The sequence below is a fragment of the Fringilla coelebs genome, assembly GCF_963513975.1.
Source record: "Fringilla coelebs genome assembly, chromosome: 29".
Classification (NCBI taxonomy): Eukaryota; Metazoa; Chordata; class Aves; order Passeriformes; family Fringillidae; genus Fringilla; species Fringilla coelebs.
Window position 1 is genome coordinate 2,601,765 of NC_140055.1, and position 107,387 is coordinate 2,709,151.

At 62.3% G+C, this 107,387-nt stretch overlaps 10 protein-coding genes across 18 annotated transcripts; 6 read left to right on the top strand and 4 right to left on the bottom strand.

Annotated features, from left to right (window-relative positions):
- Positions 1-1,851: 1,851 nt before the first annotated feature.
- PEAR1 (platelet endothelial aggregation receptor 1) lies at positions 1,852-13,577 on the top strand. 2 transcript variants are annotated; one of them, XM_084223136.1, is made up of 22 exons: positions 1,852-2,079; positions 3,627-3,719; positions 3,816-3,920; positions 4,969-5,069; positions 5,167-5,259; positions 6,283-6,529; positions 6,614-6,728; positions 6,804-6,940; positions 7,401-7,613; positions 8,361-8,535; positions 8,936-9,056; positions 9,309-9,472; positions 9,558-9,660; positions 10,291-10,437; positions 10,515-10,643; positions 11,196-11,324; positions 11,401-11,616; positions 11,706-11,815; positions 11,899-12,010; positions 12,141-12,200; positions 12,632-12,820; positions 13,320-13,577. In XM_084223136.1, the coding sequence occupies exons 2-22, from the start codon at positions 3,628-3,630 to the stop codon at positions 13,460-13,462; spliced, it is 2,901 nt and encodes a 966-aa protein (XP_084079262.1). In that variant the 5' UTR covers positions 1,852-2,079; position 3,627; the 3' UTR covers positions 13,463-13,577. The 2 variants fall into 2 exon arrangements, with proteins under 2 accessions (XP_084079262.1, XP_084079263.1); XM_084223137.1 differs by lacking the exons at positions 10,291-10,437; positions 10,515-10,643.
- Positions 13,578-18,322: 4,745 nt separating this feature from the next.
- Positions 18,323-22,639, bottom strand: DCST1 (DC-STAMP domain containing 1; the record flags this gene model as incomplete). Its single annotated transcript, XM_084222970.1, has 14 exons — positions 18,323-18,574; positions 18,680-18,769; positions 19,600-19,742; positions 19,834-19,950; positions 20,066-20,192; positions 20,267-20,362; positions 20,455-20,644; positions 20,737-20,891; positions 20,970-21,091; positions 21,574-21,717; positions 21,844-22,021; positions 22,108-22,247; positions 22,328-22,456; positions 22,585-22,639. The coding sequence occupies 14 exons, from the start codon at positions 22,637-22,639 to the stop codon at positions 18,323-18,325; spliced, it is 1,938 nt and encodes a 645-aa protein (XP_084079096.1).
- A 194-nt stretch (positions 22,640-22,833) lies between these two features.
- Positions 22,834-32,859, bottom strand: DCST2 (DC-STAMP domain containing 2; the record flags this gene model as incomplete). Its single annotated transcript, XM_084222973.1, has 17 exons — positions 22,834-22,853; positions 23,329-23,454; positions 23,526-23,683; positions 25,637-25,825; positions 25,925-26,018; positions 26,097-26,212; positions 26,307-26,437; positions 26,520-26,620; positions 26,716-26,883; positions 26,964-27,128; positions 27,833-27,990; positions 28,073-28,280; positions 28,781-28,846; positions 28,947-29,144; positions 29,240-29,341; positions 29,460-29,630; positions 32,541-32,859. The coding sequence occupies 17 exons, from the start codon at positions 32,857-32,859 to the stop codon at positions 22,834-22,836; spliced, it is 2,490 nt and encodes an 829-aa protein (XP_084079099.1).
- A 3,455-nt stretch (positions 32,860-36,314) lies between these two features.
- Positions 36,315-50,586, top strand: ADAM15 (ADAM metallopeptidase domain 15). Of its 6 annotated transcripts, XM_084223276.1 has the most exons (28): positions 36,315-36,498; positions 37,587-37,699; positions 38,236-38,312; positions 38,596-38,674; positions 38,769-38,845; positions 38,938-39,100; positions 39,171-39,233; positions 39,314-39,382; positions 39,481-39,650; positions 39,725-39,809; positions 39,877-40,025; positions 40,114-40,291; positions 40,441-40,533; positions 40,910-41,105; positions 41,175-41,283; positions 41,356-41,506; positions 41,575-41,652; positions 41,735-41,846; positions 41,939-42,077; positions 42,667-42,720; positions 42,976-43,084; positions 43,326-43,394; positions 43,585-43,656; positions 43,762-43,883; positions 48,881-49,173; positions 50,136-50,204; positions 50,329-50,388; positions 50,457-50,586. In XM_084223276.1, exons 1-28 carry the CDS (start codon positions 36,408-36,410, stop codon positions 50,543-50,545), a joined length of 3,129 nt encoding a protein of 1,042 aa, XP_084079402.1. In that variant the 5' UTR covers positions 36,315-36,407; the 3' UTR covers positions 50,546-50,586. The 6 variants fall into 6 exon arrangements, with proteins under 6 accessions (XP_084079402.1, XP_084079397.1, XP_084079399.1 ...); XM_084223271.1 differs by lacking the exons at positions 48,881-49,173; positions 50,136-50,204; positions 50,329-50,388; positions 50,457-50,586 and adding an exon at positions 44,115-44,252; XM_084223273.1 differs by lacking the exons at positions 43,326-43,394; positions 48,881-49,173; positions 50,136-50,204; positions 50,329-50,388; positions 50,457-50,586 and adding an exon at positions 44,115-44,252.
- A 10,483-nt stretch (positions 50,587-61,069) lies between these two features.
- On the top strand, positions 61,070-71,557 carry LOC311164037 (ephrin-A3-like). Of its 2 annotated transcripts, XM_084223293.1 has the most exons (5): positions 61,070-61,204; positions 68,145-68,434; positions 70,220-70,285; positions 70,425-70,502; positions 70,639-71,557. In XM_084223293.1, exons 1-5 carry the CDS (start codon positions 61,092-61,094, stop codon positions 70,758-70,760), a joined length of 669 nt encoding a protein of 222 aa, XP_084079419.1. In that variant the 5' UTR covers positions 61,070-61,091; the 3' UTR covers positions 70,761-71,557. The 2 variants fall into 2 exon arrangements, with proteins under 2 accessions (XP_084079419.1, XP_084079420.1); XM_084223294.1 differs by lacking the exon at positions 70,425-70,502.
- A 4,466-nt stretch (positions 71,558-76,023) lies between these two features.
- On the top strand, positions 76,024-79,096 carry EFNA1 (ephrin A1). Its single transcript, XM_084223178.1, has 5 exons — positions 76,024-76,155; positions 77,247-77,542; positions 77,642-77,707; positions 77,960-78,010; positions 78,337-79,096. Exons 1-5 carry the CDS (start codon positions 76,055-76,057, stop codon positions 78,453-78,455), a joined length of 633 nt encoding a protein of 210 aa, XP_084079304.1. The 5' UTR covers positions 76,024-76,054; the 3' UTR covers positions 78,456-79,096.
- Positions 79,097-80,194: 1,098 nt separating this feature from the next.
- Positions 80,195-82,823, top strand: SLC50A1 (solute carrier family 50 member 1). The gene is made up of 6 exons (XM_084223016.1): positions 80,195-80,324; positions 81,342-81,419; positions 81,520-81,643; positions 81,717-81,875; positions 81,941-82,060; positions 82,481-82,823. The coding sequence occupies exons 1-6, from the start codon at positions 80,260-80,262 to the stop codon at positions 82,580-82,582; spliced, it is 648 nt and encodes a 215-aa protein (XP_084079142.1). The 5' UTR covers positions 80,195-80,259; the 3' UTR covers positions 82,583-82,823.
- A 3,825-nt stretch (positions 82,824-86,648) lies between these two features.
- DPM3 (dolichyl-phosphate mannosyltransferase subunit 3, regulatory) lies at positions 86,649-87,313 on the bottom strand. 2 transcript variants are annotated; one of them, XM_084223281.1, is made up of 2 exons: positions 87,250-87,313; positions 86,649-86,976 (listed from the first exon to the last, which is right to left on the bottom strand). In XM_084223281.1, exon 2 carries the CDS (start codon positions 86,968-86,970, stop codon positions 86,683-86,685), a length of 288 nt encoding a protein of 95 aa, XP_084079407.1. In that variant the 5' UTR covers positions 86,971-86,976; positions 87,250-87,313; the 3' UTR covers positions 86,649-86,682. The 2 variants fall into 2 exon arrangements, with proteins under 2 accessions (XP_084079407.1, XP_084079408.1); XM_084223282.1 differs by having other exon boundaries at positions 86,649-86,990; positions 87,250-87,304.
- A 629-nt stretch (positions 87,314-87,942) lies between these two features.
- On the bottom strand, positions 87,943-91,219 carry KRTCAP2 (keratinocyte associated protein 2). Its single transcript, XM_084223001.1, has 5 exons — positions 91,123-91,219; positions 90,491-90,645; positions 89,191-89,254; positions 88,940-89,006; positions 87,943-88,130 (listed from the first exon to the last, which is right to left on the bottom strand). Exons 1-5 carry the CDS (start codon positions 91,124-91,126, stop codon positions 88,010-88,012), a joined length of 411 nt encoding a protein of 136 aa, XP_084079127.1. The 5' UTR covers positions 91,127-91,219; the 3' UTR covers positions 87,943-88,009.
- A 514-nt stretch (positions 91,220-91,733) lies between these two features.
- TRIM46 (tripartite motif containing 46) lies at positions 91,734-100,920 on the top strand (the record flags this gene model as incomplete). Its single annotated transcript, XM_084223320.1, has 10 exons — positions 91,734-91,796; positions 93,799-94,054; positions 95,044-95,387; positions 95,875-96,018; positions 96,140-96,235; positions 96,359-96,612; positions 96,705-96,826; positions 98,877-99,176; positions 99,929-100,226; positions 100,545-100,920. The coding sequence occupies 10 exons, from the start codon at positions 91,734-91,736 to the stop codon at positions 100,918-100,920; spliced, it is 2,253 nt and encodes a 750-aa protein (XP_084079446.1).
- Positions 100,921-107,387: the final 6,467 nt, after the last annotated feature.

The following is a 107,387-nucleotide window of genomic DNA, read 5'->3' on the forward strand; positions in this document are numbered from 1 at the left end:
CGCCGCTCACATCCTGCCCCGCGGGTCCCATCCCGCCTGCGCCACCGGCTCTGACCATGGCAGGGTCGGGTCTGCCCTTCAGAGGGTCCCGCTCCCTCCCAAAAGCTCCTAAGGGGACCCCGGGTCCGCTCTAAGAGGATCAGCGATGTGTTTGGGGAGCCGAGCTGGATCCCGGCACTGACGGAGATGGGCTCTGCACAGCCCCAGCCACGCCAAAGTGCACTCGGGGGTCTCCGTCCTCTCCGCCTCTGGGGGTCCCGGGGGGGCTGCAAAGGCATCTCAGCACTGAAGTGCCGCTGGAATGTCCCCGAGCAATATTTCCCCCCCCTGCCCTGGGGACGCCTTAAAAAGCACTGGAGGGAGGGGTCACTTCCCCGGCAGATCCCCAGCTCCGGATGTCCCCAGCTCGTCCCATCTCCAATATCCTCTCCCATTCCAGGGCACCGCAGCCCCCGCGTTCCCCTCGCCCACCCCTGCTCCGGGAAACGCCGTTTTGGGGGAGCCCCAGCTGCGGGTGGGCTTGATCCTAATGGAGACCCGGGGAGAGGAACGGCGAGGGGGGCGGGCAGCCGAGTCTCCCTGGGATGTGAAAATCGTTGGGAGTGATTAGAGCTGTTCCTGTAACGAGCAGAGCAATTAACGGCGCCTCGGGAGCCGCTAATGTGTGCTGGGGGTGGGGGGCAGCTGGGCAAGGGGGCCCGTGGTGCTGAGCTGCCTGGCCGGGGGTCCCGGGGTCGGGGGAACACGTGGGGACGCGGGGATCTCGGGGTGAGGGGAGATGGTCAGGAATCCGGGATTTAATTGTGGTATTTGGGATGCAGAGGTGGTGGATGGCTGAGAATCCGGGGGTGTCGGGGTGGTGAAAGGCCAGGGATCCCAGGATATGGGGGTGATGTGCGGTCAGAGATCCTGGGATGCAGGGGATCACACGGCCAGGGACCCTGGGGTGAGGGGGGTGACTCGTGCCTGCAGCCCTGGGGTGTGCCAGGATGCCAAGATGTGGAAATGCCGTGTGCCTGGAATGGGGGGACACTGCCCCCGGGATGGGGGGGACGTGCACCTGAGATTTGGGGATGCGGGGATGAGGTGTCCCTGAGAGGCAGAGAGGATGCACCCCTGGGATGCAGGGATGCTGTGCCTGGGATGTTGGGATGCAGGAATGATGTGTCCCTGGGATATAGGGATGATATCCTGGGGTGCAGGGATGATGTGTCCCTGGGATGCAGGGATGGTGTGCCAGGGATGTTGGGATGCAAGGATGATGTCCTGGGATGCAGGGATGATATCCTGGGTTGTTGGGATGCAGGGATGCTGTGCCCAGTGTGTTGAGGTGCAGGGATGCTGTGCCCAGGGTTTTGGGATGCAGGGATGCCGTGCCCAGGGTTTTGGGGTGCAGGGATGCCGTGCCCAGGGTTTTGGGGTGCAGGGATGCTGTGCCCAGGGTTTTGGGGTGCAGGGATGCTGTGCCCAGGGTTTTGGGGTGCAGGGATGCCGTGCCCAGGGTTTTGGGGTGCAGGGATGCCGTGCCCAGGGTGTTGGGCACCAAGCCCAGGCTCTGCTCTGCTGCCAGCAGCTGCTGCCCTGAAGCCAAAGGACACCCTGGTCCCCACATGCTCTCACCACAGAAGAGCTGCCCCTTGCTCAGGGGGTCCCTTTGCTTGCCCCAGCCCTGGGGGACAACCCCGGTCAGGCTCTGCACCCATGGGTGCCACAGAGCCCTGGGGAAGGGGACACCCTGCAGCACCAGGAGCCCCCTGAGGGGCTGCTCCAGGATGTCCCCACAGACCCCTCCCCATCCAGTGCTCTGTGAGAGCAGTCCCGGCGCTGCTGCTCTGCCGAAACCCTCTGGTTTCTGGACAGAAGAGGAGGAAAAAAAAAAAAAAGAAAAAAATAATTAAGGGGATTTTTTTTTTATTTTTTTCCCTTTTCCGTAGTTGACTCCACGTCCAAACTTCCTGAGAGCAGCTCCAGCCCTCCCTCCGCTTCCGACGGCCGCGCTGCGCCATCCCGGCCGGCCAGGCCAGCCCCGCGGCGGGGCCGCTGCGCCCTGACCCTGCCTGCCACCGCGGCCCCGGCCAGGTGAGTGCCACTGTCCCCACCCAGGGCACACCGGGGCACGGCGGGTGGCACCGTCCCCTGCTGGGCTCTGTGCGAGGGGACGGTCCCCATCGCCCCGGCGGACGCGGGAGGGAGCAGTTCCAAGGTGAGGGGACGCTGGTGGCTGGGGGACGGCGGGTGGGGCGTGGGACAGTGCTGCGACACCCCGCGGTGACCCCAAAGCTGACCCTGTCCCTGACTTACACCCGTGCCCCCCTCGCCCTCAGGCAGCCCCATCCCTGCGGGTCCGCGGAGGAAACGCGTCAGCCCCCGGGCAGTGGCAGAGGAAGCGCCGGGGCACAGATAGTGGCTGTGGGGGGGTCAGCACCGTGTCCCCCGCAGGGACAGGGCAGGGCAGCTCCCCTGCCCTCACCCCACACGCTCCTTTCAGCCCCGTCACCCGCGGGACGCTGCTCATCCCACCCGGGGGGCGCTTAGGGACACAGTGGGGAGAGGAGCGCCGGCTCTGGGGGTACCTCTTGCCGTTTTGGGGGGGCTCTTTCCCGCGGCTGAGCCCCGCGGTGAGGAGCAGATGGGACGTGCCGGCACGGTTTGGTGACTCCTTGCTTTTCCTGCCAGCATCTCCCCGTGGTTCCTGTTTTTCCCAGCAATGCTGGGACCCCCCCCGGTCCCCCCACGTTGCTGGACGAGGGGGATGAGGCTGGGGACGAGCTCGGGGTTCCCCTGGCTGTCCCCCCTCGGCAGGGTTCATGGGAGGGAATTCTGGCAGCGGATGAGCAATTAATTCCTCACTGCCGGGAGTTGAAGGGAAACGGGGGGAAACTTTCCCACTAAGAGTTTTCCCACCCAAAACCGGATGCTCTGGCCCCAAAACGCTGCGCGGGCTCTGGTGGGGGTGGAGGATGAACCCAGGGAGCACCTTTGGGGTGTCCTATGGCCGCAGCAGCAAGGAAGCCCCGGTAAATCCAGCTGTGCTGACCAGGAAACCTCTGTTTCCTCCTTGGCACACGGCAGCCCTGCCCCGACCGCTGATCCCAGTAAACAGCACGGGGGTCGCCGGCCCTCCCAGCCCGGCCCCCGGCTGGAAACGCTCCTAGAGCCGCCCCGGCAGAGCCAGACCCTCTCTGGGTTGAGCAAGAAGCTGCTGGATCCAGGAAACTCAGCTGGGAATAAACACAGAGCGAGTTGAAGTGGGGCCACGCGGCGCCGTGCCAGGGCTGGAGGCGCCGTGCCCGGCCCCACCCTGGCACCCCGGGCTCCCAGCCCCGGCAGCATCCCCCTCCTTAGCATGGGGTGTCCAGGACAAGTCGGGGTGATGCTCCCGGGGTGTCTCAGGATGCTGGGATGAGGCTGCGCGGGGCCACCCAGGCTGCTGAGCGGCCGTGCCTCAGTTTCCCCTTGGCACAGGCCGGCGCTCGGGGAGCAGCGGGGCCGGGGCTGTTTTTTGGGATGGAGGAATGCAAAGCCAGCCCTGCAGGGAGGTCGGATGTGGAGCTGGGGCCGGGGGCGGTGGGTGGGGAGCGGGAATGTGCGGAGGCACGGGGTGAAGCCCTGCTCTCTCCGTGCAGGATGCTGCTGCGGGCCGCGGTGCTGGCGGTGCACGCCGGGCTCCTGGCCGCCCTCCGGCCCGGAGACCCCAACGTCTGCAGCTACTGGGAGAGGTAGGACCGGGGAGGGGGGGGGACAGGGGATGGGGACAGCGACAGCGGTGGCGTCTCCCAGGACCTGCAGTGACCCCGCATTCACCCCACCCGCAGCTTCACGGCGCCAGCGAAGGAGTCCTACACCAAACCGCACGTGGTGTCCTCCAGCGAGCCCTGCCCCGGGGGGCTCGGCCTCCCCCTGCCCTGCCCGCAGCAGAGGTGGGAGCGCCCCCAGCTCCCCAGAGCCCCTCGGGGACCGCAGGGTGTCCCCAGGGCCATGGGGGGCTGGAGGGGGACTGTCCCTCTGCAGGGTGTCCCCAGGGCCATGGGGGGTTGAAGGGGGACTGTCCCTCTGCAGGGTGTCCCCAGGGGCATGGGGGGCTGGAGGGGGACTGTCCCTCTGCAGGGTGTCCCCAAGGCCATGGGGGGTTGGAGGGGGACTGTCCCTCTGCAGGGTGTCCCCAGGGGCATGGGGGGCTGGAGGGGGACTGTCCCTCTGCAGGGTGTCCCCAAGGCCATGGGGGGCTGGAGGGGGACTGTCCCTCTGCAGGGTGTCCCCAGGGCCATGGGGGGCTGGAGAGGGACTGTCCCTCTGCAGGGTGTCCCCAGGGCCATGGGGGGCTGGAGGGGGACTGTCCCTCTGCAGGGTGTCCCCAGGACCATGGGGAGGGGGACTGTCCCTCTGCAGGGTGTCCCCAGGACCATGGGAGGCTGGAGGGGGACTGTCCCTCTGCAGGGTGTCCCCAGGACTGTCCCTCTGCAGGGTGTCTCGAGGCTCGTGGAGGGGCAGCCCCACCCCAGGGCATCCCCAAGGCTGTGAGGGGCTGGAGGGGGACTGTCCCTCTGCAGGGTGGGAGGGGGGCTGGAGGGGGGTTACCCCAAGCTCAGGGGGGTTGTCCCAATGTCAGTGTCCCCAAGCTGACGGAGGGGCTGCAGAGGGTCTGTCCCCAAGGCCGGGGGCTGGAGGAGAGCGGTGCCAAGGGGCCATGGGGAGTTGAAGGGGGATTATCCCAGCAGAGAGTGCCACCAAGGCCCTGGGAGGACTGGAGAGGGGCTGGGAGGGCTGTCCCAGTGCAGGGTGTCCCCAAGGCTGGAGGGGACAGGGGGTTGGGAGGGCTGTCCCAGTGCAGGGTGTCCCCAAGGCCAGGGGGGCTGGGAGGGCTGTCCCAGTGCAGGCTGTCCCCAAGGCCAGGGGGGACAGAGGGCTGGGAGGGCTGTCCCCAAGGCCAGGGGCACAGGACGCTCACGGTGTCCCCTGGCGGCGCAGGGTGGTGTACCGCACCGAGTACCGCCTGGCCGTCCGCACCGACTACCGGCGGCGCTACCAGTGCTGCCAGGGCTACTACGAGAGCCGGGACTCCTGTGTCCGTGAGTGGGGCCGGGGCTCGGGGGGGCCCTGGGGCTGTGTCCCGCTGCAGGGTGTCCCCAGAGCTCCCTGGGGACGCTCCGTGCCGTGTCCCCCCAGCTCACTGCAGCCAGGAGTGCGTCCACGGGCGCTGCGTGGCTCCCGAGCTGTGCCAGTGCGAGCCGGGCTGGCGCGGCCCCAACTGCTCCAGCGGTGAGGGCACAGCTGGGGGGGTGGGCACAGCTGGGTGGGCACAGCTGGAGGGGGTGGGCAGAGCTGGGGGGGGCACAGCTGGGGTGGGCACGCCCAGCCGGGGGGAGGCGCAGATGGGGCTTCCCTGGAGGGCTGGGCAGCCATGGTGGGGCACCCAAAGGGTTAATGGGGATGGGATTGGGGTGGGGAGTGCATGGAATGGGAATGGAGATGGGATGGAGAATGGGGTGGGCTGGGAATGGTGTTGGGTGGGAAGAGAATGGGATGGGGATGGAGATTGGGATGGCGATTGGGATGGGTTGGGATGGGGATGGAGAACGGGATGGGTTGGGTTAGGATGGGGATGGGGATTGGGATTGGGATGGGATGGGATGGGATGGGATGGGGATGGACATTGGGATGGGATGGGATGGGATGGGATGGGTTGGGATGGGATAGGGATGGAGATTGGGATGGGATGGGATGGGATGGGATGGGGATGGAGATTGGGATGGATGGGAATGGAGATTGGGATGGGGAGGAATGGGTTGGAATGGGATGGGTTGGGGTGATTGGGATGGGGATGGAGAATGGAATGGGATGGGTTTGAATGGGGATGGAGATTGGGATGGGTTGGGATGGGATGGGTTGGGATGGGGATGGAGATTGGGATGGGTTGGGATGGGCATGGAGAATGGGATGGGGAGGAAGAGGGCATGGGAGCAGGGATAGGATGGATGGGAATGGGATAGGAATAGAGATGGGATGAGGATGGGATTGGAATGTGGATGAAGATAGGAAAGGGACATGATGGGAATGGACATAGCATGAGGATGGGCTGGGGAAGATGGCATGGCATGGCATGGCATGGCATGGCATGGCATGGCATGGCATGGCATGGCATGGCATGGCATGGCATGGCATGGCATGGCATGGCATGGCATGGGGACAAGGTGGGGGCTGAATGGGCATGGATGGAGGGCTGGCAATGACCTGGGATGGGATGGGATGGAACAGGAGGTACCACTGCTCTCCCCGATGCAGAGTGTGATGAGCATTTCTGGGGGCTGGACTGTGGGCAGCGCTGCCCCTGCCACCACGGGGCACCTTGTGACCCCCTGACCGGGGTCTGCTCCTGTCCCCCCGGCTTCACCGACCCCCTGTGCAGCCAGCCATGCCCACCTGGCACCTACGGGCAGAGCTGTCACCTGTCCTGCCCCTGCCACCACCAGGCCCCCTGCAACGCCTCCACCGGCGCCTGCCTCTGCCCACCAGGGCTCAGCGGCCCCGTGTGAGTTGGGACCCCTCCCTCTGTGCCCTCCCCTCCTCTGCCAGCCCCAGGCAGGGTCCTGCTCACCCCTCACCCCCCCCACAGCTGCGAGGTGCCCTGCCCTGAGGGGATGTCCTGTGCCACCCCCTGTCCCTGCCAGAACGGGGGCATCTGCCACCCCTCCAGCAGCAGCACCTGCGTCTGCCCTCACGGATGGATGGTAGGTGGGCTGTGCCCCTCTCTGAACGTGCTCTCTGCCTCAGTTTCCCCTGCTGACCCTGGTGCTCCTTTGCAGGGGGAGATCTGCTCCGTGCCGTGCCCCCCCGGGCGCTTTGGGCCCGGCTGCCAGGGCGAGTGTGGCTGCCACAACGGGGGGCTCTGTGACCCCCACGGGGGGCAGTGCCAGTGCAGCCCCGGCTTCACCGGAGAGCAGTGAGGGGGGAACTGGGGGAGAAGGGGGGATGGGGGTCTGAGGTGATGGGGGGATGGAGGGGCCCCTGGATTGTGGGGATACAAAGGGATGGTGGGGAGGGGCATGAGGGGCTGGGGGATTGGGGATACAGGGGGTTGGAAGGCCAAGGGGATGGGGGCGGGGGGAGGGGACACTTGGGGACAGGGCATTTTTGGAGTGGGGGTCGATGGTCTGGGAGCAGGTGGAGATGGAGGTGCACAGGGAGGGGCATCAAAGGGCAGGGCACACGGATGGTGGGGATGTGGCACGTGGGGACAAGGCCACCACACCCCACTGCTGCCGGGACCAGGTCTCCATGCAGGCCAGGCTCCCCCAGTGTGGCAGGCAATGAGCTGGATGGCCTCAGCTCGGGGCTGGGGGGATCCCAGGGGGCACCCCAGCTCTTGTGGGGCTGTGTCCCCATCTCTGCCCCCCACGCAGGTGCCAGGAGAGGTGCCCAGTGGGGCGGTACGGGCAGGACTGCCGGGAGAGCTGCGACTGTGCCAACGGGGGCCAGTGCTTCCATGTGGATGGGGGCTGCCTGTGCGAGGCCGGCTTCCAGGGCAGCCGCTGCGAGGAGCGGCAGTGCCTGCCCGGCCTCTACGGGCTGCACTGCGAGAGCCGCTGCCTCTGCCACCCGCAGCACAGCCAGAGGTACTGCACCCAGCCCACCCCGGCGTTCACAGCCCACCCCGGCATCCCCAGCCCACCCCAAAACCCTCATCCCACCCCGGCATTCCCATCTTATCCTGGCACCCCAATCCCACCCCAGCACCCCCATCCCATCCCAGCACCCCCATCCCATCCCATCCCATCCCATCCCATCCCATCCCATCCCATCCCATCCCATCCCATCCCATCCCATCCCATCCCATCCCATTCCATCCCGTTATTCCAGCCCACCCCAACATCCCCATCCCATCCTGGCACCCCAATCCCACCCCAACATCCCCCACATCCTGGCACCCCAATCCCATCCTGGCACCCCAATCCCCTGCACTCCAACTCTGCCATCCTAAGCCAGCACCCCCATCCCCCTGCGACACCCCCATCCCATCCCGGTACCCCAATTCCACCCATACATCCCCATTCCACCCAGTCATTCCAGCCCACCCCAACACCCCCATCCCATCCTGGCACCCCAATCCCACCCAACACCTTCATCCCACTCAGCTCCTCCCACCACCCTCACCTTCCTCTGCACCCCCCTCATCCTCCCCTCCCTCCTTCCCCCCACGTCGCCCCCCCACCCTCACCCAGCCAGGCCTTGGCTGCATCACCAGGAACTCTTTAATCCCCACCTGGGGCAGGAGTTTTGTGCTCCCCCACTTGCAAAGCCCCTCCCCAGCACCACCAGTGCCCCGTACTGGGAGCACTGGGGTTCTGAGCATGCACCCCCAGCTGCCACCCGATGCTCGGGGAGTGCCTTTGCCTCCCGGGCTGGGCTGGGCTCTACTGCAATGAGAGCTGCCCCCCTGGCTACTTTGGGCCTGGCTGCCTGCAGAGCTGCCTCTGCCTCCATGGGGGGGTCTGTGATGGGACCACCGGGCACTGCCACTGCCCCCCTGGCTACACGGTGAGGGGCGTGGGGGACAGGGGGGTCTGGGTGCTGCTGGAGGGGCCACGGGGGCTCTGAGGAGTTCTGGGGGCAATGGGGGGGTCTGGGTGGTTTGGAGGGTGGGCAAGCATGGGGTCTGGGCATCCCTGGGGGAAACAGGGGAGTCTGGGCATCCTCAGGGATGGGTTGGGGATCTGGTTATCTCTGAGGGTAGTTTCAGGGTCTGGGCATCCTTTGGGGGCATCTTTGGGGGGCAGTTTGGGGATCTGGGTGACTCTGGGGAGATCTTGGGGTCCCCATGGGAGAATGGGAATGTCCACTTTCCCTACTGCACCAGCTTACCCCCAGACACATGGGTGCTTTTCCCAGCTGTGGGCAGGGGTCCAGTGTGTCCTGAATTCTTGGTCCCCACCCCCAGGACGAGCACTGCTCCTCCCTGTGTCCCCCCAACACCTTTGGCATGAACTGCTCGGGGCGCTGCTCCTGCCAGCACGCCCTGGCCTGCTCCCCGCTCGACGGCTCCTGCTTCTGCAAGGAAGGTGGGACCCCTCCCTCTGTGCCCTCCCCTCCTCTGCCAGCCCCAGGCAGGGTCCTGCCCACCCCTCACCCCCCCCACAGCTGCGAGGTGCCCTGCCCTGAGGGGATGTCCTGTGCCACCCCCTGTCCCTGCCAGAACGGGGGCATCTGCCACCCTCCAGCAGCAGCACCTGGTGCACACCGGGTCCTGGGGAGTCCCTGTCCCTGTCCCCATGCCCACACCCACCCCAGTGTCCCCTCATCCCATCCCACAGGCTGGCACGGACCTGACTGCTCGCTGCCGTGTCCTGCTGGCACTTGGGGTCCCAGCTGCAAGCGGAGCTGTGACTGTGCCCACGGGGCATCCTGCGACCCCCAGAGCGGGACCTGCCACTGCCCCCCGGGCTGGCTGGGCCTTCAGTGCCTGCAGCCCTGCCCGGTGAGTCCGGCTGGCTGTGCTGCTGCTGCTGGCACCCGGGTGGTGCCACCAGCCTGTGCTGACTGCCACTGTCCCCGTGCTCCAGAACGGGACGTTTGGGGCGGGCTGCAAGGAGCGCTGCGTCTGCGCCCACGCCGACGGCTGTGACCCGGTGACAGGAGAGTGCCACTGCCTGCCCGGCTGGACAGGTAAAGGGGGCACCAGGGCTGTTGGACCACCCTGTGGCTGACTGGTCCCAGTATGGAGCTGTTGGACCACCTTGTGGTCCCAGTATGGAGCTATTGGATGACCTTATGACTGGCTGGTCCCAGTATCAGACTGTTGGATCACCTTATGACTGGCTGGTCCCTGTATGGGGTTATTGGACCACCTTGTGATCCCAGTATGGAGCTATTGGACCACCATGTGGCTGACTGGTCCCAGTATGGGGTTATTGGACCACCTCGTGACTGACTGGTCCCAGTATGGGGCTGTTGGACCACCTTGTGGCTGACTGGTCCCAGTAAGGGGTATTGGACCACCTTGTGGCTGGCTGGTACCAGTGTGGGGCCATTGGGCCACCTTGTGGTCCCAGTATGAGGCTATTGGACCACCTTGTGACTGACTGGTCCCAGTATGGGGCTATTTGGATGACCTTATGGCTGGCTGGTCCCAGTATGGGGCTATTGGGCCACCTTGTGGCTGGCTGGTCCCAGTATGGGGTTATTGGACCACCCTGTGGCTGACTGGTCCCAGTATGGGGCTGTTTGACCACCTCCTCCTTGGGAGGAGCCCAGTGTGCCCTCAGCCATGATCTTCACCTCTCCCCCTCCCTGCAGGGTGGCAGTGCAAGCAGGGCTGTCCCCAGGGCTCCTGGGGCCGGGGCTGCCACATGTCCTGCTCGTGCCGCAACGGAGCCTCCTGCTCCCCCCAGGACGGGTCCTGCACCTGCGCCCCGGGCTGGCGTGGCCCCAGCTGCCAGCGCCGTGAGTGAGCACCCCCCAAAGCCCAGGCTGCTCCTGATCCTTGGGGATCAAGGCCAAGCTGGTTCCTCTGTCCCCAGCCTGTCCCGCCGGCCGCTACGGCAAACGCTGCTCCCTGAGCTGCTCCTGTGCCAACGGCGCCTCGTGCCACCCCACCAACGGCTCCTGCCTCTGCAGCCCGGGCTGGCGAGGCCCCCGCTGCTCCCAGCGTGAGTGGGGGGCAGGGGGAGCGCTGAGGGGGAGTGGGGAGCAAGGTGCCCTCGCTTCAGGTGGGGGGAGCAAGAGAGAGCTGCTCATGGCCACCTGGGTGACTCCTGAGCCGTTCTGGCCTGGGCAGTACGGAGCCATACAGGCCCCTGTGGACCTCCATGGTCCTGGCCACCTTGGGGCTGACTGGTCCCAGTATGGGCTATTGGGCCACCTTGTGGTCCCAGTATGGGGCTGTTGGACCACCTTGTGGTCCCAGTATGGGGCTATTGGACCACCTTGTGGCTGGCTGGTCCCAGTATGGGACCATTGGACCACCATGTGGCTGACTGGTCCCAGTACGGAGCTGTTGGACCACCTTGTGGCTGACTGCTCCCAGTACGGGGTATTGGGCCACCTTGTGGCTGGCTGATCCCAGTGTGGGGCCATTGGTCCACCTTGTGGTCCCAGTATGGGACTATTGGACCACCTTGTGGCTGACTGGTTCCAGTATGGGGTTATTGGGCCACCTTGTGGTCCCAGTACAGAGTTGTACGGTACCTCTGTGTCCCCAGCCTGCCCCCCGGGGACCTTTGGGCTCCAGTGTGACCAGCTCTGCCACTGTCCCCACAACGCCACCTGTGACCCCACCAACGGGACGTGTCCCTGTGGCCCAGGCACGACTGGGCCCCGCTGTCAGGCTGGTGAGTGGGGACAGGGCGGGGGGTCCCCAGGGTCCCTCCCCCACCCTAAGGATGACACTCCTCCCCTCCCCACCAGGGAATCCTGACCTGCCCTACACCATTGAGCCAGCCCCCCCTACAGCCTCCAGCCCCCTGGGCATGGTGCTGAGCCTGGTGGCCCTGGTGGCGTTGCTGGTGGCCGTGGTGGTCACAGCCCTGTGCTACCGCCGCTGGCAGAAGGACAAGGAGCGGCAGCACCTGGCCGTGGCCTACCGAGCAGGACAGACGGACACCTCTGACTACATGGTGCCAGGTCAGCACGGCGTGCTGGGGGCGTGGCCCCAGCCCTGGTGGCTCTCTGGCAGGAGGCTGTCACCTCAGGCACCACTCGTGTCCCTCCAGATGTGCCCCCGAGCCACCATGCCCACTACTACTCCAACCCCAGCTACCACACGCTGTCCCAGTGCCCGCTGCCAGCCCCCGGCGCCCAGGACAGAGCCAGCTCCCTCAAGGTATGGCAGGCTGTGGCACAGCACAGCCTGGGGCACCACTGCCACCTCCTTCCAGGCCAACCTGTCCCATTTTTGGGCTCCAGGTGCCTGGCACCCAGCTCTTCCCTGGCATGGAGAGACCCTACAGCCCCGAAGGCAACGCCACGCTGCCTCCTGACTGGAAACACCTCGGGGCATCAGCCCCGGGCACCAGGGGTAAGGAGGAGGTGGAGGGGCAGATCCAGAGTGGGGTGGGCACCTGGGTCCTCCCCCTGCTCAGGATCCTCTGGGAAGGGGCTGGAGAACCTTCCTGCTGGGGGGACCCCAAATCTGCCCTGTTTAACAGGGAGGCAGCTGGACAGGAGCTACACCTACAGCCATGGCCTGAGGAAGGGTGACAGCAAAGGTAGGAGTGGGATGGAGAAAGGGAAGAGATGGGGATGGGGTGGGAAAGGGATAAATTGGGGCAGGAATTGGGAAAAGGGTTGGGGTTGGGTTGGGGGTGGGATTGGGATGGGATCAATGGGATGGGATGGGATCGATGGGATGGGATGGGATGGGATCGATGGGATGGGAGGGGATGGGATGGGAGGGGATGGGAGGGGATGGGGAAGTGACAGAATTTGCTGGGATTTGGAAGGGACAGGGATGGGCGGGATGGTGAAGAGGCAGGGATGGTTTGGGGATGGGCTGGAACAGGACTGGATTAGGGTGGGGATGGGGAAGGGACAGGGATGGGGTAGGAAAAGGATGGGGCTGGGACTTGCCTGAGACACATCTGCTCCTTCTCTCCTGTGCTCCCTGCCATGGGGGGACCCCCAACTCCTTCTCCCCCAGAGCACCCCTGGGAGGGGCTGAGGGCCAGCGCCAGCTCCCTGGCCAGCGAGAACCCCTACGCCACCATCAAGGAGCTGCCCCCTGCCCCTGCAAAGGCCCGTGAGGGCAGCTACATGGAGATGAAATCCCCTGTGCAGAGGGAGATGTCCTACGCCGAGATCGGGCTCCTTGAGGAGCCACCACAGCAGGGTATGGCTGGGCATCCCCTGGCCCTGGTGGCCCTGGTGGCCCTGGTGGCCCTGGGTCAGTGGGGACACAACCCCAGTGATGGGGAGTGCATAGCCCCAGGAAGGAAACAGCCTTGGTGACAGCCCTGAGGGGCACATGACCCTGGAGACAGCAGCTCGGGGTCATCCTCAGGGATGGGTTGGGGGTCTGATTATCTCTGAGGGCAGTTCAGGGTCTGGGCATCCTTTGGGGGCATCTTTGGGGGGCAACCTGGGGATCTGGGCAAGAGTTTGGGGTTCTTCCTGGGGAGAGTTTGGGGTTGCCGTGGGAGAATGGGGGTTTGGGGGTTGTCCACTTTCCCTACAGCACCAGCTTACCCCCAGACATGGGTGGTTTTCCCAGCCCTGTGTCCTAAATTCTTGGTCCCCACACCCAGGGTGAGCACTGCTCCTGTCCCCAGGGGGACATCAGTGACCCTGGGAGGAACGTGTCCCCTTTCAGCCTTCTCTTGTCCCCACAGAGAGCTGTCCTGAAGGTCCCCCCAGCAGAGACCCCCCCAGCCACTACGACTCCCCCAAGAACAGCCACATCCCCAGCCACTATGACGTGCCACCTGTCCGCCACTACCCCCCGTCCCCGCCACTGCGCAGGAAGGATCGCTGAGGGAGCCTGAGGGAGCCCAGAGGGACCAGCCACGAGGGGACAGAGGGTCCTGTGGGACTGGAGTACCCTGGGACTGTTGCTGTCCCTGAGCATGGGCCAGCAGGTGGTGAATAAAGGGTGTTTGGAGTGGATTTGTTGTTTGGTGTTTGATGTTCGGTGTGGTGGGCACTGTCTGTGCCAGGGAAGCTCTGGCACCGTGGTGGGAGGAAGGGGGAGAGTGGTGGGGTCCCCAGGCTTGCTCTGGGTTCTCCCAGCTCCCTGCTCCCTCCAGGGTGTGCAGGAGGTGGGAACACAAAAGCTTTTGGGTCCTACTCAAAGTATGGCAGTGCCCATGGAACAGGGAAAGGCTGATGGAGCCCACGGTGTGCCAGGAGTCAGAGTGGGCTCACCTGTGGGTCTGCATGAAGCCCAGGCAAGGGAGAAGCCCTGAAGTGCCCCAGGAGGATGAAGGAGCCATCTGGCCTGCAGAAAGGCTGGCAGAGCCCCCAGAATTCTGCTGATGGAGCCCACTGGATGATGGCTGAAGGCTGATGGAGCCTTTTGGGGGGAGCAGGTGCTCCTGTGGGGTGGGCAGGGCATGGGGAGATCTGCAGCTGACTCAGAATAGAGCAGGAGCTTGTGTGGATGTGGTCAAAGCCCAGCAGAAGCCACGGTGCTCCTGGGAGGGAGCAGGGTCCACACTGCTCTGTGGAAACTCCATCAGATCCCACTGTGGCCACTGGGAAGGAGCAGGGTCTGTGTGATGCCGTGGAAAGTTCTGGGCACCTTGGTGTCAGAGTTCAGGCCATCCCTCTGGCTGTCCTGGATTGCCAGGGGGCTCAGAGACCCTGGCACAGAGCCCAGGACACCTGTGACTTTGATTATGACTCATAGAAAAAGTTACCAGCCTTACATGAAGATCTGCAAGCCACGAACATCTAAGTAGAATAATAGTTTGTCACGTGGTGAAAAATAGATTTTTGGGGTTTTTAGAATGGGGATTCAGGAGGCAAGATGGAGGAATCTGGGTGTGTCCAGCCTTTCTCCTTCTTCTTCTTGGCCTCCATCTTCTGCTGTGATGTTGGCACATTTAGATTGGTTAAGAGTAGAAGCTCACTGTCCAACATAGGTGATAGGTATTGGGAAGTTATGGTAAATATTGTACACGTAGTTTTTAGTATAAAAAGAAAACACCACCCCAGGGCAGGCAGAGTGTGTCTGTCTGTCCTGCTGAACAGACCTTGACAGGCCAGGAGAAAGAATTTTATAGATAAGATACAATAAACAACCTTGAGACTGAGAAATGAAGAGCTCTGACTCCTTTTTCAACAGCCAGGCTGGGAAAAGAGACTTTCTAACACATCTCGGGGTGACTCTGACCAGCTAGAGACCTTGGGGGGGAGCAGGGGTCCCAGAAAGCCCAGCAAAGCCTGTCCCACACCCTGGGAAGGAGAACAATCCCACACCCTGGGAAGGAGAACAATCCCAGCACAGCCCAGCTGGGCCTGCCATGGAGCAGCAGTGGGAGCAGGGACCTGCATTGTCCCACTCCCAACAGGGTGACCGGGGTTCATTAGGAGCTGGAGTGACAGGACAAGGAGGAAAGGCTTCAAGCTGAGAGAGAGCAGGGTGAGGTTAGAAATTGTTCCCTGTGAGGGTGGTGAAGCACTGGCACAGGTGCCCAGAGCAGCTGTGGCTGCCCCTGGATCCCTGAAGTGTCCAAGGTCAGGTTGGACAGGGCTTGGAGCAATCTGGGATAGCAGATGATGTCCCTGCCACAGCAGGAGCAGGAATGACACGAGCTTTAAGGTTCCTTCCAACCCAAACCACCCCATGATTCCATGATTCTGTGACTCTGCCTTGGGAATGACTTTGGCCCTGGGGCTTGAAGCAGGTTTCTCTGCCAGAAGTGTAATAATGAGGCACCAAAGGCTCGGGGAAATTCAGCTTGGCAATTACAAGCTGTGAGCAACAGGACTCGATGTGCTCCTGGAGAATTAAACCCATGGTCAGCAGGCTGTGAGGATGACACTGCAGAATGCATCAGAATCAGAAACACTGTGATTAAAGGAACAAGGAACATGTGAATATTAATCTTCACCAGTGGAGAATGCTGTGTCCACAATGCTGCTGCTTCCATGGAAGGAGCCCAAGCCAAGGTGAAAAAAAGTGCTGAACAAATATTGGGATTGTTCTGGTAATGGGTTGGTTTGGTGGATGGAGTCCTGAACCATCAGTGAAAGTTGCAAACAACAAAAAGGAAAGGAAAAAGGAAAGGAAAAAGGAAAGGAAAAGAGAAAGGAAAAGGGGAAAGGAAAAGGGGAAAGGAAGAGGGGAAAGGAAGAGGGGAAAGGAAGAGGGGAAAGGAAAAGGGGAAAGGAAAAGGGGAAAGGAAAAGGGGAAAGGAAAGGAAAGGAAAGGAAAGGAAAGGAAAGGAAAGGAAAGGAAAGGAAAGGAAAGGAAAGGAAAGGAAAGGAAAGGAAAGGAAAGGAAAGGAAAGGAAAGGAAAGGAAAGGAAAGGAAAGGAAAGGAAAGGAAAGGAAAGGAAAGGAAAGGAAAGGAGAAAGGGGAAAGGGGAAAGGAAAAGGGGAAAGGGAAAGGAAGGAAAAGGGGAAAGGGAAAGGGAAAGGGAAAGGGAAAGGGAAAGGGAAAGGGAAAGGGAAAGGGAAAGGGAAAAGGAAAAGGGAAAGGAAAAAGGAAAAGGGAAAGGAAAAAGGAAAAGGGAAAGGGAAAGGAAAAAGGAAAAGGAAAAGGAAAAAGGAAAAGGGAAAGGATTGTCCTGCTGTCGCAGCCCCTGGGGCTCCCAGGGTGGGAAAATGGCTGATGCAAACAGGAGTGATGTTGTCAGTGGAATTTATATTAGTAAGGATCGGCATTGCCGTTGTTTATTGCAGATATCCTCATTTGCTCTCTTCTATCTCATCCTTTCCTTCTGTTCACGACGTGGAAATCACCGAGCTGGAAGAATTCCCGGGAAGGAGATTGAAAGGCTCCGAGCCACGGGGGGGTGGTGTTGTCCCAGGACAGGTTCTTTCTTTCAGCCAGCGTGCAGGAGGCCGAGCCGCACACAGGGCGAGGCATTTGATTTATTTACTGCTCTGTGCAGAGAGCAGGGCTGGGCAGCCTGGCTGGAGACAACAGAGTGGGACTGGGAGATGAAATGTGGGCGCCTCAAATATTCGGCACTGGAAAGGGCAGGAGGGGATGCGCTGGGGCCGGGTCTGCATCTCTGCCCGAGGGAAAGGGAGAGCCTACGGGTGTGGTGGTGAAAGCTCAGATCTGCCCGGCCACAGCTCCGCAGCTCAGGGACTTTAAAGGACGCAGTTCGGGGGAAAGGGTGATCCGAGCAGCGGAGCGCAGCCAGGAGGGAGTGAGCACACCACGGGATCCAAGGGTGGGCAGAGTGTTCTTTCTTTTCTTTTCTTTTCTTTTCTTTTCTTTTCTTTTCTTTTCTTTTCTTTTCTTTTCTTTTCTTTTCTTTTCTTTTCTTTTCTTTTCTTTTCTTTTCTTTTCTTTTCTCTTCTCTTCTCTTCTCTTCTCTTCTCTTCTCTTCTCTTCTCTTCTCTTCTCTTCTCTTCTCTTCTCTTCTCTTCTCTTCTCTTCTCTTCTCTTCTCTTCTCTTCTCTCTTCCATTCTCCCTTTCTTCCTTTCTTTCCCTCTCCCTTTCCCTTCCTTTCCCTCTCCCCTTTCCTTTCCTTTCCTTTCCTTTCCTTTCCTTTCCTTTCCTTTCCTTTCCTTTCCTTTCCTTTCCTTTCCTTTCCTTTCCTTTCCTTTCCTTTCCTTTCCTTTCCTTTCCTTTCCTTTCCTTTCCTTTCCTTTCCTTTCCTTTCCTTTCCTTTCCTTTCCTTTCCTTTCCTTTCCTTTCCTTTCCTTTCCTTTCCTTTCCTTTCCTTTCCTTTCCTTTCCTTTCCTTTCCTTTCCTTTCCTTTCCTTTCCTTTCCTTTCCTTTCCTTTCCTTTCCTTTCCTTTCCTTTCCTTTCCTTTCCTTTCCTTTCCTTTCCTTTCCTTTCCTTTCCTTTTTTGTTTGTGAGTTTCACTCAGTGCCAAATCCAAGTCATTTCACTTGTTGCCAATAACTACTGTTCTATTTGCAAAGACCTCTGGATAACCATGATTATCCCTCTCATTACTGCACAGAGATTGAAAACAACCTCCTCCCTTTTCCCCAGGATGGGAGTGGGGTGGGCAGGGAGTGCCAGCACATGGGAAGGGGCTGCCCCAGCCCCAGTGCCAGCCCCACAGGGCACCCTGGGCAGGATCTGGGCCAGTGGGGCTGGGGCTGCACAGGCAGCTGAGGGCTTCTGCCCCCCAGCTACGACTGAGAGATCATTTCCAGCACCTGGATTTGCCACCTGCATGAAAAAAGTGCCCATGCCCCTCATCAGCCACCTGGTCTGCCTGCTCATGCAGTTCAGATTCCTCTGCCAGGTGGTCAAGGGAGATGTGGGACCCATCCCCTGACCCTTGGGGGGCACAGTCATGCCTGGGGATTCCAGCTCTGCTGCCACCATCCCACTCCATCCCTGCAGCCATGAACTGCTGGAGCAAGGAGAAGGTCCCAGGGGACTTCAGCTCCAGGTGAACAGCTCCATACACATCCCCAGCCAGGAATTCAGGGCCAGCATCCTCTACTAGGTGTGTGCCTGGGCACCCTGTGGGTGCCTGTCCCCATGCCCAGGAGCAGGGTGGGGATCAGCTGTGAGAGACTGGAATGTTAAAGGCTCTTAACTCAAAATTGACCTTTCCAAAAGCAGCAGGTGCTCCACCTCCATCATCCAGTGTAATAGAGACCCCACCTTCAACATCCCCCTGGCAGACACACCCCACTTCACACCGTGCACAGGGTGGGGGGGGGATTGAAATATTTATTCCCAAATACCTTCATCCTGCATATCCCTGCTCCTCCTCATCCTCGCTGCTGTCCTGGACGAGGTTGGGGTCTGCAGGCCCACAGGCGAGGCAGGTGGCCCCCATCAGGCTCCAGCAGGACTCGCAGTACAAGGCAAAGCAGTCGGGATTGGGGCAGGGCTGGTGCTGGGGGGTCTCGGGGGTCCCACACAAGGTGCATTTCTCGCGCAAGCAGCGGCGCAGCCAGGGCCAGCGCCGGCGGCACCACCGCAGCAGCACCGTCCCCTGCAGCGAGGACAGACCCGTGTGGGGTCAAGGGACAGTGACAACCCCACCTGGCAGCCCGTGTCCCTGTCCCCACTCACCATCTCGGGCGGCTGCCGGGCTTGCCGGGCTACGCGCCCCGCGCTGCAGGTGCAGGAAATTCTTCCTCTGCCGCAGCAGTTTGTTGTACAGGAACAGCACTCGAGCCTTCTCCCTCTGTGCCAGCAGAGAGCGTGAGGGTCAGCAAAACCCACCCCAGAGCCACCCCCAGGTGTGCCCAGCCCTCGGGCTGCTCACCTTGGGGGAGTAGTGTTGCGGTGTGATTTCAGGGTTTACCTCAGAACCCCAGGTCCCTCCCCTGATAATTCCCCCCCAGGTGTGTCAGTCACCTCTCCTTTCCCCTCCCAGCACTGTCTGTCAGTCCTGGAATTCCAGGAGGGCAGATTCAAAGGATGCCCTCTACTCCCGGGGGGCACTGGGCCATCCAGGTGTCCTTTGTCCCTTGAGACCTCCCCTCCTGTATCTGGCTGGTGGCTCCCTCCCCCTTCCCCTGCCCCTTCCCCTGCCCCTTCCCTGCCCCTCTCCCCGGGGTTAAAAGAACAGCACCCACGGGGTCAGGAGTTCTGCTGGAGCTGTTGTGGGTTCAGAATAAAGCTCTGGATCCAAACCCTCCATCAGAACCGACTCCTTTCCTTCACCATCACCTCAAAGCTTCTCCACAGAGGGAAACCCAAGGAGCAGACCCCCCTTGGGAGGAGGCTCCATCCCACCACCACTGCAGCCCCGCCATGGCTGGACTTGTCTCCACGTGCCCAACAGCAACATCCAGCCAGCCAAAAGTGTCTCTGGGGTGAAACACCACAATTGCCACTATTTGGTAGAGATGCAGGGGCCAGACAAGCTAAGACACGTCCCATCCACAGCATTGGTAATATCAATATTTTGGCACCCAAACATGTGGCTACTCAGCCAGCAAAAACCCTGAGGGTCAGCAAAACCCACCCCAGAGCCCCCCCCAGGCTGTGCCCAGCCCTCAGGCTGCTCACCTTGGGGAAGTAGAAGGCGGCGATGGCGCGGCGCAGGCGGAACGGGTACACCTGGGCCAGGCAGAGCAGGGCCAGCAGGCCCAGGGGCAGGCAGGTGCTCAGGTACTGCTGCCTCGTCATCCCCGTGGGCCGTGGCAGGCAGACTGGGGACAGGGCACTGCTGTGAGCCCCCCGTGGCAGCCCCTGGCCAGGCGTGGGGCTGGCTGGGGGGGTCCATCCCTGGCAGGGGCTTACCGAGGTTGGAGGTCTCCACTTCGGTGTCGTAGGAGGTGTTGAGGGCCCCGATGGTGCCCCGCAGCAGCTGCGCCATCAGGGATGTGCCCATCACGTTCACAGACAAGTGGTGGCTGGCTGTGGGATGGGAGGATAGGGAGGCTGAGGAGGGTCTGGGAGGGATGAGGGGGTCCCTGCATTGCTGAGGGGCATGGTGGGACCACGGGCTGGCCCTCCAGGGCCGTGAGCTCACTTTGGTAGGAATACTGGATAAAGGAATGGTTCTGGATGATGCTGAGAACGGTGAAGATGAAGTGGTCCAGGCCACAGACAAAGAGGAGGAAGAGCAGGAGTGGGATGCACCTGAGCAGCTCCATCACCTGCAGGGAGTAGAGAAGCTGTCACAGCCTGCTGTCCCCAGCTCCGACCTCCCTGATTACCCCCAGCCCCTCACCATGTGCTGCCGCTCAGGCCGCTGCACGGTCGGCTTGCACGGGAAGATGAAAGATGAGATCTCCTCCTTGAGCAGGGGCAGCAATGACTGCTTGTTCTGGGCAAGGAGCAGAGAGTGTCTCAGTGCAGCCTCTGGGACACCCCACGGAGGGTGACGGGGCTGCCCTGCACCCCTTTCCCCTGCCCAACCTGCTCTCTACGCCGAGCATCGATTTGGCGGAAATAGGTGGTGATGTAGCAGTTGTCAAAGCCGATTTTGTGACAGTACTGATAGGTGTAGTAGAAAGCCCTGGTGGGAGAGGATAGGTCTGGGGTGAAGGAGACACTGGGTGCAGCCCCCAGGACCCCTCCCTTGTCTTTATGTCCCCTCTTAGACCTGCTGCCAAAGAAGGCAAGAAGGCCCCCACCCCTCTGCACCCCGCAGCTGGCACAGGGGTGCCACCCCCAGCCCCTGACCATCCCAAGGCTCACGAGAAGAAGACGAAGAGGAAGGTGAAGGACAGCAGCAGGCGGAAGAAGGAGACGGCCAGGCCCAGGCGGGCGCCTTCCTGCCGCAGCTGCGAGGTCACGTCCTCCCGCAGCTGCGCCGCTATCTCGGTGCCCACCAGCATGTCCTGGTGCTCCTCCTGTGGCAGAGGGGCCATGGGGCAGGGCAGGGCCATGGGCACAGGGGACGGGCACTCACAGGGTGCCCAGGCACTCACCTTGTAGGTAATGCTGGCGCTGAACTCCTGGCTGAGGCTGTTGACGGAGCCATTCACCTGGTCATACGTGTGCCCGAAGTTCCCATCCACGGGGATCCTCGCCTCACACCAACGCTTCATGACTGCAGAGGTGGCACAGGGATAGCAGTGGCTGTGGCCGCATGCCAGGGGCTGCGGGGGCAGAACTGGATCTGCCCCTCCAAGAGAGCATGTGCAGTAATCCGTGGTTTTCTGGGCTTTATATGAGTCCAAATCCGGCTAGCTCAGACTCTAGCCCACCCGGACTTGCATAGACAAAAGTAAAAGACGAGAAGCACTATTGGCTTGGGACAGGACACTTCTGGTGACAGCGAAAGAGGGCGTGGCACCCTTGCAGTGGAGTTTTATACCCAAGGGGATGGGGACTGGGACAGGTACCCATGGGACTGACCACCAGGTGTGTATAACAGGGGGGTGAGTGAGGGAGACACCATGTGATGGGGGAGGGGAAAAACCACCCACATGACCTAATATACTCAGTAAAATTTCCCATCACCCAGTGCAAAACAACAACTAAATAAACTATTTCGTGCAATACAACAAGCATGGGGTCAGGGTCACCTACATTTGACCATGTGGCAGAGGAACCCAAACTGCATGGGCAGGCAGATGAGGTGGTTGAAGAGGGGCAACTTCACTCGTTTCATGCATTTCTTGTACATTTTCCGGAAGTGGCTTGTGCAGCGCAGCAGGCCCAGCTTGATCACAGCTGGAGGACAGGAGGAGCCCTCAGCTGCCAGTGCAGCCCACCGGCCCAGCCCCCAGCCGGGGTGCCCAGTGGGATCCGGGGCAGCCCCCTCCCCACGCGCTGCCAGTCCCTGTGCACCCCGCTCACTGTCACAGCGAAGTCTGGTCTTTGTCTCGTAGAGCTGCTGGGTGCTGGGGGATGACCCCTTGCCCGTCTCTGGACGCTCTTTCAGGTCGTAGCCCTCGTCGCTGGCCACCTGCTCGTTCAGCTCCACGAAGGCTTCGGACACGTTGTGCATCTCGCTGTTGAGCGTCTCCGCACTCTTCTACCAGGGCACACACACAGACACAGGCAGAGGCTTGATGCTGCTCCCCCAGCCCCCCAGCAGCCCTGCCCCAGAGCCCTCCTCACCACCAGCTCCTCCATGACCTGGCGCAGGGGGGCTGTAGATGCGTGCCAGAGGTGTCCCGTGTGGTTGACCTGTAGCTCCACCACGCACTCCATCGAGCGCTTCGTCTCCATCAGGTTGTACCAGAGGTTGGTCCCGGGCCCTGGTGGCAGCAGGGGTGGCTCAGAGCCCAGCAGCTCCCAGGAGCCCACTGGGGGACACAGGGATATGGGGGGACCCTACCGTTGTAGATGGCAGCGAAGACAAAGGAGAGGACGTAGAGCCGACCCTCCTTGCCCAGGAACTTGGGCACCATGAGCAGGTTGGCACAGCGGAAGTGGGGGGACGTGGCCCAGCCCAGGGCAGTCACCCCTGTGCAGAGCAGACAGCTGAGCCCATGGTCCCCACAGAGAACCCCCTTCTCTGGGGGTCCTGATGGTTCTCAGACAGGGCTTCTGATGGTGCCCATCCCCTCAGCCCCCTCCCTGCCCCATCCTCACCTATCAGCCACCAGGTAAGCTTCACCTTCAGCGTCTCTGACACGTCCAGAGGCATGATGAGGAAGTGGCAGAGCCCTGGAACACCCAACAATGTTCCTTATTCTTCCTAATATTCATAATGTTCCAGTTCTTCCATTCTTCCAATGTACCTAATTCTTCCTCAAAGACTTAAAAACTCACCAACAATTTGCCAAGAGTTGGTAATACAAACCTCATCTCCAGCTCAAAAGGGACATCCACAAACAATAATCACACATTACATAGATCATCTGCTCATTACAGCACAGACAAACAACATTACAACACAGACAAAAGTACAAAAGACTCGTGACAGCATAATTAGATATAGATACAATATAATAGACATAGATATAGATATAGATATAGATATAGATATAGATATAGATATAGATATAGATATAGATATAGATATATAGATATAGATATAGATATAGATATAGATATAGATATAGATATAGATATAGATATAAATATAGATATAGATACAGATATAGATAGATGTAGACATAGACATAGACATAGACATAGACATAGACATAGACATAGACATAGATATAGGATAGATAGATAGATAGATAGATAGATAGATAGATAGATAGATAGATAGATAGATAGATGTATCATCTATATAATACAGAAAATGTATAGCAGTTCAGCTGTCTCTGAGGCCTGCCTTTTGCAGCTTTCCCCGACCCCTGTGACTTTGGGCATTCCCCCGCTCACCGAGGCCGAGGAACATCCCGAAGCCGGCTCCCAGGAAGGCTTTCCTGCAGCGGTACTCGTCGGGCCGGCTCCAGAGGAAGCGGCTGCACGGGCCGGGCAGGACCGAGAGCGCCACTCGCTTCAGGGCTGGGAGGGGACACGGGTGTCAGCCCTGCCCTGCCACAGCCCTGCCGGGGACAGGAGAGGCGGGAACTCACTGGTGTTGGGAGCTTTCTGAGCGCGGGGTTCTGCTCCAGGATGGGCGCCCGGGGGATGCTCCGATGGAGAGGGAGCGCGCTCGGGGGTCTGTAACACCACCACCTCCTGCAGCTCCCTGTCACTTCCCTCAGATTCATCCTCGTAGTCAAAGTCGGGTCTGCAGGGGGGAGAGGAGTGTTGGGGAGCAGCAGTCCGGGGGAGGGGGGAAATGGATTGATAGAAAATTTTATAGAAAATTTATAATATAGAAAAATTTTTTATATAGAATATCTCTGTCTATATCTCTATCTCTATCTCTATCTCATCTCTATCTCTATCTCTATCTCTATCTCTATCTCTATCTCTATCTCTATCTATATCTGTATCTGTATCTGTATCTATATCATCATCTATATCATCATCTATATCATCTATATCATCTATATCTATACCTATACCTATACCTATACCTATACCTATACCTATACCTATATCTATATAATTTTTAATATATCTATGTCGACATCTATAAACATAGATATTCATAAACATCATACATCTATAAACATATATATTATTATATACATATACTATGCATATAAAAATATATATTATAGAAAATTTATCATCTAGAATTATAGAAAATTGTATAGAAAATTTATAATATAGGGAAAATGTAATATATTTATTTATAGATATAAAATAAATAAATATATATATAATATAGAAAAACATATAGGAAAATTTAATACAGAATATATATATAAATATACATGTATGATATATATAATGTAGACCATTTATCATATAGAAAGGTAGAAAATAGTATCGAAAATTAGGTACAGAAAAATTTTACTTTTTTAATTCTAGAAAATTTTATAGAAATTTAAAGAAAAATTATAGAAAATTTTAATAGATGATCTTAAAAGAAAGTTTATAGAAAATGCAGAAAATTTTATAGAAATGTATAGAAAATTTATAAAAGTGTTTTAATAGAAAATTATGTATAGAAATTTTTGGGTTTTTTAAATTATAGAAAATTTTAATAGAAAGTTATAGAAAATTTATAGAAAATTTTTAATAGAAAATTTTATAGGAATTTATAGAAAATTTATAAAACTTTATAAAATAGATTTTAAAAAATATTTATTTGAAATATAGAAAATTTGCAAAGTTTGACAGAACTTTAGAATTTATAGAAAATGTTTAAAGTTTAAATTTATGGAAAAAAATTTAAATTTTGACAGAAGGTTCACATAGTGTGTATTTGTATGTAAACTTTGAGATAAGAAATGTTGATTTAGAAATATTATAGGACAGACATTGTTGAGAGAGAAATGGAACTAGAAACAAATTTTAAAGGATGGCTTTACAAATAAGACTAGATATTTTAGAGAAATAAAACTATGAAACATACATTGTAGTAGGACCCACAAGGAGTAGTTTTAGATTATTACTTTTGAGGTATTTACAGTATGGTGTGGTTAAAGCTAATAGACTAAGAAACACTTTTAGCATATTGTAATTCTGATTGTGATGGCGTGAATTATAACATCTGTATTGTCTCACCCTTCTCATGAGACTGAAAAAATATAAAAGTTTTTAAAACACCTGCCAGTTGCCCCATCTCTATGTCTGAAAAAAGTATAATCCAACACCAGTGCTGGAAGGGAAGGAGGACACTGCCATCCCCACAGGCAGCCTGTCACCATCATATTTTCTGGAAAAATCCCTTCAACGGGATTTCTCTCCTGGGAAGCTGAGAAGCCTCAGAGAAAAAGGAAAACAATATTATCTCATTTGCTTCTCCTGTGTTTTGCTGCTTTGGAATGTGTTTGGAGATTGTTTATCCAACAGGTGGTTGTTTCATTGGTTTCATGTGACTTGTTTTGACTCAATGACCAATTACAGTCAAGCTGTGTTGGGACTCTGGAAGGAGTCACGAGTTTTCTTTAGTATCTTTTAGCCTTCTGTAAGTATCCTTTCTGCATTCTTTAGTATAGTTTAGTATAGTATTCTTTAATATAATATAGTATCATAAAATAATAAATTAGCCTTCTAAGAACAGAGAGTCAGATTCATCACTCCTCCCTTTGTTGGGGGTCTCATAAAATACCACAGCAGCCCTCACCTGGACAGCAGCCCCTCGCTCTCCTCCTCCTCCAGCTGCTCCTGCAGCCTCCTGGATGTTTTGGAGGGGAGCCTCCAGCCCCTGATGATGTCCTTGATGCGCTGCAGCAGCCGCTGCCCTTGCTCCTGGCCCCGCAGCGCCTGCGCAGGGCCCGGCCACAGCTCCGCTGTCTCCTCGTCACTGGAGTCCCTGCAGGGCACAGAGGGCAGGGCTGAGCTGCAGCACCCCCCTCCCACACCTGCTGCAGCCCCCCAGGCTCAGGTGGGCTCCCAGCCCCCCTCTGCTCACAGCTCCTCATCCCCAGAGTCGGGGTAGCTCAGGGGGGCCATGCAGACGGAGCAGATGTTGTTCAGGGTTCTGCAGCAGTCACTGCAATACAGCCCTGTGGAAAACGGGGCAGTCAGGGGATGATGGTGAATTTTCTGGGGAGGGGGTCCTCAAACTGTGGGGGCTCCTATACCTTTGCAGTTGGGTGTGATGCAGGCAGTGAAATCTGGCCGCTCTGCCATCCCACAGGTCAGGCAATGTTTGCGCTGGATGCCCGCACGGCGAGCGAGGCGAGCTAGGAGAGGGAACCTGCAAGAACGTGAGGAGGCAATGCCATCCCAGAGGTCCTTGCCACAGACCCCCAGGGATGATGCTGCCCTTTTGCCCTCCTGGAAGAGCTTACCTGGAGATGAGGATAAGGAAGAGCTTGCTCTTCCCGCTGCTGGCCAAGCGCTGCGTGCCCCCTCGGCTCAGGGCGAACAACGCCCATTCCCGCCGTGCCCGGATGATGTTGTGGAGGAAGGCCAGGCGCTCCTGGCATGGAGGGGATGGGGTGAGGGCAGCTGGTGGCTCAGGGAGTGTAGAGGGGCACACACATGCACAGGGGGCTTCTCACCAGCTCACGGGATGGGAAGTAGTAGGCACACACTGCCCGGCGCAGGCGTGCCATGTAGGAACCGAAGACGGCGATGAAGAGCCAGATACCGTACAGGATTCCTGGTGGGAAGAAAACAAATTTAGTGGGGGGGCACCCCCCTACACCCCCCCACCTACCTGGGTCGTTGAGGGTGCAGCTGCCCTGGTCTGCACACCTATGGTGATGTAGGTGCTGTGGTCAGGCTCCACGGGCTGGATGAGGCAGACCTGGGACAGCACCGAGACCTCGCCCTCCTGCAGCGCGTTGAAGGCAGAGACCAGGTCCTGGTAGATCTCACTGGTGTAGCCCGTCCCGTTGACGCTGACGGTCATTGTCGACGGCGCTGTGGGCGAGCAGCTCAGACCTGGGGCCATCCCACAGCCCTGACCCTCAGCCAGCAGGGCACCCAAGGGTGCTGCTCACCCCTGGCAACGATCTCCGCGCTCAGCTGGTGCCGGAACAGGTCAAGTAGCCAGAAGATGCTGTAGTCAGCCAGGATGATGCTGAACCCCAGCAGCGTGTGGCGCAGGAACCCAAAGAGCTGCAGCCCGTACTGGCGTCGCTCACTCTTCGTCAGCCACAGCGCACCTGCACGGCCACGGGAGCACTGTGAGGCCGTGTCGGAGGGCTGAGGTTGGGCTGGAGGATGTTGGAACTCAGGATATCCCTTCGGGCATCCAGAGCTGCCAAGACCCCTGCCAGGGGGCTCAGAGACTCTGGCACGGAGCCCAGAACACCTGTGGGTTCCATTATGAACTGTGGAGCAAATTGCCAGCTTTATATGAAGATCTGCAAGTCTCTGCAGTTTAATTAGTGTAATAATAATATTTTCACTGGGTGAAAAAGTAGATTTTGGGATTTTTAGTATGGGGGTTTTGGGGGCAAGATGGAGAGATTTGGGTGTGTCTAGCCTTTCTGCTTCTTCTTCTCTGCCTCCATCTTCAGCTGTGATGTTGGCACTTTTAGATTGGTTTAGAGTAGAAGTTCACTGTCTAGTATAGGTGATACGTATTGGAAAATAATTGTAAACATGTAATACGTAGTTTTTGGTATAAAGAGATAATACTGCCCCAAGGGCAGTCAGACCGCCTGGAACTGTCCTGCTGGATTGATCCCAGCTGTGCAGGAGGAAAACTTTTTCTAGATAAGAAATAATAAATACTTCTGAGACTGAAAACAAAGATCTCCGACTCATCCTTCAATATCGCAGGCCGAGGCAGAGACTTTGTACACATCTCAGGGTTCCCCCTTGCAACCTTCGAGAGGGGGATACCCTCGGGGGTGGGGCTGACCTGGGGGGATGTAGCGGCCCCTCTCCAGCGCCGACAGGGGCAGCACGGTGGGTTTGCCCTGCTCTGCGCACCGCAGGTCCATCTCCACGAAGCGCCGCGTGATGTAAACGTTGTCAAAGGTGTCGTCCCGCAGGTAGCGGCGCCGGTAGCGAACAGCGCTGGGGGCACGGCGGGGGGAGCTGAGCATCTCCACACCACGTCCCCGTCCCTGTGGGTCACCAGGGCACTACTCACCGGTACCACAAGAAGAGGATGGCCAAGAAGGAGATGTAGGAGAAGAGCTCCAGGACATGGTGGTAGGGCTCCATGTGGTGCTGCACGGCCTCCATGATATCGGCAGACACCTCGCCCAGGCTCTTGCTGGCGTTGAGGTTGACGCTGAAGTGGTGCACGACTGAGATGTTGAACTCAAACTCGGCACGGACACGGTTCAGGGCGTCTGTGAGGGCTGCAGAGGTGATGAGAGGTGATGTGCACTGCAGCCAGAACCAGAAGAGGGGCGCAGAGAAGGACCCGTGTAGTGGTTTTGGTTTGTTAATTTGAGATTTTGTTGATTTTGACATTTTTTGGTTAATGTACTAAAGAGTGTGGTGGGTTTGGCGCTGGGTAATTACTAATGTACTTATTTCTTGTGAGGTAGGATCAGGAGAAAGGAAAAGTAAGTTTAAAACTTTAAAAGGGTATAAAGAAAAAAATTTATTAATAGTAACTTAAAGAAAGAGTACTAAGAATAAGAACAAAACTTTTAGAACACTTTTCTACTTGTTATAACTTTTTTTTCTTACTGATAATGTAAAGAAATAAAAGTTTAGTTAGTTTGCTACTTTTAGAATAGTCTTTTCTCATTTCTTTAGGGAGAGTGGTTTAAAGCTTTGTATCACTTCCACAGATGTCTCTTGTGCAAAACAATAACAACCCCCGACACCCACACAGCACGGGGATACTCACGGGCTGCGACGTTGGCCCGGATGAAGGTCTGGATGTACTTTGGGATGGTGCAGAACAGGATAGCAACTGCAGAGAGGGGAATCTCTGTAGGGCTGGGCCCCCATGATGGGGACACATCTGCCCCATCCCCCCATTAGCCCCCCGTGGCAGAGGGACAGGGACTCACAAGTGCTGATCATGCCGCAGAAGGACTTGAAGGTGAGGACAACATAGCAGATGTGGAAGAGGAGGGGCAGGGCACGCTCACACCTGTCCTTGGCCTTGTCCATGTAGCGAAGGCAGCTGGTGTGGGGATCCCCCAGCTCACGGTTACACATGTTACCAGCCCTCGACAGCCACATCCAAACGTTGCGCAGGGCCCGGGCTGTGGGCAGGGAGCGGGCATTGGAGACAGGGATGCTCTGAGAGGAGGGCAGGGGGTGCTGGGGCTGGGGACACCCCCGAGGACCCAACACTCACCAATGTGTCTGGTGGAGTCCATGATGGAGTGGACGAACTTACGGACACGGTCACCCATCACCTTGGCATTCTGGCCAATCTCCTTGATTTTCCTCTGCAAGTCTGCAGAGAGAGGGGACACCTGAGCGTACCCCAAAGAGTGAGAGCAGCCTGAGGCTGTCTGCTCCCCTCCAGGAAGGCCCCCTCCAGTCCCTCCACCTTCCCCCAGCCCCCTGCTCACTCAGCAGCGGTTCCTTGGCACGTTGCAGCCGCTCAGCCGTCTGGTTTTGGGCCAGCTCAGCCCCACAGGACAGCGCCTTGGCGACCTGGGAGACGTTGTGCATGAGATTGGTGCCAGGGCCTTGCACGGTCAGGCACAGCGCCAGCACCATGATCATCATCTTCCCCTCCTCTGCAAAGACAGGGCAAAAATCAGTCTCATAATCTGACAGGCAAGAACCAATCTCATAATCTGAGGGGGCAAGAATCAATCTCATAATCTGACAGGGAAAAATCAGTCTCATAATCTGACAAGGCAAGAATCAGTCTCATAATCTGAGTGGGCAAGAATTAGTCTCATAATTTGTCAGGGAAAAATCAGTCTCATAATCTGACAGGGAAAAATCAGTCTCATAATCTGACAGGGAAAAATCAGTCTCATAATCTGACAGCAAAGAATCAGTCTCATAATTTGTCAGGGAAAAATCAGTCTCATAATCTGACAAGGGAAAAATCAATCAATCTCATAATCTGACAGGCAAGAATCAATCTCATAATCTGACAGGGAAAAATCAATCAATCTTCTAATGTGACAGGCAAAAATCAGTCTCATAATTTGACAGGAAAAAATCAATCAATCTCATAATCTGACAGCAAAGAATCAGTCTCATAATTTGTCAGGGAAAAATCAGTCTCATAATCTGACAGGCAATAATCAGTCTCATAATCTGACAGGCAATAATCAGTCTCATAATCTGACAGGGAAAATCAGTCTCATAATTTGTCAGGAAAAAATCAGTCTCATAATCTGACAGGGAAAAATCAATCAATCTCATAATCTGACAGCAAAGAATCAGTCTCATAATTTGTCAGGGAAAAATCAGTCTCATAATCTGACAAGGAAAAATCAAATACTCTCATAATCTGACAGGCAAAAATCAGTCTCATAATCTGACAGGCAAAAATCAGTTTCATAATCTGACAGGCAATAATCAGTCTCATAATTTGTCAGGGAAAAATCAGTCTCATAATCTGACAGGGAAAAATCAATCAATCTCATAATCTGACAGGCAAAATCAGTCTCGTAATCTGACAGGGAAAAATCAGTCTCATAATCTGACACAAAATAATCAGTCTCATAATCTGAAGGTTGTGAATTCCATCCTCACACAGGGCACCACTAATGTTGGTTATTTAATTTCTTTTTTGTTTCTGTTAGGGTTGGGATTGAAAGCACTCAAGATGGTATTTCGTGTCTGGATTTAGATGTTTATTATTTTTTATCTATATTACAGTCTTATAAACTGTGAGTTCCACAGTATTTTACTAATAAATTACAAAATGGTTTTGTATTTATTTTTACAAGGTCTTTAAAGGAAAAAATATCTAATTAAGAGATGACACTTAAATTATTTTTATTTTTAACTCAATAACTAATAATTTGTGTTTTGCAATGTGGACTTTTTAAAGTTTAATTATAAAATACTAGTTAGATTTATGAAGAAGAAGGAGAAGAAGAAGGATTAGCTACTGTCTTAAATTTCTATCTAAGTTTTATATATATTACTATATTTTAAAACTTTAAGTTTTCTGTTAGGTCATATTACATACTTCTATTTCAACTACACACTTATAATCTTATTATTAATCTGTTACATATAGCTAATCTGCTATACATAATTTATAATATTATTATTAATATGTTGTATATAACTAATCTGTTATATATAATTGATAATCTTACTAATAATCTGTTACATATAACTAATCTACTATATATAATTTATATAGTAGATTAGTATTAATATTATCATTAATCTGTTATATAGAACTAAACTGCTATATATAATTTATAATTTTATTATTAATCTGCTATTCATAACTAATCTGCTATATATAATCTTATTATTATTCTGTAATATAGAACTAATCTGCTATATATAATATATAATCTTATAATTAATCTGTTATATAGAACAAATCTGCTATCTATAACTTCTTATCTTATTATTAATCTGTTATATATAACTAATCTGTTATATATAATTATATTATGAATCTGTTATATATAACGAATCTGCTAAGTATAATTTATATTCTTATTATTAATCTGTTATATATAAATAATGTGCTATATATAATTTATAATCTTATCATTAATCTTTTATATATAAATAATCTGTTATATAAAACTTCTTATAAATTTATTATTAATCTGTAATATATAAATAATATGTTATATTATATTATGAATCTGTTATATACAACTAATCTGCTAAATATAATTAATAATCTTATTATTAATCTGTTATATGTAATTTATAATCTTATTATTAATCTGATACATATAACTTATCTGCTAAATATAATTTATAATCTCATTATTAATCTGTTATAAACTAATTTTAGAAACTTTTTTTGTGGGTTTAGGTCAAATGTAATGTTCTCCTGAGGGTCTGCGTTTTTTAACACAGAAAGTTTAAATTTTTTAGTATCTAGGGTTCCAACTCAGCCCGGTTGCTCAGCCAGGAGCTGGCACCCCCTGGCACCCCATGGCTGCTCACTGGTGAAGAAATGTGGCAGTGCCAGCAGCACAACCATCCACGCCAACTCAGGAGGTTTTAGACCTCCTGAGGGTCTGTGTTTTTAACACAGAAAGTTTAAATTTTTTAGTATCTAGGGTTTGAACTCAGCTCTGCTGCTCAGCCAGGAGCTGGCACCCCCTGGCACCCCCGGTGCTCACTAGTGAAGAAGTGTGGCAGCACCAGCAGCGCAACCATCCATGCCAACTCAGGAGGCTTCTGACCTCCTAAGGGTCTGTGTTTTTTAACACAGAAAGTTTAAATTTTTTAGTATCTAGGGTTTGAACTCAGCTCTGCTGCTCAGCCAGAAGCTGGCACCCCCCCGGCACCCCCGGTGCTCACTGGTGAAGAAGTGTGGCAGCGCCAGCAGCACGACCATCCATGCCAACTCAGGAGGCTTCAGACCTCCTAAGGGTCTGTGTTTTTAACACAGAAAGTTTAAATTTTTTAGTATCTAAGGTCCCAACTTAGCCCTGGTGCTCAGCCACGAGCTGGCACCCCCCAGCACCCCCGGTGCTCACTGGTGAAGAAGTGTGGCAGCGCCAGCAGCACGACCATCCGCGTCTTCATGGAGAAGGCCATGCCCAGGCCCATCCCCGCGCCCATGAGCACGGTGACGCTCAGGCAGTACCAGACATTGTGGCCCTGCACCAGCAGCACCAGGGCCCCGTAAATGCTGGCCAGCAGCAGGCCCAGGGCGAGGCCGCCGAGGCTGCGGGCGAACTCCTGGGCCTTGCTGGGCTCCTCGGGCCTGCGCTTGGGCCCGGCCCGCGGGGCCCCGGGCTTGGGCAGGCCCCGCCGGGCCCGCAGGGCTCTGCCCAGACCCGAGACCAGCCTCATGGCGAGGCTGCTGCTGCTCCCTCCAGCTTTGTCTGATGGGAGAACTGCAGAGTGAGCGAGCAGCTTCCAAGGTGCTGCTGCACCGCCGGCAGGTCCTGCCCGCCGGTTTCCGTTGGGTTCAGAACCCCTGGGCAGTTTCAGTTGAGCTCTGCTGCACTGGGTGCCTGTCCGGGCTCGGGCTGTTATTTGTCTCTGCCCAGACAAGGGTGAGATGGGCTCGCTTCTCGGGCTCCAAAAGACAAGGCTGGACTCTCAGGTTCGGTCTTCAAGGTTGTTTATTATTTCTTATCTACAAAAATTTTCTTTCTGCCCAGCCGGGGTCTGACCAGCAAGGCAGCCAAAGGCACTCTGACTACCCACAGGGCGGTCGTATCTTTTTATAACAAAGTCTACGTAAACTATATTTATCTTTCGTCTCCAATACTTATAATTTTTATTACTAAGTGTACTTTTACTATAAACCTATCAAAAATACCTACGTCACACGGAAAATGGAAGACAAGAAGAAGGAGGAAGAACCATGTGGCAGGCCCTAACTCCCTCCATCTTGTTTTTCCAACCCCCCTGTACCGAAATCTTAAAAACTGTACTTTAACCTATAAATGTTCTATTTCTATATCCTTTACACACCAGTGATTCTTATATCCCCACATATAGGTGGTACATCTCTTGTAGGGTCAAAGTTGAGCCACCAGGTACTTTTTGCAACATTCCAAGGCTCCCGAGCTCCCCAAGGGTTCTCTCGGTAGCTCTGGCCCTCAGGAGAGGTGCGCTGAGTTCCCACAGGTGCCTTGCCCTGGGGTCTCTCCAATTTTTGGGGTTGCAGCCTCCTTTTTATCCCAATTTCCCTCTTTCTTTCCCCATTTCTGAGGTACTTGAGAGGTACAGACTTCTCAGAACACCTGATAACAAAGATTCCCCTCTAATGTACAACCCTCCCTTTCAATTTTTAATTTCTTATGGAATTTAGCCTCATGCTGAGGCTGCTGCTGCTCGCTCCAGCTTTGTCTGATGGGAGAACAGCAGAGTGAGTGAGCAGCTTCCAGCATGCTGCTGCACTGCTGGTTTTTGTTGGGTTCAGAACCCCTCAGAGGTTTCAGTTGAGCTCTGCTGCACTGGGTGGGTTGAAATGCAAGACTCTTTGAGCTTCTCAGGAAGGGAAATAAATGCAGGGGTTTGTCAGGAAAATTAATCCACCAACACCAGAGTTTTATGTCCAAAAAGAGAAAGAGGAGTCCTGTAACTTTATTCAAATAAAGGCAGAGGCCATGGGGCATTCCCCTGGGGTCTCTCCAATTTTTGGAGGATGCAGCCTCCTTTGTATCCCAATTTCCCTCTCTCTTTTCCCATTTCTGAGGTACTCGAGAGGTACAGACTTCCCAGAACACCTGATACCAAAGATTCCCCTGTAATGTATAACCCAAGCTCTACCTTGGGACTCTATACTAGAAAACTTTTAACATGGATTTTCACACCCTGAACTCTTGCCTTCCAGACTGATGTATTCATGCAATGAACAACCTTACAGCAACCCACAACTGCTCGTGTCTCTTTGAAGACACCAAACCCAGTAAAAGCTCAACACCATGATGTTCATCTTCCCGACAGAGAAATTCTGTGTAATTACGTGTCAGTAATTGCAGGTTTAATAAGCCTCAGCAGTTGTAGAGAGAAGAAACTTCAGCCAATAATAAATCAGTGGGGACCAGAGCTCGTGGGACACTGAAGACACAGGCCAGGGAGATTTGGCCACACAACCATGAGATGGAGAGGAATAAACAAGGCCAGCCATCAGCCAAAAGGGCAGAGTGGCTAATTGCAGCAGGGGAAGATCACAACCACAGAGTCAAGAAACCCACTGACCCAAAAGGAGAACACTGGTTCTCCTCCACCCTAATTAGCATGAGAAGCGAGACACTCATTTAACCAATAGAAGAGAAAATACTCATTAATACTAATTAATGAGGAACTGTGCAACTTGCAGACCATGAATGTTTAATACTTGTTTGCCGAAGTGTAGAAATGGCGACGTTGAGACAAAGACAACACAAAGCAACGCTCTCCATTTTCAGGAGGCTTCAAACCTGTTTTTATTCTAATATTCTATTTATTCATAAGTTTACACTTTACTCATTGGTCAGGAAAGACAAAGTGCTCCTTGGAATAGGCTTCTCTTATTTCTCCTTCTTTCTTTCTTGGTTTCTATGTTGTCGACCTCGGTAAGAAATTCCTTCAGGATCCTCTCATCAAACTTCTCTCTGGCTCACAGCAATCACTGTACAACCTCTTCCACATACAAATAGTGAACACTTTGCCCATTTGGGGTTTCACTGGGGATTGACCCCTGCACAGAACTGAAGATCAATAAAATCCCTTGGCTCTGGCTGGGATTGGTCTCTCACACAACAGGGGAAGGAACCCATTTCAGGAGCACATTTTGGTGACCCAGATGGGCCATTAAGCCTTGCTTGGATCATCTTCCTGCTCCCAGAAATGGAGAATAGGGTGGAGCAGGGCTCCTGTGGGGTCTCAGAGGGGGTGGCAGCTCGTGTCTTGCTGGTGGTCCCGCAGACCCCAGGCTCCTGCAGGACAGCAGCAATGCAGGCTGCAGCCCCCAATGCATGGCATGAAATGAGGTCTGTGGGGTGCATCTGCCAGGGGGTTGAAAGAGGATATAGGGAAGATGGAAGTGGGAGGATCTTCTGTGTGTAAAATCTGATAAATAGAGGAAGGTAACTACCATATGTTTCTTTGCTTTAAATAGTCCTTTATGTGGACGGTAGTGTTTCATAACAAAGTCAAAATTTTCTGTGCGGAAAAAGAGGGGAAAGAAAGCCTCCAAGGAAGCAACCTCCCTTGACAAAGACCAGTCACAAAGAAGGAAAAAAAAAAAAGACCTGACACAATCTTTTTTCTTAGTCTCCTTACTTATATCTGGTTTTAAAAAGGTGAGGGTGGGGCTGTGTGGTGTCTGGGTTGTGAGGGTGGGGGTCTCTGCTGTCTGCAATGATGAAGGTGGGGGTCTTCGTGGCACGAGGAGATAAAGGCAGGGCTGGTGACAGTGGGGTGTCTCTGCTGTGATCTGGGGGTCTCTCCTGACCTGGGGGATGGAGGCAGGGGGCCCTGCCACGCGGGGGGGTGAAGGTGGGGGTTTTCAGTGCACAGGATGATGAAGGAGGGGTCTCCAGAGCATGAGATGGTGAAGGTGGGTGCCTCTGCCCTCCTGGGAGGTGAAGGTGGGGGTCTCCACTCTACAGGACGATGAGGGCAGGGGTCCCGGGATGGGGAGGGGTCCAACCCGCAGCAGCACCACCGGCTCCCCAGCGGTACCCCCGCCACCACCAGCCCCTCCCGGCGCACAGGGAACCACCCCCGCTCCGCCCCGGCCTGGGCGGTGCCGGAGGAGCGGAACGGGGCCACGGCGCTGGCAGGGAAGTTCCGCCCCCGGGCCGGGCCGGGCGGGGTCGGTGCCGGTGCCGGTGCCGGGGCCATGCGCGACGGGAACCGGCGGGGGCGGCCGCGGCGGGGCAGCGCGACCCGGAGGGGCCATGGGGGCGATGGGGCCGCGGCTGCTGCTCGCCGCGGGGCTGCTGCTCGCCGCCGGGCTGCTGCTCGCCGCTGGCACCGGGAGCGCTGCAGGTGAGCAGGGAACCGGGGTCCCGAGTGGGATGGGGCGTTCGGTGGGGAGCGCGGCTCGCCCCCGGTCGGGGCATCGCGGGGATACCCACGGGAGGACCGGGATGGGATCGGGAGTCGTAGCCCCTCTGGAAGCTTGTTGCCACCTCCTCAGGATGTCCGGTGTGTCCTCCCGGTACGCTCGGTGCGCCCCCCGGGATACGCGGGGATCCCTCCCCGGGGTGCTCGGGGATCCCTCCCCGGGATGCTCGGTGCTCCCCCGGTACCGCGGTTCTGTCCCCGGCGCTGCCCGGGCAGGTGTGGCCGTGCGGAGCGGGGTTTGGTGCTCTCTCCAAACCCCCTCCCGCATCCCGGGGCCCTGGGCGGGCAGGGGTTCCCCAAATCTGGCGGGAGGGGGGGTCTGAGTCAGCCGAGCCGGGCTCCCAGCCCTGCCCAGTCTCTGTGCTGGTTGTACTGGGCAGCCGGCCGAGGTGATGCAAGGCTTGGCCCAGGAGACCATCCCGTCCTCCTGAAGCCCCCAAACAGGGGGGTTCCCCCCAAGCTCTGCTGGGAGCCGTGCCGTGAATGGGGGGGGTCCCTGTCACTGCTTCCCACCTGTCCTGGGGGGCTGCAGCGGGTGACAGCTGGGGGCTGTAATGCCTTGTGTGACCAGATTTGATGGGTGACCAGGAGGGTCCAGGGGGCAGGCTGGGGGTCCAGGGGTGACCTTGGGGGTCTGGGCTGTGTTGGGTGACTTTGGGGGTCTGGGCTGTGCTGGGTACCGTGGAGGTCTGGGCTGTGCTGGGTGACTTTGGGGTTCTGGGCTGTGCTGGGTGACTTTGGGGGTCTGGGCTGTGCTGGGTGACCGTGGGGGTCTGGGCTGTGCTGGGGGACTTTGGGGTTCTGGGTTGTGCTGGGTACCGTGGAGGTCTGGGCTGTGCTGGGTGACTTTGGGGGTCTGGGCTGTGCTGGGTGACCGGGGGGGTCTGGGCTGTATTGGATGACTGGGGGGGTCTGGGCTGTGCTGGGTGACCGGGGGGGTCTGGGCTGTGCTGGGTGACCGTGGGGGTCTGGGTTGTGCTGGGTGACACAGTGGTGAGGGCCCTGTGCAGGTGACAACTCGCAGCAGCAGCAGCAGCACAGTGAGGAATTGGGACGCTCCTGGTCAGTGACCCCGTGGGTGCTGTGGGATAACCGGACACTCAGCTTGACAGAAGCCACCCAGGTGATCCCCCGCCCACATCCCTGGGGTCCCCCACACTTGTGACAGTGCCTGCACCCTGCCACCTCCCCCTGCCCTCTTCTCAGTGCAGGACATGCAGTGTCCTGGCGCCACATCCCCGCGGTCCCCAGCGCCCAGAAGCAGTGGGGAAGGGGGCCCTCAGCAAATCTCCCTTCCCCTCCTGATGCTGGGAGGGACCTTTCTGGGTCGGGGTACCCACCCCGCGCCCCTCCCGGGTGGGGCGGAAGGGCCCAGCCCACCCCGCGGCCGTAGGGAGTCTCTCCAGTGTTTCCGCAGCGCTGCACCGGGCAGGAAGAGCGGGGGGAACGGGGTGGGGGCCCCGCTCGGTCCAACCCCTCTTTCCCCGACACAATGTGCCCGGGAGGGAGGGACGCTTCCTGCGGGGTGGGCAGGGCATCCCTTCCGACCGCTCCCTCCGGGCACGCGCCAGGGCCAGGCGGGTCGCCGTGCCTCTGGGGGTGCGTGGGGAGAGGGCAGCGTGGGTCAGGGGGTACCCCCTTAACCGCGGCCTGTGCCAGGGGGGCTTCCCCGCCCGTCTGACAGTCCTGCTGGAGCTGGAGGGGGTGCGGCTGCTGCTGGAGCTGGAGCAAAACTGGTGAGTCTGTGGTTCTGGGGCAACAGCAGGGTGTGGGATGGAGCGCCTGGATCCATGCAAGGGTGGGGGTCCTGCTGGGACCATGGGGCTCTTCCTCTGTCCATGGTGCACTTAGAGTGGGGGTCGCTTATTCCCTGTCTCCATCCATGGCACAGGTGGGGTGGGGGCCCCAGGGGGCACCCACAGCAGGGTGGGAGGTGCTGTGTCCTCCCTTCCTGCCGGGGTGTGCTCAGGGCAGGGTGAGCAGGGGGTTCCTGCTGTGCGTGACACGAGTCTCTGGCAGGGAGCTGGTGCAGGGCACTGGGGCACTGCTCTATTACCTGCCCGACGGCACACGGGCGATCCAGGAGCCCAGAGAGCAGGTATGGCTGTCACCTGTGCTGTCCCCAGGCTGTCCCTGCTCCCCAGGGGGACCCCAGCCTGGGGCTGGATCCTGAGCCCTCTTCTCTGCTGCAGGAGCATTGCTGCTACCAGGGGACAGTGCGGGGCTTCCCTGGCTCCTGGGCCAATGTCTGTGCCTGTGCTGGACTCAGGTGAGCCCCCAAGTCCAGTGGTCCATGAGCCCACTCCCACTGCTCTGATGATGGGATGAGCTCTATATTCCAGCTCCTCTGTCCTTCCCCAGCGGCCACCTCTGGCTGTCAGACACCAGGAGCTACACACTGGAGCCAGACACCAGCAGCCCCCCAGGGCAGCACACGGCATCCCAGCTTCGGCTGGAGCCACAGAGCTGCAGGCAGGGCTCCCACCCTGGGGCAGAGGCAACAGAGCCCCCCTGGCCACAGAGGGTAGGTCACCCAGGGATCTTGCCCCACAGAGTGTCTGTGTGTCAGCACTCTGACCCCTCTCTGTCCCCAGGGCAAGCGGGCAGCAGCAGAGCAGCGCTTTGTGGAGCTGGTGATGGTGGTGGACCACGCTGCGGTGAGTGCTGGGCAGTGTCCCCACAACAGAGGCTGCCCTTCCCACAGCCACCTCTCTGACCCCTCTCCCTGTTTCTCCAGTTCCAGAATTACCCCAACCTACAACGTGTTCACACCCGGACCCTGGAAATTGCCAACCAGGTGGATGTGGTGAGTCACGGTTGTGTCTGTCCATCCCAGCCCAGTGCCCGGCTGTGCCCCTGCCTCTGCAGTGCTGGGGGGGCTCTGACCCCTCTGTGCCCCCCCAGTTCTTCCGCCCGCTGGGAGTGCGGGTGGCCCTGCTGGCAGTGGAGGTCTGGAGTGAGGGTGACAAGATCGCGGTGGGCGGCAGCGCCCGGGCCTTGCTGGAGCGGTTCCTGCGCTGGCGCCGCGAGGAGCTGCTGCCCCAGCTGTCCCACGACAATGCCCAGCTCCTGACGTGAGTGGGGGACAGGGTGGGGACAGGGGGATGAGGCTGCAGCAGTCCCCCAACCCCCTGTGCTCTCTCCCCAGGGGTGCCCACTTCGATGATGTCTCTGTGGGGATGTCGACTCAAGCCTCCGTGTGTTCCCCCACGCGCTCCGGGGGGGTCAGCATGGTCAGTACCTCTGTCCCCCCACGCCACCCTCCCACCAGCTGCCCTCCCTGACCCTCCTGTCCCACAGGACCACTCTGTCAGTGTCCTTGTCGTGGCCTCCACTGTGGCCCATCAGCTGGGGCACAACCTGGGCATGCGGCACGACAGCGCCGGGCGCCTCTGCGACTGCGGCGACCTCCGGCACGATCGTGGCTGCATCATGGCACCGCCCACAGGGTGAGGGCAGCGGGCAGGCCTTCGGGGAGCTGGGGCCAAGCCCCTTCCTCACCTCACCTCGCCTCACGGGCCCTTCCTGCCTCTGCAGGTTGACACCTGGCTTGAGCTTCAGCAACTGCAGCCGGCAGGACCTGGAGCGCAGCCTGCAGCAGGGCCAGGGCTGGTGCCTGTCCAATGTCCCCGAGCCCCAGGTCCTGACCGGGAGCCCCACCTGCGGGAACCACTTTGTAGAGCTGGGCGAGGAATGTGACTGCGGCCTCAGCGTGGTATGAGGGGCTCTGGGTAGGCCTGAGGCCCTGAAGCCACCCCATTTCTCCATGGCTCTGCCCAGGGGTGTCTGGGGCTGGCAGGGTGGTTTCCAGTGCCCAGTGCTGGGTGCTGGTGGCACCCACTGACTGCAGCCCTCCCACCGCAGGAGTGCACCGATCCTTGCTGCAACAGCAGCTCCTGCCAGCTGATGCCAGGGGCCGTGTGTGCCACTGAGGATGCCTGCTGTGAGGACTGCCAGGTCTGTGGGGATGGGCACCTATGCCCATGGGCACACCAGCCATTGCCCGTGGTGGGCGAGTCCCCCACGCACCCCATTCATCTAACCATCCCCCCACTCACCCCTTTTATCTGACCATGTCCCCCACTCACCCCATTTATCTGACCATTGTCCCCCACTCACCCTGTTTATCTGACCATGTCCCCCCACTCACCCCATTTATCTGACCATTGTCCCCCACTCACCCTGTTTATCTGACCATATCCCCCCACTCACCCCATTTATCTGACCATGTCCCCCACTCACCCCATTTATCTGACCATATCCCCCCACTCACCCTGTTTATCTGACCATGACCCCCCGCTCACCCAGTTTGTCTGACCATGTCCCCTCACAGCTGCGCCGTGCTGGCCACGTGTGTCGGGAGCCGCTGGGCGAGTGTGACCTGCCCGAGTTCTGTGACGGGGTCTCACGGCGCTGCCCCCCTGACACCTTCCTGCAGGATGGGCAGCCCTGTGCCAGCGGGCGGGCACGCTGCTACAGCGGGGCCTGTGCCACCTACGAGGGGCAGTGCCAGCAGCTGCTGGGGCCAGGTAGAGCAGGGCCAGGGTGGGGTGCTGGCAGCCAGGTAGGGGTGCTGAGGGTCTCTGCCCCCGCTGCAGGTGCCAGTCCTGTCTCCAGTTCCTGCATGGCTGCACTGAACACAAGAGGGGATGAACGTGGGCACTGCGGGCAGCTCCCCAATGGCTCCTATGTCACTTGCACCCAGCAGTGAGTGAGGTCCCCATCCTTCTCCGTGTCCCCCTTGCCGTGCCCCCTGCCCTGACCCCTCTGTCCCTGCAGGGACACCAGCTGCGGGATGCTGCAGTGCCAGCGCAGCAGCTCCCGTGGGGCCAGCCCAGAAGGGTCCTGCCAGGGGACCACCCTGCCTGGGGATGAGGATGTGACTGATGCGGCCATGGTGCTGCCTGGCACCACCTGTGGCCCCGGGAAGGTGAGCAGTGGGCTGACAGGGAAGGGTCCAGGGGAAGTCTCCCAGTGCTGACACCCCATGCCCCGCAGATGTGCCTCCAGCACCGGTGCCAGGACATCTCCATGCTGGGTGACCAGCAGTGCCAGAGCAAATGCCACGGGCACGGGGTGAGTGCAGGGCTGGGGAGCGGCTGTGGGCAGTGGGGACCTGCCCCTCAGGGGCTGAGCTCAGCCACTGTCACCCACCCAGGTGTGCAACAACCACGGGCACTGCCACTGTGAGCGGGGCTGGGCCCCCCCAAGCTGTGACAGCCCCGGAGTGGGGGGCAGCCAGGACAGCGGCCCTGCCGGCCTTGAGCGAGGTGAGGGACAAGGCCAGCACAGAGAATGGGGCTTTGTGCGGTGCCGGGGGGGTGCTGGGCACAGCGGGGGCTGACGTGCCGCTCTCCCGCAGGGGGAAGCGCCCTGCCCACGGCCCTGCTGCTGAGCGCGCTGCTGGGGCTGGCGCTGGCACTGGGGCTGTGCCGTGCCCGCCGTGCCGGCCTCCACAAGCACCTCTGCCAGCTGGGGAAAGGCACCTCCTGCCAGTACAGGTACCAGTGACAGGGGGGACACGTGGGGGGCACATTGGGGGTACGTGGGGGGCACGTGGGTGTTGGCACGCTCGCCTCTGCATGCGCGTGCCGAGGCACACCGGTGGCACGCAGCTGCAGTGCTCACCTCTGCATGCGTGTGCCGTGACACACAGGTGGCACACTCACTTCTACATGTGTGTTGTGACACGCAGGCGGCACACAGCCCTCTCTGCATGCGTGTGCCGTGTCATGCAGATGGCACGCTGGCCTCTGCACGCAGGCGGCACACACGACACCTCTGCACGCGTTCGCCGTGGCGCATCAGCGGCCTGCTCGACTCTGCTCACGCGTGCTGCGGCACACAGGTGGCACGCCCACCTCTGCATGTGGCACGCAGGTGGCACGCTCAGTCCTGCATGCGTGTGCCCTGGCATGTGAGCACACACGCACACGTGTCCCCCGCGGTGGCACACGTGTCCCCACAGAGCGACCGTCCCTGTGTGTGTGTGTGCGTCCCCAGCGCAGGTCACAGCCCCGTCACCCCACATCCCCGCGGCTCCTCTCGCCCCCCAGCCGCGGGCTGAGCCCCCCACTCTTCTCCCCACAGTGCTGAGACCCGGGTGCGGTTCCTGGGTCCCGGAGCCGCAGACGGCTGGAGCGGGTAACGTCACCGCCGGCGCCCGGGCGTGGGGCTGTCCCCGAGCCGTCCTGCTTCGCAAGGCCTCCGGTGCTGCGCTCTTCCCCTGGCAGTGCCCGTGGGGTGCGGGGCAGCCCCGGGGTGCGGGGTGTCTCATCTTCCAGCGCCGAGGGGTTCGTTTCTCTTGGGCTTCTGCTGGTGTCGGTGTCGCTCGGTGGCCGTGCGGGGTCCCCCAAGTGCCCAGAGCGAGCAGGGTCTCATCCTGGGTTTTCCCTGCAGGATCTCACAGCCCGAGCCCCCGTCAGGCAGCAGCCAAGGTCCCCCTGCACGTCCCCGGCCCCCGCAGTGGCGGCAGGCCACGGAGCTGCAGGTCATGCATGGCAGCAAGGTGAGGATGAGGGTAGCAGGTGCCCAGTTCTGTCCGGTCTTGGGGTGCCAGCTCAGAGCATCCCACGTGTGGGATCCCGTTCCTTGGCACCCGGAGCAGCCTGGCACGGCCACTTGGCACAGCCGGGATTGGAGCCCGTCCCAGCCAGGGCTGTGCACTGAGGGGGGTCTCTGTCTCTGCCTGGCGGGAGGGGGGTCTCCGCATGCTGCATGGCTTGCCCCCCCTCTCCCTCTCTCCGCAGCCGGCTGCCCTCAGCTCAGCCCGGCCTGATCCGCCCTCCCGGCCTCTCCCGCCGGACCCTGTGCCCAAGGTAATGCCCGGGCAGGGCGGGGGGTACCCCCCAGCCCACCCGGACCCGCTGCATGTCTGGCTGCGCTCCAGCTCTCGGGGACCTGTGTGACACGGCTGTCCCCAAACCCCTCCTGCCCAGCGGGAGGCTGGTTCCCACGCTCCCCCACTTGTCCCCTGCTGTCACACTGTCCCTCTCTCTCTCTGCCCAGGCCCCCCCCTCGGACAGGCCGCCCCCCCCCACACGCCCGCTGCCCGCAGACCCTGTGCTGCTGAGCGCTCAGGTAACGGCAGCAGCACCTGCGTGTGGGGCTGGAGGCCGATTCCCACCCCCGGCCCGTCGGGGGGTCAGCCCACCACCGAGCTTTGACCCCCCCACGCCCTTGCAGCCCCCAGGTCCGGCCAAGCCACCCCCACCGCAGCGGCCACTGCCCTCGGACCCCCCGGGCCCTTCGGTGTCCCGCAGTGAGACCCCCCCTGGGCACCCCTATGTCACCGTGATTCCTGCCAGGTGAGCGCGGGGGGACAGCGCGGGGCTGGCAGCTCCGGGGGGTGCCAGGATGGGGGCCTGCAGGGGGCTGAGGGGAGGGGGAGGTAGCCAGGAGAAATGAGGGGCCAGAACGGGGGGGAGAGGAGGAAGGAGGGGGTCAGGGTGGGGATGCAGAGCAGGGGACGCGGGGAGCTGTCGGGGGAAGCTGTGCGGACCCCACCCTCACCCCAGCGCCCTCCCTTCCCTTGCCAGGCCCGCCCCGGCCCCGCCAGAGGCCTGAGCCGCGGGCAGGGAATGCGCAGCGCTGGATCCGCGGGGAAGGCCGAACCCCGCCGGGCCCCGCCGCCCGCTCTTTCTCCCGCCACGTCAATAAAGGGGCTGTGAGCCGCCTCTGCGCTGCCTCCGCCGCACCGGCACCGGGGCACCGCGACCGGCACCGGGGGGGAGCGGGGCGGAACTACAACTCCCAGCAGGCCCTGCGCCGGAAGGGGCTCCCGAGCGCCGGCGCCCCCTGGCGGGGACTGTGCGCAACTGCAGCGGGGGCGGTGTCGGGGGCCACGTGGGCACGGGCGGGGCGGGGGGACACGGGGGGACGCACGCGAGTGGGCACGTGTGTGTGTGTGTGTCTGTGTGTGTGTCTGTGTGTGTGTGCCACAGCTGCTCCAGGGGCACATGCGTGTGCGAGAGCTGCTCCGTGGGCACACGAATGTGCGAGAGCTGCTCTTAGGGCACACGAGTGTGTGAGAGCTGCTCCGTGGGCACACGAGTGTGTGTGAGGTGCCTGGTGGGCACACGAGCGTGTGAGAGCTGCCCGGTGGACACACGAGTGTGTGAGAGCTGCCTGGTCGGCACTCGAGTGTGTGAGAGCTGCTCAGTGGGCACTTGAGTGTGTGAGAGCTGCCCGGTGGGCACACGAGTGTGTGAGAGGTGCCTGGTGGGCACACACCTGTGTTTGAGGTGCCCAGTGGGCACACGAGTGTGTGAGAGCTGTCTGGTCGGCACTCGAGTGTATGAAAGCTGCCCAGTGGGCACACGAGTGTGTGAAAGCTGCCCGGTGGGCATACGTGTGTGCGAGAGCTGCTCTTAGGGCACACGAGTGTGTGAGAGCTGCCCGGTGGACACACGAGTGTGAGAGCTGCCTGGTGGGCACACGAGTGTGTGAGAGCTGCCCGGTGGGTACATGAGTGTGTCAGAGCTGCTCCGTGTGCACACGAACATGTAAGAGCTGCCTGGTGGACAGAGATGTGTAAGTGTGAAAGCCACCATGTGTGCATGATGACACAAGTGACCCCTGGTCACACAAGGAGCTGCCCTGTGGGCACACTCATGGGCACACACGTGTGCAGGAACTTCCTTGCAGGCAGGAACACACATCAGGAGGAGCTGCCACACACTCATGGGCACGTGTGTGTGTAAGAGCTGCCCTGTGTGTCTGGACACACACGTGTGCAGGAGCTGTCCTGTGTGCTCACCATGTGTGTGTGCAGGGCAGGCACCCACACCTCAACATGCACAGGTGTGCAAGAGCTGCCCTGTTTGAGCACAGATGTGGCAGGAACACGTGTGAGCGTGAGCAGGTTGGGCACACAAGTGTGCAAGGGCTGCCTGGTTTGGGCAGGGACACGGGTGTCACACGTGAGCACATGTGTGTGCAGGAGCTCTCTGAGAACACAGACACAAAACAAGTGTGCAAGAGCTGCCCTATAGGTTTGGTTACAGCTGTCACACCTGAGCACACATGTGTGCAGACACACACATGTGTGCAAGAGCTGCCTGGTGGGCAGGGACACGGGTGTCACACATGAGCAGGAGCTATCACACACGTGTGCAGGAGCTACTCTGAGGACACACGCACACACACACGTGTGCCAGAGCTGCCAGGTGGGCAGGGACACACGTGGCCAGCAGCTGCCACCACCACGGGCACACGCGTGTGCAAGAACTGTCCTGTATACATGGGTACACGTGTGCAAGAGCTGCTCGTGGGCACAGCCCCGAGTGGGCACGAGCTGCCCGGTGGGCCTGGGCACACGCGTGTGCGAGAGCTGCCCGTGCCTGCAGGGCTGGCTGGTGCCGGTACCGGTGGCTGCTGTCCCGGTAACGGAGGGGGGCAGCCGGCACTGCCGGTGCCGGTACCGGTGGCTGCTGTCCCGGTAACGGAGGGGGGCAGCCGGCCCTGTCGGTGCCGGTACCGGTGGCTGCTGTCCCGGTAACGGCGGGGGGCAGCCGGCCCTGCCGGTGCCGGTACCGGTGGCTGCTGTCCCGGTAACGGCGGGGGGCAGCCGGCACTGCCGGTGCCGGTACTGGGGCGGTGCCAGCTCGGCTGGGTTTTAGCAGGGAGCCGGATTGGGCCGGAGCCGCCCGTGCCAGGGGCGGTGCCGGTGGATGCCAGGGGTGTCGGTGCCGGTGCCAGGGATGCTGTTGCCGGGGATGCTGAGCCCGCAGGCCCGGGCAGTGTTGGTCCCGGTGCCGGTAGATATTCACGGTACCGGCTCGGTGTCGGGCTGGGAGAGGTACCGGGGAGTTGCCAGGGATACCAGTGCCGGTGGATGTTGGCGGTCCCAGGGGTGCCAGACTGGGGCGTGGCCGCTGGTGCCGGTCCCGGTGCCGCGGGATGCGGGCGGTACCGGCCGCTGGGGAGTTACCGGTCTCGGTGCCGGTCCCGATGGCCGTGCCGGTGCCGGTGGGTGCCGGTGCCGCCCGCCAAGGGTTAATGGCAGTCGGTGAAGTTGCCGGGCGGCGGCGCGGCGGGATTGGCCCGAAGTTGTCGGGGCGGGCCGGGCCGTGCCGAGCCCCGCCGGGCCGCCCCGCCCGCGGCCCCCCGCCGCCCCCCGCCGCCGGCGGAGCCATGCGCCCCGCGCCGCTGCTCGGGCTCCTGCTCTGGGCGCCGCTGCTCTGGGCGCCGCCGGTGCGCGGCTTCCGCCACGGCGTCCACTGGAACGGCAGCAACCCCAGGTACCGCCGCCGCCCCCGCCGGCCCCGCCGCCTTTGTACGCCCCGGGCCCGCCGAGCCCCGGGCCCGCCGAGCCCCGGGCCCCAGCGAGCCCCGGGCCCGCGCCGCCGCCACCGGACGGGACGGGACGGGACGGGAGGGGCGGCGGGCGGTGGGCTCCGGGGGGGCGGGGCTGCTGGCCACCGGGCTACCGGGCCCCCATGAGCGAGACTGAGCCGGGGAGCGCCTCCCGGTGGGACCGAGCCCCCGGGCATCCCCGACAGCAGCGAGCACCCAGGTAATGCTGAGCAGGCGAGCGGCCCCCAGTCCGCCGAGCCTCCGGGCATCCCCACCGGCACCGAGCCCCGGGTGGTGCCTCCCGGTGTTACCGAGCCCCGGTGGTACCGAGGCACCGGGAAGCCCTGGGCATGTGGAGCGGGTGAGAACCCCTGGCAGTGCTGAGCTCTGAGCAGCACCGGGCCCCCCCCGGTGGTACCGAGCCCCGGGCAGTACAGAGCCGGTGAGTGCCCCAGCTGGTACCGACCCCGGGTGCCCACGGGGGGCACTGAGCCCTGAGCACTCCCGGTGACACCGAGCCACTGGGCATCCCTGGGTGCCACCGGGGCAGCGAGCACACCTGGGTGGTGCTTAGCCCCAGGCACTGCTGGTGGCACTGAGCCCCCGGTGGCATCCAGCTCGTGAGTCTCCCTCAGTGACACCAAGCTCTGGGTGTTCCCACACCAGTGGGCAGCCCTGGTTGCCCCCAGGCCAGTGGGCACTCCTGGTGGCACCAAGCCCTTGGTGGCACCGAGCTGGTGGGCAGTCCTGGTGATGCCAATCTGCCGGTGGTACCCACCTGTGCTGTGCCTGAACGCCCTTGGTGGCACTGAACTATGGGCATCCTCTGGTGGCATCAAGCTGGTGGGTGGCACTCTTGGAGCCGGGGGTTTCCTTGGTGGGGGCACTCCAGCCCACATCCTGCCATTGGCGCTGACTGGGAGCTTGGCTGTCACAGGCAGGCCAGGGTCTGGCTCCATCCCTCTTCCCAACCTCCTCCATTTTAGGAATTTCCCAGCTCGGGGCTTCTCAGGGAGCAGGAGGCAGGGTCAGGATCCTGGGGCCTCCCCCATGGAGGTCCTGGGCTCCGGGCCTGCTGCCCTGGGGCAGACTGGCACATGTTGGGCAGGGCTACGGTTACAGACACTGCCTTGCTCCCATCCGGCAGATGGGAGAGGTGAGACCCCACCACCCATGGATGCCCCGGGAAGGGGGGCTCTGTGTGCCCCTCTGCTGGGTCAGGCAGGGCCCCGTCCCCCCAGCCCTTGGCCCTGCCCAGGCCCGTCCCAGCCAGCGTCACCCGTGGGATGCTCTGAGTCAGCAGGAGTCTGTGCTCCATCCTGCCCTCGGGGAGCCCCCAGCCTGAGTGGGGTGTCAGGGGTTCAATCCCCCCCTTGCCAGCGCTGCCATCCTGCTGATGAATATTCTGGATTCTGCCAGAACTGACTGTGAACACTGGCTGCACTGGGGCCAGCGTGGGGGCCAAGGTCTCCTTGCCAGCCCCTCTTTTCCATCACCGGTCCCAGACACTCAGGACCAAGCGTGTGCACACGCATGTGCACGTTCATGTGTGTGCACACGTGTGTGTGCCTGCACAGCTGCTCCACCCCGGCCTGGCCGGTTGTGCTGTCGGCACAACCATGAGCTCACAGCATCCCCAGTGCTGCACCCGTGCCCTGCCCGCCCCGTGCCCCCTGCCCCGGCCGCCACCCCCTCCCAGCCCCGCGCCGGGGCCGGAGCGTCCCGCCGCACGGTCCCCCACCGGCGTGTCATGTCCGATCAGCGGCCAGCCGGGTGCCTGGGGCGAGGGGCTTTGTGCCCGGGCAGCGTGGCTGCACAGACCCCCCGGCCGCGGTGGCCGAGCCCATTCAGCTCCAGCGGCCTGCGGCTAATCCGAGCTGATGCCTGGCTGCGTGGCGCGGGCGGTGTCCGGTCGGGGTTTTTCTTTTTGGGAAAAGCCCAGCTCCCTGCTCCGCTGGGGCAGCAGGGCACCCCTCCCACGGGACCCCCGGCTTGTCCTGCCCGGCAGGTTCCTGCGGGACGACTACTCCATCCAGGTGGCCATCAATGACTACCTGGACATCTACTGCCCGCACTACGAGGGGGCGGTGCCCGCCGGCCGGGCTGAGACCTTCACGCTCTTCATGGTGGATCGGGAGGGCTATCGCGGCTGCTACGAGACCCCCGGCGCCTTCAAGCGCTGGGAGTGCAACCGGCCCCGGGCGCCCTTCGGGCCCGTCCGATTCTCCGAGAAGATCCAGCGTTTCACCCCCTTCTCACTCGGCTTCGAGTTCCAGCCGGGGGAGACCTACTACTACATCTGTGAGTCCCCGCGGGGGCTGCGCTGGGGTCACGGCACGCTGGGTGCGGTCCCCGGGGTCAGGGGGTCTTGAGTGCAGCTCCCCAGGGTTGGGTGTCACCAGGATCCCCGTGGAGCCGAGTTTAGGGCGCGTGGGGGATCAGGGTACAGCCAGGATGTCGCTGAGGTTGAGGGAACACGGGGGCTCTGGATGATACCAGGGCTGAGGTGCAGGAGGCTGTGGGTGTCCCAGGGCTGGGGGCACGAGGGGATGGGATGCAGGGGGTGTCTGGATGCCCTGGGGTGGGGGATTCATGGAGGTGTGGGGTGCAGAGGGGTTCTGGATGCCCTGGGGTGGGGGATTCATGGAGGTGTGGGGTGCAGAGGGGTTCTGGATGCCCTGGGGTGGGGGATTCATGGAGGTGTGGGGTGCAGAGGGGTTCTGGATGCCCATGGAGGGGAGCACAAGGGGATCAGAGTGCATGGGTGGGGTCTGGATGTCCTGGGGTGGGGGATGTGTGGGGAGGTGGGGTGCAGGGAGGGCTCTGCGCGCTCCGGGGTGGGGGCACGAGGGGTAGAGGTGTCCCCGGTTCGGGGTGCAGGGTGGACTCTAGGAGCTCTAGCAGGGGGCACGAGGGATCGGGGTGTCCCTGGTTCGGGGTGTCCCCGGTTCGGGGTGCAGGGTGAGCTCTGCGTGCTCCGGGGTGGGGGCACGAGGGTTCGGGGTGTCCCTGGTTCGGGGGTGTCTCCGGTTCGGGGTGCCGCCAGTTCGGGGTCTAGGGTGGGCACGAGGGGTCGGCGTGTCCCCGTTTCGGAGTGTCCCCGGTTCGGGGTGCGGGGGGGGGCTCTGCGCGCTCCGGGGTGGGGGCGCGGTCGGTCCCCGCCTTCCGCCGGGAGGGGGCGCCCCCGGCCCGCGCGGAGCCGCTGTCGGGGGGTCCCGGGGGGGCCGCACCGGAGCCGGTCCCCGCTTACCCCCCCTGCCCAGCCGTGCCCAGCCCCGAGAGCGCCGGGCGATGCCTGAAGCTGCGCGTCACCGTCTGCTGCCGAGGCACCAGTGAGTCCGGCTGGGGGGGCTGCGCCCCAAAACTCGGGGGCTCCACCGGTCCCCTCTGGGGCATACCGGAGCCTCCACGTAACCCACGGGAGCCGCTCCCTGACCACGGTGGGGTTTTTTTCAGCGCCAGAGCCGGTGACAGAGGTGCCGAATTCGCAGCCCCGAGGGCGCGGGGGTCCCGAAGGTGAGTACAGGGGCGGGGCTGGGAGGTCGGGGACCGGCTCGCCCTGACCGCTGTTTCTGCCCTGGCAGATGTGGCTCCTGCCCGGGGCACCGCGGTCCCATCACAGCCCTGCACCCCATGCCTGACGCTCGTGCTCCTGGCCCTGCTCTGGATCTGACCCCGGCGCTGCCCCTGGCGGGGGGATGGGCTCCTCTGCCCCAACGCCGCTTCCAGAGTCTTCCTCCCAGCCAAACCCCCGAGCCCGTGGGGCAGCCCCAGGCCATGACCCGCCTGCTGGACCTCCGCAAAGCCGAGCTGGGGCCGGGAGCTCCGGGCTGGAAGGTGAGGGGTAGCGGGGAGCTCCGGGGCGCTGGGTGAGCACCTGCGTGCTGCCTGAAGCATCCCTGGACGGGGCTCTCTCCCTCCCAGGGCCATCGCATCGCCGCACGTCGGGATTGCCGCGAGTCCGCGCGCTGGGATTGCCACACCCCGGCTCTGCCCCACCGGCCACCGGCCCGGCGCTGGGGTCCCCTCAGCGAACGCCTGCTCTGCCCCACGGCCATCACCTCATCTCGTGCCTTTCCCCACGGACCCCCTCCCCTGGGGCCCAGGGACCCCCGACCCCGGAGCGGGGCAGCAGCTCCGATGGCGGCATTCGCCGCTGCTGTGTCCTCCTGCAGCGAGGACACGCTGATCTGTCTTCTGGGAAGACGCCTTCCTCCGTGCCCTCCGTTTGGTTTTAACCCTTGGTAGTGACTGAGCAATACAATATTTGCAAGATCGCTGCGCCCCGGCTGTGCAGCCCCCGCCGTCCCCCTGCCCGTGTCCCCCCCCGTCCCTGCACGGGTGCCAGGGCGGCTCCTCCAGGGTGTCCCTGCCCCTCGCTCCCTGCGCAGCCCTCATGGCCAAGGGCTTAATTGCAGCAGTTTGATATTGAGTCGTCAGCTCCTGTCACCGGAGAGCTTTAATTACAGACGAGCTGCTGGTAATTAACACCTGGTGGGGGGATGAGCACTGGGACAGGGGGTGAGGGGGCAGTGGGCTTGGGGGTCATTCACCCAAAGCCCCCAGCCAGGCACCCTGGTCCCTTTTGCCACCTTTGGGCGTGGTTGGGGTGTCCACAGAGCAGCTGCTCTCTGTCCATCTCTCCATCTGCTACGCACCCCATAAGATGCCAAAAATGGGGGTGTGGGGAGCTGCAGGGTTTCCCCCTTCCCGAGTGGAAGGGGGATCAGTGGGGGCTGATCCCATGGCACACCCAGGTCCCTGTCAGAGCCGTGACTCTGCCACATGCCCCAGCCTTGCCAACCAGCTGGAGAGTTCCCAGACCCTCTCAGTCCCCCATCCCATGAGTGCAGCCCCTCACTCGCCCTCCTGAGGGGTTCGAGAGGAGCCCAACTCCCCCCGGGGCCGCCTGCAGCAGGGCCCCCCAGCCCCTCGCCGTGCAGGCGTTGCCGGCCGCCTGCCGCAGTGGTGCCGGGCACGTCAGACAGGTTTTATGGCTTCTGGGAGAAAGAAGCTGCTTGGCAAGAGGCTGAGCGAAAGCATCGACCGTGCCGCTCCCCTCCCCCCGCTCGGCTGCCTGCCCTTCCCCCACTGCACCCCATCCTGCACCCCGCCCTGCAGGGAGGGGTGCCCCATCCCCCTGGGGGACACAGGGGCTGCCTAGTGCGGGGGGGGGCGCATCTCCTGTGAGACCCTTCCCCCCACAGGAGGGGTGAGACCATCTGGGGGGCATCATACCCAAGGGACCCCGTGTAAGATGCTGGGTGGGGCATCCCCCAAAGTACCCGCCTGGGGGGATGCTGGGGGGCAATGGGGCCTGTAGGGCCGGTGGGTGGGGATGTTGGGGTGGTGGTGACTTGTGGGACCCCCATGCAGGGATTCCAGGGCACAGCCATGCTCTGTGGGACCCCCATGGAGGGATTCCAGGGGGCAGCTATGCCCTGTAGGACCCCCATGCAGGGATGATTGGGGGCTGTACCCTGCAGGACCCCCATGTAGGGATTCCAGGGGACAACCAGGACCTGTGGGACCCCCATACAGGGATACTGAATGGGGGCATCCCCCAAAGAACCCCCACACAAAGGTGCTGGGGGATAGCTGTGCCCTGCAGGCCCCCTGTGCAGGGATGTTGGCAGGCTGTGCCTTGCAGGAACCCGTGCAGGGATTCCAGGGGGGGCTACTCATTGCACCGCCCCTTCCCCAGACCCTCAGGGACTCCCAGACAAGGCCAAGGGGTCCCTGTGAGACCCCCAGAGTGGGTGCTAGGTCTGGCCCTGTCCTTGAGCCAGTGTTGTTTGGTATGCAGGAGCTGCCACCAGCTTCAAATCCCATCGACTTCCAATGAGCAATGCCATCAATAACGGCTAATTGATGGCGCGGCCGCTCCAAATCAGATTCCCCGTCCCCTGAATCCAATTGATGGCTCCGCACCCCGCAGCCGCCGCGGCAGAAATTGAATCTATTCAAGGAATGGGCTCCATTAGCCCATCCCTTCTGTCTCGCCACCCCCCTGCCTCGGGGCTGCCCTTACCCCCCTTCCAGTGCCACCCACACCAGCCCCGGGGTGCTGGGGTGCCCATGGGGTGAGGATGTCAGGTGCCCCAGGTGGGTGGGAGTTAAACCTTCAGAAAGTGGGAAGGAAAAATTTATCACCTGGAATAGCAAGTGATGGGAAATGGTAATAGGCAGCAGGGAGATGGAGAGCAGGATAAAGAGCCGTGTCGTGCCAGGGGCTGGGAGCCACAGCAGGCACGGTGTGGCTGTGCCCACCCCATGGCCTGGCTCACTGTCACAACAGGGATTGTGGCACTAGGATGAGCCTGCTGGGCACAATCCCTTTAGCTCTGTGGTGTTCCCACTCCTGGCACCAGATCCCTCACCCAGCCACGCTGCACCCAACCCTGCCATGGCAGGGGCTTCAGTATGCCCCAAAGACCCCTCATCAACCCAGCACGAGGATAAGGGCAGGTTCTGCAGCTGTCCCAGGGTAGCCCCAGGACACACAGGGGACACGGGGCACGGGCCCCTCCCCGAGGGCTGACGGGGGGGAGCACAGCCCCCCAGGGCAGTGGGGCTCATCCCTGCCTGTTCCCCATGGGCGAAGGGCAACGGCGGCAGCGCCCACCCGAGAGCTGTCGAGAGCATCCCGGAGATGGGAAATGGCTCCGTGTCACCATGGAAACGGGGCCACTGGCTCGACATGCCGAGGGGACACGTGTGCTGAGGGGACACGCACGCTGAGCCCTGTGGAGCAGGGCACTGGGAACGCCAGACATTGGGCACGATGGACTGGACACCGGGCACTGGCCACAGGACCCTGAGAGCCCATCACCCACCTCGGACCAGCTCCCTCATCACCCGGGCGCTCCGAGGGACGCCACCTCTTCGTGATGCCACCTCTTTGTGATGCCCCCGTGGCCGGGCAGCTCCAGAGCACCGCAGCGGGGCTGAGCAGGGGGTGCGGGGGCCGGAGCGGCCGTTCCCCGAGCAGCCTCCCGATGATGCGCATCGTCAAGGTTATCATTGAGCAAAACACTCAGCGGGGGCTTGGAGGGAGCCGGCCCGCGCCGCTTAATTAACCGGAGCTGCACGCGCCGAGCCCGCTCCTGCCATAGCAATGAGGGCGCGGGCACCGGAGCAGGCGGGGGCTGGCGCATCCCACCTGCATCCCCGGCGGGCTGGGAGAGCAGCTGGCCGGTCCCAGCTGCCAGGTGTGCCCGCTCCGGGGGCCGGGGTGGCAGTCGGTGTGCGTGAGACAGCCTGGCACTGGTGGGTGTGCACGTGCAGGGGTGTAGGCACAGATGTTGCCTGTGCAATCACCGTTCTGGGCCAGGGTGGCTGTTTGTCCATGCCTGTGTCCGTCTGTCCTGTCATGCCTGTGCCCTTGCACGTGCTGGAGTGCGCTCCCAGTGTGATGTAATCCTGCTGGACAATGTCAGAGCAGGGATGGGCAGGAGCTGCCCTTGCTGCCAGCTCTGCTTGGAGCTGCTGCAGACTGAGGGCCTGCAGGGTCCCCACGCTGGGACAATCTCTGCATCCCTGGGGAGAATGATTAGGACTTCAATGGGTGGGTGCAAATGACACAGGACACCTCCCCAGCACAGTGTCCCTGTCTCCAGGGCAGCCAGACAATGGGGGCAGAGGCTGGGGCAGGTGCCCACCCAGGGCAGCACCTCCCAAGGGTGCCCGAGTGGAAGCTGAGGTGCTCTGTGCCAGGGTGTCACCGGGCTCACACCACCTGCACTGCCATCCAGCCTCTCCAGCAGAAGGATGCTGTGGAGATGGTGGAGGTGAAGCCCTGGAGTGTCTTGGGCCCTGCTCCCCACATCCACCGATCTGCCCTGTGCTCCTTTGATCCTCAGGCTGCTAACAAGCTTCCCTGGCAAAGAGCTCGTTAGCCACGGCAGAGCCTGGAGCTGCCTGACCAGCACCAGGGCAGCTCCTCAGGTGCCTGCAGTCCCAGCCCAGGGACAGGGACAGGACAGGCCAGTCCCAGCAGCTGGCAGGAAAACTGGCTGCTGTGGCCAGCCTGTGGCCAGAGGCAAATTCAGCACAGGATGGATGCTCTGAATTATTGAGCACAGGAGCACAAAGTGGCTGCGACAGCAACACCTGCATGGGGGGCATGGGGCCATGCTCACACCCAGACCCCACCTAGCCCAGATGGAGCAGCTGGACACTGCCAGGCTGCAGGGACACTGCACCCACCCAGGGTCCTCTGCCAGCCCCTTGGGTCGTGGCTGCCAGCAGCACAGGGCACCCCACACCTGCCAGCACCTCCTGGTGCTCTCCTGGCAGTGCCAGCAGCACCTCCTGCTCTGTCCCCTGTCCAGCACCCAGCTCCCATCACCTGGCCAGCAGCACAGGCCTGGGGCAGCTGCAGCCAGTGGAGAGAACCCCCATTTCTGGTGAGCCAGTGGAGGGAACCCCCATTTCTGGTGAGCCAGTGGAGGGAGCCCCCATTTCTGGTGAGCCAGTGGAGTGAACCCCCATTTCTGGTGAACCAGTGGAGGGAACCCCCATCTCTGGTGAGCCATTTCTGGTGAGCCAGTGGAGGGAGCCCCCATTTCTGGTGAGCCAGTGGAGGGAGCCCCCATTTTCTCTGTGCCCCCAGCCCCTCTGGTGAGCCGTTTCCAGCGATGCATTATTGAAGCCCCCCCGTGCCATCGCTCGCGGCCGCCGTGACGGCAGGCGCCGCCTCAGCCCTGATGAATATTTCAGGCCCTGAAATCTCCTGCGCCTGCACGCTTAGCCCCAGTCCCCCCCTGCACCCCCCCCCCCCAGCTTATTGGTTCCTTTGTTTCCTGTGTTTCTGCCCAGCACCACGGCCACAGCATGGCAGGGGGACGGTGTCACCCTGCCCTTCTCCCTGGGGACAGTCACCCGTGGCCTGGAATGGGGTGGGAATGGGCTGTTCCCGAGGGGCAGGTGGGCACTGCTGGTGGCAGAGCCAAGCAGCCCCACACTGCCAAGCTCAGTGCCAGCTGGACGTTCTTAGGGTGGCTCCTGTGCTTCCTGTGCCCATCCTCAGCCCTCATTTGGGCCTGCAGGTCCCCTGGCACCATCACCTGCAGGGCCAGGGCAGAAGGATGGGGACAACCTAGAGCCCAGCACATTGTGGGTCTGTGCCTGGCACCTCCCCGTTCACTGCCACCTCTGCCAGTGCTCCCAGATGCTGATTGTGGTGTGATCTGTGTATGGTGGGAGCAGGATATCGATGCTGCTTGTCACTCCTTCATCAGATTAACGTCCCTTATACACCACCAGACACCTCACAGGGGACACCAGGGTGGCATGGCTGGGATGAGCAGAGCATGTTTCAGAGCCAGTGGGGAGCCAGGTGCTGCGGCTGGCAGCCACAAACCCATCTCTGTGTCCTTGTCCCTTCCCCAGAGAGCTGTGGCTGCAGTGGGGCCATGTGCCAGCCCTGCCCTACCCAAGCCTCCCACCCGGCACAGCCCTCACACCCTCCAGCACATCCACGCCGTGGTCATGTCACAGCAGCAGGGGACAGGAGTGAGGCCGGGGCTGCCCCCGGCGGGTGATCTTGGAGTGATCTTGAGGCCAGGAGGGAGGTTTGCCATGCGGGAGGAGAGGAGAGGAGCCGGCTGAGTCACCCGGGGCCGGCTGCTGACTCAGGCGCTTCCTGCCAGGTAACCTCCGCCGCCGGCGTGGGCTGCTGGGACAAGGATGTGGCACAGGGGACAGATGGGACCGCGGCACTGCCTGGCACACCAGTCCAGCACCCAGGGTGGGCTAAACTCGGAGTGTGCACGGCTGTGCCGCACCAAGTGGTGACCCCTTCCTACCTGGGGTCACCCTGGGACCGTGGCTGCTGGCCGTGGGAGCCATGAGGAGCTGGTGGCTCTCACCTCCCAGCCGCCACCTCTGGGTGCCCACACACCCAGGGCGGGTGAGATTTGGCACAGCTGCTGGAGCCAGGGTTCCGGCAAACAGGCGTCTGGCGCCCAGGGCAGGAACCCTGCAGCTTCCTCCCGCCGGGCAGCGGGAGCAGCGGGGCTGGAACCACGCACGGCTTCAGCCAGCGGCTCCACCAGGAAGCTGATTTCCTCTGACAGCCCTGGCGCTGCCGCCTGGCACCGCTGCTCCCTCACTGGTGGCCGGTGCCATGGTGGCAACTAACCCTCCTCTGCAAGGCCACAGAATCCAGCTCCAGATAAATTAACTCAGGCCACTAATTAGGCAATCTCTCCCATGTCCCTCTGCGCAGTAGGGCTCGCTCTGGTCCCTCTGGTTAGAGGCTGCTCTCCCTGGACCTGTGGCTCCCCAGGGAGTTGGCCATCCATCTTCACCTCCCCTGCATCCACGCTGCCAGCACAGCCAGGCCCAGCCCCAGGATTCCTCCACAGCTGGGTCTTCCCCCCTCTCCCTGGGAAATGGGAAGGCTCAGCCCCTGTGCCCTCCCCGAGGCGATGCCCGCCCAGCGCTCGTCAAGGCGCTGGCGCGGCGCAACCATCCGTGAGGCTTCATTCAAATTTAACGACTGACATGGGATATAAAGGGAAGGGGCAGGGAGGAGCAGGGCTGCTGGGCACACTCTGTGTGCCGAGTGTGCCCCAGGCGTGCCAGCCTGGCGGGACAGACCCGTGCCCAAACACCGGCACGGGGCTGTGGGGAGCTGCCCCAAACGCTGCCAGGAGAAGCTGGCAGGAGCCAGCACAGTTCATCTCCACATGGCCACACCAGCACTGCCAGCTACCTGCTCCCCGACCCAGGCCACGCTCCCCGCATGCCTTTGGCTTGTTCTCGCCGTGTCTGGCTGGACACGTGCCGGCACCTGGCTCCCGCGGGCGGGCCGGGAGCCCTGAGCTCAGCGCGTTGGGCCCTGGTAGGTGTGGCTGGTGAATATTTCATGCCCGCGTTCACCGAGCCCTTTCTTGGTTACACTCCTGCCTCCTCCCCGCACTCTCACCATGTTTATTTATTTAATGAATTATTTATCGGCTCCCCCTCTCGCTCGGCTGGGCGCTGCCCCCCCACCACCACCACTCCCCCAGCCCAGCTCCCAGCCCAGCGCGATGATTTATTGAATGCCGGCTCTGCTCTGCGGTTGCGACATTCTGTCACAGGAAGCCGCGGTTAAACATTAACCCAGGCGGGCCAAGCGGGTCCCCTGCCCCGCCGGGGACACGCTCCAGCCCCTCGGGGCTCATGCATGGCAGGTGGGAGGCTTTCCCCGCCACTTTGACGCCAAAAACTGCTGGTCCTTGTGACGGGCACAGCGTGGAGAAGACAGAGCAAGGAACCAGGGCTGCTCCATGCCCTAGCTCTGGACAGCTCAAGGCCTCACGTCCCCCCTAGAGCGAAGCCACCAGGGTGTGTCCCCAACCATCCCACCACAGACACCGCCTCCCGTTGTGCCAAAACCCTGCCAAGCCCCTCTCTGAGTAATTCCAGGAGTGATTCCGGGTGGGTGCTGACACCTGCACACACCGCGATGCTCCGGGGCTGTGTTCTGCCCCCCGGGTGCCTTCATCCCCCACCGGAGCCCTCGGTGTGTCCCTCCGTGTCCCTCCGTGGCCCCGCACACGGCTGTGCGTGGCGGGGGGACCCCCGTGGTGCGGGTGCTGACGGCGGAGCGTGCGTTGCCATGAGCGGGGGGGTTTCCATGTGGAGGTGGGTGTTGCCATGGGTTTGCCGAGCCAAGGCGTTTCCATGGTGGCAGCGCGGTGCTCTGGGTCCTCCCAGAGGTGTGCAGCACCCTGGGATGCCACCGCTGCCACCTCACCCCGGCACCGGAGTGGCCCGGCCCCTGTGCCCCCCCCCAAGCTCTCCCCCGCTCCCACCCCCAGGCAGCCAGAGCCCTTTTCCACGTGTTGTGTTTTCTTCACTTCACTTCTTCGGATGAATAATTAATTGAGGCTTTTTTGGTCCTCCGGGCCCTTCCGCTGCCCCCCTCCCCCTTCCTGGCAGGGCTCTGGCAGGGGTTTGGGCTCCCAGTGCCACCAGTATGGATGGGGAATGGGGGTTGGGTGCAGCCCTGCCGTGGGCATCACAGCACTGGGTCTCCCACAGTGCTGAGTGGGACCAGGGGCCCTGACCATCATCATCCCCTCCATGGCCTGGGGCAGCATCCACATGGCCAAAGGGACCCTGAGAAGAAAAGAATTGGCTCTCCCTCCGCACTGATCTCCTCCCAAAACTCTGGGGAGCCAGGAGACCCCCCCAGGACTCAGCACCAGGGCACCTGCCCAGGCCTGAGAGTCACCAGGCCCACTGGGGACATGGGAACATGACATTTGGCACCGCAGCACCCTGGCCACACTCACCACACCAGCAAGATAGCTCCTGGCAGGAGCAGCTCGGGCCGGCTCAGCAAGCCCAGCCACGGGTTTGGGAACCTCCTGGTTTCATTCACGAGCTCCTCAAGGCTGCCAAAGCTCCAGGTGATGCACGACACCAGCACTGCTGGGGCAGAGGCTGCTGGGCTGGTGCTGGTGGCCACACGTGGGAGCTGGGGGGGAGCTGCGTGTACCCAGTGAGATGCATGTGCCCACTGACCTGAGTGTGCCCACTGAGCTGAGTGTGCCCAGTGAGCTGAGTGTGCCCACTGAGCTGAGTGTGCCCCCTGAGCTGAGTGTGCCCACTGAGCTGCGTGTGCCCAGTGAGCTGCGTGTGCCCAGTGAGCTGCACGTGCCCACTGAACTGAGTGTGCCCAGTGAGATGCGTGTGCCCAGTGAGCTGTGGGCCCTGTGAGATGCATGTGCCCAGTGAGCTGAGTGTGCCCACTGAGCTGAGTGTGCCCCCTGAGCTGAGTGTGCCCGATGACCTGTGTCCACTGAGCTGAGTGTGCCCACTGAACTGTGTGTGCCTGGTGAGCAGCATGTGTCCTGTGAGATGCATGTGCCCACTGAGCAGGGTGTGCCCAGTGAGCTGAGTGTGCCCACTGAGCAGCGTGTGCCCTCTGAGCTGCATGTGCCCAGTCAGCTGCGTGTGCCTGGTGAGCTGTGCGTGCCTGCTGAGCTGTGCATGCCTGCTGGCCTGTCGGTGCCCACTGGGCTGCGTGTGCCCACCGGGCTGTGCCTGCCCGCTGAGCTGTGCGTGCCCACTGGGCTGTGCGTGCCCTCTGGGCTGCGTGTGCCCACTAGGCTGTGCGTGCCCACTAGGCTGTGCGTGCCCACTGGGCTGTGCGTGCCCTCTGGGCTGTGCGTGCCCACTGGGCTGTGTGTGCCCTCTGGGCTGCGTGTGCCTGCTGAGCTGTGCTTGCCCATTGGGCTGTGTGTGCCTGCTGAGCTGTGCGTGCCCGCTGAGCTGTGCGTGCCCACACTGGTGCGAGCGTGCCCGTGCGTGCACACGTGTGCCAGGGTGCCGATCACCCGGCCCTGGGCTCTGCCGGGCGGCGCTGCACGGCAGTTGCTAGGGGATCTCGCCGAGGACGGGCATCCAGGGGAGCCCCCACAGCCCCCGGGGCTCCCCCTAGGACCCTCCACCCCACGAACCCTTGGGGTGTGGGAAGAACAAGGGCCTGCCCATGTGGGTGGGCACTTGGCCAAGTGCTGGTTCCTGAGGGAGGTCAGGGCAGGCGGCAGAGCCTGGCACTGTGTCTGTGTTCCTCGGTAGCCAGGCTGTCCGGCTACAGGCACACTCCCTCCCGCCCACTCCTGTGCCTCTAGGGTGGCCAAACCCCTCTGTGAGCACATGTGACCCCCCCTGGCACTGGCAGTGGCACCAGGAGGACCCTCTGGGGCCCTGATCCTCCACCCACGGCTCCCACAGACCCACAGGTGCTGCTGCCCCAAGGCCCAGAGCTCGCAGCCACAGCGACCCCAGTCGCGGTGGCTCCTGGCCCTGCTGCCCCCTGCTGTGGGTGTCCCAGGGAGATCCCAGTGGTACTCGATCCCGCAGGGACAGGCGTGGGTGCACCCACGGGGGTCCCAGTGAGACCCCGACGGCAGCAGGACCCTACACAGGTAACACCCCCCACTCATGGGGGTCCTGGCGAGACTCCGGTGCTACCTGGTCCTCCTGGGACCCGGCCCCGGTGTCTCCACCCGCGGGGACCCGCAGCCCCGAGCCTGGTGCCGGTGCCGAGCCGGTGCCGGGGCGGGCCCGGGGTGGCGGCGGGAGCGCGCGCGGGGGCGCGGCGGCGGCGGGCGCGCGCGGGGCGGAGCTGGGCGCCGGGGCCGCGGGGCGCGGGCGGCTCGGGCTCGGTTCTCCCTCCATTCCCCGGGATCGCGGCGGGCTCGGGCGGCGGCAGGATGGCGGCTGGGCTCCTGCCCCTGCTCCCGCTGCTGCTGCTGCTACCGGGCCGGGGGCCACCGGGGGCCTTGGGCAACCGGCACGCCGTGCACTGGAACAGCTCCAACCCGCAGTGAGTGCGGGCGGGGGCGCCGGGACCCGCACCGGGAGGCGGGGGTGGGGGGGGGTGGAGAGGGTGGGGGGGTATTCCCGGGGCCGCGCGGGGTGGGGGGCGCCGCCGGGAAGGACGCGGCGGCGACACGGCGGGGATCGCGCTGAAGGATGCGCTGGGGGCGGCGGGCGACACCGGGACTGCGGGACCCCCGGTGCCGATCTCCTCGCGGCGCCCTCGTGCGGGCGGGGCCGCCGCTCCCCGGCTGCCGGTGCCCCCGGTGCCCCTCGCCCTGCCCGTGAAGTCGGGGATGGCTGCGGCGGGAGGGGGGCAGCCGCCCGGCCGGTTCGTGTCCCCGTGGCCGCGCTGCCGGGCGGGGCTCGGCGGCTCCCGGTGCGGGCGCGACGGGGTCGTGAGCACCGGGGAAAGAGCCCCCCCCGCCAGCGCTGACCCACCGAGGGCAGCGGGGGGAGCCTTGCTCCCCTAGGCATCCATCTCCCGGAGCGCCGGGGCGGGCAGGGGTCCCGCTCCCCCCGCCAGTCGCGCCCCCCGCATGTCTGGGTGCGGGAGCGGCACCGGCGGCGCGGCGGAGGCGGGGGGGCCCGACAGGTGCCTGCCGCCCCCCACCGTCTTTGCCCGGCAGCAGCGGCACCCCCAGGGCGGCAGCGGTGGCTCCGGGGCTGCGGGGACAGCGGGGGGTGAGAGCGGAGGGTGGGAGCGGCCACCGAGCGGAGCAGTCGGGGGTCGGTGGCCTTGGCGGCTCAGCCCCTCCCTCACACCCTGCGCCGGGGCTGCCTCTGCCCTCGCCGGCGCGCCCACAGCTGGGAGCCGATGTGGATGGGGACGGTCTGGGCTGGACCCTCCCGGGAAATGGGGGTTGCGCGCCTCTGGTGCGTCCGTGGACCCCTCCACGGGGATCTGCGCCTGCTGCCATCGCCCACCTCTCCGTCCCTCGCTGGTGCGAGTGCCCAGGGGTGTGGCGGGGACATGCATCCAGCCAGAGCATCCTCTGGCGCCCGTCGGTGTAGGGGCTCTCCTGGGCTCTCCCCCCATCCCACACCCCTTTGTGCAGGGTGGGAGCAGCCCCAGCAGCCCCCTCCCCTGCCATTGAGATTGTGTCGCCAGGCGGAAGCTCGGGCCCCATAAATCGTGCGTGTGTGCGACGTGCCGAGGCGCAGCACAATGCCGAGGTGCCTCCACACTCAGCATCCCCCCGCACCCCCCTGCTCTGCCCGGACCCCCTGCACCCCCAGCCTCGTCCCCACACCGTGACATCGCCACGACGCTGGCGGCTGTGCCACCCTCACCCTTGTCTCTCCGTGACTCCCCCACGCCATCACCGCCGTGACCTGCCGCTGCCCCGGCCCCTCTCGGGGGACAGGGCGGAGGGGGGTGGCGGTGCCCAGGCCGTGCCAAGCCGGGGGTGTCGCAGCCAGATGCCCGCACCCCCTGCGCAGGCGTGTCTGGCGCGGCCGCCAGCGTCCGGCTCAGGGCATGGGCGGCGCGGTGGGGGCGGCTGCGGCAGAGCCGTGTCCCAGGGACTCCGGAGCTGATATTTATTGTTAGGCAGTGCGGCAGCTCGGACGCAATTATAGCCGCACGGCAAAGTGTCTGGATTAGATAAATTATGGGGGGAATTAGGCTCCCTGGGCCGCAGCCTGCAAATCCCAGCAACCCTGCTGCAAGTGGAGCCATAAACAAGCCCAGCGCGGCCCTGCGGGGCTCTCCGGGGAGGAGGGGGTTGCTGGCTGTGGCCACTTCTTGGCCACAAATTTATTGTGGCTCCTGCCATGCTACCCTGGGTACCCCTGTTGATGCCCTCAGCTGGGTGCCAGGGTGAGGGGCAGCCCAGGGAGCAGCCCGATGGTGCCTTGGAAAGCAGGGGGTTGGCGGCAGCTCAGCCTCTTTGGCCATGCAAGGAATGGTTGGGGGTGCCAGGAGGCCAGGAAGGGTCCCCAGCCAGGCAGAGCACCCCTCATGCCATGGGTTTGGGGTGTTTTGGCAAAGCCCGGGGGAGGTGTGGAGGTGGGATCCTCAAACCCTGCTCCTGCTCGGCCTGGTTGTTGGTCCAGCTGTGCATTCCATCCGTCTGTCCCATCACCTCCCCTGGTGGCAGCCAGCAAGCCCTGAGGGTGTGGGATGACCCTTGACTCATCCCTGCCTTCCACTCCCCAGTCCTGCCAGGAACAGGCCTGGTGGCACGTGACAAAGGTGCAGGACAGCCATGTCCACCCAGCACCAGCTTTTGTGGGGCCTGTGACCCTGGGGTGACCCATTGAGCAGGGTCAGGGGTTCCTGGAGTGTCCCAGACAAGCTAGGCCCCTAGCATGCTGGAAGCTCTGTCCCTGCTGCGTGTCCCAGATGCCAGGATGGGGACAGCAATTTGTCCCTGTTCATGGACACAGACATGGCCAGTGCTCCCAACACTGCTGCAGCCCAAGAAGCACCCCAGAGCAGGTTGGGGTGTGCCACACCGTGCCACTGACTGATTTGGGACCTGAGGATGCTCATGCTGAGGGCACTGGGTGCCATGGAGGGGGCAGAGGGGGAAGTGCTGTGACACAGGGGTACACAGGGTGCCTGGCTACAGTGTGGGGGTCAGAGCCCACCTGTGTGCAGGGAGGTTGTGGCACCTTGTGCAGGCACTCAGCTCGTGCAGCTCCCCCCAGCAGTGGCTCTGCCACCACGCTCACCTCTTCAAGGTGGCTTTTATCTGGCCCAGGCTGTGTTGCAGGCAACGAGGGCTGGAGTGGGCTCTGGAGAGGGTTGGAGTGGGCCCTAGAGAGGGCTGGAGTGAGCTCTGGAAAGCCTCAGCGCAGAGCTGGGGAGAATCTCACACAGGAGAGGAGCCAGAGCAGGTCTGGAGGGGCCCAGGCTCCTCTGCAGCAGCCAAACCCCAACACCAGGGCAGTGCCCGGCCAGATCCCCCCACCCCATCCACAGCACCCGCAGGGCTGAGGAGGAATCACCCACAGCAGGAGGGACCCGCGGGTCTGGGGGCATCCAGCGGGAGGTGCTGGGCAGCCGTGCCCAAGCAGGGGCAGTTCCGTGCCCACCTGTGGAGCTGGATGTAGGGACTGAGCCAACAACACCCCCTTGGGCATCCCTAGGCCGGCTGGGGGGCTCGGCCAGCCCCCACCCCTGCCTGTGCCCTCCAGGCTGGGCACCCAGAAAGCCCAAGCACGCCGCCATCCGCGGGTGCTCCGGCAGGAGCGGGTGCCCACGGGCAGAGCGTGCCGTGCCCCGTGAGTCACGGCGCTGGGCGGCACCGAGCCCCGGCAGCACCGACGGCGTTCCCGTGGGAGAAGCGGCCGCGGTGTCGGGGTGCAACAGGGCCGGGGCCACCTGCTCCTGCCCGGGCTGGTAATTGAGTCACCGGTTGCAGATTGATGGTTTAATTAAAACCCAATTAGAAACCTCATTGATCTTGTTAGCAACACGGGAAGGTGCCGGCTTTAGCCGGGATTACAGGGATTGTATGGCCGTCAATAGTGACGGGGGGCACCTGTAGGGTGCTGCCGGAGTCCCGGCGAGCTCGGCGAGGGCTCTCCCCGTCCCACCGGCGCTGCCCGCTCCCTCCACGTGCGGATCAGCCCTCGCCTCCCCCCCTCGGAGCCCCGATTCCCCACGCAGGGAGGTGGCCCCGGGGACACCGTGTGCCGGCGGTGCCGTTAGCGCCCGCGCCTTGCGGCTGCGCCAGGCGAGGCCGGGGGGGCTGTGCTGTGGCTCGGTGCCACCCGCGTGCGTGGGCTGCGTCGCAGGCGCTGTCTGCCGAGCCAGCGCGCGTGTGCGTGGCCGTCTGGGCGCCGTGACTGTGCAGCGCTGGCTGCGTGGGGAGGGCTGCGCTGAGCCCCCCGGCTCCCCCGCGGTGGGTGCGGGAGGACGGGCGGTCGGTCTGTCTGTCCCTCCGTCCGGTGGGGTGGACCGGCCACAGCGGTTGATGCGCCTTTGCCTCTCGCTGTGGTGCGAGGTGACGGGAAGGGGACTCGTAAATCAATGGCACTTTTTTGTTCCCCGGGTGATGGATGGGCCCCGGATGCGCCAAAAGGACGAAGCTACTGGAGCCGAACAAAGAGCCTGGCTGTGCTGGGGGCTGTCCAGTGCTGGGGGGCACCACATCGAGGACACACCACACTGCCCTGCTCCTCACTGCTGGCCCCACCAATGCGGGGTGCTGAGCCCAGCTCCGGCCCTGCTGCCCTCCAGGCCTCTCCAGCACAATGGGAATGAGTCTCTGTAGGGCGGGGGTCCCGACGGGGGTCCGGTCCCGCCGTGCCACTGCTGCCAGGGCGTGCTGCAGTGCACCAGGCGCTCCCCGGCAGTGTGGGAGCCAGCGTGCGGCACGCAGCCCGGATTTATGGCAGCAGATGGGAGCGGAGCGGAGCGGCCGCCCGGCTCACCGGTGGCTGCGGCGTGCCAGGTAGCCAGGGTGCCACCAGCGTCCCTCCGGTGCGGGGCCGGTGGGCACCGAGCCCGGGGCCGGTGCTGCCAGGGGACATCCATCTGCCCAGCATGACAGGCTGCTGGAAGGTACCACTGTCTCACCAAGCCCTGCTCTACAAACGCAGTCGTGCAGAAGTGATGCTGCCCGCTCTCCTCCCGCACTTAACCCTTCGGGCACTGCCAGAGCCCACCGTCCCCACGGCTGCCAGAGTCTGGGATGTGGAGGGCCCATCCCAGCCCAGGTTGCAGGTGCTTCCTGATAGCTGTGGAGCTGGCAGGGACCAGGCAGCCCGTGCCTGCTCTGGGATGGGTGCTGGTGAGAAAAGAGGCAGGGTCCCTCTCTCAATGTCTGTTCCTGCCCTTCCACCCCAAAGCAAGGCCCACAGGCTCCCTAGATGATGCTGTCAGCAGATCTTGGAGCACTTGGGCCGTTGCACTGAGGGGGCTGCAGGATTTGGGGGTATCTATAGCTGCTGCTCTGCAGTGACTGTGCAGGAGCCAAGCATGGCAGGGACACAGTGTTGTGACCAAAGCTGCTCCTGGGGTCACCTGGATGTGCCTCGGGCTGTGGGGGCCCCGTGGCTCTCCCCATATGGGACCATTCCCCAGTCCCTCCCAGCTTATAGTGATGCCTGTGGGCTCCTGGCAATGCCCGTGGGAGTCACTACCACGGGCCCCTTGCCACACCACCTGGGGCTCCTGCACCCTGCCATGGCTGCTGGTGTCCCCCAGCCCAGGGGAGACTTAGGGGCCTCGTTAGTGAGGCTGTTTATCAGCAACCACACTTCTTAATGAGCTGTTGCTTAACGAGCCCCAGCCTGGGGTCCCAGGGGGTTGTGCCTCAGCACTGGGCACCCCAGGGGAATGGGGGGATTACCTCTCCCCAGCACCCCGTGACAGAGTGTCACTTGTGACACTTCTAGTCCCTCTGTCCCATGGCACAGCCACAGCCCCTCTGTGGGGAGCCCCAGCTGCGGGTGTCTGCCCCGGTGTGGGGCAGCTGGTGTTGGGGTACGCCGGCGTCCCAGCCCTGCGTCCCGCGTGGAGTTAATTGCAATTTTCTCCTTGGGGCCATTTCTTTAATAACAAGCCTTTTTCTCCCCCCGCCCCCCTTCCCACCACATCAAAGGGGGAAGATGAAAGGTCCCGGCGCCCGCTTAGCAAGGGTGGCTGCCTCAGCACCTTCCCGGCGGAGCAGTTGCCGGCGGGTGCCGGGATGGGCTGCGGAATAGCGGCTGCGCAGCGAGGGAGGGGCCGCGTGGGGCTGCGCTCCCTGTCCCACGAGTGATGAGTTCTGCCATCCGCCCCCCATCCCCCGTTGCCCCCCGGTGCCGGAGGCGGCGCTTCTTTTCCCCCCGCTTTGCTGCCCGACACCGCGTCCCGCTAGGGTTCCGTCTCCGAGCTCGGCTCCGGTGCCGCGGGCGCTGGCGGAGTGCCGGGGCTCCTCAAACAGCGCCGGGGGCGATGGTGCAGGGTGGGGCGTCTGCACGCGCAGCCCTGCCCGCTGCCTGCCCAGCCCTGCCGGGGAGACCCAGGGAGCCGCTCGGCTCTGGGAGGGGCGGCGGACCCCCCACCCACGGCCAAGGGAACCCCGAGTGATGCTTTGGGGGCGCACGGTCCGGGGTTTGCCCTGAGAGGTGGGGAAAGGGCCGTGATCCGGAGCGATGCGCCGGGAGCTGGAGCTCCACAGGGGAGTTCCACGGCCACGCGTGCCGGGATGCTGCTGTCCGTGTCCTGCGGGATGCGGGCCAGCGCGGTCCGGTCAGGGTCCGGTGCCGCGGCGGCGGCTCGGTGCCGAGCCAGCGCCGGGTGGTAATTAATTGGCAGGAGCAGCGGGTCAGCGCGGCGGCGAGGATTACCGCGGCCGGGATTTCCGTCGGGCGCGGATTAGGAGCCAGCGGAGCCTCTCCTGAGTGGATCTGAGGGATTGCTGCTCCTAATCAATGTAAATGAGGCTCCCCCAGGGCCACCCTTTACGGCATTAACGAACTAACGGGATTAGCCAGAGCAGGGTGAGAAATCCTGGCTCCGAGCTGCGGCGCGTGCCAGGGCCGTGGTGGGCGGCAGCGGTGGGTCGGCTCCAGGCTGCTGGAAATGGGGAATGCCGGGGAATTCCAGGGAATGCCGGGGTCCCCCGCACGCCCACGGGCTGTCCCGTGGAGGCCCTGGTGCCTGTGGGACGGTGATGCCCTTCTGGGTCTGTCTGTCCATTGTCTTCTCTTTGAGGCTGTCTCGTATGCCTGTGCTCATGGCCCATCCCACCTGTACGTGTGGCTTGACACCTGTCCCCAGCAGCGCCTGTCCCCTCCCCAGGTCCCCCCATGCCCTCCAGGATGGGGATTCTGCTCCATAGTGAGGCTCAGGCTGTGCAGGGGTGCAGAAGAGGGACCACCACTACTCCCAGAGTTCCAACCTTCACTGCAACCTCATCCAGCCTCTGGCTCCCCTTGGAGAACCCTGCTTGGGGATGTACAGGACCTCCCCAACCCTGACCTCCCATCCCTTCTTTCCCTTGCAGCCTGCGACGGGAGGGCTACACGGTGCAGGTGAACGTCAACGACTACCTGGACATCTACTGCCCTCACTACAACGCCTCGGTGCCCGAGCACCGGCTGGAGCAGTACGTGCTCTACATGGTGAACGCGGAGGGCTACCGCACCTGCAACACCAGCCAGGGCTTCAAGCGCTGGGAGTGCAACCGGCCCCACGCGCCCCACAGCCCCATCAAGTTCTCGGAGAAGTTCCAGCGCTACAGCGCCTTCTCGCTGGGCTACGAGTTCCGTGCGGGCCAGGAGTACTACTACATATGTGAGTGCTACTACGTGTGTGAGTGCTACTACGTGTGTGAGTGCTACGTGTGTGAGTGCTGCTACATGTGTGAGTGCTGCTACATGTGTGAGTGCTACATGTGTGAGTGCTACATGTGTGAGTGCTACTATGCATGTGAGTGCTACATGTGTGAGTGCTACTATGCGTGTGAGTGCTACATGTGTGAGTGCTGCTACATGTGTGAGTGCTACTATGTGTGTGAGTGCTACATATGTGAGTGCTGCTATGCGTGTGAGTGCTGCTACACGTGTGTGAGTGCTACTACGTATATGAGTGCTACTACGTGTGTGAGTGCTACCCATATGTGAGTGCTACTACGCATGTGAGTGCTACTACGCATGTGAGTGCTACACATGAGTGCTACTATGCGTGTGAGTGCTACACATGTGAGTGCTACTATGCGTGTGAGTGCTACTATGCGTGTGAGTGCTACACGTGTGAGTGCTGCTACGTGTGTGAGTGCTACATGTGTGAGTGCTACTATGTGTGTGAGTGCTGCTACACGCGTGTGAGTGCTACATATGTGAGTGCTGCTATGCGTGTGAGTGCTGCTACACGTGTGTGAGTGCTACCCATATGTGAGTGCTACCCATATGTGAGTGCTACTACATATGTGAGTGCTACTACGTGTGTGAGTGCTACTCGTGTGAGTGCTACCACATATGTGAGTGCTACCACGTGTGTGAGTGCTACTACATATGTGAGTGCTGCTACTTGTGTGAGTGCTACTACATTGGTGAGCGCTACTACATGTGTGAGTGCTACCCATATGTGAGTGCTGCTACTCGTGAGTGCTGCTATGCGTGTGAGCGCTACTACACGTGTGTGAGTGCTACGTGTATGAGCGCTACTACACGTGTGTGAGCGCTACTACACGTGTGTGAGCGCTACTACACGTCTGAGCGCTACTACACGTCTGAGTGCTACTACACGTCTGAGTGCTACTACGCGTGTGAGTGCTGCTGCTACACGTGTGAGTGCTGCTACGCGTGTGCGAGTGCTACTACGTGTGTGAGTGCTGCTACATATATAAGTGCTACTAGATGTGTATGTGGGGTGCCGTGGTGGGACCCCTACACAGCCCCCAAACTCCCCCTCAGGTCCCACCCCCGTTGGGTCCCCTCAGTCCCACCTCAGTTGGGTCCTTTCAGGTCCCACCTCAGTTGGGTCCTTTCAGGTCCCACCCCAGCTTGGTCCCCTCAGGTCCCACCCCAGCTGGGTCCCCTCAGGTCTCCCTCCAGCTGGGTCCCTCTGCGTCCCCCTTGGCTGATTCACCTGCGCCCCCAAAACTGGGCAGCTGTTTCCCCACTAAGAGTTGGAACCTGGAGCTCTGGGAGGGGTTGAAGGAGGAAAGGGATAGGGGGGTGACATGATGCAGGGAACAAATAAGGATGTGGGAAAAGATGGGAAGAAGGGTGGGGGTGTGGATGGGGGTGCCAGTGTACGATGGGGTGCTGGGGGATGATGATGTAGGATGCAGGATGCTGCTGCAGGATCAGGGTTCAGGGGCTGCTGCTGCAGGATTGCAGAGTTGGTGCCTGATACTGGTGCTGGGCTGGGATGCTGGAGCTGATGGTTCAGGCCTGGGGTGCTGGTGCAGGGCACTGGTGCAGGATTCGGGGTGCTGCTGCATTCCCCCAGCCTGGAGCACACCCCTGGGCAGTACCAGACCCCTCTCTGTCCCCACCCACCAAGCCTCGGGGTGCCTGGGGTTGTGATCCCTGCCACGGAGCCCTTCTCAGCACGCCCTTTCTTACCCTGCAGCCACGCCGACACACAACCACCGCCGGGCCTGCCTGAAGATGAAGGTGTTTGTCTGCTGCGCCTCCAGTAAGTACCCCCGTGCCCGTCCCGGGGGCGGCGAGGCTGGCCCGTGGGTCCCCCGTCCCTCCTGAGGGGGTGGGTGCATGTGGGGGCTGTGGTGCAGGGCAGGGAGCGTGACCCCCCCGTCCCCTCTCTCCCTCCACAGCGTCGCACTCCGGGGAGAAGCTGGCGCCCACCCTGCCCCAGTTCACCCTGCGGCCCGAGGTGAAGATCGAGGACCTGGGTGAGTCAGGCACAGCCCCCGGTCCCCCAGCGCCGTGTCCCCGCTCCCCGCCGCCGCCCCTGGGGCAGCCCCGGCCACGGGGTGGGGGTTCAGGGCCGCCCTGCCGCCCTCCTCATCCTCTCGCTCCTCCCCACAGAAAACTTCAACCCGGAGATGCCGAAGCTGGAGAAGAGCATCAGCGGCACCAGCCCCAAGCGGGAACACTTGCCCCTGGCCGTGGCCGCCGCGCTCTTCCTCATGACGCTCTTGGCCTCGTAGCTCCCGGCGCCCGCGGGGGCCCGGCCAGCGCCGCTCCGCCGAGCGCGGCCCCCTCCATCTGCTGCCCCTCGTGAGAGCCAGCGGGGAAGCACGGCGAGACCACCACCCCCTGCCCGGAGAGCCGCCTGCGGAGCTGCCCCGCGGGGCAGGGATCACGGCACGCACCGATCCGGCCGGACTGGCACCTCCGCAGGGATGCGGCTGGGAGCGCCGCGCCTCCCGGGCAGCGCGGGGTCCTGCCCGCAGCCCCCCCCCCGGTGCCCCCCGTGGCTGCCCCGTGGCTGGGGGGCAGCGCCGAGCCCGATGAGAGCAGGGACCCCCGGGGCCGGGCAGTCTGTACATACCCATATAGATCTATACATACTGTACAGAGAGCGACTACAGAGATATTATATCTATACTGTACCATAGGCAGCGGCGCCGGCCCCGGGCTGGCTTGTACATAGTCGAACGTGTTGGATTTTCCTCGTCTTCCGTGAAGACCCGACCTATGCAAACGCACAGACACTTTTTGGGGAAAAACAAAACAAAAACAAAACAAAAAAACATTCTCGATCTTTTTTTCAAGTGCTTTGGCTGGTGATTTTCATATTCTGCTCTTAGTCTATTAAAAAAAATAATAAAAGGATAAAAAAAGGGATCACGGTGGCGTGCAGCACTTCCAGCCCTCGGAGGGGTCCCGGGGGGCTCCAGCTTGGACAGGCGTTCAGGAGAGGGCAGACCTCCACCGTGCCACCCTCCTTGCCAGGCACAACAGGCTCGGTACCGCTGGCAGGGGGATGCAGAGCATTTCCCACCGCTGGCTCTGCTCCCCATCGACCCTCCCAGCGCCGGCAGGGACGCGGTGCTTCCCGCAGGAATGCGGCGCGGACAGCAGGAGCGCTTGAAGGTAAGGGCAGCGCGGGGGGCCCGTGGCACGCAGCCCTGGGGGTGCTGGGGTGGCGTTTGGGAGCAGGAGATCCTTCCTTGCCATCCTCACCAGCTGCACGGAGCGAGCAGACATGGGATGCTGGCAAGGCCATGGGAACTGCGGCATCGCCCCTGCGGCGCGTCTGGCTGTGCCGGGCATGCCGGCTCCTGCCTGTTCCGGGGGGATCTGGCACACGCTGGCGGCTCCCTCAGCTCCCCCCGCCCCAGCGCCTCCAGCCAAGGGGATGTGGGGGCTGGATTGTGCCTGGGGGTGGGATCGCATCTAAAGGGGGGTGTTGCTGGGGCACCCCGATCCCCACAGCCCCCACAGTGGAGCACTCGTGGGCTTCTGACCCTGCGCTCTGCAGGGCTGGGGGGGCCCAGTGCCCCCAGGGAGGGGGCAGCAACTCTCCCTACAGGGAGGAGGGTCTGCGAGGGCCCCGCTGCCGGTGTGGATTCCTGGGGAGGGGGTTCCTCCCAGCCCCAGAGAGCAGGGCAGCCACTCTCCCCCACCCAGCAGGCGCTGCTGGGCGGTGGCTGGGTGTCCCGCCGGCCCGGGCTTGTCCGGGTGCGGGAAGAGCCGACGAACCCGTCAGACGGGTCCTGGGAGCCCTCCCAGCAGGCGCCGGGTTCGCCACGTCCCCCCCCCCGCTCCGGCAGGCCTGGCCCGGCATGGGGCTGAGGTCCCTGCCATGGATCCCCTCCCGGGGTCCCCAGGTGCCACCGGCAGCTCTCTGGTGGCCCAGGGCAGGGGGGGCACGGTGGGTGGGTGGGCAGCACCGCTGCCACTGCCAAGGGCCATATCCGGCCAGGTGCTGATTGCCAGGGGCTGGCCAAAGCACCTGTGCCAGTGCGGTGCCATGCTGGTGGCACGTGGCACAGTGAGCCTGACACAGCTTGGGTGGCCAGTGCCCTGCGGGGGTGTGAGAGCTGGAGTCACTGCCCTGGCACACACGGCTCTGCCTGCAGGATCCCTCCTGCCACTTGCCTCGACCCTGGCACCGCTTCTTGTGCCCACCCTGGCTCGGTGGGCACCTGGCTCAGGTGTGCTCCATTCTCCAGGGCTGAGCACGGGGGGACAGCCCAGACCCACCAGGAGTCTCCTGGAGTGCTGGTAGAGGGGATTCCCAAGCCCAGCTGCCCCAAGTCAAGTGGGGGGCCATTGCTGGGACCCCAGGGCTGAGGTTTGGGTGCCCCTTGGGTACTTTGGGGTTTCACAGCCTGGGCAGCAGATCCAGGCAGGGGGACGTGTGTCAGGAGCAGCTGTGTGGCACGAGGCTCTGCCTCACCTCGGGGCAGCTCCCCTGCCCAGTCAGGGCTCTCTGACCAAAGGCATGAGGTCCTGGCATAGCTGGACAGCCCTGGGGCTGCGGCTCTGCCCCCACCAGGCTGGCACCAGGCCATGCCTACCTGCCATGCCTACCTGCCAGGCTGCACGCAGCTGGCACTGCGTCACCGCGGCCTTCGCTCCCGGCCACAAACTGGACGGCTCCTCTTCCTCCCCCAGCCTTGCAGGGTGACGTCAGCCAGCCAGGGGCTGGGGCACTCCTGGGTGTCCCCAGCCTACAAACCACAAACACTGTCACGAGTTCGGCGGCCTCTGGCCAACCCTACCTACCCCACACGGAGCAGCAGCGATGTTTACAGCCTGAGACGGTTTCACCTTTGTCCCTCCATCACAGGCACCGATCCCAGCCCATTGTCACCTGCTCACAGGTGCGTGGCCATGACCATGTGCACCATGTGCACACCACCACTGGCACCCCCAGTGCCACTGCAGGCAGGAACCCATCCTACTGCAGGCTACCCACCCACCCTACCCAGGGTGCTGCCCACCCTGTGCCCCACCATTGGGTCCCAAGGGAGGTAATGGGGCACCTCTAGCCCTGGCTTGTCTCTCAGACTGTCCCCAGCAGGGGACATGGTCTTGTCTTTCCACTCCTGCTCCTCCACCAGTGCTCTGGTGGTGACAGTGGGTCTCAGAGTGTCCATGTGGCCTCACTCCCAGCACCTTTCCTGTGACCTGGTGGCCCTGCTCCAGGACTGGGGCCCTGGCAGATGAGACAGAGGAGCCCCTCAGCCAATGGGGTTGGGTGCAACAGCCCAGTGCCACAGGATGGATCCAGAGTGTGTCCCAGGAGGCTCATTATACCCCTGGCAGGCCCAGCACAAGGCTGAACCACCAGGGGCTGCCCAGCCCTCCCCCGTCAGTGCTCCCTGCCTTGGTTTCCCCAGGCACAGTCTATCCCTGACGTGGAGGGGGCAGTGCCAGGGTGATGCCAGGACCACGGAATTGGTGCTGCACCCATCCCCGTGGCCTGCACGTGGGCTCCCAGCCGTGTTCCCAGGAGTGCTCCCCTGTACAAGCCACGGCAGCGCCGGCATCCCGGGAACAGAGGCCTGGCACTGTCATTATGGATGATGTCAGGCCTGGCCACAAGCAGGGAGGATGAGAGCAAAGCAGCCTCCCTGGGAGCGAGGGGGTGGGGATAGAGAGGCTGGGGTGTGGGGGAGAAGTGGGGCACTCAGCCCCACGGCCTGGACCCGTAGGATTTGGAGCCACGGCCGCTCTCAGGTTGCCGTGCCGGCGCCTGCCGGAGCCCCCGCCGCGTGCCAGGGGAGCGCTGCGCGCCCGCTGCGGCACAGGGCATGCAACATTACCCACAATCAATGGATCATTATGGAATAAACAAGAGGAAAGTTGTTTTGCAAATGCGGCTGAGTTATCGCTTCACAACACGCGGCGAAGCGTCGCGCGCCGGCCGGGACACGGATGGATCCGTGTCAGAGCAAATGGGAGCCGACAGCGCGGCACCGCGCTCCTGCCAGGCAGTGGCAGCGTGCCCGCTGGGCCCACCCCAGCTCTGTGCCTACAGACCCCCGTGCTGCACCTACAGATCCCTGTGTTGCACCTGTAGACCCCCGTTCTGCACCTACAGACCTCCATCATGCACCTACAGACCCCTGTGCTGCACCTACAGACCCCCATAATGTACCTACAGACCCCCATGCTGCACCTACAGACCCCTGTGCTGCACTTACAGACCCCCATCATGTACTTACAGACCCCCGTGCTGCACCTACAGACCCCTGTGCTGCACTTACAGACCCCCATCATGTACCTACAGACCCCCGTGCTGCACCTACAGACCGCTGTGCTGCAGCTACAGACCCCCGTTCTGCACCTATAGACCCCCGTGCTGCACCTACAGACCCCCATCATGTACCTACAGACCCCCGTGCTGCACCTACAGACCCCCATGCTGCACCTACAGACCCCCATCATGTACCTACAGACCTCCATCATGCACCTACAGACCCCTGTGCTGCACCTATAGACCCCCATTCTGCACCTGCAGACCCCTGTTCTGCACCTACAGACCCCTGTGCTGCACCTACAGACCCCCGTTCTGCACCCACAGCCCCCATCCTGCACTCACAGCGCCCCATCCTGCACCTACAGACCCCCCTCCTGCACCCACAGCTTCCCAGTGTGCACCCAGAGCCCCCTGTCCTGCACCTACAGTCCCCCAGTGTGCATGCACAGCCCCCAGTCTGCACCTGCAGCCCCCCATCCTGCACCCACAGCCCCCATCCTGCACCCACAGCCCTCCATCCTGCACCCACAGCCCCCAGTCTGCACCCACAGCCCCCAGTCTGCACCCACAGCACCCAGTCTGCACCCATAGCCCCCTGTTCTGCACCCACAGCCCCCCATCCTGCACCCACAGCCCCCCATCCTGCACCCATAGCCCCCTGTTCTGCACCCACAGCCCCCATCCTGCACCCACAGCCCCCAGTCTGCACCCACAGCCCCCAGTGTGTGTGCGGAGTCCCTGCCCGGTGTGGGTCAGTTTTTGGGGGGTGGCCCTGCTCTGTGCCGGTCCCGTGTGGGGAGATGGGGTGTGTGTGGAGGTGGGGTGGACCTGGAGGGTGGTGGTGTGTGTGGGGAGGGTGCTGGTCGCTGTCAGGGGACTGTGTCCCCTTCCCGGTGCCGTTCCCGGTGGGGGGGGGGGGGCGGGGGTTTGCATCCCCCGGCCTGGTCCTGGTGCTGGGGGGGTGTGTTTGTGTCCCGGTTAGCGCCAGTCTCGGTAGGGAGGGTTTGCGTCCCCCCCTGCCTGCTGCCGGTCCCGGTGTCCGGCACTGCGTGTCCCCGCCGGTGCTGCTCTCGGTGTGGGCATGGTTTCACGGTTTTCGTCGCCCTGATCGATACCGGTGGGGGTGTGTCGTGTGTGTGTCGGCTTCCCCCCCCCCCTCCCCGCGCCTCGTCCCGTGTGTTGTTGTGAGAGCGCGGGGCGGCGGCGGGGGCGGGGCGCGGCGGCGGGGCCGTACATAAGGCGGGGGCGGGCGAGGGGCCGCCCGTGGAGCGCAGCACCCGCGGAGCGATGGGGCAGCCGGGGGTGCCCCTGGCCCTGCTGGGGCTGGGGCTGTGCTGGGCAGCGGCGGCCGAGCGGCACACGGTGTTCTGGAACAGCTCCAACCCCCGGTGAGTGACCCCCGCCTCGCACCGGGCCCCCCCCGCAAACGCGCACCGAGCCCGGCACCGGCCGCCCCGAGGGCGCGGGCGGCGCCGCTCCGCTCCCCGGCGGCCTTTGTGCGGGGCGGGCGGCGGGACGAGGTGGCGGGGCCGGTGAGGAGCTCGGTGCGGGGCCGGCGGGGCCGCGCGGGGGGCGGCGGGGCCGGTCCAGGTGCGCCCGGGGGGGCCTTTCCGTTCCCAGGGCCGTGCGAAGGGGCCGCTTCCTTCCCGCGGGGGGGGCGCGGCGCCAGCCCCGGCGCCGGCCCCGGGGACCGTGTTGACAAACACGGGGCAGGATGTGCGGGGGGGTAGACCTGGATCGGGGCCCCCCGCTCACCGGCCGCCGGGGCTGCGGGGTCACCCCGTCTCAAATCACAGCCCTACAGGTTCTAGGGCCCCCCCCCTCCGCCGCAGCCGTGACTCCCCCTGGTTGTTGAGGTGCTCCCCCAGGGCATGAGCGCTCTCAGACTCTAGGAGTGTCCCCCTTGGCTTTCGGGGAACCCCCCCACACTCTCCAGATCCCCAGGCTGTGGGGGTGCCCCACACTCAGGCATCCGTGGGGAGATGTGGGGCTTCCCCTCTTCCCTGGGCTGAGTCGCTCCTTCTCCAGGTTGTGGGGCTTCTCCCCCCTGCCCAGGCCGTGCCCCGGCGTGCCCCCCCCGGCTGGGGTGTGGGGCGCAGCTGGAGCCGGGCTGGCTGCCCCACGGCGAGAGCCGCGACGCCTCCTGCTCCGGCAGCGCTGGGCCGGGCAGGGTGCGGGCAGGCTGCGCGTCCCAGCGGGTCCCCTCCCTGCTCCCCGGCCCTTGGGGAGCGCTGGGAACTGGGGTGCGCTCACCTCTCCCTGCCGGGGGGCCGAGCCGGAGGGAGAGTGAAGGGGGCGCTGCCCTTTCGAAACTATTCCAGGTGCTGCAAGACTCAGCACAGGGAAGGGTGCACCCAAGGGTGCCCCTAGGCAGCGCTGCCGTGGCCAGGGTGCTGGCCCCCCTGGGTATGGGGGATTTGGGGGTGCAAGTAAAGCCTCTAACCCAGCCCTGACCCCCCTGCCGACCCTCCTGCCGCAGGTTTCTGTGGAGTGATTACACGGTGGAGGTTCGTCTCAATGATTACCTGGACATCATCTGCCCTCACTACGAGGAGGGCAGCGTGGACCCCCGCGCCATGGAGCGCTACACGCTGTACCTGGTGGAGCTCGAGGAGTACCAGGCCTGCAAGCCCAGCTCCAAGGAGCAGATCCGCTGGGAATGCGACAAGCCCAGCGCCCTGCACGGCCCCGAGAAGTTCTCAGAGAAGTTCCAGCGCTTCACTCCCTTCACGCTGGGCAAGGAGTTCAGGGAGGGACACAGCTACTACTACATCTGTGAGTGCTGGGGGGCTGCGGGGGGGGGGCCCCGAGGTGCTGCAGGGATTTCCCATCGGGCTCCCCCCATCCCTTCCTAACCCGCCTCTCCCTTCACAGCCAAGCCCATCCACCACCACGGTGAAGCCTGCCTGAAGCTGAAGGTGACGGTGACAGGCAAAAGCAGTGAGTATCACACATCACCCCCCCTCGGGGCCCCCCCCGCGTCCCCTCCTTCCCAGCGTGGCCTTGGCTGCGCTGAGTCACGGCCTGGCCGTGGCCCCTGGCCAGCCCGGGGTGTGGGCACGCGCAGCTTGGCCAGGAAGGTGTTGGTGGGGGCGGGGAGGGGGGAGACAGCCCACAGGGAAAACTGATTTTGGGGTTTTGAGGAGGTTGGGGTGCTGCCCTTCCCTCCGTGACCCCCTGTTTGCTCCGCAGCTCCGGCACCGCCTGCCCCGGCCTCAACGCAGAAGGGGAGGATCCAGGCAGGTGTGTTGGGGGCTGAGGGTGGGCTCCCTTCTGGGGTGGTAGGGTGTTCTTGGGGGCACCAGGCTGAGCCTGGTGGGGAGGCAGGTGGGGGACACTGGCCTGAACACAGCCACCAGGGTTTGCTGGTGGCACTGAGGCTCATCTGCCCCTCCTGGGGGGCTCTGGAGCTGGCTGAGGTAGCAAAGCTGATGGCAACCCTCTGCAGGGGTGATGTGCTGCTGGTTTGGGGTACAGCTTCTCTTTTGGGGTACAGCTTCTCTTTTGGGGTACAGCTTGTCTTTTGGGGTTGCTGGTTGCTGACGACTCCTCTCTTTTCCCCCCTGCAGATGATGCAGCTGCACACGTGCTGAGGAGCGTGGGGCAGAACTCAGCCATGCGCAGCAGCAGCCGCCCCTTCACCTTCATCAGCCTCCTCCTGCCCCTCCTGGTGCCACAGGGGCTCTGAGCTGCCCCTCGTGCCCGGACCCACCGAGGCTGTGGCCATTGGGGACCCCCGTGGTCCCCGCACATCTGCCCCGGGTGCCCTGCCCCGTGCACATCTGGGCAAGGAAAGGATTTGTCAGTATTATGGGGCTGGAGGGCCCAAAGCCATTGGAGCAGCTGGAGCCTTCAGGCTTCCCTGGCCCTTCCAGGATGATCCTGGCAGCCAGAGGCCGAGCGGGAGCCTGGAGCTGGAGGGGCTGAGGTGCCCCAGACTGGAGAGGGGCAGGGGGCTGGCACCCCTGCCCCGCAGCTGAGCTCGCCCACCACCCTCGGGGCTTTTTCCCGTGGTGGGCTGGAACTGGAATGTGTCCTGCAGGCAGGGACGTGGGGGTGGCCAGGTGACCAGTGCAGGGGGCCACTTACCCCCAGTGTCAGTGGCCGGGGAGCACAGACAGGCTGGAGATGCCCCGCAGCCAGGGGAGCGGGGTTATGAGAAACATCCCACTCCTCACCGTGCTGCACCCCTACCCCTTCCTTCATCCCCTGGCCCTTCCCCATCCCTCCCCTCCGCTGGGTGCCGGAGGGGCCCCCCAGCACCCCCTTTGTACAGCTTTCTAACACGGGACTTTTTATACCATTGTCGGGAATAAATAACCAAAACCATGCCGAGCTCCTGAGACCTCCCCCACCCTCCTGGGCCCAGGCTCTCCTGGCCCCTGTGGGGGGTTGGGCTGGTTAATTAATTAATTGGCTGGTGTTTGCACGGGGCTGTTAAGTGGCAAAGTGCCACAGTGGCTGGCACTGTCCCCGGCTTTATCTGGTGACACAAAGGCCTCCCCTGAGGGTAGGGACCCCTCCCCCTGCACTGCAGCGAGCTTCCAGGTGGGGGGCAGGGGTTGGTCCCAGGACAAACCCCACTGGAATGTGACAGACCCCGTGGGATGGGATAAATCCCACCGCTGCTGAGGAGGGGGCTGGGCAGGGGACACAGCATGGCTGCACCCCAGGGACCCCCACGGGGTGACCCCAGGGATGTGGGGTCCCTCAGGGTGAGACACTGTGGGGGCAGGGAGCTGGGATCACAGGGATTTGTGGGGCCTGGAATGGGGAGCTGCAGGGAGAGGTGAGATTTTGGGGCACAGGCATGCATGACACCCGAATGTGGGGGACCCTCCAGAAGGAGGGTCACAGGGATGAGTGACCCCCAGGATGTGTGGGGAAACGCTGGGGCAGTGGGGTCACTGGGAGATGTGGATCCCAGGGATGAGTGACCCCCAGGATGTGTGGGGACACCCTGGGGCAGTGAGGTCACAGGTAGGTGTGGATCCCAGGGATCCTGGGGAATTGTTGTCACAGGGATGAGTGACCCCCAGGATGTGTGGGGGGCACTCTGGGGTCACAGGGGAAATGTGGATCCCAGGGATGCAGGATCCTGGGGAATTGTTGTCACAGGGATATGTGACTCCTGCAGGAGGCGGGGGTGGGGAGCTGGGCTCACAGGGCTGTGAGACCCCCGGGCTGTGCAATCGGCACCATGAGGTTCACCCTGGGGATGCCCAGGGACCCCCAAACCTGAAGTGGGGCGCTCAATACACCACACCTCGGGGGTGCCCCCCCGCCCCCCTCAAACCGGCCCCGGTGCCCTCCCCGGTGCCCTCGCGGTGCCCGCGGGGCGGTCACGCCGGTGCAGCCGGCGCTGCTCCCCCCGCTCGCAGCCGGATCCCCGCCGCCCCTCCCCGGTAGTGCGTCCCGCCCCGCCCCGCTCCGCTCCGCCGCGGGCAGCACCGGCCCCGCCGCGCTCCCGCCGCCGCTGCCCGGGCTCCGGCATGGTCCTGTCGGTGCTCGCCGGCGTCTGCCTGGCCGCCACCCTCGCCATGTTCGCCACCGGCCTGTGAGCGATCGGCGGCGGCCCCGGGCGGGGCGGGCGCGGTGGGGAACGCACCGGGGCCAGCTCGGGGCTGCGCTGAGGGCCGGGGGCGCTGGGGGGGGACCCCAGGCTGGTTTTAGGGTGCAGGGGGGCCTTGGGGGTGCAGGGGGCCATAGGGGATGAGGGTGCAATGAGGACCCCCAGGCTGGTTTTGGGGTGCAGGGGGGCCTTGGGGAGGGGGATTTGTGGGTGCAGGAGGGCCCATGGGGGATTTGTGGGTGCGATCAGGACACCAGGGCTGGTTTTGGGGTGCAGCGTGGGGCCTGGTAGGAGGGCTGGGGGTGCAATAGTGAAAGCACCAGAGGCATTTTGGGGGTGCAGTGGGGGCCAAAGAGGGGTGCAATGGGGAGGGCATCAGGCCCAGTTTAGGGGTGCAATGGGGAGGGCATCAGGTCCAGTTTGGGGGTGCAATGGGGAGGGCATCAGGCCCAGTTTGGGGGTGCAGTGAGGGTCATAGGGGTGCAATGGGGAGGGCATCAGGCCCAGTTTGGGGGTGCAATGGGGGCCATAAAGGGGTGCAACGGGGAGGGCATCAGGCCCAGTTTAGGGGTGCAATGGGGGCCATAGGGGGGTGCAATGGGGAGGGCATCAGGTCCAGTTTGGGGGTGCAATGGGGAGGGCATCAGGCCCAGTTTGGGGGTGCAGTGTGGGCCATAGGGGTGCAATGGGGAGGGCATCAGGCCCAGTTTGGGGATGCAATGGGGAAGGCATCAGGCCCAGTTTGGGGGTGCAATGGGAAGGGCATCAGGCCCAGTTTGGGGGTGCAGTGAGGGCCATAGGGGTGCAATGGGGAGGGCATCAGGCCCAGTTTGGGGGTGCAATGGGCCATGGATGGTTGGTGCAGAAGGATTGGGGGTGGTGCTGAGTTTTGGGGGAGGATGTGGGGTGCAGTGCCTGCTGGCTGCCCACTGGGGAGACTGGAGCCCCCCCACCCCAGCACTGCAGGGCACCCAGGAGGATGCTGCCCTCCGCCCTCCCCAGGTCTGACCTGCGCCAGATGTTGGCGACCAAGAGTGTGGAGAACATCCAGTTCCTGCCCTTCCTCACCACTGATGCCAAGTACAGCAGGGTTGGGTCCTGGGGAGGGGGTTCATATACACTTGAGGGGCAGGGGGGATCCCCCAGGCTGCAGCCAAGTGCCTGTGCCATGTTCCTGCAGCAACCTGAGCTGGCTGGGCTATGGCTGCCTGAAGGGGGACGGGACAGTGATCACCGTCAACGCCATCGGGGCAGCTCTGCAGACCCTCTACATCCTGGTGTATCTCTACTACAGCCCTGCCAAGGTGGGGCAGGGGCCTGGGGTGATGGGGAGGATGGGGGACCCTCACCTTGATGACCCCCTGCTCTCCCTCCCAGCGCCCTGTGCTGCTTCAGGTCCTGCTGCTCCTGGCTGTGGTGGTCACTGGCTGTGGCTACTTCACCATCCTGGTTGACACAGGGACACGCCTGACACACCTGGGGCTCTTCTGCAGCGTCTTCACCATCAGCATGTACCTCTCACCGCTGGCTGACCTGGTGTGTGGGGCTTGGCAGAGCTGGGGCTTGCCAGCCCAGGCCCTGCCTGACGTTTGCTCCTGCAGGCCAAGGTTGTCCGGAGCAAGTCGACACGGTGCTTGTCCTTTCCCCTGACTGTCACCACCCTTGTGGCCTCCAGCAGCTGGACACTCTATGGCCTGCAGCTCCATGATCCCTACATCACAGTGGGTTGGGGTGATGGAATGCTGAGGGGTGCCATCCCATTCCACTCTATCCCATCTCATTGTGTCCCAACCCATCCTACTCCATTGCATCCCACGCAGTCCCATCCCCATCCCATCCCACCCTGGCCTGCTTCATCTGCATTCCACCCTTCTCCATCCTATCCCATCCTGTTCTGTCCCCCTCCTGCACCATCTCACCCCACTCCATCCCCATTGACCCCCATCCCATCCCACACCATTCCATTCCCCTCTCATGGCTCAGCTTGGCACTGGCCCCATTCAGCACCGCCTGTGTCACCCAGCCAAGGGTGACAAGGCTCAGCAGGATGTTTATTGATTTTAATTAATTAGCTGAGATGGGGCCAATAAACCTCCCCTGGCACCACAGTACATCCACTGTCCCCCCATGTCCTCCCACAGGTCCCCAATGTTCCAGGGATCGTCACCAGCCTCGTGAGGTTCTGGCTCTTCCAGAGGTACAGGCCAGAGCAGGACAAGCCCTACAGCCCCCTGCCTGCCTGAGAGGTTCCCCCAGGAGCACCCCAACTCTGGCCTGGGCTGGCCCCACCGCTGTCCCCATGGCCACTGCCAGTGGGACACCAGGAAGGACCTCCTGCCTCCACCCTGCATCCTTCAGCGAAGGAGCTCTCAGAGAATCCTTTGGGGTACCACAAGCCCCTCAAACCCCAGGATGGAAGGATAGTTTTCCATGCCAATGCCCTGCCTGGTAGCAGGATTTGGAGGGGCAGGGCTTTTGAGTGGCTTCCAGGGGTCCAGATGTCACTTTTGTATGGATTCAAGTGCCTTTTAATAAATCAGAGACTTCCCAGTGCCTGCTTCTTGTACCTGCTGCAGAGGATGGTGCTGCTCAGAGGATGGTACAGCTCTTGGCCCTACAGCTGCTTTGGGAGCCACTTGTTGCCAACCAGGGGGGCTGCTTCTGGCCATCCAGGGGCTGCTTGGTGGGGGGGGGGGGGCTCATTCTGACACCCCCTGGGGTCTGACAAACCCTCGGTAGGCATCAGCCTCATTGGAGCCATGAGGGGACCCCAGGGAAGCCAGCGCTGCTCTGAGCACCCTGAGGGAGGCACCCATCACACTGTGGGGGTAAAAGCCTGTGGAAGTGACGAGCAGCCACCCTGGCAGGACCTGGGAATCGATGGGAATCCTTGCTAAACCCCTGTGGATCAGGCAGGGCTGGATCAAGCATCGATGCTCTGTCAATTAACCAATTAACAGCGATGTGGAATGAAGAGATCAGGCCAGTGCCTCGGTGGAGAGGCCAAATCACACAGCAGACACCAGAGCCTTGCAGAAGGAGACCCCCACCCCAGGCAGGAGCAAGGACCCTCATCCCACACTCCCTCCAAGAGGGGACCCCAGAGAAGCCAGTGCTGCTCTGAGCACCCTGAGCCACCCATCACAGTGTGGGGGTAAAAGTGTGGAACTGACAGGCAGCCACCGTGGCAGGAGCTAGGAAACCGTGGCAGCAGCTCTCTGGTCACAGAGAGCAACAGGAATCGATAGGAATCGTTACTAAACCCCCTGTAGATCGAGCAGGCCTGGATCAAGCATCGATGCTCTGTCAATTAACCAATTAACAGCGATGTGGAATGAAGATATCAGGCCGGTGCTTCGGTGGAGGGGCCAAATCACAGAGCAGGCACCAGAGCCTTGCAGAAGGAGACCCCCACCCCATGCAGGACAGCCGCAGGACCAAGGAGCCTGATCCCACACTCCAGCCAGATGACACCATTGGGGTGAAGGATGCTGCAGGAGCTGTGCTGTGCCTCTGCTGCTTGTGCACACCTCACACACAGCCTGCAAAAATCCATATAAAGGGACAGAGCTGAGCCTGGTGCCGAGGGAAGGAGGACGAGCTCCCGGCGAGCTCTGTCTTGCCCTGTGGAGCCGGGGCTCCCCATTCCTGCTCTGGCTGCTCCAGGGACTTTGTCCAGCAGGGAGGAGTTCCCCCAGCCTGGGGAAAGAGCTCCCAGGCCGGCCCCACAGCCTGGGGAAAGGGCAGCTTTCTCCACTGCCACACCTTGGCTGCCAACCGGTCGCTCCGGCTGCCCCGTGCCCGGAGCAGCTGTGACGTGGCCCCTCGTGCCAGCTCCCGGATGCCTCCATGCAGGGAGGAGCTGCTGCCACACAGGCTGGGAGGAGCTCCTCGTGGCCATGAGTAGAGGCTCTGGATTGCCCTGAGTAGCGCCTGGATGACCATAAGTAGCTCCTTGAAGGCCATGAGTAGAGGCTCTGGATTGCCATGAGTAGCCTGCACCGGGTCATGGGTAGCTCACAGATGGCCGTGAGTAGCCCCTAGATGACCACAAGTAGCCCCTGATGGTCCTGAGTAGCCTGTCAGTAGCCCTGATGGCCTGGAAGGCCACAAGGATCCCCCTGCTTGGCTGTCAGTAGCCCCTGATGCTGAAAGTAGCCCCTGGAAGGCCACAAGGAGCCCTCTGGCTGGCTGTCAGTAGCCCTGATGGCCATGTGTAGCCCCTGGATGGCCACAAGGATCCCCCTGCTTGGCTGTCAGTAGCCCTGATGGCCATGTGTAGCCCCTGAGGGCCACAAGTAGCCCCAGGACGGGGCCAGATTGCCACGAGCAGCCTGCAGAGAGTCATGAGTAGCCCTTGCATGACCACAAGCAGCCACTGGATAGATACATGTAGCCCCATTGAATGATGATGAGGAGCCCTTGGCTGGCTGTGAGCAGCCCCTGATGACCCTGAGTAGCCCACAGAAGGCTGTCACTAGCCCCCAGGGCACTGCTGTGGTCCTGACCCCACCAGGGCTCCACGTGGCCAAATCCAGGGCAATGTCACCCCCCCCAGCCACTTGTGTGCCAGGGAGGGCTCAGAGCTTCCCACTCTGCTCCCACCAGCCTTTGCTGCTCAGGAAACAGCTAATTAGCTGCTCCTGCTAATTAACCCGAGTCCTCCCTCCCGCTCCCAACTGCTCCTTTCTGCAGAGCATACACAGCTGCTAATTAAAATCCCAAAGTCCTTTGGCTGGAGGAGCTGGTGGCTGCCAGGGCAGCAAGTTCCTGCACACGGGGTCAGAGAGCAGGAATGGGGGTCCCCAGGAGCGAGCCCCACCCCAGGCAGAGCCCCCCACCCCTCCCTCTTCCCAGTCAAGCCCAGTGTGGCGCTGTGGATGGGCAGAGGAGTCGGGGGAGCTCCCCTGGAGCTGCCGGGGGGGTGGGGGACACCACGCCGCAATTTAAAGGCTGTGTCGCCCGCCCCACCCTACCGGTCCCTCTCCTCCTTGCCGGGAACTCGGCCAGCGGGACGGGATGAGGCTCCTCCAGCTCCCACCTGCGGGGGTGAACCACATCTGAGCCGGGAATGTGTCTGGGGCACGGCCCCGGTGCCGCATCCCACTTCAGAGCCAAATTCCAGAGAGCTGAGCAAGGGACAGCACCGGCTGGGGGGACATGCATGGAGACCCTGCCCTTCACACACCCCCGAAACCCTCCCTGCACACCCCGAGATCTGAGTGATCCCCCCGGGAAAACTAAAATCATTCCTTCTGGTGCCTTCCAGCAGCCCCCGAGGCTCTCAGTGCCCACATGGAAACCCTGCCCTTCACAGAACCCCCAAACCCACACACCCTGAGATCCAAGAGATTCCCCAGCAGAACCCAGTGATTCCTCTGGGCGGCTTCCAACAGCCCCTGGAGACTCCCAGTGACCACAGCCCGGAGCCCCCACCATGTCCCAGTGTCACACAGAGCACGGCCAGCACCGTCCTGGGTCACACACAGCACGGCCTGCACTGTCCTGGGTCACACAGAGCACGGCCAGCACCGTCCTGGGTCACACACAGCACGGCCAGCACCGTCCAGGGTCACACAGAGCACGGCCAGCACCGTCCTGGGTCACACACAGCACGGCCAGCACTGTCCTGGGGTCACACACAGCATGGCCAGCACCGTCCTGGGTCACACACACAGCATGGCCAGCACCATCCCGGTGTCACACACAGCACGGCTAGGACCGTCCAGGGTCACACACAGCACGGCCAGCACCGTCCTGGGGTCACACACAGCACGGCCAGCACCATCCCAGTGTCACACAGAGCACGGCCAGCACTGTCCTGGGGTCACACACAGCATGGCCAGCACCATCCTGGGTCACACACAGCACGGCCAGCACCGTCCTGGGGTCACACAGAGCATGGCCAGCACTGTCCTGAGGTCACACACAGCACGGCCAGCACCATCCCAGTGTCACACAGAGCATGGCCAGCACCATCCCGGTGTCACACAGAGCATGGCCAGCACCATCCTGGGTCACACAGAGCACGGCCAGCACCATCCCGGTGTCACACAGAGCACAGCCAGCACCATCCTGGGTCACACAGAGCACGGCCAGCACCATCCCGGTGTCACACACAGCACGGCCAGCACCGTCCCAGTGTTGTGTCACACACAGCACGGCCAGTACTGTCCCAGTGTCACACAGAGCACGGCCAGCACCATCCCGGGTCACACACAGCCACGGCCAGCACCATCCCAGTGTCACACAGAGCATGGCCAGCACCATCCCAGTGTCACACACAGCACGGCCAGCACCATCCCAGTGTCACACAGAGCACGGCCAGCACCGTCCCGGGCCTTTATTGTGCAGCCAGGCGCAGCCCCCGCCGCCGCAGGTCGGCCCTCGCCGCCCTGATGTGCTCCTGCAGCTCGGCCGCCGCCTCCTCGCAGTCGTTGAAGGTGGCCAGGCGGTAGCCCACGGTGGCCAGGGAGTAGCAGCCGAAGGCCACGAGCAGGTAGACGGGCAGCGGCAGCAGCGCCTGGCGGAGCGGGGCCGGCGGCTGCAGCCCCGGCGGGGCCAGAGCCAGCGCGGCCCAGGCCGAGCCCAGCAGGGCGAGTCCGCAGAGCCACTGGGCCAGCTTGGTCATGGCGGCCTGAGGGGAGAGGGCTGTGAGAGGGGACAGAGGAGAGTGGGAGAGCCATGAGGGGAACAGAGGAGAAAAGGAGGGAGAGGGGATGGGGAGAGGAGGGAACCGAGAGAGACGGAGAACCCCGCACCGGGCCCAGTCTCCCCCGGGGCCTCCTGACCGGAGCGTGGCCCCAATTAACCCTGGGCCTCCGCCCGCCGGACCGAGCCCTCCCCAAAGACCAAGACCCAGACCCAGACCCCGACCCGAACCCAGACCCGGGCCTAGCCCCACCCCCACCTGGCTCGGTCCCGCTCCCGGTGCCGGTCCCGCTCCCCGCCTGGCGCAGCGATGGCGTCACGGCATCGCCGCGCGCGAGGGATGCCGGGAATTGTAGTTCGGCGGAGCGGCGCCAGAGCGCGCCCCCTGCTGGCGGGGCGCGGCACCACCGGGAGCCCTCCGGGAGCCCCGGTCCGGCCCCGCTCCCGGTGCCGCAGGAAGCGCCGGGCTTTGTCGGCCGCCGCCGGGGCCGCAGGAAGCATCTGGTTTCCTCCACGTCCGGCCGGAGGGGTGCCAGGGACCCGGCGTGGGAGCGAGTCCCGCCCGCCCTCCCACGGCTGCGGGAACCGCGCCGTTCCCACCCCCCCTCTCCAGCCGGGCAGCCCCGGTGTCGTGCGGAGGGCACAGACGAGTCTGTGATGCCCTGCCAAAGGCATGATGAACTGTGCCAGCGGTCTGGTGGCAGCTGGGGCTGGACCCCCACAGCTCCCGGGCCACTCCAGAGTCTGCTCCAACCCTGGCTCCACTGGGATCTTCCTCCCTGGCAGGGCACACAAGATGCCAGCAGCACATCTCCCACCCTTGGCCACCCCTGGGCAACCCAGAACCTACCCCAGGCTCCAGGGCCATTTCCAGCCACGCTGGCAAACGGCAGGGGCAGGAACTGGGCTGGCAGCTGGCACAGGGGACAAGAAGCTACAAAGAAATGGCTTTATTGGGCAGGGGGGAGTCCTGGATCGGCCACAGGGAGGGGGCTGCCCCAGGAAGGGGCAGCAGGACATCAATTTCTCTTCCTGCCCTTGCCAACAGCCTTGGCAGGAGGAGCAACGGGCGCTGTGGACTGGTAGAGAGTGGAGGAGATTTTGTTGATGTAGTAGAGACCCACCATGGAGAAGATGAGGCTACGAGGGCAGAAGGGAAGAGGCTGCTCAGCTGCTGGGGGCAGGAACATGGCAGGCTCACCCTAAAACCTTCCCCCTGGGTCCCACTCCCCTGCCCTCCCTGAACCAATTTCCCCCTGGATCCCACTCCCCTGACTTTTCTAAACCAACAATTTTCCCCTTGGATCTCACTCCCCTGCCCTTCCTGAACCAATTTTCCCCTGGATCCCACTCTCCTGCCCTTCCTAAACACCCTCCCTTGGATCCCACTCTTCTGTCCTTCCTAAACCAACGATTTCCATTGGATTGAATTCTCTTGCCCTTCCTAAACCAACAATTTTCCCCTGGATCCCACTCTCCAGCCCTTCCTAAGCCAACAATTTCCATTGGATCCCACTCCCCTGCCCCTCCTGAACCAATTTCCCCCTGGATCCCACTCTCTTGCCCTTCCTAAATACCCTCCCTTGGATCCCCCTGCCCTTTCTAAACCAATACTTTCCCCTTGGATCCCACTTCCCCTGCCCTTCCTGAATCAATTTTCCCCTGGATCTCACTCCCCTGCCCTTCACAAACACCCTCCCTTGGATCCCACTCTCCTGCCCTTCCTAAACCAACAATTTCCCCCTGGATCTCTCCCCCCTGCCCCTCCTGAACCAATTTCCCCCTGGATCCCACTCCCCTGCCCTTCCCAAACGCCCTCCCTCGGATCCCACCCTCCTGCCCTTCCCACCAGCCCCCTGATGCTCCCTGCCCAGCCTCCTGCCCCCCCTCCCAGTGCCCCCCATGCCCCCTCGGTCACTCCCACCGCCCCAGGGCAGCTCTGCACCTACCAGGTGGTCACACACACCCTGTGGATGAGGCCAGAAGCAAAGAGGGCCAGCAAGAGGCAGGTGAGGACTGTGGAGAAGCAGGAGACACACGGTGCTGCAGGGCTGCCCCTGGGGATGGGGGGGCAGCAGAATTCCCCCCCAGACCCAGGAAAAGCTCCAGGGCAGGGCTGGGACTGTCCAGTGCCACTGCTGGAGCACCCCCAGCCCTTTGGTCACCCCCGTGTCCCCTCCTGGGCTCCCACATCACTTACTCTCAGGGAATATCTTGGCCTGGAAGCCCTTCCCAAAGATGAGGTTCTCCAGGTTGTTGAAGGCCTGGCTGTGGAGTTAAGGCACACAAGGGGATCCTGCTGCCCTCGGTTCCCAGCCCCCCTCTGCTGGGAAGGGCCCTCTGAGGGTGTCAGGGCCACTCTGGGGGTGCCAAAGGGGTGCAATGGGGGGAGGGCACCAGGCCCAGTTTGGGGGTGCAGTGGGGCCCATAGGGGGGTGCAATGGGGAGGACATCAGGCCCAGTTTGGGGGTGCAGTGGGGGCCAAAGGGGTGCAATGGGGGGAGGGCATCAGGCTCAGTTTGGGGGTGCAGTGGGGGCCAAAGGGGGGTGTAATGGGGAGGGCACCATACCCAGTTTGGGGGTGAAACGGGGAGGGCACCAGGCTCAGTTTGGGGGTGCACTGGGTGCCATAGTGGCTGCAATGAAGAGGGCACCAGGGCCACTCTGGGGGTGCAATGGGGAGGGCACCAGGCCCAGTTTGGGGGTGCAGAGGGGGCCAAATGGGTGCAGTGGGGATGGCATCAGGCCCAGTTTGGGGGTGCAGTGGGGAGGGCACCAGGCCCAGTTTAGGGGTACAATGGGGCCCATAGGGGGTGTAATGGAGAGGCCATCAGGCCCAGTTTGGGGGTGCAGTGGGGAGGGCATCAGGCCCAGCTTGGGGGTGCAATGGGCAGGGCACCAGGCCCAGTTTGGGAGTGCAATGGGGAGGGCATCAGGCCCAGTTTAGGGGTGCAATGGGGAGGGCACCAAGCCCAGTTTGGGGGTGCAATGGGTGCCAAAGGGGGGTGCAGTTGGGAGGAGGGCATCAGGGCCAGTTTGGGGGTGCAATGGGGGCCATAGGGGGGTGTAATGGGAAGGGCACCAGGGCCAGTTTAGGGCTGCAGTGGGGAGGGCACCAGGCCCAGTTTAGGGGTGCAATGGGGAGGGCACCAGGCCCAGTTTAGGGGTGCAATGGGGAGGGCACCAGGGCCAGTTTGGGGGTGCAATGGGGAGGGCACCAGGCCCAGTTTGGGGGTGCAGTGGGGAGGGCACCAGGCCCAGTTTAGGGGTGCAATGGGGAGGGCACCAGGGCCAGTTTGGGGGTGCAGTGGGGAGGGCACCAGGCCCAGTTTAGGGGTGCAATGGGGAGGGCACCAGGCCCAGTTTGGGGGTGCAGTGGGGACCATAGGGGTGCAGTGGGGAGGGCAGTAGGGGGGTGTCATGGGGGCTGTTCCCCACCCCCCTGTGCTCCCGTTCCCAGCCCCCCGCCCCCTCCAGCCCCTCCGGTGGCCCCGGGATGCCGTGAGGGAGCAGACGAAGAGCGCCGAGCCCAGCAGCCCGCCCTGGATGGTGAGCCACTCGGTGGAGGCCAGCTGCCGGCTGTACATCTGCATCCCGGCGAACAGCAGCAGCGACAGCAGCGACGACAGCGCCAGCGACGTGCCCGTGCCTACGGCTGCGCCCCGGCACCGGCTCAGCACCGGTACCGGCACCGGCACCGGGGCCAGACCCGGGGCTGAGCTCAGGGCCGTGCTGTGCCCCCCTTCCCCCAGCTCCCGTTAAGCCCGTGCCCCCGATACCCTCCTGCCCCATCACACCTCCCATCCCTCTGCCCGGTACGCCCCGTTCCCGTTAACCCCGTTATCCCCGTGCCCCCGATACCCTCCTGTGCCGTCACACCTCCATTCCCTCCGCCCGGTACGCCCAGTTCCCGTTAACCCCGTTATCCCCGTGCCCCCAACACCCTCCTGCCCCGCCACATCTCCATTCCCACTCCCTGCCCCGTTCCCCCCGTGCCCCGGTACCGCCCGTTGCCCCCTCTTTCCCGTACCCCCCGCTATCCCCGGTACTCCTCCCGTCTCGGTCACCCCCGTTACCCCTCGTGCCCCCAGCATTCCCACACCACCCCTGTCTCCGTGCTCCCCCCCGTTACCCATGGTGCCCCCAGCCCGTCCCGGTGCCGCTCCCGGTGCCGCCGTTCCGCGCACGCGCACTCCGCCCGCGCGCAGCGGGGACACGGCAGCAGCGCCGGGCCGCGCCAGTGCGCATGCGCGGCAGGCCCCGCCCCTCCCAGCGCGCGCCCCCCGGCGGCCGGGAGTGGCACTGCAAATCCGCGCCGTCCCGGAGCGCCCTCTGGCGGCGGGGACGGGAACAGCGCGGGGACGGGACCCCCGCACCCAGCACCGGCACCGGGATTGGCACCGGGACCCCCCTCGGGAGCACCCCCGGGAGCACCGCCGGCACCGGTGCCGCGCTCATCCTGCCCGCAGCCCGCTCCCGGCGCCGCTCCCCGAGCGTCGCTCGTCGGGGGATGCCCGGGGGTGCGGCGAGAGCATCCCCGCGCCGTCCCCCCTCCTCCACACCGGTGCCGCCCCTCCGGTGTCTCCACCGCCCTCCGGTGCCGGCGGGGCGGGCGCCGCCGAGCATGCGCGCCGCCGCCCCCCGCCCTCCCCCCGGCTCCGCCGCTCCCTGCAACACACCGGGGCGATCGCGGCCGCCGCTGCTGCCGCCGCCGCCGCAGGCACGGGCGCGAGTAGCGGAGCCATGGCCGAGGGCGAGGACCTGCAGACCTTCACCTCCATCATGGACGCGCTCGTCCGCATCAGCGTGAGCGGCCGCGGTGGCGGCGGGGGGGCGGACAGGGGTCCTCCGGGACCGGGTCGCCGTGGCAACGCGGCGGGGACTGGGGGGGAGGGCGATGCCCTTGAGGGGTGGGCGGGCAGAGGACCCGCACCCCGACTCACCGCAGCGACCCCCGGGCATCCCCCGTCATCGGGACCCCCCCACACCGAGCCGTGGTCGAGCCGGGAGCATCGGGTGCCGAGAGGGCGGCCCCATCCCGGCCCCGATCTTGGTGCCCAGCCCGGTCCTGGCGCTGGTCCCAGCGGCGGGGCCGGTCAGGGCTCTGCTGTGGGTCCAGCTCCAGTCCCCATCCCAGCCCCCATCGCCATCCCGGCCCCCATCTCCCTCTCCATCCCAGTTCCAATCCCACACCCATCCCAGTCCCCATCCCCATCCCAGCCCCGGGCCCAATCCTGGCACTATTCCCAGTGCTGGTCCTCATCCCCATCCCAGCCACCATCCCCATCCCAGCTCTGGGCCCATCCTGGTGCTGATCCCAGTGGTGGCCCCCCTCCCCATTCCACTGCCAGTCCTGATATTGGTCTGATCCTGGGCCCAGCCCCAGTCCCATCCCCACACCAGGCCTGGGTCCCATCCAGGTTCTGATCCCAGTCCTGGTCCTGATTCTGACCGTGCTGCTGCTCCCAGGCCTGATCCTGGCTCTGATGCTGGCCCCTGTCCTCATCATCCCCCCATCCCTGCTCCTGATACCAGTCCTGGCTCTGGTGCTGCTCCCAGGCGTGATCCTGACCCTGCTGTGATCCCAGCCTCAGCCCCCAGCCCCATCCCAGCGCTGATCCTGTGCTGCTGCTCCCAGGCCTGATCCTGGCTCTGATGCTGGTCCTGGTGCCAGTGCTGGCCCCAGTTCCCAACCCCAGTCCAGCCCAGTCCTTCATCCTGCTGCTGGCCCTGACATTCCTCAGACTGCTCCCAGGCCTGATCCTGGCCATGATGGCAGTCCTAGTCCTTGCCCCTATCCTAGTCCTTCTCCTGACACTGGCCCGGCTCCTGGCTGTGGTTCCAGTGTTGACCCTGATCTTGGCCTTGCTGCTGATCCCAGCTCCATTCCTCATCTCCGTGGCAGCCCTGATCCTCATCCTGCTGCTGCTCCTGGTGTTTGTCCTCATCCCATCCCTGGTGCTGGTTCCAGGCCCCACCATTGCCCTGATGATGGTCCCAGTCCTTGTCTCCATCCCAGCCTGAGTCCCAGTACTGGTCCTGATCCTGGTCCTGATGCCGATCCTGGCCCTGGTGTTAATTCCAGGTGCTGGTGCTGATCCCAGCTGTGATACTGGTGCTGAACCCTGGCCCAGATGCTGGTCCTGGCCCTGGCCCTAGTGCTGGTCACAGGCCCTGATCCCAGCCTTCGTGATGGTCCCAGCCCTGATTCTGATCCTGTATCTGGTGCTGGGCCTGGCCCTGATCCTGGCCCTGGTGTGGTTCTCAGCCCTGGTGCTGGTCCCAGCCCTGATCCTGATGCTGATCTTAGCTCTGGTGCTGGTCCTGGCCCTGGTGCTGGTCTCAGCCCTGATCCTGGTCCCGGTGCTGATCTTAGCTCTGGTGCTGGTCCTGGCTCGGGTGCTGGTCCTGGCCCTGATCCTGGCCCTGGTGCTGATCTCAGCCCTGGTGCTGGTCCCAGCCGTAAGCCTGGTGCTGATCTTAGCTCTGGTGCTGGTCCCAGCTGTAAGCCTGGTGCTGATCTTAGCTCTGGTGCTAGTCCTGGCCCTGGTGCTGGTCTCAGCCCTGATCCTGGCCCTGGCCCTGATCCTGGCCCTTGCCCTGATCCTGGCCCTGGTGCTGGTCCTAGTGCTGATCTTATCTCTGGTGCTGGTCCTGGCCCTGATCCTGGTCCAGGCCCTGATCCTGGCCCTGGTGCTGGTCTCAGCCCTGATCCTGGCCCTTGCCCTGATCCTGGCCCTGGTGCTGCTCCCATCTGGTCCCGGCCCCGCCGTGTCCCCAGCGGGTGACGCTCCCGCTCTCTCCGCAGACCAGCATGAAGAACATGGAGCGGGAGCTGGTGTGCCCGGTGTGCAAGGAGATGTACAAACAGCCTCTGGCCCTGCCCTGTACCCACAACGTGTGCCACGTGTGTGCCAGCGAGGTGCTGCTGCAGCACGGCCACCTGTACTGTGACCCCACCTCCGAGCCCACCTCGCCCGCTGCCACCCCGTCCACCCGCAGCCCCCGCCTGGGCCGCAGGGCTGTCCCCAAACCCGACCGGCTGGACCGCCTCCTCAAGTCAGGTGGGGCTGAGGGGCTGGGGACAGGGGTGGCTGGAGATGGTGAGGGGATGGGGACACAGATGGCTGGAGGGGTTTGGGACAGCCAGAGGGGATGGGAACAGCTGGAGGGGATAGAGATGGCTGGAGAGTACAGGGATGGCTGGAGGGGTTTGGGACTGCTAGAGGGGATGGTAGCAGTTGGAAGGGACAGAGATGGCTGGAGAGGACAGGGTGGCTGCAGGGGTTTGGGACTGCTGGAGGGGATGGGGACAGGGATGGCTGGAGGGGTTTGGGACAGCCAGAGGGGATGGGAACAGCTGGAGGGGGACAGAGGTGGCTGGAGGGGACAGGGATGGATGGTTGGAGGAGATGCGGACAGGGATGGCTGGAGAGGGTAAGGGTGGCTGAGAGGATAGGGACAGAGATGGCTGCAGAGGACAGGGGTGGCTGGAGAGGTTTGGGACCTCTGGAGGGGATGGGGACAACTGGAGGGGACAGAGGTGGCTGGAGGAGAGGGGGATGGCTGGAGACAGCAGGGGTGGCTGAGGGGATGGGGACAGGAATGGCTGGAGGGGTTCGGCACAGCTGGAGGGGACAGAGATGGCTGGAGGAGAAGGGGGATGGCTGGAAAGGACAGGGATGGATGGTTGGAGAAGATGGGGACAGGGATGGCTGCAGAGGACAGGGGTGGCTGGAGGGGTTTGGGATAGCCAGAGAGGATGGGGACAGCTGGAGGCAACAGAGATGGCTGGAGGGGACAGGGATGACTGGAGAGAGAGGGGTGGCTGGAGAGAATGAGAACAGAGATGGCTGGAGGGAACAGGGATGAATGGAGGGGAGGTGAATGGCTGGAGGGGATGGCAGAGGGAATAAGAACAGGAGTGAGGATGGCTGAAAAGGACCAGGACAGGGGTGTCTGGAGGGGTTGGGAGCAGGGACAACAGGAAGGGATGGAGGTGAGGCTGGGGCTTTTTGCCCTGCTGACCCCCATCCCCGCCTCCCTCCCACAGGCTTTGGCACCTACCCGGGGCGCAAGCGGGGTGCCGTACACCCCCAGACCGTCAGCTTCCCGTGCCCCGCCTGCCAGCGGGACGTGGACCTGGGTGAGCGGGGCCTGGGCAGCCTCTTCCGCAACCTGACCCTGGAGCGGGTGGTGGAGCGCTACCGGCAGACCATCAACATCAGCGCGGCCATCATGTGCCAGTTCTGCAAGCCCCCGCAGCTGGAGGCCACCAAGGGCTGCACAGAGTGCAAGTCCAGCTTCTGCAATGAGTGCTTCAAGCTCTACCACCCCTGGGGCACGCAGAAAGCCCAGCATGAGCCCACGCCCCCCACCCTCACTTTCCGCCCCAAGGTGGGTCCTCCTGCCCTGATTAGGGCTGAGAGGGTTGGGATTGTTCAGCCTGGAGAGGAGAAGCTTTGGGGTTACCAAATTGTGACCTTCTGGTGTCTGAAGGGAACTTTTGAAAGGATGAGGAAAGACTGTTTACAAGAGCCTGGAATGACAGGATAAAGGGCAGTGGGTTCAGATTGAAAGAGAGTAAGTTTAGGTTAGAAATTAGGAAAAAATTCTTGTCGTGAGGGTGGTGTGATCCTGGAACAAATTGCCCATGGAAGTTGTGAATGCCACACCCCAGGAAGCGTTCAAGGCCAAGGTGGGGCTCTGAGCAACGGGGTCTGGTTGAGAATGTCCCTGCTCATGTCAGGCAGGTTAGAACCAGGTGATCTTCAAGGTCCCCTTCCAACCCATTCTGTGATCCCGAGATCTGGGGTGCAGGGGTGGGACTCTCAGGGGTGGAGGGGGGTGCAGAGCCCCGCTGAGCCCTGCTGTGCCCGCGCAGGGGCTGATGTGCCCGGAGCACAAGGAGGAGGTGACTCACTACTGCAAGACCTGCCAGCGGCTGGTGTGCCAGCTCTGCCGCGTGCGCCGCACCCACACCAGCCACAAGATCACCCCGGTGCTCAGCGCCTACCAGGCCCTCAGGGTAAGGGCTCCTGGGGCCAGGCTGGGGCTCTGTGGGGAATTAGGGGCACCACAGAGCCCCAGTCCAGATGGGGGGTGTGGGGCGGGGGCTGCTGGCACCACATCTCATCACCTTCCTGCAGGAGAAGCTGACGAAGAGCCTCGCCTACATCCTGAGCAGCCAGGACACGGTGCAGACCCAGATTGCTGAGCTGGAGGAGACAGTGAAGCACACAGAGGTAAGGGCAGAGGGTGCCCATCTGTCCCTGAGTTGTCCCTAGGCAGGGGTGGCACAGCCCCCCCAGTTCCTTCTGATCCCAGGACGTGCCACATGCTGACCCTGCCATGCCTGTGCCCGGCAGGTAAACGGCTCACAGGCCAAGGAAGAGGTGTCCCAGCTGATCCAGGGGCTCTGTGCCATGCTGGAGGAGAAGCGGGCCACGCTGCTGCAGGCCATCGAGGAGTGCCAGCAGGAGCGGCTGGCCAGCCTGCACGGCCAGATCCGAGAGCACCAGGCCATGCTGGAGAACTCGGGCATGGTGGGCTATGCCCAGGAGGTGCTGAAGGAGACTGACCACCCCTGCTTTGTCCAGGCTGCCAAGCAGCTGCACAACAGGTACTGGGCTGCGGGCACGGGGCTGTCAGGGGCGTTGGGACCTTCTGATGCCCGAGGAGGCACCCTGACATCCCCACTCTCCTGTGCTGCAGGATCCTCAGGGCCACCGATTCGCTGCAGAGCTTCCGTCCTGCAGCCAACGCCTCCTTCAGCCACTTCCAGCTGGATGTCAGCAGGGAGCTGAAGCTGCTCACTGACCTGGCCTTCATCCGAGGTAAAGGCACCGGGACCCGGGCACCGGCTGTGCCCCACGCCGAGGCACAGCCCCTGCAGGCAGAGCGGGTCCCTGCCCGCCTCGGAGCTGCAGCTCAGCCACGGCTGCCCAGGGCTGCTCGCGGATCTGCCGGTGCCCCCTCCCCGTCAGGGACAGCCCCCGCCCCAGCAGCCCCCAGAGATACCCCTGCCCTGCCCTGTGCCAGGGCGTCCGGGCCAGGGGCAGGCAGGCAGGGCCATGGTGCCAGGTGAGGGCAGCAGCAGTGCCGCAGGGTGAGTACGGAGCTGCCCCGCTGCCGGGCAGGCGCTTCCCGCAGGGCAGGAGCCGCGTGGCCCTGCCGGACCCGCTGGCGACACATTTCAGACCTGCTTCTACCTCTCTTTGTTTATAGGCTGCGGCCGCTGCCGAGGCGTCACCGAAGTAACTGAGGCAAGTCACACCCCTGCCCTAGAGCCGCCCCGCTCTCTCTTCCCATCCCTCCCTTCCTCCCTCCATCCCTCCATCCTGCTCCCATCCCTGGCCCCACTCCGCCGCCATCCTCCATCCCCATCCTGCCCGCCGGCGCTGGGAGCCGGTGGCTCTGCCTCCTCCATCTGCCACCGCTCCTCCTGCCCTCCCACCCCCTCTCGCCACATTTCCATCCCCATCCTCACCCCATTTCCATCCTCCTCTTGCCCCATTTCTGTCCAACTCTGCTCCATTTCTATCCCCTTTCTTGCTCCATTTCTGCCCCTTCACCCCATTTCCATCCCCCTCTCGCCCCATTTCTACCCCACTCCTTGCTCCATTTCCATCCCCTTCCTTGACCTATTTCTGCCCTCTCTCACCCCATTTCCATCCCCTCTTGCCTTCTTTCCATTTTCTTCCTCACCCCATTTCTGTCCCCTCTCGCTGTTTCCATCCCCTTTCTCGCTCCATTTCTGTTCAACTCTCACCCCCCTTTTATCCACATCCTCACCTTACTTCTGTCCTATTCATCACCCAATTTTCTGCCCCCTCCTCATCACATTTCCATTCTCCTTTGCCCCATTTCAACCCCACCCTTGCCCTTTTTCCACTTTCTTCTCATCCTGTTTCCATTCCCCCACTTTCTGTTTCCATCCCAGCCTCACCCCATTCCATCCCAGTCTCACCCCATTTCCACCCCAGTCTCACTCCATTTCCAACCCATTTCTCACTCCATTTTCATCCTTTCCTTGACCCATTTCCACCCCTCTCCTTGTTCCATTTTCTTCCCCCTCTTGTCCCATTCCCATTCCCTTTCTTGCCTCATATTTGTCCCCCTTCACCCCATTTATGTCCACATTCTTCCCCCGTTTATGTTCTTGTCTGCACCCCATTTCTTTCCTCTTCCTCACTCTATTTCCACCCCTCTCCTCATCCCATTTGTTTCCTACCTTGCCCCATTCCCATCCACCTCCTCACCCCAATTCTGTTCTGCTCACCCCATTTCTTTCCCTTTCTGCATCCCATGCCCACCTTGTCCTTGCCCCATTGTTGCCCCATGTCCATTCTCCTTCTCTCTGTATTTCCATCCTACTCTCACCCCATTTCTGTCCTCTACCTCTCCTATTTCCATCCCTCTCCTTGCCCCATTTCTACCTTCCTCATCATCCTGTTTCCTTTCTCTTCCTTGCCCCATTCCCATCCTTTCCTTACCCCTCTCCCACCTGCCACCCTTCATCTCCCCTCCCCACCCTGCCTCTGTTCCTGCCAGTACCTTCTACCACCCTCCATCCCCATCTCCTCCTCCTCCTCTCCTGCTGCCTCCACTCTCTCTCTCTCTCTCTCTCTCCTCCCTCCTGACTTGCACTCAGCCTGTCTGGTCCCTGGAGCCCCACAGCAGCAGCTCCTCTGTCTCCCTGACTCTCGCTCTCCTCCGGTGCCGACACACGGTCCTCCGCAGTCAGACCCCTCTAGACTCTGCTGGTTGTGCGTCCGTCCGTCCGTCCGTCCGGAATCCCGGAATGCCCCCTCCCTGCGTCCGGCCGCCTCCCTGCCCGCGGGGTGGGGGGTGCTGCCTGACGCCCGCTGCTGCCTCTCCCCGCAGCGCCCGAGGCCCCCGTCATCGACACACAGCGCACCTACACCTACGACCAGATCTTCCTGTGCTGGCGGCTGCCGCAGCACTCGCCGCCCGCCTGGCACTACACCGTGGAGTTCCGCAAGACCGACGCCAAGGCCAAGGGGCTGAAGCTGTGGCAGCGGCGGGAGGAGGTCAGGGGCACCTGCGCCCTCGTCGAGTACCTGGACACCGACAGCGTCTACGTGCTCAGGGTGAAGGGCTACAACAAGGCGGGTTTTGGGGATTACAGTGAGGACATCTACCTGCACACGCCGCCCGCCCCAGGTGAGAGGGGATGGGATCATGTCGGGGTCACCAATTGTCACCAAAGGGGCACCCCAGATGAGAGGGGCCGGGATCATGTTGGGGTCACCAATTGTCACCAAAGGGGTACCCCAGGTGAGAGGGGACAGGATCATGTTGGGGTCACCAGTTTTCACCAAAGGGGTATTGCTGCCTGCCCCAGGTGAGAGGGGACAGGACCACGTTGGGGTCACCAGTTGTCACCAAAGTGGCACCCCAGGTGAGAGGGGACAGGATCATGTCGGGGTCACCAATTGTCACCAACGGGGTACCACCGCCTGCCCCAGGTGAGAGGGGACAGGATCACATCGGGGTCACCTTGTCACTGCAGGGGTATCAGGAACAGACAAAGGTGATATAGAGACTCCATCATCAGAAGGCATGAAAAAAGGCACTTTATTATTAGAAATCTATTGTCCTTATAGGAACAATGGTAGACCTAAGAACTCATTGGCCTTTAGGAATCTTCTCTCACCTGTTGGTCAAGAAGGGACAGCTCCTTCTTGTAAACATCTTTGACAAGCAGAGATTGCCTGCTATTTGCAGAGATTGAAATAATAATTGTTTTAATTCTTCCTCTGAGCTTTCTCACAGCTTCTCACAGCTTCCCAGGAAAATCCTGGGAGAACTCTGTCTCTCTCTGTTCAGAGGATATGTGACTACCACAGATGGGTGCTTGGATCACCCGCTGTGCTGTGCTGCTCACCTTTCTCCTCTTTGTCTGCTCCCCACAGTCCTCAATTTCTTCCTGGACAACCGCTGGGGCTTCAACCGGGACCGGCTGGCCATCAGCAAGGACCAGCGCGCGGTGCGCAGCGTGCCCGGCATCCCCATGCTCTTCGCCGCCGAGCGCCTGATGACCAGCTGCCACCTGTCCATCGACCTGGTCATCGGCGACGTGGCCATCACCCAGGGCAAGAGCTACTGGGCCTGCTGCGTGGACCCCAGCTCCTACCTGGTCAAGGTGGGCGTGGGGCTGGAGAGCAAGCTGCAGGAGTGGTTCCAGGTGCCGCAGGATGTGGTGAGCCCCAGGTGAGGTTTGTTCCTACCTCCCCAGCAGGGTGTCAGGGGGTTCCTGGAGGGGACATCTCTGCACTGGGCCAAGGATAAACTCCTTCAGCATTGCTGGGGAGTCCCATGGGCGGCAAGTCCAGCTTGGGGGGTTGCTGGGTCCTGAGGCACCTTCTCAGAGTGGGTATTGGAGCTGGATCCCCCCACCTGGCTACTCTGCATGGCAGGTGGAGGGGCCACAGGCGGGGCAGGGCCCTCCTGGGTGGGTGCCTGTCTCTGGAGGTGTGGGGGGATCTCCAGCCTGTCCCGTGGGAGGACTCACCTGTCCCCCCTCCACAGGTATGACCCCGACAGTGGTCACGACAGCGGGGCAGAGGACACTACAGTGGAGGCACCTCCTCCCTATGCCTTCCTCACCATCGGCATGGGCAAGATCCTGCTGTCACACGGCTCGGCCCTCACGTCCCGCGACCCCAACGGCTGCACTGTGCCCCTGCCCCCACGCATCGGCATCTGCCTGGACTACGAGCAGGGCAAGGTGAGCTTCTACGACGCCGTGTCCTTCCGCGAGCTCTGGGAGTGCGGCGTGGACTGCTCGGGGCCCGTCTGCCCCGCCTTCTGCTTCATCGGAGGGGGTGCCCTGCACCTGCAGGAGCTGGTGGCCAACAAGCAGGAGAGGAAAGTGACCATCGGGAACTTCGCCAAGCTGGACTGAGCCACACCGCTGTCCCCACATGCCCCCCGGGCACCCTGCAAGCACCAGGGGGACACAAGTGGCCAGAGAGCAGAGCAGGGGTGGTCCGGCCCTGCCACCACTGGGGACAGGCCAGGTGTTTGTTTTGTGGGATGGGGGGGACGGGGACAGCTTTGCCGTGCCTGCCTCACCCTGTCTGCCTGCCCCTAGCTCCAGCTCAGCCCCAGGTTGCTCTGGGCTGGAGCTGTGGGCAGGGCTGGCAGAGGGTCAGCCCTAGAGATGGGTCAGGGAGGGGGACGGGGCTGTGCAGGGAGGGGGGTGGAAGGTGACAGTGGGGTGACAGTGCAGGGGAGAGGCTGGGTGCTGGTTGGGGTGGGGGAGGCAGCTGGGGTGGGGGAGAGGGCGGGGGGGAGGCTGGGCTGGAACAAGGTGTGAAGGTGTTTTGTAAAATGGCTCATTTTCAACGTGGATCATCTGGCTGCAGCCAGGCACAGCCCCTGCACACAGCCAGCGTGGGGTCCCTCCCATGGGCTGCTGGGCACCTCAGTGCCTGCCGCCTGCTCTGCCCTGTCCTTGGGGAGCAACGTGCCTGGCCAGCCCTGCACGTGGCCTCAGGGCCACACTTGGCTCCTGTTAAACCACTCGGTGCCCAGCCCATGGCTGGGGTGGGCTGGGCCTGCAGAGTCTGGATCTGACCCACCAGGGAGCCCCAGTGCCATGGGGGCTGTGCCAGCAGTCCCACACCGGGATCTGTCCAAGCTGCTGTCATTTCTCCTGGGTTCTGTTACAACAAACGCTGTATTTTCATGGTTTCCTACAATAAACTGCAATGCCAGACTGGTCCAGAGCCTCCCTGGCACAGGGGGGCCATGGGACTGAGCCGTGCATGGGGCCAGACTGTGCATGGGGTCAGGGTGCCAAGGGACGTGGGACCTGGGTTGGCTGGAGGGTCACAGGGCTGTGGGGTCCACGGCTGTGGGGTCATGGGGTTGTGGGGTCTCAGGGCTGTGGAGCTGCAGGGCTGTGGGGTCACAGAGTTGTGGGGTCACAGGTTTGTAGAGTCTCAGGGCTGTGGGTCTCGGGGCTTTGGGGTAGCAGGGCTGTGGGGTCTCAGGGCTGTGGGGTCACAGGGCTGTGGGGTCACAGGGCTGTGGGGTCTCAGGGCTGTGGAGTCTTGGGGCTATGGGGTAGCAGGGCTGTGGGGTCTCAGGACTGTGGGGTCTCAGGGCTGTGGGGTCTTGGGGCTATGGGGTCACAGGGCTGTGGGGTCACAGGGCTGTGGGGTCTCAGGGCTGTGGGGTCTCAGGGCTGTGGGGTCTCCAGGCTGTGGGGTCTCAGGGCTGTGGGGTCTCAGGGCTGGCCATGGGGCCATGAGAGCAGGCTGTCCAGAGGCACGTGTCCAGAGGCGTGCACGGGACCAGGGGCCATGGGGCTGGGCTGTTCTTTGGGCCGTGGCCAGCAGGTGCCAACCCTGCCCAGCCCGGGCAGTGCTGACGTGTCAGGTCCTACCCGTGCTCTGCCTGGCCATGTGGTCACTGCCACTCCGTCACAGGGGGCTCCTGGAGGGGACATCTCTCCACTGGGCCCAGAATAAACTCCTTCAGCACTGCTGGGGAGTCCCACGGGTGGCCAATCCAGCCAGGGGGGGCATGGCATGGCGAGGCATCTTCTCAGAGTGGGTATTGGAGCTGGACCCCCTACCTGGGTACTCTGCATGGCAGGTGGAGGGGCCACAGGCGGGGCAGGGCCCTCCTGGGTGGGTGCCTGTCCCTGGAGGTCCCAACCCCTAAGCTGGAAGGGGAGGGGGCCACAGGGCTGAGCTCTCTGTGAACAGGCAAGGCTTTGTAGGGCCCAGCCCTTCAAATCAGGCCCCTGTTCTGATCGCTGGGGCCCTGCCCAGGGCTGGGGGGGGCTGGGAGGGGAAGCAGCAGTGCCAGGCACACCCCATCCCCTTTGGGGCTCTGTCCTAAGCACATGACCCCATGCCCAGCTGGCAGAACAGACCTTGGGGTGGGGGGTGCTCCACCGTGACAGACCCCACCATCAGTGCACCCCCCACCCAGCAGTCTCAGGGAGCCCCCTGTGCTCCAGAGACCCCCAGCCCCTTGCCTGCACCCCTGCCCAGCTCTGATAGCTCCCAGCACGTGCCAGGGTTCCTGGGCACCTGGCACAGCCGTGGGCCCCACCCAGAGCCCACATTCTGTGGCCGAGGGCTCCATCAGCTGCCCGCTGCTGGACTGCTCCTGGGGCTGCTCCCAGCCAAGCCCTGGCTCCATGCCTGCGACCACATGGGCTTTCTTTGGGGAAGGGTTGGTTTCCTTGTTTTTCTGCCTTTTCAGTGGTTGCCAAAACACTCCCAGAGCCCAGGAACAGGCCCAGCTCAAACTGGGGCTGCCAGGGGGCCACCAGGGATGGCTGCTGCCAAGGTTTGTGCCCTGGTGCTGCCATACAGCCTCTTCTTCCAGCACCCCCAGAGCCTTTTTGGGGCTCACTGAGCCCACAGGGAAGGGGAGCAGGACACGCTGCAGGCAGCCAGTGACACACGTGCAGCTGCACACCCCTGGCACCGGCACATTCCGCCTGTGCAGCCACGGGGAAAGCAGACATGTCAAACCAACACGTTAAATCATGAGCAGAAACCGAGAGCCAGGAGGGGTGAGAGGGACGGGGTCTGGCAGGACACGTCACATCCAGAGGTGTGCAGGGACCAGGGACACGGTGACACCCCCAGCACCGAGCCCAGGATTGCCTGGAATGGCAAACAAGAGCCACCACCCAAGTCCAGGCCACCTAAGTGGGTGACAGCCCCGTCAGGGGAGTCACTGTCCCAGAGAAGCCCCCCTGGCACACCACGGCGCAGCCCTGGGGACACATGGCTGCCCCCATCCTTTTATTTGAACTGTGATAAATACACCCCAGCCGAGGAGCTGCCACCCCGCCGAGGAGCTGCCACCCCGCGGAGCCGAGCCCGGCACCAACACCCCGCAAACAGAGATATTTATATAAAATAACACCACAAAAAGAGCCATTGAATCGCAGGGGGAGCACGAGCCCCGTCCTCCACCCCCGGCACGGAGCAGGGTTGCAAAGCCAAGCGAGTGCGGGGACCGTGGGGTGTGCGGGACCCTCCCTCCCCGCCGCCGATCTCCGTTCATCCAGTTCTGTCATGTGCACGAATCCGGCTGCTCCAGAACCATCCGGCTCCCGCTGCCCACGGCGAGGGGCCGAGCAGCACCGGGGGATGTGCCCGGGGCCGGTGCTGCTCTCCCGGGAGTGGGGGGCTGCGGCCGCCCCCTCCCCTCGGCAGCCGCCCTTCTTCTACCGCGCCCTTCAGAGGTTGTCGGAGCCGGCGGCGGGGTTGGTGTAGGTGAAGGTGCCGGCCCTCGTGGTGCTGCCGCCGGCCACCTTCGGGGGAGGAAAGGTGAGGGGGTGTCAGGATTGGGCTGAGCCCCCACCCCAGGGCTGCAGAGTAAGACCTGCACCCTCTCCGTGCCCACTGCAGGCAAGCAAAAATCGCATCCTCCCACCGCGGTGGGCACAGGAAACCTGCACCCTCTCCATGCCCACTGTGGACAAGCAAAAATCGCATCCTCCCACCGTGGTGGGCTGCTGCCCCCAACCATGGGCACTGCGGGCACCCTGGGCCCCCCACGGACACCCCGGGCCGCCCCTCCCCGTGCGCAGGAGGAGCCGCGGTGGCCCCTGCCGTGTTCCCGCACGATAAGCCGGCCTGGCGAGTGCGAAGGTAAATATTTACCCAGGCCCCTGGTATTTGCTCAGGGTGAGCTGCTCTCAGGGAGCCGGAGCAGCTGGACACGGCCCCCGCCCACAGCCCCGCGTGGGGGGAGCACAGGGCGGCCCCCCGTGCCCAGCATCGCCTTGGAGAGCCTTTTGCGCCTCCGGGCAGCTCCCGGCGCCACAGCAGCAGCTCCAGCTCCAGTTTGGGAGCTGTCGGTGCGGGATGAAGGATGCTGGCTACGGGAATCACCTCCTCAGCCCCCCGCATCAGCTCTGCGGCGCCCCAGCGCTGCTCCCCACCCACGGCAGAGGATGCGGGAGACCTGAGGGTCCGCCTGGGACACAGCCGAGCAGGAGAAGGGGCAGGGTGGGCAGGCGGCGAGCCCCCGGACGCCGCTGGGGCGGGGCACGGGGAGAGGCTGCCCAAGGTCGCGGGGAGCTCCCCGGAGCCGGGCCGGGTCTGCCCGCGCCGGCCGCTGCTCCAGCCAGGCGTGAATGTTACGCTCACCTCCCGGCGGGGATGGCGTGGGACGAGCTCCCCGCACACCCGTCCTTGCCCTGCCACCTCTGTCCCTGCCCTGCCATGTCCGTGAGCCATTCACCCAGGGATGCACCCCTGCTCTCTGCCCTCCTGGGAGCCCAGGTGTGGGGCTCTGGCTCTCACCTGGCTGTAGGGGTTGGGTTTGCTGTTGGGGGACACGTAGCGCCCGTGGCTCTGGTACTGCAGGTACTCAGCCATGGGGTGGTAGGAGTCCTTCTGGCTGAGCAGGTCCAGCTTCCCTCGGCTTTTCCGGCGGCAGGTGCAGGTGGACTTGGGGAGAGAGAGGGGTCAGAGCTTGGCCGGAGTGGGGACAAGGACAGGGCACCAAGCAGCAGAGTGAGGGTGAGGACTGGGGTGGGGATGGGGCCTCACCATCAGGAGGAGACAGGTGAAGATGGTGAACAGCAGCAGGATGCTGACCAGGATCAACAGAGCAATGGCCCAGTCCGGGATCACGGGCGCTGGAGCTGGGGATATCACTGCTGCAGAGCCTGGAAGGAGCAGAGCTGTGTGTGCACCACAGGCAGAACTGGGACAGAGCCCTGAGAGATCCCTGGGACAGGACACCAGGGGCTGAGCCCTCCTGCATGGGATCCTGCCTGACACAGGCACTGGAAATGTGCAGTGGCCCAATCCACTGCAAGCCCCAAGCCCATCACAGCACCAAGCAAGCCCCTGCCTCAACCAGGACAGGACAATGTTTCTAGACCCCCCCAGGCTTCCCCCAGGCTCCATCCCCCTCCCTGCCCAGCCTCTCACTCTGGATGCTGTCCAGCTGCAGGCCCATGATGAAGCCATTCTGGTCCAGGCTCTTCCTCAGGCGCTGCTCAGCAGCGTCGGCAGTGACGGCATCGCTTCCGTTCCCAAACACGAGGGTGGACTGGACCTCCACCGAGCCTTGGCTGCATGGGAGGAGGCATCAGCACCCACCCCCTGAGGGGCTACAAACCAGGGGGATACACTGCAATACACCAGCCCTGCTGGAATTGCTGATGCTCACCTGTACTGCAGCTCGCTGCACCCGAGGTAGGTCTGCGTGCCCATGCAGCCCGCGCAGCCAAAGACGTGTTGGAACTGGAAGGAAGCATTGAGGTCATGGCCACCTCCCCACAGACACAGACACCCCCCTTTCCTGTCTCCATGCAGAACTGGCAGAATGGATGTTCTGGGTGCTTCCATGGAAAGCTCTGAGGTGAGGGGGGTTCGGAAAGCCCCGAGGTGAGGGGGGTCCGGAAAGCCCCGAGGTGAGGGGAGTCCTTCCCAGCACAGCCAGGGCCTCTGCTGGTGGGGCTGGGACTCACCATGGTCAGGACAGTGTGGCTCAGGCTCCTGTACTCCTGCGAAGCTGGGTCACGCAGGCTCTCGTTGAAGCTCCTGTTGAGGATGCGGAAGGACAGCGGGACGCGGACGAGCAGCTGGGCAGCAGGTAGCTGGGTTGAGGTTTTGCTGGGGTTGGGACCACCCTGGGTGGGAGCTGTGCTGCCCTCAGACGTTATCTGGGTGGGAAAGACCTGAGCACTGGTGCTCCCGTTGCCTTTGGTGCTGCCATGCATGGTGGTGGGAGCGGCAGAGCTGCCGTTGGTGCCAAAGGGGGGGGCCCAGCTGCTGCTGTTTGAGGTGGCATTGGCATGGGGGATGGCCTGGCTGCTGGGGACAGGCACCACAGTGCCATTGGATGTGGCATTGCTCGTGGAGTGGTTGCCAAACTGGAAGTTCGTGGTGTTTGTGCCAGGGAACGCGGTGGCGTAGGGGAAGACAGAGGTTTGGGGCCGGCTGGCCCGTGTGCTTTTGGGGAATATATTCGGCAGCCAGGTGGTGGCGGTGCTTTCCGTGGTCATCTCCGCGGTGGTCGTTTCGGTGGTTTCCATCTCCATGGTTGTCTCGGTGGTCATGATGGCACAGGTACCTGGAGGAAACCCCTGGAGTCAATGGCTGCAGCCCAGTTAGGGAAGGTTTCACCCAAAACCAGCTCATCAGCTGAATGCTGTGGGAAGCACCACGACCCCCAGCAGCCAACATCCAGCTGCTGTTGCCCACGAGGTTAAGGAGACCTTCAGCAACACCCCACAATCGGGCATTTGTGGCACCACCAAGGGTCCAGGTGGAGCTGGCTGGGCACTGGCACCTGCGCCATGCCCAGCCCTGCAGACCCTGGGGTGTCCCTGACATGCTGGGGGCTCAGGCATGCCACCCAATAAAGCTCCCCTTG

Bases quoted from the DNA above. Each gene is read 5' to 3' on its own strand.
- PEAR1 (XM_084223136.1), top strand. From the start codon at position 3,628: ATGCTGCTGCGGGCCGCGGTGCTGGCGGTGCACGCCGGGCTCCTGGCC. The intron at 5,260-6,282 runs GTGAGGGCACAG...TCCCCGATGCAG, and splicing joins CGGCCCCAACTGCTCCAGCG to AGTGTGATGAGCATTTCTGG. The intron at 11,325-11,400 runs GTGAGTGGGGAC...CCTCCCCACCAG, and splicing joins TGGGCCCCGCTGTCAGGCTG to GGAATCCTGACCTGCCCTAC.
- ADAM15 (XM_084223276.1), top strand. From the start codon at position 36,408: ATGGGGGCGATGGGGCCGCGGCTGCTGCTCGCCGCGGGGCTGCTGCTC. The intron at 36,499-37,586 runs GTGAGCAGGGAA...GGCCCTGTGCAG, and splicing joins TGGCACCGGGAGCGCTGCAG to GTGACAACTCGCAGCAGCAG. The intron at 41,284-41,355 runs GTGAGTGAGGTC...CTGTCCCTGCAG, and splicing joins TATGTCACTTGCACCCAGCA to GGACACCAGCTGCGGGATGC.
- LOC311164037 (XM_084223293.1), top strand. From the start codon at position 61,092: ATGGCGGCTGGGCTCCTGCCCCTGCTCCCGCTGCTGCTGCTGCTACCG. The intron at 61,205-68,144 runs GTGAGTGCGGGC...TTTCCCTTGCAG, and splicing joins TGGAACAGCTCCAACCCGCA to CCTGCGACGGGAGGGCTACA. The intron at 70,286-70,424 runs GTAAGTACCCCC...CTCCCTCCACAG, and splicing joins GTTTGTCTGCTGCGCCTCCA to CGTCGCACTCCGGGGAGAAG.
- EFNA1 (XM_084223178.1), top strand. From the start codon at position 76,055: ATGGGGCAGCCGGGGGTGCCCCTGGCCCTGCTGGGGCTGGGGCTGTGC. The intron at 76,156-77,246 runs GTGAGTGACCCC...CTCCTGCCGCAG, and splicing joins TGGAACAGCTCCAACCCCCG to GTTTCTGTGGAGTGATTACA. The intron at 77,708-77,959 runs GTGAGTATCACA...TTTGCTCCGCAG, and splicing joins GACGGTGACAGGCAAAAGCA to CTCCGGCACCGCCTGCCCCG.
- SLC50A1 (XM_084223016.1), top strand. From the start codon at position 80,260: ATGGTCCTGTCGGTGCTCGCCGGCGTCTGCCTGGCCGCCACCCTCGCC. The intron at 81,420-81,519 runs GTACAGCAGGGT...ATGTTCCTGCAG, and splicing joins TTCCTCACCACTGATGCCAA to CAACCTGAGCTGGCTGGGCT. The intron at 81,644-81,716 runs GTGGGGCAGGGG...TCTCCCTCCCAG, and splicing joins TCTACTACAGCCCTGCCAAG to CGCCCTGTGCTGCTTCAGGT.
- DPM3 (XM_084223281.1), bottom strand. From the start codon at position 86,970: ATGACCAAGCTGGCCCAGTGGCTCTGCGGACTCGCCCTGCTGGGCTCG.
- KRTCAP2 (XM_084223001.1), bottom strand. The intron at 89,007-89,190 runs GTAAGTGATGTG...GCTTCTCCACAG, and splicing joins GGCCAAGATATTCCCTGAGA to TCCTCACCTGCCTCTTGCTG. The intron at 88,131-88,939 runs GTAGGTGCAGAG...CTGCCCTCGTAG, and splicing joins AGGGTGTGTGTGACCACCTG to CCTCATCTTCTCCATGGTGG.